This window comes from Podarcis raffonei, chromosome 14 (genome assembly GCF_027172205.1).
Source record: "Podarcis raffonei isolate rPodRaf1 chromosome 14, rPodRaf1.pri, whole genome shotgun sequence".
Taxonomy (NCBI): domain Eukaryota; kingdom Metazoa; phylum Chordata; class Lepidosauria; order Squamata; family Lacertidae; genus Podarcis; species Podarcis raffonei.
The window spans coordinates 38,827,131-38,970,424 of NC_070615.1; the positions used below are offsets into that span (position 1 = coordinate 38,827,131).

Below are 143,294 nucleotides of genomic sequence, written 5' to 3' on the forward strand. Positions count from 1 at the left end.
TTTCCCCTAATAAAATGCAGTCATAAAAATGCTTACAAAATGGGTTTTCTCACCGACATGCAATATAATTATGCACACTCTCCCCTTGTGTATTTGGCAGACATTGCACAGATGGAGAATTGCAGTGCAAAATTCAGAGACTGTTCCAATGCCAAAGGATGGCTCAGTTTTGGTTTACGTATTGTTTCGGAAACTGCAGATCAGGTGGGTCGGCCTTTCAATGCAAACAGAATTGAATTTCTCCTGCATCATTTGCTCTGCTACTGAGCTACAGCTCTTAGTTGCTGATGTGTCCTTTTGTCTCCTTGAAGGAACAGACAGAATTACCTTTCCCTGTATCAACTGGGTGCCATTTAGATTTTGGAAGGCACCGTTGCTAGTCTTCATATGGTAATTTGTGCATGCCTTTAAAGAGAGGCAAATTATTCATAGCGTGCCTGTTTCGGTCCTGAACAGGCTATCTGCTGTTTTCAGTGCTAAGAGCATGTCCCCCCCCCCATATTATGGTGTCGGCTCCAACCCATCCACCCCCCCTTCCTTCATTCCTATCTCCTTCTCTCCAACCATCTTTTTAAAGAGCCCTGGTCCAGGAAGAGGCTGATGGGAAATGTCCACAGCACAGCCTGGGAAAACACATCCTTACCAGCCACGGATAGTCTTATTTGTCCCTTGCATTGTTTTGGCTTTGAATGGGGGCGAGATTATGCGCTACATTCAGGCGACAAAAAAACAAGGATAAATGCCGGGGGCAGGGCGGGGGAGAAGCCCCCCCAATTCTCATTCAGAGGAGAGGAGGGAAAGCATGCCACTCACCAGGGAGCCTTAGAGAGTTATTTCAAATGCCATTGTGTGAAGGGATTGGATTTAAATGCAGATTAAGCAATGGGGCGTTAAGGGGGCAGAAGTGTCCAGGCAGGGCGGGAAGTGGGAAGGAAGAAGCTGTCCAAAAGGGGAGAAAAGGGGTGTGTGTGTGGGGAAATTCTGTTTCAAAGATGGATGGTCTGATGGGTTGACAGTTCTCCAGAATGAAAGCCACTGTGCAGGCAGACAGTTTGGGTTTCCGTCCACTTTGTTGCTATTTGATTTATTTGGCTGGCCAGCTTTCTCTACAGGTGAATAAGGAAACTCATAGAATTGTTGGAAGGAACCCCAAAAGGGTCACCTAATCCAATCTGCTGAAATGCAGGAATCACTGAATAAGTGCGGCCCGTAAGAATGCGACCTGTTCAACCGTGTTGAAATAAAACTGCCATTAAAAACAACAACTCAATTCCGCGTCCTCGGTTACAAAACGAGCAGTGACCTTTGTTGTGTATTTTTTTAAAAAATAACATCTGTTTTTCCTTCATTTTGTTACATTAGTAGAGAAAACAGTTGCAAACCTCAAAAAAAGGAACAAGAAAAATGATGAAAATGAATAACACAGTAAAGGATAAGTAAACAATGCCGCGGCACATTTGGATGTGGCATTGTGTTAAATTTCTCAGGCTATGTACAGATAACACTGTCCAGATTGGTGCTTCTGTGCATGTGGTAGTTAATAGAGCAGGCATAGGCAAACGCAGCCCTCCATATGTTTTGAGACTACAATTCCTATCATCCCTGACCACTGGTCCTGTTAGCTAGGGATGGTGGGAGTTGTAGTCCCAAAACATCTGGAGGGCCAAGTTTGCCTATGCCTGTAATAGATTGAGGGCACCATTCACTCTATGCTACACCGTAGACCAGAGGTCGTCAAACTAAGGCCCGCAGGCTGGATACAGCCCACCGGGCTCGTTAATCCGGCCCAAAAACCTTGCGGACCCTGCCGCCCACTCGGTCAGTCCCTGAGCTAAACAGGCGCAGCGCAGAAGCCTCGCCGTGCAGAGACTGACTTCCGCGACGCGGCACAGTTTTTGATTGGCTGCAGGAAGCTACTGCAGCCAATCAGAAGCCACAGACGCCTCTGGGCGCTGCCCCTTCCTTCCCGCTAAGGTGGCCAAGTGGGAGGAAACGGCCAAGCAGGAAGGAAGCGGCAGTGGCATGGAGGCTGCCTCTGCCGCCCAGGCCAGCGGCTTGGGCTCTCTGCCCCCCGAGACAGAGGACGTCGACTCTGCCAAAGACAAGGCAGCATCGGCGGTTGTGGTGTTAGTGGCAGGGGGGGGCGCTTTTGGGAGGTGGTGGGTCCAGCCCCCCACAAGGTCTGAGGGACAGTGGACCGGCCCCCTCCTGAACAAGTTTGCTGACCCCTGCTGTAGACTGTATGAACCACCAAGGCAAATGTAGTTAGAGAAGCCTTCAGTGGCAAATGCTACCTTGGGTGTGTGTGTGTGTGTGTGTGTGTGTGTGTGAGAGAGAGAGAGAGAGAGAGAGAGAGAGAGAGAGAGAGAGTCTGGTTTGGACAGGTCTATAATGTATAATACACCTAAATTTGAGTAGTGAAGGCTGCTCAATCTAGACAAAGTCACATGGGCTCCCTAGAGACTAAATATCCTGTTATTCATGTAAGTTTACTAATTGTATAGGACATCTTGTCATTTTTATTTTATGTTCTTACGCTTCTGCTTGGTTACAACCTGTATTCTACATCTGCGCTCAGTGGGGTGTTGGGTTAGGGTAATTGTCGAGTGTGAGAAAGGGTGTGTTTGTGTATTTGGTTGCCTTATTAATAAATTTCAATAATACTCTCCAAAGCATTCAACTCCAGCATATGTAAAACAGCTTTGAGGAGTGCCTTTTATGATTAAGGTAGGAAATAAAATAAACACAAAAGAACTTAGACAAGACCTTCTGTTTTGTTACCAGTGACAATAGCTCTCAGAGGCTGGGCTAACAAATGAATGGTCATCGGATAACAGGCCAGGAGGGAATGTAACTCAGCACAAGTGACCCTGAATCTGTTTTTCTGATTGGAGCTATGGTCTCTAACAGTGACCTCTCAACCCAGGGACACACAGAGCATTGATGAAAAGTACATATTTATCTTGGGCCCCTTTGGAGCCAATACATCTCAGGGCTGATTCACATGACACACTCACCCCAAACACAAATACAATTTGTCTGCAGCTAGATTCTGGTTCATGAAAGCTAATGCCATAATACATGATGGCTTTAAAAGAGGCTTGTGCAAATTATTGGACAACAAGGCTATCAATCTTTTTTGGGGGGCAGGGGCAGAGGAAGAGCACAAGAATTCCATTTCTCCCATGCAAGTGCCACATTTTCAACACCAGCAATAACCAATAACTATGACAAAAAAATATATAATAACTTGCCTCGGAATCCGCTCTAGGATTCATACAAAGCTTCTGTAGAATTTTGGAGACCACTGCCACCTCATCCTCCTTTCCCGGCCATCGTGCTGTTTTTCCCCTTTCATATAACAGGCTGCTCTCGTAGATATCCTTGGTGTCTACTGCAGAAGTAAACCAGGCAATGGGGAACAATTGAAACACAGTCAACACTCTGAGGCCTTAGGAAAACCACCAGGAAGGCAACTGAGCTCTCAGCTTCAGTCCTCCCTCCCATTATGATTTGCAATATATTACATCATCATACACATATTTTTTTCTGTTAGCATTTGGGAATATTGACAATTTACCATCCCTTTAATGCAAATTTCTGCTCATCTGAAATACAAAACTGTGATTTCCCCCCCTTTAATGTATGCACTTCTACACATGTTTTATCCAAGGATATGCTTTTCTGTAGACATGACTTGGCTGGAGAACAGCAGCAGTGCAGAATTCAAAGGATGGCTGTGTTTTACTTTGCACATTGTTTACAGAAGCGCAAATTGAGTAGCTTCACTTTTAAATAGTATCAACTTTCTTCCCCATCCCAAATGACATTGTAGCCTAGTAAGTGGGGTAAAATGAGCCTTATACCCCAAGCAAGGGCAGTTCAAAAAGACTTTTTGTTAACTTGTCATTGCTTAGAGGCATTCACTAACCCAGGGTGGGTAAACATTTTCAACCCCAGAGCCACACTGTGTGTGTATGTGTCACATGCCAGTGATTGGTGCTGGCACAAAAGTGGACATGACACACACAGACACGCAGACACACAGACACACAGACACACAGACACACACAAACGTAAGAAGCTGTGATTTGCCTCCCTCTCTACCCAACCCAAGGTCATGATGGGAATGAAAATCACACCCTCTTTGCTCTTTAGATGATCAACCTGCAGAGAAGAGAGGTCACTTGGCTTAGGGATGGGGCAAATAAACATGGTAACAGGGTCAGGCACCAACCTCTTTCATGTGCGGTGATTTCAGCTTCCGTTCGGAACAGTTTCATTTCCATCCGAGTCTGGGTTTTCACTCCGCTGCCCTTCCTCCCAGGAGATGTAGTGAGATGAGACTCTATACATTGGGATTCTGCCAGGATTCCCTCCTCAAACTTCTGAACACACTCAAGTTTGGAGGATATGAGCTGCTGATCAGGCTAAAACATAGGGATAGAGAGATGATCAAATGTCCACTTAGGTCACATTCACACCATACATTTATAGCCACTATGATGCCACTTTAAACAGTCATGGCTTCCCCCAAAGAATTCTGGGAAAGTCATTTGTTAAGGGTGTGGAGACTTGTCAGGAGACCCCCCCTTTTCTCTTCACATAGCTACAGTTCCCAAGGTTTTCCCTGTGAAAAGGGTTTGATTGCTGAATCACTCTATGAATTTTAGCTCTCTAAGGGGAACAGGGGCCAACTAATACTCTCAGCACCCTTAACAAACTACACCTCTCAGGATTCTTTGTGTGTGTGTGTGTGTGTGTGTGTGTGTGTGTGTGTGTGTGTGTGTGAAAACCATGACTGTTTAAAGTGGTATGACAGTGCTTTAAATGCGTACTACACATCAGGCCAAACAAGCTGTGTACTCCTCCAAATGTTGTGACGCCATTTCAGTTTGAAAATGTACATTCTACAGGAAAAGTGTGCACAAAAATACATATTTGGAGGGAAACGCATTTCAGGAAAAAAGCGCATACCATTTAAATTGCATTTTAGCTTGTATTTTAAATTCCCCCCCTATGTTTTTACTGTAATTTTACTGTTGTTAGCTGCCCTGAGCCCGGCTCTGGCTGGGGAGAGCAGGGTGTAAATAAAATTTATTATTATTATTATTATTATTATTATTATTATTATTATTTTATTAAATGTAGATTTTTCATGTGGTTTTACAGAATTATAGAAAACAGGCTGGGACAGGCTTACGATCGGACATTATGTGAAACTCGCACAGAAATAAAAGAGCCTGATCTATTCCTACCTTGATATGAACCATTCCCCATGTGTCTACAGGCTCAACACAGTGAATTGCCTCTTGATAAATAGTTGCTCGTGTTTTTAACACATATAAGTCCTTGAGTAACAACATAGCTAGCTTCTTGAAAGAAATAGTGGAAGAACAAGAGGTTCAACAGTACTTACTGGTGCACTGGGCAAAGCAATGGACCTCAGAGAAGTAAATCCAGAAAACCGGTGAGAACACAGGTTTAAATCTTTCGTCTTCAAAAGGAGAGGCCCTTTCTGCTGGTATCTGGTTGGGCATTTCCCCAGGACATCCACCTAATCAACAATCACAAGACAACAAAAGGGAATTATTTTATTGGGCTCCAAAGTGCATGATAATTCGAACCTACAACCCAACAGAAGGTGCATTGGGTGGGGGAGAGAGATAGGGCTGCAGTGTCTTAGCCCTTGGAACTCTCCCTCCCACATACATTGGCCTTGCTTTTCCACAAAACCCCCCACAACATTTGCCTGACTAGGATGTGCTTGTCCGGACAGACTGCATGGGTAGGCAAACTAAGGCCCGGGGGCCGGATCCGGCCCAATTGCCTTCTAAATCCGGCCCACAGACGGTCCAGGAATCAGTGTGTTTTTACATGAGTAGAATGTGTCCTTTTATTTAAAATGCATCTCTGGGTTATTTGTGGGGCATAGGAATTCGTTCATCTCCCCCCCCCATATAGTCCGGCTCCCCACAAGGTCTGAGGGACAGTGGACTGGCCCTCTGCTGAAAAAGTTTGCTGGCCCCTGGGACAGAGGATAGGGAGTCGTGTGTGAGTGTTTGTAGAACCCAACTCATTGTATAATGGTAAAATTTATATTTGTTGCTTCACCCACTTCTGAGCGAAAGAGCATCTCCATTTCATGGCCAATCTCAGTCTGACTGTGAATGAAACAAGAGGAAATTGCATAGTAATAGTGCTGTGTGAGACAGTGTGTGTGTGTGTGTGTGTGTGTGTGTTGTGTGTGTGTATACTGCCCTTCATCCAAAGATTACAGGGCACTTCACAGTATAAAATCACTTGGAAACAATTGCTTCCCATTGGCCTTTGAGACTGGTGGACATGTGTCATGGTGGTGACCCAATATATGTGGTGCCCAGTAATTATTTCTGGCTTGGTTGAACAATAAATGAACAATTAAGTCTGTTCCATAACTATCTATTATTTCTTAATGCTACGAATGACTGGTAATTTGTACTTTCATGGGATGAATTTACCATATATCATTGTATAGGCTAATTCACAGAATTAGAACTGTATCAAACAACAGACGTCCCCCCTGTGTTGTGTTATGTGGATGCCGTGTTAGGTGTTGCTCTGTTAATGTATGTGGATGTGAGTGTGGTGCTATGTGATGTTACGTAGTTCTAAAAGGGGCAAGAATGAGACTAAGGGGGGAGGAGGGCAAGTTGACAGCAAGAGCCCCCCTCCCACTGGGCGGGTTGCAAGTGAGAAGGCAAACAGTTGAGGGCTGGCAGAAGGCAGACTGGGGTTGGTGGAGCAGTGCACATTTTCCTAATGAACTAGTCTCCACTGTACAAAATTCACCAATATTTCAGACCAAGAGTATACAGTGGTACCTCGGGTTAAAAACTTAATTCGTTCCAGAAGTCCGTTCTTAACCTGAAACTGTTCTTAACCTGAGGTACCACTTTAGCAAATGGGGCCTACCGCTGCCACCACGTGATTTCTGTTCTTATCCTGAAGCAAAGTTCTTAACCCGAGGTACTATTTCTGGGTGAGCGGAGTCTGTAACCTGAAGCATCTGTAACCTGAAGCGTCTGTAATCCGAGGTACCACTGTATACTGGACCAAGGCAGCTTCGAATGTTCAGAACTGCTCACCTCTTCCACGCTGCCATTGGTCGTTGCCACCAAGGATGTCTGAAGAGCACTGAGGATGCCGCGCTTGATGTTGAGTGCCCAGATTGGCTCACTCCTTTGGGGGAAAATCTTCAGAATCTTTCCATTATGGTAGCAAAACCAAAGGGGATGCTGCTCCAGCGCTTCCCTGTAAAATAGAGAAGGGGAAGGTTTCTTGGTCCCCCCCCCTCTGGTGAAGTGATGTAAACTAACCACTTGCTTACAAATGATGTACATGAGAAGTCAATGGGCCAGTAAATATTCACATCTCCCACTCATTCAGATACTCTAGCTTGGTAGAAAACCAGCCCTCCCTAGGATACTGTATTGGGTTGATTCAGGATATTTGTAAATACCTTTTGTGCCAGACGCATCTCTGTGGCGAGGGAGTTCCACAACTTAGGAGCTGCCACAAATAATACCTTCTCATGGGGTCAACCACCCAAACTACTGATCTTAACACCTGTGGGGGTGGGTGCAGTCTTTCCAGTATAGGCCATGTTGCTCCCAAGTTATTTTGCTCCCACAGCGAGGACTCGTTTTTGACAAAGTCTTGTTTTACCTTAAACTTCCATTTTCTTTGTGCAGCCTGTCTTTGGATCCAGATGTCTTCTTGATCTGGACATCCTGCAACTGGGAACGGCAACGATACTTGTTAAAAGGTTCTTTTCATCGTATGACTAACTACAAGGGAGAAGGGTTGTGTGTGTGTGGGTGGGGGGAAACGTTGGGATTTTGCAGACTGGTTGAACCTCTGGTGCTGGAGACCAGGAGAACTGGCCCAGTTGTGTTGCCCTTTCTCTGATGGAAGGGGGAATTTGGAGCTCTTCACAAGGAGAAATCAGGTAAGAGGGTGTTTCGATGGTTCAGAGAGATAAATAATGCATTGTGTGATGGGTGAATTGCTCTCAACTCTCCTTGAATTTTCCTTGTGACACTCCTTCACTTCATGGGAATGTTGGGATTGTAAAAACACAACCCTTCGAGGTGAGTGGGGCTGCTCCCATCTGTGGAGGTGGGGCCTGGTTCTAGGCTACTATCCTGCACCCTTCTGTTGCTGCCAACTCCTGAGCTGCCTCCTCCCTCAGCTGCCCACAACACTCCCTGGCCTCCATTGAGATTCTCTGCTCTCTTGGAGGTCAGGGGGAATAGCCAACATCATTGCTCCTTCTTCTGAAGTGACTGAAGACAAGGAACAAGGGAGAGAGCCTCCTTCCTCCAACCCCAGGTCCCACCAATCAGGACCCGCTCTGTTTCTTCTTCCTCTTCCTGTTGTACTGGAGCCTGGGGACCAAGCCTCATATTGACAGCACTGCAGGGCTCATGACAGGTTTTCAAACTTCCCAAATCTGAACTTCCACTCCTCTTTTGTGCCCCTGTTGGACTTGCCACCACACTCACTTTTAAGACTCTGTGACATCTTGCCAGCACTTCAACAACAGCGGTGCCTTCAAGGGAAATGCCACTCCTTTCTTCAGCCCTTCCTGGAAGGAATGTGTTGGTCGAAGTGGAGTATCTATAGCTGAATCTGGATCCAGTTGGGAGAGGCAGCACATTGATTTCTAGCGGGGAGAGTAAAGTTTTGAGACAACTTTGTTATCAACAGATGGGCACAAAGGTGTGCACAAAAATGTGCACATAACCCAAATGGTTATGTTGTTTTTTAATGACACAGGCAGAATTAAAAGGCTGGACTGGATCTGGACTGGAGCTGCAGCTTCTACCAAATGCAAGCAGGAGCTGCAGATCCATCCCAGCCTTTTTCTTCTGCCTGCATCTCTCTCACACACATAGCCCCACTAAACTTGGTGTGAATATTCCCAATGTGGCAGTGGTGGTCTTCATCAAAGGTTGCATGCCAGGCACCATTTGGATTAAAGATGGCAGACTGAAACATGACTTTGGCATGACTTCACGATCTGGGACATACATAATGGGTCCAAAATGATAAATTACACTATCCATTTTAAAAAACACACCCACACACAATATATTGGGAATTCTACAAATTCCCTGGTAGTGTCCCACTAGCTTTTAATGCTATTTTTACCAATATATAAATTTGTATGCAGTTTTTCCACAAGAAACACATTTTGTGCACATAATGTGTTTAGAGCACTGCATTGCAAAATTCAGAGGAATGTGAATGTTGAAGGACAATTGTGCTTCAGTTTGCATATTGTTTCCAAAAGGGAAAATTAGGGAGCTTCGTATTAAGATACAAACTAATTTTCTCTCCCCTCCCTACTCTGAGGTTCTTCTGTTTTTATATTATTTATCCAAGAGGCTAAAACTTGCTGGAGAATTCCCTGCCCCACCCCCATATAAACTGCCCCGCCACAGTTCAGTGCTAAGAATTTGCCTTGTCTACTCACCAGCACATTGAGAGACACAGGACTCTTCATGCTTTGAATTCTCCAGAGTTCCTATAATAACAAACCAAGAGGGATTGCAGAAAGGCATTTAGAGAAAACTCTCTGTAGGTTCAGTTGCTGATCCTGCAGCTGTTTATTTACCATAGACCTAAAAAAAAGAGCTGAAATGCAACGTAACATTTACAGGAATTCAGGTCGACACTGTCATCTTGGAGACCACCATGTTTATTTAGCAATAATATTAAATGGATTCTATCCATGAAGAAAATGGCCCTTTTTGTTCTAAAACCATTTCCTCTGCAGAATGTGCTTTCGGTTTAATCCGCACAAGGGTTATGTTTCTGACAATTTCAATCTGATTAATATTAACTGTGATCCAGTTCCCCTTTTCTCTGAAACCCGATGATCTTCAGAATACAAAAATCTGCTCAAAAAAATAAGAACGGGTCTTTTTGGCATCCCAGTCTTACAGTGGCCAACCAGATACCAGTGGGAAAAACACAGGCAGGATCTGAGCACAAGAGCACTCTCTGCCCTGTGGTTTCCAGCAACTGGTATTCAAAAGTGAGCTGCCTTTGATTGCGGAGGCAGAACATGTACATCATGGCTAGTAGCCACTGGTAACCTTCACCTCCATGAATTTGTCCAATTCTCTTTTAAAGAGAACTAGTGGCTGTCACTGTCCGTATAGTAAAAGCTATGGTTTTCCCTGTAGTGATGTATGGAAGTGAGAGCTGGACCATCAAGAAGGCTGATCGCCGAAGAATAGATGCTTTTGAATTATGGTGCTGGAGGAGACTCTTGAGAGTCCCGTGGACTGCAAGAAGATCAAACACATCCATTCTTAAGGAGATCAGCCCTGAGTGCTCACTGGAAGGACAGATCATGAAGCTGAGGCTCCAATACTTTGGCCACCTCATGAGAAGAGAAGACTCCCTGGAAAAGACCCTGATGTTGGGAAAGATGGAGGGCACAAGGAGAAGGGGATGACAGAGGACGAGATGGTTAGGCAGTGTTCTCGAAGCTACCAGCATGAGTCTGACCAAACTGCGGGAGGCAGTGGAAGACAGGAGTGCCTGGGGTGCTCTGGCCCATGGGGTCACAAAGAGTCAGACATGACTAAATGACTAAACAACACAAGTGGCTGTCACTGCCTCTTGTGGGAGTGAGTTCCACAGTTCACGTAGTGCATGAAGGAGTCTTTTATCTGTCCAGAATCCCCCAACAGCTTCACTGGATGTCCCTGAATTCTAACGTTCCGAGAGAAGGAGAAAACTTTTCTCTGTCCGCTTTCTCTATGCCATGCATAATCTTGTAAACTTCTATCATGTCACCTGCTACTTGCCTTTTCTTTAAACCAGAACACCCCCAAATGTTGCATCCTTTCCTTACAGAGGAGCTGCTCCACACCCTTGATCATTTTGGTTATTTTCTGAACCTTTTCTGAATCTAAAACATCCTTTTTGAGGCCCTGAAGGAAAAACATTCTCCCAAACAAAGGCATTAAACCAGCCCATGTGCTTTTAATCAAGCCATCTTTCTCCTAATGTTTCAGTTGGGATTCCCTTGGATATTAAACCCAGACGAAACTGCCTGCCATCTTCCTCTTGAAGCATCTCTACCCAACCTTCTCACACTATTGAAGCTTTTGTCTCCAACATCCTGCCACATACAGGAGTTACCAACCTTTTTGGACTGATAGGCACATTTGCAAACTGGAGAAACATAAGGCGTACAGCCTTTTACCCTGACTACAACAGAATGCTGTTTCCAAGCCTCACATTTTTTTTTAAGGGGGGATGCAGGAAGTGGAGATGAGAACCTGTGGGCACCAGGGACAGCCTTTGAGGGCGCAAGTGTTCACCATGTTGCTGCCCCTCTTGCACAAATCAGCCCTGCAACAAAATATTGTTAGGAAAACGTTCTTTAAGAAACAGATAAAAGTTCCTGGAAGCTTTAAAGAGGGTTCCAGAATTTTTCTTTAGTGTGTAGGAATGGCACTCTAGGCTCGATTGGTGTCAGCTGGAGGTGCAAATAAAGGGAGGAATGTCAGGTGTGCGTGCAGGAGCCAGGCCCTCTGACCAATAGGACTTTGCAGGACTGGGGCCTTCCTAAGTTTGTTCTGAAGAGGCAAGGCGTGGCCCCACAGGTGAGGCCGATTGGTAACTCACAGCACCTGGTGGCAAGAGCCGGGAAGGGTTATAAGGTCAGCATTTCCCTTCAGCTCTTTGCCACAGCAACACGCTTCCTGCCTTGGGCTTCTTGACTCCTGATCCTTGAACCTCGGCTTCTTGACTCCCTGCTTCTTGATTCTCAGACTCTTGGCTTCCTGACTCCTGGCTTCTGGACCCCGTTCCTGCTCCCACCCCACCATCTTGCCCCACGTCCTGATGCCCCCTGCCGGGACTTTGATCGCCGGTGAACAGGACCGTGACAAGGAAGTTGCAGGCTGCAATTTCCACACGATGAAAGCACACACACACACACACACACACACATGCTGTCAGCAGCACGCATGCTGACAACAAGGTTGGAAGTAAGACAATGTGTGCTGCTGATACTGTGAGTTTTGCTGTCTCAGGATTGTTAATCACTGGACTGAAAATATACCGTGCTGGAAAGATAAAGGAATGTAAATAGCTTGTTTACAATAGTAACAGAAATGCTTGTGCAACCAGTCAAGCAATAAAGCTCTTGAAGAAGAGGAGTTTGGATTTGATATCCTGCTTTATCACTACCCAAAGGATTCTCAAAGCGGCTAACATTCTCCTTTCCCTTCCTCCCCCACAACAAACACTCCGTGAGGTGAGTGGCGCTTGGAGACTTCAGAGAAGTGTGACTGGCCCAAGGTCACCCAGCAGATGCATGTGGAGGAGCGGAGACGCGAACCCGGTTCCCCAGATTACGAGTCTATCGCTCTTAACCACTACACCACACTGGCTCTTGACTGTGAATTTGAATATGACTCCTGTTCTTGTCCCCTGCCTCTGGGGAAAACTCTGCTACAAACAGTAAGAAGTGGTTTTACCAAGGTGCCACCACACAAGCAGAAAAACATAGCAGAAGAGTGTGGGCGGTAGCCTCTAATAAACATTGCTGTGAAAAGTGCTCCTGTTCAGAGTGCCAGCCAGCCACACCCCATTCTAGGATACCATTGCACCTCCATTTATATTTTCCCTACAGTCGTGTCAGTATTCCATGGCCACTGAGCATGCACTGGTTACATTTTTGCAAAGCAACCGCCCAGCTTAACATTGGGACAAAGAAGAAGAGACAGAGACCAGAAATAGAGGCTGCATGAGTATATGTAATTGATCCTTGGAAATGTCACAAAATGGGGGTCTGTTTTAATTTCAGAATTCAATTCTGAAGCAGGTAAACTAATAACATGTGTGGCACCCCAGAGCATGTGAAGGCATCTTGCCCTCTCTGCTGTAACTACAGTTGGAGGCTACACTTCTAGTGAAAGGCAGAAAGCCCAAATAATGCAATTCCCAGACAAATTTCACAGTAGCCCTGGCAAATTTCGCTTCTCTGCTGTCGTTTATCTTGACATGAGTTTATACTTTAAATTCGTCACATTTGCATTTTCCATTTATAAAGAATTAGCTTCCAGTATACAGAACCCAAAAAAACTTAACTCTTGCAGAACAGATTCAAGGGTTTAAGAGATGCAACAAAGTGAGACAGTTTGAAAGGAATTAAATAAAGACACTGCGTTGCCCTGCAGTCTTATACATGCCTGCGCAATAGGAAATCCCACTGAGTTCATTGGGACTTACCCGCAGGTAAATAGAAATGGGATTGCCACCTTAAAGTTAAAAGGAACAACACTTCAAAAGGGCTCAGCTGTAAATTACTGTTGTTACTGCAGTAAAATGTCTAAATGTTTCTGTTTGCAAATTCCCCCTGCTCTGCAAAAAGTGGGAAAAACACCTCTTAGTGACACAACTTTGGTGTGTGTGCGTGTGTGTTTAACTTCCATGCTAATCCTCCCCTCTGCCAAACATCTACCTCTTTTTGGAAACATTGAGATGCTATCATCTCAGTCTAGATAGCACCGCCCCACCCCTGTGCACTTTGTTTTATTATTCTAAAAAAAAACCTTACATCACGGCAAGTGACACATTTAGTAGCATATTGAGCTGAGCCCTGAGAGAACAAGCATGTATTTTAACATCCATTTAACTGAGGGTGAGCAAATCTATTTCCTATCATGTTTTTAGTTACAATTCCATTAATCTGCAAAATGCTTAGATTTTTTTAAAAAAACCTATTAAATTACTTATTTGAATGTACATTTTCTCTCTAAATACACACTAAAACACATGTTTCAATACATTTAAACACCTGAGAATGGAGTCACAAATGTCAGACAGACAAAACCTAATGCACACCCACCCATAGGAGTTCATATAAGAATGTGCAAAGATTAAGTTCCCCAAGCAGCCTTACCTACAGAAGAATAAGGCTGGGGTGGGTGGAAAACAAATCACTTGACTAAGCTGATCACCTCACATCTTCTGAATTGGCAGATATGATTTTAGCCAACGCCTGCTACGGATGACGGCTCTCCGTTTTTCCAATCTTAAAATCAGCTCTCTGAATTTCTGCAGCATTTTGTGTGTGTGTGTGTGTTTCAAAATTCTCATGAAAATTTTAGCGTGAAATTCTCCTCATAAATAGAAAAGATTGTAAGTTGATAGGGTACATGAGGGTCATCTAGTCCAGTCCCCTGCAATGCAGGAATCTTTTGCTCAACGTGGGGCTTGAACCCACAACGTCACTTAACAAACCCACCTTTGCAAAGCTATTTCGCCTTATAATTCCTTTTTGAATGTCATTTTCACTAATATATTCATTTAGATGCACACTCCACCCAAGTAACACATTTTTTTTTTTTTACTACACATTCCTAGGCTGAAGAACTGCATTGCAAAATTTGGAAAAGCGCAAATTTTGAAGGATGGCTGCGTTTCAGTTTTGAGTATTTGTTTTGGAACGTGTGAATTTGGTGGGTTCGCCTTTAAATGACAACTGAATTGAATTCCTCCTTCCCCACTTCTACCACCTGCCAACCTTCCCACCTATGACAAAACAAAGCACAGCCTGGACACAATCACATGCCAGGCAAATGAGATCATTTCTCTGAAGCCACATTTTTGCATTTGACAGAGAGAAAAGGAGGGGTGGGGGAGGAGGAGAGTGAGAGTCGTAGTTTCCAAAGAGATGAAATGGTTAATTTAGTTTCTTCTACTTACGCCTCGATATGCCGGCTGCAAAAATGGAAAGGAAAACGATTAGGTGCCGAAACTCCATGGCGTTGGAATCCTCCTCAGTGTTTGCAAAACCACATCAGACCTCCCTTTCAGAGGCAGCTCTGGAGGAGCGCAGCTGAAGGAAACTTTTTTCTTCACAAAAAGCAGGAGCTGACGATTTCGGATCTTCAAGCCAGGGGAGGGGTTGAGGAGGGTGGGATTTTTTTTTTTGTTCGCTTGCTTTGGGATAAGGGGACATCTGCCCAACCAAGCGAAGTTCTTTCATATTGCTTAGACAACATCTCCTCAATTTTATGTATATGTATATGTATATATGTATACACACACACACACACAGTGTTACCTCAGGTTACAGATGCTTCAGGTTACAGACGCTTCAGGTTACAGACTCCGCTAACCCAGAAATAGTACCTCGGGTTAAGAACTTTGCTTCAGGATGAGAACAGAAATCATGCGGCGGTAGTGGGAGGCCCCATTATCTAAAGTGGTACCTCAGGTTAAGAACAGTTTCAGGTTAAGAATGGACCTCCAGAACGAATTAAGTACTTAACCTGAGGTACCACTGTATAAAAATCCATCACTATCTCTGTATATGCCCAACTTAGGAGGAAAACTACTCTTTCTGGGGGGAAATTCTGCTGATTTAGATGCAATGGCTTCTCTCTAATAAGAAGTTACCACCAGAGGTGTACACAATACATGTGGAAAGCTTTAGAACAGAATAATAAAAAAGCCACATGTGTGGTGGTGGGGACACATGTTTTGGAGTTGCATAAAAGAAGGCAGGAATCTAATCATTCTGCTGTTGGATATGTCTGGTAGTATCTCATGTGGACTTCTCTCAGTCTGGCATTAATGTTTCCCATCTTTTTTCAATTTCCAAGATCTCCCTCCTGTTCCTTTCTCTTAAAGAATGTTGTTTCATTGGAATGAATTTTGCACGGTAACAGGTCGTGCAGTCTAACTAGGATTGCCAAATTTGCACCAATGTCTCTTGTATGCATATTTTATTCATGCTGTGTGTTCATTTTGGTGCCTGCACACATAGGGAATGGATGTTTCTGGTTCATCTTTGCAAAGGGGGGTGTGTGTGTGTGTGTGTGTGTGTGTGTGTGTGTGTGTGTAAGTAAAATTAGCACGATCCTCAAGGAATCACTGTATGCAACCCACAGAGACAGAACAAGACTCCCATACCACGTGCATACAGACCAACACATATTGTCAAATGGACAATTCTATTTTGTTTCTTTGAAATGAATGATGGGCAGAGATACAGTGGAAGCGAGCTGTTTGGGAGTTTCTCCCCTAAAGGTCCCCCCTGTAAATATTTGTTGTACTTAAGAGTGCTGGAGAATTCTAAGGAAAACTGAAACATGAATGGAAATTGGCCCAAGTTTGTTTATGCATCCCAAGTCCAGGATGTAAATCAATCCATCAAATACAAGTTGGTATTCACTGCCATTGCTTTCACTCTGCAAATGATACATAATTAGTTAATGCCCACTGAGCTCCCTTTGTTCTGAAATGAACCGGGTGGAGTAACATAGCGACAACTTAATTAACATTAATTATGTAAATTGCATAAGTTAAGTAATTCTGCTGCAGTGGCCAGCAGATGAATAATGTAGATCTTTTTAAAAAATACTTTATTTACACATTAAAAGTTACACATAATGAAACACGTTGATCTATTATAGAAAGAAAAAATAGAAAAAAGAAGAAAAAAGAAAGAAAGAATAAAAAGAACATTCAACAAAAAATACTGTCAAATACATACAGTGATTTAAGGAATACAAACCGTCATTGACATTATTATTAACACATATTTCCAGTATGAGATTCTTTTCGCATCACCTTATCTTTTTCTTCTTGTGACTCTCACTTTCTTATCTATGACTAATCTCTGGTTTTGTTCCCGTGATTTAATGACTTCCTTCTGCCTCCATGCGGTTCTTAATTATTCATATTTTAAGATTTCTGCATTCATTTTAACATGGTGGAGAGCCCTACCATTATCTCTGAGGAGTTTTTAGTCTATGCTCAACCAAGTGTAATCATTGGAACCATATCTCATCATATAATTAATTTTTTTTTAAAAAAATTAAGAATAATGTAGATCTTTTGCTGGAAGATGACCTGCAGCAGAATGGAAACAGTGCTGACTGCAACGAATACAGGATGGAATAGAAAACGAAACCTTCATATATCCCTGGTGTACTTACATAAATTTCTGGGTTCCCTTGAGATGTTTGATACACTTCTTGTGTGTGTATTTGGGCACCAGAAGGACTGGCACTTACGGTATATATGAATGACAAAAGGTTAAGAGGCAGATGTCTTCCTTCGGACTCCCAAATCCTGTACCACAGTCTATTCCTTGAGGCTCAATCATCATACCAGCCCTGATTCTTCAGCCATTCTGTAGAACAGTCCTTTCTGGACTATTAATGTCTCTGGGGCATCGAATTCTGCCACTCGGCCACTTTCCATCACTAAAACCCTGCAAATATTAGAAGTGGAGCATAAAGTGTTAGACTATATTGCTAGTCATGCCAAATCAAGAAAGAAAGAAAGAAAGAAAGAAAGAAAGAAAGAAAGAAAGAAAGAAAGAAATTTAAGATTTAAATCTCAATAAAAATCATTTGAAAAAAGAAAGAAAGAAAGAGCTAGGCTTTCGATATGCAATGAAATCGTAACTAGTTAAACCAACCAGCTTATGATGAGATGTGTTTTTTGTAAGCAGCCATGGAAAAATTCATCAATTGGCATTGCTGACGGCGACCTACAAGGTATACAGTTTCTTGGGCAAAGGGTGCTATTATGCTCATTTCGAAGAGTATGTGCAGAACTCATGAACACCATCATGGTCTCTTGATGACTGTTAATTTCCAAATGATTCTGCCCAAGCCACTGATCACTTTGGAGGGGGCTCTGTTCTGCATCCCGTTGTCATTGGAAACAAAGTTGGTGGGGATGCGGGACGGGGCCTTTTCAGTGGTGGCACTTAGGACTGTGGAACCCCTTGCTCCCTGTGTGATCTTACTTTCTTCCTTCCAACAGATTATTCTTTTCCGTCAAGCTTTCTGTAATGATTGGTGGTTTGGGGGTTTTTTTGCCCTTATCTTCTAATTGCTATCCTTTTGCTCTCTTCTCAATTATAATTATAATCTCCTACATTTGTTAAAAAGTATACCTTGCCTTTCCGTGCATAATTCCTATGATGGCTGTTTCTGTTCTACTAATTATTCCTGGTTTTGATACTTATTGATATCTATTAACCAAAAAGCAGCAGATCTATAAATAGTGGCGTATCCACAACTAAATGCCGTGCAACACCCCCTACCACACACGAAAAACAGCACAAAGTATTAATGTTAACTGGGAGCTGAAGAAGCCTTACCTGTCACAGTCCAAAAGGGTGTTCACTCGGTGGGCTATGGTCAGAACTGTGCACTCCCTGAACTGAGTCCTTATGGTAGCCTGAATCTGCAAATCTGTTTCAAGATCCACAGCTGCAGTGGCCTCATCCAGAACCAGGATCTTGGCTTTCCGAAGCAGAGCTCGTGCCAGGCAGATGAGCTGCCGCTGGCCGACACTGGAAAGAAGCAAGGGTGATTAATTGGCCACCCAGGTTTTCCAGCTAGGGAAAACCACAAGACCCAACGTGTCTTCTATTTGCTTATATATTTATATACGGCACCTTTCAGGACAGATAAAAAGAAAGCAATTCTTTACACAGCGCATAGCGAAGCCGCAGAACTCACTTTCGCAGGCGGGCAGTGATGGCCACCAGCCTGAATGGCTTTAAAAGAAGATTGGCTAAATTCATGGAGGATAAAGCTGCTAATCATGGTGCCTCCGCAGCTGTCATAGCTGTCAATGTTTCCCTTTTTTAAAGGGAAATTCCCTTATTCCGAATAGGATTCCTCGCAAGAAAAGGTAAAAGTTGACAGCTATGTTCTGAATGCCGGTTGCCGGAGATCACAGAAGGAAAGAGTGCTCTTGTGCTTGGATCCTGCTTGGAGGTTTTCTGCAAGCATCTGGTTGGCCACAGGATGATGGATTAGATGGGCCACTGGCCGGATCCAGCAGAGCTCTTCTTATTTATTGTCTGTTTTATCCCACCTTCCCTCCAAGGAGCACAAGGTGGTATATATAGTTCTCTTCCTCCCCATTTTACCCTCAAAGCAATCCTGTGCAGTAGGTGAGGCTGAGATATGGTAACTGGCCCAAGGTCACCCTAGTGTGAGCTTCATGGCTGAGTGGGGATTCAAACCCTGGTATCCCTAGCCCAGGCATAGGCAAACTCGGCCCTCCAGATGTTTTGGGACTACAACTCCCATCATCCCTGACCACTGGTCCTGTTAGCTAGGAATGATGGGAGTCACAGTCCCGAAACATCTGGAGGGCCAAGTTTGCCTATGCCTGCCCTAGCCCTAATCAACATTCAATCGACAATACAGATAACTAACAATGAAAAAGGCAACACTAAGGGACAGAGAACACAGAAGAGGTTAAATGCCAGAGGAAAACATGCCTGGAATTCTGCTTCCATGTGGCCAGTCTATTGGAAGACCATAAACAAGATGCAAAGGCACTGGCTCTCTCCTGCTCATGTTTCCCAACAACTGATGATCCCCAGCCCCAGAAACCAAGGCACCAGTGAAGTCTCCTTTTCTTTCTCCTTCCTTTGGGTACCTGAGATTTTCGCCTCCTTCCGAGCACTCGTATGCCAACTGATCAGGCAGATCCAAAACGAAGCTCTTGAGCCGCATCAGTTCGAGAGCAGTCCAGATCTCCTCCTCGGAGCACACACCCAAAGGATCAAGGTTCATTCTTAGAGAGCCCGAAAACAAAACTGGGTCCTGAGCAGAGGGAAAACACCAGAGAATTCTCACCTGGGTCTGGACTAAGGATGGGGTAATCTGTCCCTTTCAGGCTTTCTCCATGTCTCATCTTCCAATCTTAAATTGAGCTCTCCATATTTCTACATCCAGCTTTGGGCCTCCCCTGGAAACCTAAAGGGGATGCAAGATCTATGGGGGTGTTAATGCTGTGAACCCCTCCATCCTATGCTCAGTTTGTATGCATGGGCAACTAAAACCATATATCCTGAAGACACCACAGCCTCTGCTGAAACCAAAGCTGAGTAAGTACAGAAATCTTGGGACACTGGGGTGGTGCACAACAATATTGCTGTAACCTGCCCTGGGATCTTATGGTGAAGGGAGGGTTAGAAATCCTATTAATAAACTGATCACTGCCACCAGGAAGCAGCTTCATACCTGTGGGATAATGGCAACCTTGCTTCTCAGGTCGTGCAGACCCAAAAGGGCAATATTGGTCCCGTCAATCACAATCTCTCCCGCAGCAGCTTCGACTAGCCTCAGAAGTCCCATGGCTAGGGAAGACTTCCCGGCCCCTGTTCTTCCAGCTATGCCAACCTAAGAGATAAGAGAGCTTTGAGATGCAAGAGAGGTAGCAGAGCTGTGAAAAGCAAAGTCAGCCAAAAGCTTGGATTTGTGCTGCATCTTTGCCAATGCTGCTTTTATTCCTACAAGACATTTTTCAAACCTCACAGTCACACGTAGGAAAACAAGTTGCAGGATTTCAGCAGGAATTTGCTGGACATGCACCGAATGGAAATGAAGCAGTATGCCCGTCCCAAAACTTTTGCCGGCACGAAAACAGGGTTTGCATAGACCATCGTGAGCACAAATCATCCTGAAAAAGGATGTCTGGATTGGACCTCAAACTAGCAAAGTGGGAAAAGATCAGCTTCATATAACACCTTTTCCCACATCCTCTCTCTGGAAAGGATGCTATTTCTTCTTGAGTAGCGCTTACCCAATAAACACACCTCCCTCCAAGTACTTAAGGTGTAAAAAGCACCCAAAATGGCCCGCCTTACCTTTTCTCGTCCATTGATCTTGAGGTTGATGTTCTCCAAAGCTAATTCTAAGCCTGGCCTGTATCGCAAGCTGTAGCCTTTGAATTCAATCTTCCCTTCAGTGGGCCAGTTCTCATGCAGGAGGTGATTGTCCAAAGTCCAGGGAGCCTGAAAAGAGATACAGTGGAACCTCAAGCTCAAAAACACCAGGTCTCAAACAGCTGTGAAACTGGGCAACTACAAAAGGGTTGCTATAGTAGGGCTTTAAATCCTGTGGCTTCAGGGTTAAGCAGATGGGCTGACACAAATTTTCTTCTGAGCCACGTTTGGGGCGAGAGAGCTAGTAGAAAGAAAAGTACCATGGAGCACCATGCTAGTTGCCCCTGTCTGTGCAAACTTGTCGGAAGGTGCGCAATCCTGAGCCAGCACTCTCCTTGCTGGACAAACCAACAAATACAGCCAGGAAGGAAAGGTGCAGAGTGAATGAGGGTGAGACAAAAGACTGTTAGGTCCTTCAAACGTGTGCTCCGTTTGCTTCATGAAAGAGAGGAGAAAATGGAGGCTGATGGGGCAGGAGAGACAGCTGCTGGCGGCCACAAATATCTGAAAGGTTGTCTCCTTTCCTACAGACCCCCTCAGTGTTAGGGGAGGCAGAAGAGGCCCTCTTGGCATTTCCACCTCTCTTGGATGCATGGAGGGTGGAGGTCTAGGAAAGGGACCCTAAGCTGAGGATTCCCACCCCACTGAGGTTCCTCTGGCACCTTCCCTGGAAAGCTTCTGTCATATGATGAAGACATGCCTCTTCACCATAGCCTTTTGGCCTATCCTATTCTTCTGATTGGAAATGTTTCTTTTTTTAAAAAAACCAAACTATTTTTATTAAAGCTTGAGAAACAAAGAAAAAACAATATCCAGAAGTTGACAAGAAATTCTAACTGCTTTTAATATTGTATTGTAATATTGCTGTCACTGCCCATGCCTGAAAGGCATGAAAGACATCTAGCAGATGATTATGATGAAGGTGACAGCATCCCAAGAAAGGAAGGATGGAAGGAAATATGTAGTCCCAGAATCTCAGAGACTTAGAAGCTATGGAGGTGTGATCCTCTCTCCCTTAGAGAGAGGCAATGATGGCGATGGAGCTAACTTACGAGTGAAGCAATTTCTTTTCTCTTTCCCACTAAAGAAGGCTCGTTCTGTTTTTCTTGCTCCTCCCTGCCTTCTACAAGAACAGGGAAGTTTTCTGTCAAGGGTCTCATTCTTTCGGGGGGAAATCCATCGTTTCTCATTTTCTCCAATCTGAATTTTTGGTCCTTTACATTTCTTATTTATTTATTTCATCAGCATTATAGTGAAGATTCTCCCCAATAGGTACATTTTTCCTAAACAATGCAGTTTTGTATGTTGTTTTCAGTAACATATGCATTTATCTGCCCACTTTAACATAATATATGCATTTTTGGACACGTGCCTTGGCTGGAGAACTACATTGCAAAATGAAGGCTTAATTTTGAAGGACAGCTCCTGTTTCATTTACATATTGTTTACATTAGGTAGGTTTGCTTTTAAATGCAAGCCGAGTCAAATTACTCCCCCATCAGAAGGCTGGAGCCAAAGGTGGGAGGAACTGACCCTTTTCTCAGCCCCCCTTATGACCTCCCTGCTTCTCTCTCTCTCTCTCTCTCTGCCCAGTGGGTTGCTGGAAGGACAGATCACAATTGCTAAGAACGCTCTACGTGGGGCTGCCCTTGAGACTGACCCAGAAACTCCAGCGGGTGCAGAATACCACGACGAGACTCCTTACAGGGTCCTCGCTGCGAGATCACATTCACCTGGCTCCGGGTGGGGTACAGGATCAGGTTTAAGGTGCTGGTTTTAACCTTTAAAGCCCTATACAGCTTAGGACCCTTGTACCTACGGGACCGCCTCTCCTGGTATGTCCCACAGAGGAACTTATGGTCTTCAAACAAAAACATCTTGAAGGTCCCAGACCACAGAGAGGTTAGGCTGGCCTCAACCAGAGCCAGGGCTTTTTTGGCTGTAGCTCCAATCTGGTGGAACGCTCTGTCACAAGAGACTAGGGCCCTGCAGGACTTGACATCTTTCCGCAGGGCCTGGCCTGCAAAACAGAGCTGTTCCACCAGGCCTTTGGCCAGGGCACAGCCTGACTCCCTCCTTTGGCAATCCTCAGAGAACTTCTAGCCCAATGGTTGCCATTAATTTGATTGGAATTAATTTTATAATGAAATGATTTTAGAATGTTTTATCGTTTTAAGAAGGTACTTTTTATCATATGTGGTGGGAATGTAAGAAAGTAAAAAACTTTTGGGAAATGATTTACAATGAATTGAAGAAAATGTTGATATATACATTTGTTAAGAAACCAGAAGCTTTTTTACTAGGCATTACAGGTAGTGAGATAAATAAGAAAGAAAAGAAGTTATTTTTGTATGCAGTGACAGCAGCAAGAATACTGATGGCCCAGAAATGGAAACAAGAGGAGCTACCTACGTTAGAAGAATGGAGAACAAAAATGATTGACTACGCAGAATTGGACAGAATGACAGGAAGGACCCGAAACCAAAGATGAAAGATTTACAGAAGATTGGGAAAAAATTATTGAATATTTGCAAAAACTAAGTGATAATCAGATTACGTTTGTAAGTTTTAATGAAGCATTGTGATGGGAAATATATTAAAAGGGGATGAAGCTTTACAGCAATAATATAAACAACAAAAAAGAAAGGTGTTTAAAGTTAAAATATGAAGGATTTACAGACAAGTTGAGGGAAGTTGAAAAAAGAGAAATAAGATGTAACTAAGATGTATGGAGTGTATAATTTTGTTTTGTATTTGAAAATTAATAAAAAGTATATATATATATATATATAAATAGAATGTTTTATCGTTTTACTGTTGTTAGCTGCTCTGAGCCTGGCTTCGGCTGGGGAGGGCGGGATATAAATAAAATTTATTATTATTATTATTATTATTATTATTATTATTATTATTATTAAAACCAAGCTTGATTGGGGCAAAAACTTTGCACCTTTTCCTCACAGTGGCCAACCAATGAGAAGCCCCCAAGCAGGCCCTGAGAGCAACAGCGTTCTTCCCCCCAAGTAGGAACTCATAGCTTGGAGGGAGCTTCCCCACCTCTTCTCACACCATGCATCAATCCACCCATTTGGGCTTCCTACATGAATTAACTGAAGGAGAATGCCATCACTTACCTCTTTGGGCGTCATTGAGTAATCAGTCACTCTCTCTACAGACACAATGTTGTTATCCATTTCTGCTAAGGAGCGCACCATCCAGTTCAAAACACCGGTAATCTGAACAAAATGAGAGTGGGGAGGAGGCACAAAATGACAGGGAGCTGAGATGGATTAGGTAGTACTGGATCCACATTCCTCCTATGAGCAGCCAGTGTGGTGTAGTGATTAGCACGTTGGACTTAGGACGTGGGAGACCAGGGTTTGAATCCCCACTTGGCCATGCAGCTCACCTTGAGCTCTTTGGAGAAAAAGGTGGGATATAAATGCAATAATAAAATAAAATAAAAATACACTGAAAATTAAAAATGCAAATACAGGCCTTATAAGGAGGAACTGCACCCCTCACACCTTGAAATTGCATTTTAACTTTTAACATTCCTTGCCTAAACAACCAGGGAGCGAGGCTAACAGGGTTAATAACCAATACATTGAGTTAATTTTGGGGCAAGGAACAGGGAAAGACCTTGTTTTTGACAGCTAAAGAATTCCTGAGAGAAAGCCACCACACACCTGTTGAAAAACCTCCAATGAAGGAGCGTCTACCATCTTCCAAGGCAGTCCATTCCACTCCTTTCTTGGAATTTGAATACACTGGTTTGGGTTCTAGCCTCTGGGACAGCAGAGAACAAGCCTGCTCCATCTTGTATGTGAGTATCAATCAATCTCCTTTATTGGCACAAAAAAGTGCATCGTATAGCATGTGAATATAATACTCTACAGCTCAAAATCCTATGAGCCTCATCAAACCGATTCCTGTGCACTTCTTGCTAAACAAAAGCAAACAAACAACCTTGTTTTCTTTGCCAGATAAGGACATGGTGATGTGTTCAGGTTACCTGCAGAGCACAGGAAACAGAAAAGCCCACGATCCCTGGACTGAGGTGGGATTTGTTCACCACAGCAAGTAAAGCTGCAAACAAGACGATGCCGTTCCCCAGGAATTCTGTGTTCGTGGCAAGCCACCTGGGATATTAAAAGAGAGAGAGAAAGGTGCCTGGTTCTCACATGTCACAGACTGGCTGGATGCAAAGGAGTGGTGGGAGGCACCAGCTGGGGAGCCCCCAGTAATAATAATAATAATAATAATAATAATAATAATAATAATAATAATTTATTATTTATACCCCGCCCATCTGGCTGGGTTTCCCCAGCCACTCTGGGCGGCTTCCAACAAAACACTAAAATACAATAACCTATTAAACATTAAAAGCTTCCCTAAACAGGGCTGCCTTCAGATGTCTTCTAAAAGTCTGGTAGTTGTTCTTCTCTTTGACATCTGGTGGGAGGGCGTTCCACAGGGCGGGTGCCACTGCCGAGAAGGCCCTCTGCCTGGTTCCCTGTAACTTGGGTTCTTGCAGTGAGGGAAACGCCACTGCCCTCGGCGCTGGACCTCAGTGTCCGGCAGAACGATGGGGGTGGAGACGCTCCTTTAGGTATACTGGACGAAGATCTTCCCCCAGGGGGAAGAAGGCTCAGTCCTGAGGGCCACATGGAGAGGTCTGGAGGGCCATCGTCATCCCCCGGGCCTGAGGTTCTCCACCCATGTGTGGTGTGCCACAGGACTGCAAAGTCAGCCATTTTCTGGGGCCTGGAGACCAAGGGGCATACTGTGCCAATAGGGTAAAGGTAAAAGACCCCTGGATGGTTAAATCCAGTAAAGTCAACTATGGGGTTGTAGTGCTCATCTTGCTTTCAGGCTGTGGGAGCCAGCGTTTGTCCATAGACAGCTTTCCGGGTCATGCGGCCAGCATGACTAAACTGCTTCTGGTGCAATGGGACACCGTGACGGAAACCAGAGCACATGGAAACGCCGTTTGCCTTCCTGCCGCAGCGGTACCTATTTATCTACTTGCACTGGTGTGCTTTTGAACTGCTAGGTTGGTGGGAACCGGGACACAGCAACGGGAGCTCAACCCGTCGTGGGGATTCGAACTGCCAACCTTCCGATCAGCAAGCCCAAGAGGCTCAGTGGTTCAGACCACAGCACCACCCACATCCAAGAGGACAGCCATTCCGAGCCCAACTGTAAAAGCTTGGAGCATGGCATTCTCTTTCCTTCTCAGAAGCTGTAACGTCATACCTGTCAGCCACCACGGCCGGGAAAGACGCCCTGTGGTTTTCGTCCACCTTAAGGTCGTTCTGCAGAATAAAACGCCGCTGGTCCTTGTATGCACGGATGACGATGCTGCCTTGGAAGGTCTCTGAAATGTGGGAATAGATGGGTGAGCGGCTGGCAGCTTCCAGGCGTTTCAGCTGGCAGGAGGTGGTGACGAAGAAGCTCTGAGGGACAGAAGGAAGAAGAAAGAGACATCATGGAAGCAGAGCGGCCTTTCCCAAGCTGGGGTTCTCTGGACCTTGTTGGCCTCCAACTCCCATCAAATCCAGCAAGCAAGGGATTGTGAGAGATGTTGCATTAAGCATCTGCAAAGGAACACTGAAGCAGAGTGTCCAAGTTTACTATTACAGTGGCTCAGGAAAGTAAGTCATTGTTTAAATTCCAATATAGTCTTATTGCTGTTCAGCCACTGTGTTGTGAACTAAGATCTATGGGCATAGGGCAGCATATAAATTTAATCATAAATAATAATGATATTTTATGGGTGGTTTTTTTTAAAGCTTTCTGTTTTTCCCGTGTTTGTTTTAATTTTTTGTACGCCGCCTTGAGTCCTGGTTCTGGGCAAGAGGTGGGGTATAAGTAAAATAATACTATTTTAATGAAGAGAGCAGGTTGCACATTCACCTCTAATTACAACAATGAACTGGCCCACAAACATGGCAGAGGGAGCTAACGTGTACCTGGAACACAGCATACAAGGCTGTCAGGGGGACTATAGCCACCACGGCTATTGGAGTGGCCATGACGATAACCACGTAGATCTCTAGCAGAATGAAGAGGAACCCCAGCAAGGACTTCAGCTTGTCTGGGATGATGGAATCAATGGCGTCCATTTCTTTGGAAAAGCGGTTGAGCAGCTCGCCGCTAGGCGTCCGTTCAAAGAACGACATCGGCAACCGGAGGACATCGTGTAGGAGCCTCCGGAAGAGCTCGTGGGAGGCCACCGTCCCGGCCAGGAAGACGGAGGCTATCGATCCAAACTTCCCAACGGCTGCAATGCAAGAGAGCCAGTGTGGCGTAACGGTTAAGAGTGTTGAACGATGGTTTGGGTTGTTGTGAGGGTGAAATAGGGCTGTATGAGACTGGGAGGTACTGTGTTTTACCCCTGAGGGATAGCTCAGTTGGTAGAGCATGAGACTCTCAAGCCCAGGGTCATGGGTTCAAACCCCACACTGGGTTAAAGATTCCTCATGGCAGGGGTTTGGATTAGATGATCCTTGTGGCTCCTTCCAGCTCTTCTATGATTCTATGAGGCAGTGAAAACCACACACACCACCTTGAGCTCCTTGGAAGAAAAGGCAGTATACAAAGGGGATAAATAAACTGATAATAATAGATGAGATACAGTGGTACCTCGGGTTACATACGCTTCAGGTTACATACGCTTCAGGTTACAGACTCCACTAACCCAGAAATAGTGCTTCAGGTTAAGAACTTTGCTTCAGGATGAGAACAGAAATCGTGCTCTGGCGGCGCGGCAGCAGCAGGAAGCCCCATTAGCTAAAGTGGTGCTTCAGGTTAAGAACAGTTTCAGGTTAAGAACGGACCTCCGGAACAAATTAAGTACTTAACCCGAGGTACCACTGTACTTTCTTTTATTATCAATATTAAGATGGCCTGGGCTGGTTAACTAGATAGATAAGATAACGAGGGCGTTTCTAGTTAGCTCACTGTTATGTACTAAGCTTGGATCCTAGAACAGTAGGCAAGTAGGATCCTCGAATGCAACAACTGATTGGCTGGCAGGAAAAGACCAATCAGGCTCCAAGAGGAAGTTAATCAGCCTATTAGGCTGGTAGGATCCTAGAATGCAACAACTGATTGGCCTACAGGAAAAGACCAATCAGGCTCCAGGGGGGAAGCAGAATCAGCCAATCAGACGGGACTCATTGTGTAAATAATGTATATAAAAGCCTGAGGTTTGGGGGGCAATTCAATCATTGTTTTACAAGCTGCAATAAAGAGCATGAAATCACTACAGGACACCGAGTATAGTACACTCACAATAGCAGATTAAAGCAAAATACTATGAAGGAAAACAACCAAATTACACCAGAGACATTGATAACCAGAAGGAAAAGTGACCTGGGAAAAGTCTCAGGGGCTGTGTAGTGAAGCCTCAAGGGCCACAAGGAATTTGCAGAAAGGACCCAGTGAGACTGCAGGGCTGAACAAACCTTGGGCGAATCCGAGGAAAAAGTAAACGCCAATTCGGAGCTCAGTATGCTGCTGCGTTCCATTGTAAACGGGGTCGTTGGCCCACAGGCTGAGCCAGTAACCTTGGCAAAAGGATGCAGCTTGTTGGCAGATAAACAAAATTAGAATGTAAGCCCAGAGGAAAGACCCCGCCACTCTCAGGTAGGTCAGGTAGACTGAAGTCTTCGCCTAGAGAGACAAACGGGATAAAAAAGCTCAGGTTGCCTAAGCTAGGAAGACAGGAAGCTGCCTTTTATGGACACATCCACACCACACATTAAAAAAACTACGACGCCACTTCAGACAGCCATGGCTTCTCCCAGAGAATCCTGGGAGCTGTAGTTTGTTAAGGGTACTTAGAGGAGACCCCCGCCGTTCCCCTCCCAGAGCTATGTTTCTCAGAGTGGCCTAACAATCAACCCCTCTTCCCAGGGAGTTGTGATAGAAAACTGTCTTATTATACACAACTAAGTCATTTCAAATTACCCTCCCAGTTTGCTGTTTCTCGCCTTCTGTCGTGAATTCTGCTCCATCTGTTTCCTTGCAACCGCCTCTCTTTTCCAAAGACTTGTAAGACCTTGATAGAAAGAAGCAGCAAGATGGGTTGATTTCATTTATTGGGTTATCACAGTCCAAAAAGCTTTACTTGGTGCACAATCCTATTCTCAAATTCCACTGGCTAAGGGTTCATAGGGTTTGGTGGAAGCCCCCGCTACACCGACAGAATACCAGCTATGTAGCCCTGTTTCCTTTCCACTGCAGTTTGCCTTCTGCATTATTCATCTCACTGCCCACTGCGACAAAATTTATTGCCATTGTGCTATCCCACCCCGTTCATTTCAATTAAAAGGAATGCAAATAGGGATAAATGTCATCGCTGACATAACTTTTGCAGACTAAGAGTAGCAACCATAAATACCCGATATATTTGCTAGACTGATTTCCACCCTGGATATAGGGCAAATACCGTATTTTTCGCTCCATAAGATGCACTTTTTTCCTCCTAAAAAGTAAGGGGAAATATGAGTGCGTCTTATGGAGCAAATGGCGCTGCGCGGCGAGGGAGCTGCGCAGCGCCCCTTCAGTGAAGCGCCTCTCCTGGCTTCTGCCTTAGCTGCGCGCAGCCTCTTCGGACAGAGGGTGACTTCATCCCGCTGCCCAGGAGAGGCTGCACGCGGCTATCCCAGAAGCCAGAGGCTATCCCAGAAGCCAGATCCCTCTTGCTGTTCTGGCTTCTAGGATTCAGAATATTTTTTTTGCTTGTTTTCCTCCTCCCAAAACTAGGTGCGCCTTATGGTCTGGTGCGTCTTATGGAGCGAAAAATACAGTAAGTGAACACTGGCAATTTCTATTCCTTTTTCCATTCTTGTCAGAATTCTCCAAGATCCCTACTTCCCAAACGGTATTTTCTCCCTTTAAAAAATAGCATGGATTCTCTTGTGCACCATCAGAGTGAAAATATACTTAAGATAAGTGAAAGGGCTCTTGCTGAGCTTTAAAGAGCTTTCGGGTATTGCCTCAGGTTCATGACTGAGGTCACATCTACACCACACACGTAAAACATGGAGAATCCTGGGAACCATAATTCATTAAGGGTGCTGAGAACTGCAGCTCTGAAAGGACAGCAGCCTTAGCAAACACAGTTTCCAGGACTCTTTGTAGGAAGCCATGGCTGTTTAAGTGATACAAGGGTGTGTTAAATGTATGTGTGGATGTGATGTGAGGTTGCAATCCTAACTATGGCTACTCAGAAGTAAGTCCCATTGGATTGAGTGGAGCTTGCTCACAGATAAGTATGTTTGCAGTTTCTATATCTTACTATTTCGATTACTTACCCTCCAAGTTTTCCGTGGCAGGCCATGTGTCCTTTGGTGACAATTTCAACACTTCCTGTACCTGTGCAATTAAGAAGTTTCAAAATACATGTGTGTGAGACAGATTTTGCTATAGCTCCCAAAATAACATGGGAAATGCCTGAAATTAACAAACACTTCAGGGGCCGATTCTTTACTGATGCCCCATAAGCATTATGATTTGTTGTGACTTGAAATACCTTGTAAATCCTGGTCCTCTTTCTCATCTGTGTCGTGTGACCTCAAGAAGTCTGCAAAAGCCCATTGTCTCTGCACAAGTTCGTGGTAAGAACCTTTCTCAGAGATCGTTCCGTTCATTATAACAATGATGTTATCCACTTTGGGCAAAATATGGATTGTGTTGGTCACTAGAACACGAGTCTGGAAAGAAAAGAAACAATCCATCACTTTGTGGTGTCTGTTCTCTTTGATTCCACTATACCATACAAATAAGATTTCCTGCTGCCAGATATTACATCTTCCTGTGCTGACAATAGTAAAAAGGTAAAGGACCCCTAATAGTTAAGTCCAGTTGTGAACAACTCTGGGGTTGCAGCGCTCATCTCGCTTTACTGGCTGAGGGAGCTGACGTTTGTCTGCAGATATGTGGCCAGCATGACTAAGCTGCTTCTGGCAAAACCAGAGCAGCGCACGGAAATGCCATTTACCTTCCCGCTGGAGCGGTACCTATTTATCTACTTGCACTTTGATGTGTTTTCGAACTGCTAGGTTGGCAGGAGCTGGGACAGAGCAATGGGAGCTCACCCCGTTGTGGGGATTCGAACCGCTGACCTTCCAATTGGCAAGCCCTAGGCTAGGTGGTTTAGACCACAGTTTCACCCGCTGACATTAGTAACAGACACAAATAGAAAAAAACAGGGGTTCAGGCCAATATACAAAGACAGAATACGGTATACGGCAAGCGAAGTATAACAAATGTATTCATCACTGTTGTTGGTGTAATGACGATAATAATAATACTTATCAATTTTATTTGTCACCTTTTACAGCAAAGTGTCTCAAAGCAACTTAGGTCATCAAATGAGAAACAATGATATCAAATATTAAAACAGCAATAAAACAAGACAAGGAGGGGAGGTATTCAACTTAGTTTTACTCGGAGAAGATCCGCCGAAATTAATGGACCTAACTTTGTCATGTTCATTCGTTTCAACGGGTTGCTCTGAATAGAACTTAGTTGAATATAACCCCTAAAGTACTCCTCCAAATGTATGTGTGTGTGTGTAGAAAGAGAGAGAATGAATCCTACACATCCCACTTAATGATGAGCACCACTAAGCCCATTGGCATATCTAACTGCCCTCCTAATTAAAGATCAAAAGTCTGGCACCTATAAACAAACAATGATGGCATCAGGTGAGCATTCCCCAAGCAGGGAGCCACCACTGAAAAGGCCTCTGTCTTTGTCAAGTGCCAACTAGAGGGAAGAAGGGAGAATTTGCTTCTGTCTGCTCTTGCTGCAATACCCTTCCCCAAACTGGTGTCATCCAGACATTTTGGACTCCAACTCCCATCAGTCCCAACCAACATGGCCATTGATCAAGGATGATGGGAACTGTAGTAGCTGGTGGCTTTTGGGAGACAAAATGCTGGATGAGATGGACTTTTGGTTAGATCTAGCAAAACAATTCTTAAGATTAAAATTCATGTGTACCATTCAGAAACTATATTAGGCATGCATCAGTTTGCGTTATGTGTGTGTATATCTTCTATGCCCAGTTTCAAGCACCGTTAAACAGCGGATTCTAGTTTAACTTCGTTCCTTCTTCATCATTTTAGCACTAAATGTCTGTGTTCCTCTTTTGAAACTCTGACCTTATGTTCAGCTGGATGATTTTGGGACTACATACTGGATCCTTTAAAGTCATGAAAGAAAAGGCACTTAAAGAGAGAGGCTTAAAGAGAGAGGGAGAAATTAGTACCTTGTTTTTTAATAAGCCGTTTGGTCCAATGACCTGCTCAAAAATGTGCTGGCCAACCTGAGAATCCACAGCAGAAAGGGGGTCGTCCAGAAGGTAAATTGAAGCCTTCTTGTAAACAGCCCGAGCCAGACTGAGCCTCTGCTTCTGTCCTCCAGAAATGTTTATGCCCTGTTGCAACACAAAAAAGTTATCCGCAATACATACACACATCCCTTATCACAGAGTTCCTGAAAAGGGTTTTTCATAAGGGAGGCTGAAATTGGTTTTCCCAGTTTCCTGCATCTGCAAAACCCCAGATTGGCTAGAAAATCACTTAAGCATTGTGCTGAAAAGTCTTCTGGGTTTAGGAAACTCAGCCTTTACACATCCATCCTACGCAAGGCCAGGCCATCCAAGCATCAGCTTCATATAAGAGGCTGCCTTGCAAAGAGTAGACCATCAGTCCAGCTAGTTCAGTATTGTCTGCAATGACTGGCCGTGGCCCTCCAAGGTTTCAGATGGGGACATTCCTAGTTCTACTTAGAGGCAGACAAATCCCAAGCATCTCCATCAATATGTGCTTTGGCTGGAGAACTGCATCCAAGAATTTGGAGAAGTGAAGCTTTTGAAGAAAAGCTGCATTTTTGGCTCACATAATGTTTTGGTAAGTGCAAAACAAATAAGTTTGCAGTGAAATGCGAGCCAAGCCCAAATTCTTCCCCCACAGCTACTTGCAGCATCTACCTTAAATTGCTGTATTTTTTCCGTGTATAAGACGCCCCCATGTATAAGATGCCCCCTATTTTTGGGGACTCCAAATTAAGAAAACACCCCTCAGCACTACCTGTGTATAAGACGAGCCCCAATTTTAAATCTAATATTTGGTAAAAAAAAACCCTAGTCTTATACACGGAAAAATACAGTAAATCCCAATACATCTTTTGTTTACCCCTGGTGTAAACAATACTGAGCAAGACAAACCTGACTCGATATAATGCAACTTCCTATGGGTTATATCCATTGCTAGTCCGACCCAGAGTAGACCCACTGAAGTTAGCAGGCATGCCTAACTCAGGTTCTTTCATTTCAATGGGTCCAAGTAGAGCTTAGCTGGATACACTTCTATGCTCCTGCAAATACTGTCACAACCTGCACCCCACTTTCACTTTGTCAAAGATAACCCCACAGCTGTCAGGGACCCTTCCAGGGAGGAGGACAAGGAAGACAGTATAGATTTACAGCAGGGGTTTGAGGGAGGTCGCAGCTCGGAGGCAGATGAGGGGGAAGTTGGGAGAGCCAGAGCAACAGCTGGCTGACACGTTGTCATTAGAAAGCATTCCAGACTCTCCATCTCCCAGAACCCGGTGAGCCTTAAAAGTAGGAGAGCAAAGAGCTCAAAGACAGAGGGCATGTAGCAGCACCTGTAGAGGAGATGATGAGAATGATGAATGAGAGAGTGGGAGAGATGGGGAATGGGGTGGAGATTCACTCGGGACAACACCATTATCCAAGAGGCTGGGTTCTATAGCCTCTCTCTCTAAAGATTGAAATAAAAAAGGACTGTAAGAAACTTTTCCTTGTCTTTATATATTTTCCTGGGCAACCAGCCGGGAGCTGCTGACAGCATCCTGACAACAGCATTGCACAGAATAAAAATCAAAATGGTGCATCGTACAACACATACCGCAATAGGACTATAAAATACAAAAATGAGTCCCATTTGGAGGCGGGCACTAAAACACCTGTAGAACATCCCAAACAATCAGGTATTATCATCATTTTTCAAAATTAACTCTCAGTCAGACAAATAATGAACCAAGAACCTTCTCTCCGATTTCTGTCTGACTTCCAGCAGGGAAGCTCTCCAGGTCCGGCTCCAGCGCACAGGCTTCGACCACTCTCTTGTACCACCTCCTATCCATCTTCTGCCCAAATGTGATATTGTCTTCCACTGACATGTTTTGTATCCAGGGTTTCTGGGGAACAAACGCTACTGTGCCCTGCGAAATTAAATTAAGAGATGGTGACAAACACACACTATCTAAGTACCAATTACAGTAGGATGCTAGTTTAATCCCCCCCATTAAACAAACAAACAAACAAACAAACAAACAAAAATAAAATGATAACACTTTTTATTCTCTTTGGATGCATTTTTTTAAAAATCAGCACAACATCTTTGCTGATGATGGAAAAGACGGTATGTAAATGGTCAGGGAGAGAGATTTCTAGGCTGGCAATCTAAAAGATTTCCAGGCCGTTGAGGAACATGTGCTTGGAGTCGTCAGCTTTCAAAAAATGAGGTTAAGAAAGGATGTAGCTCAGAAAGCAGCTATCGTTAACTATATATACATTAGACTCTGGTCTCGTACACACAATACATTTAAAGCAGGTTTAACACACATTTAAAGCATATGGCTTTCCCCAAAGACTCCCAGGAACTGTAATCTAAAGGTTCTGGGAACTGTAGCTCTGGAAGGGGTCAACTATAGTTCCCAGCACTGGTGGAGGAAGGGGGGTGCAGTCCGCGCTGGGTGTCATCCCGGGTGTGTGTGTGACATCGCTGTGTCACCCCCCTGGGACGCTCCATGTGGGCGGTACTACCCCCATGCTCGCCACCCTGCCTCCAAGGGCAGATCGCCCCTTCCAGGTGCCAGAGCAGCTAGCTCCGCCTCTGGTTCCCAATATTAATTGGAGGAAGCCAGGTGTTTTAAATGCAGAGTGTGTATGTGACCTAAAACTAAAAGCTTGCTTAGGATGGGGGGGGGGAGAAGCTTTTACCTTCATAGCCAGAGTGCCTTCTGTTCTGTGCAGCTCTCCAAGCAATGCTGAGAGCAGTGAGGATTTCCCCGCTCCAACCTGGCCAACCACAGCGCACAGACTGCCCCGAGGTATCGCTAGATTAATCCTGTGTGGATGGTAAGATATACTCCCATGAGCTTCTGGCACACGCTGTTGGAAGTGCAACAGCAGAGATAATCCGGGGTGCAACTTAAGAGTCAATTCTGTTGTTAGTAAGTCAGCTAACCGAGAGGGGTGGTGGCAGAGGCGATGCGTGCTCCTCAAGGTGTTGCTGTTGTACAGAATTAAAGAACTGCAGAGTTGGAAGAGACCTCCCAATGGTCATCTGGACCTACCCCTTGCAATGCAGGAATCGCGGCGGATCATAATCACAGCCAGTTTATTGGAAGGATTAAGAAACCCCAATAGCTCAGTTTATTTGCTTTTGTGGACTGTCCACCAACCCAATCCATAATCAAGATAAAAATCAGGAAAAGAGCTCATCTTTAGAAGAAAAGACCCAATTTGCTCGTGGCCATTTACCTTTTAAGGCAGGGAGGACTCTCTCTGCACCAGCTGAAGGTCCCTTCCCTTACCACAACACAATCCTGCACTGAGGAAGAAAGGCAGAGGAGCAATTATTATATGTGTCTTGGTACAACTGGTGGCTTTCTAGATCGCTTGCTATACAAGCGAAGTTGTTATAATGGGAACATATGCTAACCTTAGATACAATATAGAAAGTCGAGAGAATTAAAGGGGAAAGAATTTTGCCTTTCCAGATCATAAACAAAACACATCTGGATTCCCCCTTATTTTACAGATGGGGAACTTCAAGGAGCCTCAAATGTGGCGCCCTTTATGCCTCTCCATCTGGCCCCTGGCACTCTCTATAGGCCACACCCTCTCTCTATAGGCCACACCCCTCAGCTGGCCCTGTTTCACACCCTGTCTGAATGTTCCTCCCTGGCTGGAAGGTGTATAGAAGTCTGGTAATGGCTTTTGCCTCCTGTAGCTCTGCCTTCGCAGTTGGGAGGCAGCAATGCTTCTGAATGCCAGTTGCAGGAGTCCTGCTTGTGGGCTTCCCGTGGGCACCTGGTTGGCCACTGTGAGAACAGGATGCTGGACGAGACAGGCCCTTGGTTGATCCGGCAGGCTCTTCTTATGTACAGAAGGTAAAATTTATTTCCGTTGCTCTGCCCACTTTCCCCCCTGGCCCTGCTCACCCCTGGCATGTGGCCCTCGAAAGGTTGCCAAGTAGGGAATGTGGCCCTAGGACTGAGTATGGTTCCCTACACTACCTTATTTACTCACTATACATTTTCTCAGATAAATGCCTTCTGAGAAATTCTGGCTCAGGTCTGGCTAGCGATGGAAAAATACGTCAATTTCTTTCAGTTTGTCATTTTTCCAATTTTAATTCCACTTCTCTACATTTCCACATCAATGTGTAATTTTTAAACTAAAGTCCTCATGGAAATTCCTCAGAATTTTAGAGTGAATTTCTCCTAATATACACATTTTATATACAATTTTGCCTAACTTTTTTTTTTTTTGCAAAGCACATTTCCCCTCGTATGAGCTCAGCTTCTGGAAGAAAGGCGGGATGTAAATAAATATAAATGTTATAACAGTAATATTTCCCTTTCCCCCAATATTTTGCATTTTGTACGTTATTTCCACCAACATATGCATTTTTATGCATACTTTGCCACAGCATGTACATTTTTGTATGCCATATTTAGCTGGAGAACTGCATTGTGAACTTCGGAGAAATCTGATTTTTGAAAGATGGCTGTATTTTCATTTGTGTATTGCTTCAGAAACTGTGAATTAGGTAGATTTGCTTTCAGATGTGAACTGAATTGCATTGCTCCCCTAGATCTCTAGCTGGCAGAGATGGCTCACCCTATCCTGCTGCATAACAGCATGCCACTGTTGTGGGGATAAAAATGGGAGGGTTCTATTGGGTTTTTTGACTACGTGCAATTCTGTGCAGCTTCACACAGAGTCAATTAAGAGTTGGCCAACAGCCAAGCATGATTGAGCAGAGAGGAGTTACCTGCCTGGAGATATAGAAGCCTGGAAACAGCTTTACCATTGGTTAAGGTCTCACACAGGCATAATGATTTATGACCTACTGACTAGAATGTGTTTGTTGGTCAGTGTGGTTTTCTGAGAGTCGTTTGGTTTTGTTCAGAGAGTTAAGATCCATGTATCTGTTCCTGTATATAGTAACTTGTAGAGTCTGCTGTACATAATAAACACCTTATAAGTAATCAAGTTACTAGTAGCAGCCTTTGTTCCTGCTTCGTCCATCCTGCCTGCAACTGATTGCTTTCTGGAACTCTGCGTATGCTCTGCTAAGGTCTGGCTAAGGTCCTGCAACAGGTAAAAGTTGCAAAACAACCAACAGGTTTGGCAATCAGAACATAGGAGCTCAGTGGCAGAGAATCTGCTTTGCATGCAGAAGGTGCTGCCTGGGTTCAACCCTTGGCATCCCCAGGTAGGGCTAGGAGACGCTCCCTGCCTGAAATCCTGGAGAGCTGCTGCCAGCCAGTGCCAAGAATGCTGAGCTAGATGGTCCAATGGCCTGACTCACTAAAGGGCAGCCTCCTCTGCACAAAAGGAAAGCACCCATAAGCTGATACTTACTGCTGTCCAAAGAACCAGAGCCTGTTTCCGTTTGATCCAACTCCGCAAGGCAAAGAAAGGCAGCTAAACGGTTCAGGGAAACTTTTGCCTGGAACAAAGGACACACACAGCTGAACCTTGGTGGCTCTGTAGAACTGGCTCTGAAAACCAGTTTCTGGGAATCACAAGTTGGGGAAAGTGCTACTGTCCACACATCACGCTGGGCATTGCCAGTTTGCATTTCTTAGTGCAGAAAGTATTGATCTGGTGTGTAGATATCTTTCCTATTCTAATTAATTCAAGAGGGTTCTGGAAGCTTATCTGTGCGAAAGCAGCAAGCAGAAGGTTCCTGGTGTTTGGGTTACTCCTTCAGAGAAGCTTAGTACAGCTGGCTCAGACTTTTATCTCTTTCTGTCAAGGTCGTGCTGACTATGATAGTAGGGCCAGATGGAGCCTGGGTTTCCCTTTCTCTTTCTGTCTCTTTTCCTTCTGGTCTGGTATTCTGTACATAGTATGCTATAGTGTTAATTTTAGGCTTATAAGTTGCCGTAAGTTTAAGTTAAGTCTGCTGCAACTGGATTTCTTATGGACAGTGCAATCCTGAATGTATTGGATTTGTGACCATTATGCTCATTTGCCTTCAGTAGCAGTAAATATAATTGGATGAAATATAATTGCCTCTGGTCTATTTTTTGGGAATCCTGCAACGTGTTTACATTTTTACTCTGCTAACTATACACTGGAATTTATTCTGGATCAATATCGAGTAGAATTCTATGACAGGCATCTGGTTGGCCACTATGAGAACAGGATACTGGACTAGATGAGCTCTGGCCTGATCCAGCAGGACTCCTCTTATATTCTAAGAAGTTAGCTCAGATCACCAAGAAGGGGAGCTACAGCACCTCCTTGCTACACTCATGCAAACTGAAAGTTGACTTCTGGAGCTCACCTGCACAACAGCATTGATGGAGAAGGGGAGAAACGAATGAGCCCTGTTGAGGATGTTGATCAGGGTCAGGGACACAAAGGCTTTCTGCACATCCAGGATGTTTCCCTCATCTGCCAGCGTGTAGACTGCGAACATGATGAATGCAATCTGCAGTGAAGGAACAAGGGGGAGACAGTTGAAGAAGATACAGCAGTTTGTTCAGCTGTCTAAAAAGCACCAACCCCACCCCACTCACCAGGAACGTTGATGAGTGGAAAGAAACAAGAGACATAGAGAAGAGGAACTGTGATGCCTTAAGAGTTTGAAGTTCTTGAGTCCGGACACTCAGCGCCTTGTCCATGAAGTTTTCTTCCCAGCCATGCAGTTTTAGGATCCTGATGTCTCTGAGAATGGCGCTGGTGAGCTTCGCACGGCTGTCCTTATATTTCATCTGAGCCTCCTGAGAAACAAAACAATAACAGAGCCCGATATGGTTTCCAGCGTGGAACCAAAAACTTGCTAATTATTTGCAAGCAGCGACTCGTACCTGGAACTGGCTTCTCTTTTTGCTGATTGCAAAGTTCAGCGGCAAGAGGAATAAAAACACAGCAATAGCCGTCAAAGCGTATGGCCCGAGGAGCTAATAGGATGCAAAAATCAAAAGCAGTATTAGGTGAAAGAAACGTGGAGGAATAGTTTGACACACACACACCCCTTACACGTTCTGTCACCGTCACCCTTACATTTATTCAGTTGTCAGAAAAGGATATGAGAGTTGGCGTATATTAATATGCCAAGTTACTATATAAGTTACTATAATGACTTTGCGAGCCATTCAGAGACTTAAGTTGCATTCAGAGACCATGACCAAAGTTAGCAGAATTTGCAGGCAAGCAGTGTTCCTAAATACTGTGCTTTGGAGCATGCAGGGCAACATTTCCCTGGTGTTCTTTCCACTTGCCTTCTCCAGGGTGACCCAAGGAACTGACCCTCAGCAGCTGACTCACTTCTTTTCATTCCAGTCAGCGGCTGCAAAGCTCCTTTTTCATGCTGATTGGGTGGTTCTCGGATGCTGGAGACTGAGACACTTCTGCAGAAACAGTGATGACCCCCCTCCCAGCAAACCTGGAGCCTAAAGTGGGCAACAACATCCCCCTCCAAAAAACCCCAACCCCAGCCCAATGAGGAATAAGCATTCTTACCTGTCACAGAATGTTCAGCATCAACTGGAAAAGGAAGGGGGGTGAGGAAGTGTCCTGCTGTAGCCCTTTACAGCAGGAGTGAGCACCCCTGTGGCACTCCAGAAGTAGCAGGACTCCAACTCCCAGCATCCCTTACCATTGCCCATGACAGCAGGGCCTGATGGCAGTTGGAGTCCAAGGATATCTGGAGGGCAACAGGTTCCCCATCCTTACCTTACAGCTATTAGAGTTGAGGGGGAAGGTACGGGTGGCTAGAAACCTGAATACAGTGATAAGGTAAAGGGACCCCTGACCATTAGGTCCAATCGTGGCCGACTCTGGGGTTGTGGCGCTCATCTCGCTTTATTGGCCGAGGGAGCCGGCGTACAGCTTCCAGGTCATGTGGCCAGCATAACTAAGCTGCTTCTGGCGAACCAGAGCAGCGCACGGAAACGCCGTTTACCTTCCCGCCGGAGCGGTACCTATTTAACTACTTGCACTCTGACTTGCTTTTGAACTGTTAGGTTGGCAGGAGCAGGGACTGAGCAACGGGAGCTCACCCTGTCGCGGGGATTCAAACCTCGGGTTAAATACTTAATTCGTTCCGGAGGTCCGTTCTTAACCTGAAACTGTTCTTAACCTGAAGCACCACTTTAGCTAATGGGGGCTTCCGCTGCTGCCGTGCCGCCAGAGCACAATTTCTGTTCTCATCCTGAAGCAAAGTTCTTAACCCGAGGTAATATTTCTGGGTCAGCGGAGTCTGTAACCTGAAGCGTCTGTAACCTGAAGCATACGTAACCCGAGGTACCACTGTAAAAGCATTTCTGCTAGGAGGTGACATACTGCAACGTTTTGTTGCAGGTTGCACTTGCATGCTACCAAATGCCTCCATTATGAATACTAAGAGTCTTGTTTCCTTCCCCTCCAAAAAACAACAACTCCGTCACATATACATTATTCAATCCACCTGACCTTTCAACCACACATTTTGAAGAATTGTGTTGGACTAACTGTACTAAAGGAGAATCAAAGAACTTATTTCTTATCCAAGGCCTTCACTTAGCAATTGATTGTTTAGTTAAAACTCCTTGCACTGCTTCTTATGTATTAACAGAGACATCTAGTGGTCAGCTGAACAGGGCTGAATTTGCATGAATTCGGCTAAGCAGCGAAGGCACGTCTTTCACCACTGGTCCTCTCCCCTTTGCAATTCTGGGTGGATCAGCCTTGACAAAAATGACTGATTAAATTGACTTGTGTGAATAGTGTCCATTTGGTAAACACAATTTAAAAAACAGTATCGGCATTCTGGCACAAGAATACATATAAGAAACACTGCTTTGCGCGGGCACATTATCTACCACTCAACTTCCTTCTGCTTCCTTCTGCCAGGCCTGTACATATTGTGACTCACCAAGCCAATATGTCCACCAGCCATGCATAGTGGCTCATTACTGGCTGGATCAACCAAGACTGCAAAAACAAGTGGTTTGTTGACCAGTTAGAAAAAGGCTGGGGAACCCTTTCTACCCCAAGGGCCACATTCCCTTCTGAACAACCTTTTGAGGGCCACATACCCAGTAGTGTGTGGGGCCAGTGGCAAAAGAGGGTGGAGCAAACAAACCAAACCAAAACCCTTTGCACAGTACACTAGTCTCTACACACACTCACACAAAGGGTAATTAAAATTAGATGGCTTCTTTTTAGGAGTGGCTGGATTGTTTCTCTTTTATTGTACGGTATTCTGGCCTGTGCGCCTGTATGCAACACGTCTTGTCTCCTTGGCTTTTAAAGTCCCATATGACATGCCAAAGATCTAAGAAGCAGGCAGGAATCTTTTACCTGCCAAAGGAAGACGAAGCAGACGATAATCCGGATGGGGGCAAGCCAAGTTCCATTAAAATACGTAATGAGATCTGTTAGCTTTTGCACGTCAACAGAGACCAAGTTTACAATTTCCCCCTCCGTCGTCGCCTTCTTAGCTGCATCTGACATGGCTAAGATCTGCAGGAGGGAAAATGAAACCCACAAGGCCACAAATTGAATAAGGTTTAGAAAAAGACAGTGACCGACATCCCAAAATAAAGGACTCCGAATTCATTTTATGAAAATCTTTCAACCTGTTTGTCCTAAGGCAGAGGTGGGGAATCCTTTTCAGCCAGAGACAAAAGCAGACAGAGTAGTGAATGTGAACTTTACCTTTGTACAATGACCCCTGGTCCTGCTAGCTAGGGATGATGGGAGTTGAAATCCAAAAACAGCTGGAAACCCAAGTTCAGGAAACACTGGACAAGTGGGTCAGGACCCACAGGTCGGTTGTGAAGCCATCCCAGGTAGGTCATGGCAAAGCTGTTACTATGGCAGACCAACTCAAAGAGAACCGCATGCGGTGTCTGGGCTAGAACAGTCTTCTGACAAGACACTCATTTTCTCAATGAGTGCTCCAAAATGGCAGAAGAAAGGAAAGAACCTTTTTCAATAGGAAGGATATTTCTGGCCAACCATATGCCCCACCTTCTATAACAATGCCCTTAGAGAGGGAGCTCAGGACCAGCCAGAAATGTGATGGAATAGTGGTGCAATAGATCATCTCTACATATGAGAAATTGAGCTGTTGTTCCACTGTGTTTAAAAAGGTGTGGTTTTCTGAGAGCTGAAAAAGCAATGGAAGATGAATAGGGGAAACCTGGGAGGGGTATTTTTAACCACGATGTCATGCAGATGTCCATAAAAGGGCCATGAAGAAAACATGGCTGTTTCACAGCAAATGTACAGTGTAGAAACAGGCTTTTTGCCTGTCAATCTTCCTGGATCCAGTTCACAGCAGCAATGAGATGGAAGGAAAACAAGGGAGATGAGCCAACAAACAGCAGGCTTTACCTTCCGATATACAAGGCCTGTAACAGCAGTCTTCAGCCTCACTCCCAGCACAAGGCACATATACATGTATTGCTGCTCCAACAGTGTCTCAAGACAAGCTAAGAGGAACATCAACGTAGCATAGAAATAACCTTTCCAATAAGGAGCCTCTGGATCAGTGATGAAATCTAGGAAGAGACTACAAAAGGAGAAAGCATCGTCAACGACACACCTGGAATGAGGGCTACCACAGAGAGAGGAGCCCTCACAGCAATGCTTCAGGGCAGAATGAAGAACACGGGAAATGGACTTGAACTAAAGCCTGGTTGTCGGGTCATCTATCTAGCTCAGTGTTGTTCACTCTGATTGGCAGCAGCTCTCCAGGATCTCAGCAAAGGCCTTCCCCATCACCTGCTACTTGGTCCTTTCTTAACTGCAGGCGGCCAAGGATTGAACATTTGGTAGGCAAAGCACATACATGCTCCTCCAGTGAGCTGTGGTATGGGTACCTTCCCGCTCGTCTGCCCCCTGCCACCAGTATTCTCTATTCTATCTGGACATCCAGGGTTTTGGAACATCCAGTCTTTCATGCCAGCTACTACTTGATCCTTAAAAAGAACAACCTGGAGATGCCAGAAATTAAGAACAGAAAAGCAAGTCCTGCTTCATTATGATTTGCTTATGCACAATTCAAAGTGTTGGTGCTGAACTTTAAAGCCCTAAATGGCCTCAAATCAGTATACCTGAAGGAGCATCTCCACCCCTATCATTCTGCCCAGACACTGAGGTTCAGTTCTGAGGGCTGCCTGGCACTTCCCTCACTGCGAGAAGTGAGGTTACAGGGAACCAGGTGGAGGGCCTTCTCGGTAGTGGCGCCCGCCCTGTGGAACGCCCTCCCATCAGATGTCAAGGAAATAAACAACTATCTGACTTTTAGAAGACATCTGAAAGCAGCCCTGTTTAGGGAAGCTTTTAATGTCTGATATTTTATTGTGTCTTTAATATCCTGTTGGAAGCCGCCCAGAGTGGCTGGGGAGTAATGAATTATTATTACTATAGTTATTATTATTGTTAGTTGCTTCATTTCGCTCAGGGCAACCCAAAGCGACCTACAACTAACCAACCAACCCACCAGGTCAAAGGCCCAGTCTAGTCCTCACAACCAGCTGCCCAGGGGAGGCCTCAAAGCAGGACCTGACCATAACGCAAACCTCCCCATTTGCGATTCCCAGCAACTGGTATTCTGAGGCATATACTGCTTTTGACAGTGGAGGAAGAGGACAGCCACAAATGCTACGCTCTTCTTAGGAAGCAGTCTTTAGTTCTCCACGTACCTCAGTGTCTTTGGTATCAAAAACAAGAAGACGTCACCGAGGACTAAGCCAAGAGTCCCGAAAAGAAAATAGGTCCCAAACACGTTCCAGAAAGCTTTCAGGAGTGGCTTCCTTTTGCTATGTTCAGGCTGAAGCAGGATGGTGGTTTCTTCAGCGTTTTCACTAATTGCACGCTCTCTTTTAAATTTCGCGGAGTCTGCAATTCTGATCAACAAGGAAATAGAGAGCTCTAGTCTTTCACGTACTTGGTGCATCTGAATTCCTATTATCCAAATCCTTGTAGCCTTCTTCAGAAGCAGAGGGTGGTCCATTTAGGCAAACGGGGCAGTGCCCCACCAACCTCAGTCAGCCCCCACCTACCTGCCTCCTTACCTACAGCCAGACCAGGGGGTGGCAATGGCAGCCAGCTGCCTCCTCCTTAGTCCGTGTAGAATTCAGCAGGGAGAAGAGTGGGGACATAACTAGAATTCGTTGGCTCTGCCCATCATTGGCTCTGGTTCCACCTACTATTGGACTCCCTGCCTTTCTCCCTACAGCTCCCAATGGGCATTAGCAACTATTGCTCTCCCAGAAGTACTACTTTCATTCATTTTCATTCAAGGTGTGAGCAGGTCAGGAATCTTGGGTGCTGCTGCTAGGAATGGACAAATTAGTCAATTTCGGCTTCTCCTAGTTTCTAATTTCCCCACCTCTCTTAAGTTCAGTTCTCCACATTTCAACACAGATTTGCAATTATTATTCTTTTTTAAAATGCTTGTGAAAACCCACCAGCATTTTAACACAGATTTCTCCTTATGCACTGATTTTTGTACATACCGTATTTTTTGCTCTATAAGACTCACTTTTTCCCTCCTAAAAAGTAAGGGGGAATGTGTGTGCGTCTTATGGAGCGAAAGCAGGCTGCGCAGCTATCACAGAAGCCAGAACAGCAAAAGGGATTGCTGCTTTCACTGCACAGCGATCCCTCTTGCTGTTCTGGCTTCTGAGATTCAGAATATTTTTTTTTTATTGTTTTCCTCCTCCAAAAACTAGGTGCGTCTTGTGGTCTGGTGCGTCTTATAGAGCAAAAAATACGATAATTTCCCCCTAACATGCACATTTTTACAAAGCAATTTTCCATAATGTGAAGAATTGCTGTATGGTATTTACCCTAGCATGTGCATTTTTTTTACACATTACTGGAGAACTGCACTGCAACATTCAGAGAAGTGCAAATTTCAAAGGATGCTTGTGTTGCAGTTCATGCATTGTTTTGGAAAGTGTGAATTGGGTAAGTCTGTCTTGAAAATGTGAACTGAATGTCTATAGCTGCTGCCTAACACCCAAGAACCCATAAAACCTGTCCTTGCTGGTCCAGACTCAGGGGTCATCTACATTAGGGAATTGCCCTCCAATTCCCACCAGCCTCGCAGCCAGCATGGCTAATGGTCAGGGCTGATAGGAATTGTAACCTAACAACTTCCAGAGAGCAACAATGTCCTGTTCTCAACAGAAGCCAGCCAGATCCCTCCTATGAAGGTACCTGCTCTTCTGGAAACGTGAAGGACTAGCACCTTCCTTCCTTCCTTCTTTCCTCGGTAGTTGTTCTTATGCATACACACAAAAGGCACTTACTGCTTGGCTCTTGCACAATGCTCATTCCATGCATCTTCAATCTTGGTAACGATATCTTCAGAGGAATTTTCTCTCGCAAGTGACCACAGGTCTTCTGCTTGTAATGGCTGCCGATATCCCTTCCAGAGCAACCTATGAAACAGAGGTCGTTCCCAATCAATTGAGCGGAATAGATTATCTAGTCTGGGGGGTAGGGGTGGTCATCAACATTGTTTTTTTCCACCAGTGCACACATTTGGAATTCTGAGAGAGCGTGGTGGGCAAGAGTGACCTGCGAGTTCCATGCTGGCGACTCCTGCTTTTAGGCTACCAGGCCCTATAGTTGGTTTCCTCCTTTGGTGACATTGGCAATGGTGTCATTGATAAAGAAAAATGGAAGGGTTAGGTTACAGGTTGCACTTAGGGCTGCTCTTCGTTCCTGAAAAGTACAGTGGTACCTCAGGTTAAGAACTTACCATGTTTTTCGCTCCATAAGACACGCCTAGTTTTTAGAGGGGGAATGCAAGGGGGGGGGGGAATTCTTTAAAGGGAGCACTGAGTAGAGCCTGTATGCATCCCAGGCTCTGCTCAGTGCTCCCTTTCATGAGCTGCGTGGAGCATGTGTGCAGCGCTTGCAGGCTTTTCCCTGAGGAGGGAGAAGAGCAGCCCGTCAGTCCTTTCTCCCTCCTCGGGGAAAAGCCTGCAAGCGCCACACACATGCTCCACGCGGCTCGTGAAAGGGAACGCTGAGCAGAGCCTGGGATGCATACAGGCTCCGCTCAGCGCTCCCTTTAAAGAGCTGCGTGGAGCGTGTGTGCGGCTCTTGGGGGCTTTTCCCCGAGGAGGGAGAAGGGACTGACGGGCTGCCCTTCTCCCTCCTTGGGGAAAAGCCCCCAAGAGCTGCACACATGCTCCATGCAGCTCTTTAAAGGGAGCGCTGAGCAGAGCCTCCCACCTGCATTCGCTCCATAAGACGCACACACATTTCCCCTTACTTTTTAGGAGGGAAAAGGTGCGTCTTATGGAGCGAAAAATACAGTAATTCATTCTGGAGGTCCATTCTTAACCTGAAACTGTTCTTAACCTGAGGTCCCACTTTAGCTAATGGGGCCTCCTGCTGCCACCGCCACATGATTTATGTTCTCATCCTGAAGCAAAGTTCTTAACCCAAGGTACTATTTCTGTAACCTGAAGCGTCTGTAACCCGAGGTACCACTGTACATGAAAGAGGATGTTGGAAGAGTGGCACCCCTGCACACTTCCTGCTTTACTTCTATGTGCTTATCATGGCTTACATTAATTCTACTGGGTCTGACTTTTTCACCCTGATCACTTGGAGGTGTGAGTGTGCATGAAATATTGCCATTCTCTCCTTTGGGGGCAGTTGATGATTGGGGTACGTAGCCGGGGATAAGTGACCAGCATAAGTGGCTCTCGTGGCACTCACTCAAAAATCTAAATGTGCCCACAAGGTTGGGGCTCCCTGATATATATTATGAAGAATGAGATGACCTTCTGGAAGAAACTTTCTGGAAGAAAATTTGGCAAATTAGCCTCCTGGGGTTCAAGGACAGACAAAAGGAAGACCTTCGTCCCGGAGCACATAACTCTTTGTCACAAGACGCCTTGGTGACCCCTGGCATTGTGAGCCAAATTGGTAATTACGTTTGCCACATGATGCAACATTGCTTATTTTCTTACCCAGCAAACCACCAAAATGTGATTTTGGAAGCAAAAGAGGCCCCAGCTTCAGGACACGGGTTCTGCAAATGTTCAAAAGGGGGGAAAGGACAGCTTTCAGGTCTACATAAATACGTATACAATATCTGGTGCAGTGGGAAGAAGATACCTAACTGGGATCTGCAATGGTTTCTGGTTCAAAAATGTTCATCACTAGCAACAGCATAAAGGGTCCTAAGCAGGGATGGAGGAGAAATTCAATTTGGTATACATTTAAAGCCTTATCTGTACTTTCCCAAAACAATGTGGGATGCAAAACACAGCTACCTTTAGAAATTCACACCTATCCAAATTTTGGAATGCAATTCTCCAAGCAAATAATGTTTACAAAAATGAATATAGTAGGGGTAAAAATGCATAAAAAATGAAGATATTAGTGAAAATAACATACAAGAATGCATTACATTAGGGGAGATTGCTTGCAAAACTGCACATTTCAAAACTGTGTGAGGGAAGCTACTAGCAGTTTCATGTACATTGTCGCTCATCCACACAATTTATTTGACTCCAAGGACCTCACATGAAGTTCTCAGAGAGCTGGTTGAATTATGAATGAGGATAATCTACATGTCGTTTCCCCAAATCTTTCAGATGCCAGATTAATGCCATTGAACATGTGGTGCTTACTGCAGAGGCAGCGGCAGAGCTAGTTGCTCAGGCAACCGATCTGCCCAGGGGGGATTTTGTCACACACACCCTGGGATGACACCCGGGGCGAACCACGCCCACCGCACCTCTGTGCAAAGGACTGTTGAGAAATGACCATCCAATGTGAAATGTCAAAAGCATTTCTTTAAAATAATTCATATATGCACTTTGGGGTCATTATAGCTGAATACATATATGCGTGTTAAGTGTATGTGTATAAAATGAAGACTGCTTCTTAATTCATACCTTATTTTCCATTCTTTTAAGCTGCAATCATATGCATACTTACCTGGAAGTAAATCCCATTGAACTCAGTGGAATTTACTTCTGAGTAGACCTACATAAAACCTTTTGGTTTTTGGAGAACGTATCAACTCTTTCCCCTGTGGGAACAAGGACTAGAAGCCTTAAAAAGAGACTTGATACCTGGCATCTTTGAAGCTCTATAAATTAAAAGCGGAAATGCTTACGGCCTCATTGCCAACTTTGGAGAAGAAAGGAGGGTGGTCTACAAAGCAACAGAGGATCAGTTCCAATATGACCAAGGTGAAACGAACGTATGAGATAACACGATGGAAGGGTTCGTCTCTAAATCCCTGCAAAAATAAAGAAGAATGGCTTGTCGTTATGCATATCTAGGAGACCATGCCCTCCTTCTCTACTATAGAGGCAGCATTAGCTTCTCAGCAGAAACAACAGCAACCAAGTGGTTTATACAGGATAAAACTATCACAGAAGTAGCTTTAGAATAGCTTATGAAAGCTGCTTTTACATTTTTAAAATCTCGGGGGGGGGGGAGGGGAATACATGGAAGTTGTATAAATCCCAGTATTAGAAGGAAGTCTGGAGATACAGCGGTACCTCAGCTGTCAAACACAATCCGTTCTGGCACAATGGGCGGCCTGCAATTTTAATTGAGAAAAATGAGGAAAATACAGCGGAAGCCGTTCGACTTCTGAGGTACATTCGAAACCGGAAGCATTTGCTTCTGGGTTTTCAGCATTCTAAAACCGAAATGTTCGGCTTCCGAGATGTACGAAAACTGTGGTAACACTGTATTAGCTTTCTTCAGAAAGCGAGGAGACTCTCGTGCCACATGATGAGATACTGGGCCAAGCCCAAGGTGTTAATAGTATCATATAAAGCCTTAAGTGTCTTGGGATTCAAGCACCGAAAAGGGTGTCTTCTCTAACATCCAGCATCTCAGCATCATCAAGCATGGCCTCATTGGTGGTGCCACCATTGGAGGTTACCGGGTTGCCATTGACCCATGACAGGGCCTTTTCAGTGGCTGTTCCTAGCTTGTAGAATGCCCTCCCTGGTTGAGGTATAAGAGAAACAAGAGTCTCCTAACAACTCTCAGCACCCTGAACACACTACAGCTCCCAGAATTCTTTGGGGGACGGCATGGCTGTTCAAAGTAGTAGCATGGTGCTTTAAATGCATGGTATAAGTGTGGCCTCATAGGCCTAGTGCCTCTGACCCAGGAGGTAGTACAGTGGACCCTCCGGATACAAATGTCATTCATTCCGGGGGTCTGCGCACACCCCGAAAATTACTTAACTAGAGGCCCTGCTTCTGCGCACGTGCGAGGTGCACAAAGTGCTTCTGCGCATGCGTTTGCAACCTGAAAGTTACGTTACCCTAACGTAACGTAACCCGAGGGTCCACTGTATATAACCGCTATGAGTAAGCAATTATAAACTTATACATAATTATGGACTTACACCTACCACGCCATGTTGTATTTTGGAGCTAAAGGGAATGATAGAAGAGAGGAAGAAGAGTAACCAATACACCAGCAAAACGCCCGAAGACTGCACACCTTTCAGTCGTTCCATCTGGGTTAGAAATATCACCAGGACCTTTTTTTTAAAAAAAGAGGCAGGGGAAAAAAATGCTCCATACTGTATAAAACATTTTAAAAACATGGTCGTACTAGGTTCAAATTTATTTCTATATAACCATCAAACCAACGTGACAAAAACATTGATGAGCATGAGAGTAACACAGGGTAATGTCAACAGAAATTGATTTAGACCCAAATGCAAAGTACGCCGTTTACCTTCCCACCGGAGCGGTACCTATTTATCTATTTGCACTTGGACGTGCTTTCGAACTGCTAGTTTGGCAGGAGCAGGGACCGAACAACGGGAGCTCACCCCATTGCGGGGCTTCGAACCACCAACCTTCTGATCGGCAAGTCCTAGGCTCTGTGGTTTAACCCACAGTGCCACCCGCGTCCCACATCCAATATAAACAACCCTTAAAGTGCGCAATATCACTGGCAGCTGGTAACATGCCCGTCTTTTCAAACATGGCAAAACAAATTTGTGCAAATGGGGGGGGGGGAGTAACACCTAAAGCAGGGGTGTCAAACGCAAATTCATCGGGGGCCGCATCAGCAGTTTGGTCACCCTCAAAGGGCCGGTTGTATCTATAGGACTCAATATGCGCTCAATATAAAAACAAGTGGAGGTTTCCTGAATGCATGTAAAGTGGAGGTTTCCTGTGTAGAACGGCCGGCGCCGCTAGAGGGCAGGCGTTCTCTGGCTTGTAGGCTGCCGCGCATGCGCTGAAGAGGCGGCTTTCTTGTGTCAAAAAAAAAAAGTGAGAATAAAAGGTGAAGGCTGGCAGCCGGCGGCGGCTACACGGGCCACATGACGAGGTCTGGCGGGCCGGATTCGGCCCGCGGGCCTTGTGTTTGACACCCGTGACCTAAAGGAATAAAAGCATGAAACAAACTTAAAAGTCTGAGTCTTCCCAGCAAGACACAGCATTCTTTTTTACGATGTTTTCATTGTAGAAAGCTAAAAGTCCTGCTAAAACACAATCCCATTTGTAAGACATGGTCACACAATTGAACCAAATGGGCCTCCAAATCTTAATCGGGACCCTAGCGGAGAAGGTATGGGGTACTTTGGGGCTGAAGGTGTTTTAACCCTTTACTTGTGCTATTCTGGATCATGCCCAACACTTGGAATATGCACTGGGGGAATTTAAAAAAAATAAATTCTTTTTTCAAGGTAGGGCCATGGCTTTGTGGTACAGCATCTGTCTTGAAGGCAGGGGTATCTCCCTGTGATTGAACCAGCAGGTGCTCTACCACTGAGCTACAACCTTCTGTACACTTCTATGTGGCATCCCTCCAGGTTTTTGAAGAGTGCTGCTCTCATTCCCTTCCGTCTCCTCCAGCTGAAGCATGCCCAATTCCTTTCTCATGTATGCACTGCTTTTGAAGAGGATCAGGAAGTTTTGGTTTGTTTGTTGTGGTTTTTTTAAAAAGAGGTGCAATGTGAAAAACACAAGAGAAAATTGTTACGTATTGAAGTTCTCACCCTGACCACCAGAGGTATTGTGTATATAGTTTTCACTCAGGTCCACGTACCGTAAGTTAATTTAGGCGGGAAACCCTGGGCTGTTGTTGTTACAATGTTGACAGCCGGCTGCCTATAAAAGCAGGCCGGCTGAGCTGTTTGCTGTTCAGTTCAGTTCAAGCTTACTTATAAAGAACTACAGTGGTACCTTGGGTTACATACGCTTCAGGTTACAGACTCCGTGAACCCAGAAATATTACCTCGGGTTAAGAACTTTACCTCAGGATGAGAACAGAAATCACATGGCAGCGGGAGGCCCCATTAGCTAAAGTGATGCTTCAGGTTAAGAACAGTTTCAGGTGAAGAACGGACCTCCAGAACGAATTAAGTACTTAACCCAAGGTACCACTGTACTTGGAGAAATCTCTGTGCCGTCTGCTATGTCCACCCACCACTTAATAAAAATAATAAGCGTTACCATTGTGACCACTTGCAAAGGAGGAGCAATGATAAATCCCGGTGCACGAGGAATTCCTTGGGTCGCTTCCCAAAGGATGTAGAAGGCAGTTGACAGACACAGCAAGAGCAAAGCAAAGCCAAGAACCTGGAAACAGGGAGAATGCCTCAATCAGAACAGCAGACTAAAAAGGACAGAGTGGGTGTGAAAGGGGCAAAACAAAGCATCAGCATCTCACCCACCTATTTCAAGTCATGAAGGATTGTATCTTCTACTCAGAGCAGACGTTGTGAACTAATTTAGGTTCATTCATTTCAATGGCTCCAACGACTACAACTTAGTTTGAGTAAAACCCTGAGGAAACAGAGGCATAAGTGTGCCTCCGGGTGACAGGTTCACAGAGTATTTGTCTTGATTTGCTTGCACATAGCTTACACAAGGTTCAACTATGTCCAGTCTTATTTAGTGGGGCTGCCCTTGAAGACGACTGTGAAACTTCCATTGGTTCAAACCGGCTGGGGTTCCCTTCATGTCTCCCATAACTCATTCTAAAACATCTGCATTGGTTGTCAGTTCATTTCCAGGCCCAGTTCAAGGTGCTCACATTAGTATTGTTGTTGTTGTTCAGTCGTTTAGTTGTGTCCGACTCTTTGTGACCCCATGGACCAGAGCACGCCAGGCACTCCTGTCTTCCACTGGCTCCTGCAGTTTGGTCAAACTCATGCTGGAAGCTTCGAGAACACTGTCCAACCATCTCGTCCTCTGTCGTCCCCTTCTCCTTGTGCCCTCCATCTTTCCCAACATCAGGGTCTTTTCCAGGGAGTCTTCTCTTCTCATGAGGTGGCCAAAGTATTGGAACCTCAGCTTCAGGATCTGTCCTTCCAGTGAGCACTCAGGGCTGATTTCCTTCAGAATGGATAGGTTTGATCTTCTTGCAGTCCATGGGACTCTTAAGAGTCTCCTCCAGTATGGCCCCAAATACCTCTTCCCCAACAGACCCCGGGGCTCGGGTATTATGATTGACAGATAGGGCCCTATTGGTTGTTCCACCGCCCTCAAAAGCTTGGCGAGTGTCCTGGGGCCTTCTCTGTGGCAGCCCCATCATGACTCTCTGCCCACAGAGGTGCGTCTTCATTCTGTAGTGAGTGCTGAAGACACACCTCTTTTATCTCTGTTTTTGATACCTGAGGTGTAGACTTTTAGGACCTGTCTTATTTCTGTGATTGTACATTGTTTTGAATTGTGTTTAACATTGTGTTTTAATGATTCTAACCCGCCCTGAGACCTTAGGGTGAAGGGTGGGTTGTAGTTGTTGATAATAATAAAGCATTTGTTTCAGCGGTGCATCAAATAATAAAGCATCAAATTTCAGTGGTGCCCCGTGTGATGCTGAAATTCGGCGCCTCTCGCTCTCCATTCTAAAGCATTATTTTGGCGCCCCATGCAGCATGGCAACCACCTCTGACAGGCAGATTATATGACAATGAGCATCTCAAATTCATCCTGATTTGCTTGTGCATTTTAAAATACCGGTACATTTCCCCACAAATCCTTCATTTGTTACACACTTTTCAGTGCATTCCCCACCACTTTTCTAACCACAAAAAGGCCCTTGGTTGGTTTTTTAAAAAGTGGATTCATTAAACTACGATGACAGGGTCATGTAATCCACACCTAAATTTCCTGTACGTGATTGTAAACCTCCTGCAAAACGATGACAATCTGGAGAGCCTTACCATTTTTGCTTTGAAGATAGCCGACATCCTGATGTAACCTCTGCAGTTTTTCCTAAGATAGAGGTAATAGACAGGGAAAGACACCCAAAGGTAGACACATGGAATCCAAATCAGCACAGTACTCTCAAAACACGAAGTGAAGCCTGGAGTAGCTGTATGCCATGTCTGGTTCCAATCCTGCAATGACAGAAGAGCATGAATGCTAAAGTTTTAAAGCAGGGAGGGACAACCCGTGTTCTGCTGAGGACCACTTTCAGTCTTGAGGGCTGCAGGAAGTGGTACCAGAGTAAAAAGTGGGCATGGTTGTCAGGCAGAGCCAAAAGAGGGTGAGGGCACCCTTTATTATTTTTTTTAAAAAGAAATAAAAGTGAACCTGGGACCTTTTATATGCAAGGCATGTGCTCTGACACGGAACTAGGGTACTTTTATAATCTGATTCCCAGTTCAAAATGCTTGGAAATTAGACTTGCACCAAAGCTATTTCTATGTATACTGAATGCAGTAACAGAAAAGCGCTTTGCACATGCTCAGGGGCGCACCCTTAAGAGGGAACAGCCAGCATTGCAATGTTTTAGATAGCTGATTGTTTATTTTAGATGTGATTATTGTTGTTTTACTGAGGTGACTGCCCGGCTGTGATAAGATATATAGACACCATGAAGGGGAGTGTATGGCTGTTCCAAATAAATAAATGCACTGCAAACTTTTTTCAAAATTGACCCTGCTTTGTATCCTGAGTGTTTTTGCCTGGCTGGAATGTGTCCTTGAACTCTGTTCATGCCTCTTGCTTCTGTCGAAAAAAAGCCGACTGTGCAAAGGCAGAATTTACATTTGATGTTCCACCTACTTTTGCCTCTGGGACTTACATCTGAATAGATGTTTAGAGGATTTAACTGTTAAATAAATAAACAGATAAAATTGTACCGTCATTTTAAAGCAGTACTGACTCCATCTCATGCCCTAATTTTCAAATATTAAGGTGCAAAAGGGAACAATTTCAGCTGCAGTCTATGAGAAAAGATTAGCACATTTGGATGTGTGTGTGTTTTAATTGCCGCAGAAGTCCAAAGTTTCTCAACGGTACACAGATACTGACAGATCAGTAAGGAAAGTTTAACAGGACCGTTGACTAGCCTGGCTTCTTGCTCATTGAGCCTGCCTCCAGAATGAATTTAGGGGAGAAATCAGGAACTTAGCATTAAAAGAGAGATGAAAACAGTGGTGGCTGGTGCCCCACTGCGGCTGGCAGGGTGGAAGGTGGGGAGGCCCAACAGTAGGCGGGGCCAGAGCCAATAAGAGGCGGAGCCATCTAATTCTAATTTTGTCCCCATCCTCCTCCCTGCTGAGGTCTACAAGGGGCAGCACTGCAACCGAAGCTTTGTATACATTTGTGGCTTAAAATGCACATACTCACACCCCTGGCTGCGTTTCAAGTTGCTTTTGCACATTGCTGTACACACCAGAGAGGGACTGAGGATATCTTCACCAGATGCATGTTACATGTTTAGATTCCATGCACTTGCAACTCTCATGCCCCTTGATTCCCATTCAGGAAGCTGCCATCTGCACATGTGCAACAGCTTTTTCAAGCGCACACACCTCAGCTTCATTGCGGAACCAAAGGCGGCTTGCCTTTTCGTATCAGATGCAAGGAGGCCTGAGGGGCAACACATCAGAGAGCAGTATTCTTTGAGAAACTATGGGGTAGCTATGTATGTGTGCCAAGCTCATGTGTGCACAGCCAAGCGCAGGGCCAGGGCCTTTTCAGTACTGGCCCCGATCTGGTGGAACGCTCTGTGACAAGAAACTAGGGCCCTGCGGGACTTGACATCTTTCCGCAGGGCCTGAAAGAGCTGTTCCACCTGGCCTTTGGTTTGGACTCGGTCTGACCCTTATGTTTCCCTCCCCTTATGGTCTTGATTTATTGGCTACTTTAAAATGAGGCTGCATTTTAAATTGCATTTTAACCTGTATTTTAAATTGGTTCCCCCCCCCTACTCTCTTTTTCCCCTATTATGTTTTTACTGTGATTTTATTGGTGTTAGCTGCCCTGAGCCCAGCTCTGGCTGGGGAGGGCGGGGTATAAATTATTATTATTATTATTATTATCATCATCATCATCATTATGTGTGCCCAGCTTGCAATGCCAGTGAGGAGAGAGGGCATGTGTACACAGTCTTAGGAGGAGAAAACTGACAGCCCCCCCCCACTGGAAGAAAGAACGACGGGAGGGGAGAAATGAGGTTGGTGGGAGAGTGACCCATTCGCCACACCACACCAGGAAAACACGTGGCATGGCCCCTTACCTCTCTGTGTACAAGTGGGTGTGTGATTTGCTTAGTTGTGCAAGAGGGACAGCGAGCAGGAGCTGTAAATGTTATGCAGCAAAGAGGCCACCAGACCTACTTTCTCTCTTGTTGCAGCTCACCCAGAAAACTTTGCCCAACTGAGACATGTGGCTGACACTCACCCACAGCTCTGCAAACTGATCCTCCTTGGATCTGCACAGCCAGCTCACTCTGCTCATGGTTCCTGCTTGTTGCCTTCTCAGCAGCCACTCCTGATCTTCCGCAGCTGCTCCAGTCTGCTGTCTAGTCTCTTTTCCACAATTCCTGCCCCCTTTGGCTTGAGAACTGCCTCTTTCAAGGGGCGGGGATTCAACTAGCCTCTCTAGTATGGACCTGTTTTGCCAAGGGCATGCCTTCAGCAGATACAGGTTTTTTTGTTTAAAAAAAGGGGAGGTGATTTTAAATATGACCAAATGGAGAAAATGGGAGATTATTATTATTAATTTCATTTTTGAACTGCTTCCTGTGGGGCATCCTGAAGCAATGTACAATATAATTACTGGTAACACATAAAACAGTTACATATATAAACAATTAGAATAACTGCACATATGAAAACATTTTAAAGCCACAATTATAAATATAAGAAACTGTTTAGAGCAACAGGACCTCAAACTGCAATATCAATTCAAATGCAAAGCAAATCTAAACCGGGATAAATAATTTAGGAGGCTTCTTGAGGACTCTTCCAACCCTACAAGTCTATGATTCTATGAAAGAGGAACGGCTTTAGCAGGCTCCAAAAAGACAATAGAAGAAAGGCATATTAATATGTCTGATGTGCAGTGGGAGGGAGTTCCAAAGGGTAGGTGTGTTTGGGCTGCTAGCACGCCAGACATTTAAAGCACACCCTGCCAAAGAATCATGGGAACTGTAGTTTACCCCTCATAGAAATTCCCAGCAGCCTTAGCAGATTTACAATTCCCAGATTTCTTTTTGTTTTGGGGGGTGGGATGTGCTTTGAATGAATGCTGTGTAAAAGGCCCAATTCCAACAGGGTGCAGAGAATGGACGCCTCCTGCAGGGTGCCCTCTCCTGCACTACATTGGGACAGTTTGGGTAGGTAAGGGGTGAGATGATCTTTTAGCATGTCTGGGTAACTGTACTGGAGCGCCAGAGAAACATTTAATGCATGTATGTCTGGCAACCCTAAACCATCCCTCTCAACGCAGAAAGGCAGAAAGTGAGGCTGCTGTAGTAAAGTCCAGCGGGGCTCGGGCAGCTGGTTTGTTATAAAATAACTGAATAAACCGAAAACTGGTAAATGATTCTCCCAAGCTGCAAAGCAGCCCACGATTTAGCAACAGCAAGGGCAATGGGCTTCATGCCACCTGCTCAGTTTTGTGGTGTGTGATTTTATTGCTTAAGTAATCCACCTCAGGAATCCCATGGCCACTTCTGTCTTCTTCAGCATGCAAACTTTGGAACGCCCTGCCTATTGACATCAGTCAGTTACTCTTTTTTATGCAATGCTAAAAACATTTTTTGGGGGGACACAGGTCGTGCTGTGGGTTAAACCACAGAGCCTAGGACTTGTCGATCAGAAGGTCAGCGGTTCGAATCCCCGCGCCAGGGTGAGCTCCCGTTGCTCGGTCCCTGCTCCTGCCAACCTAGCAGTTCGGAAGCACGTCAAAGTGCAAGTAGATAAATAGGTACCGCTCCGGCGGGAAGGTAAATGGCGTTTCCATGTGCTGCTCTGGTTCGCCAGAAGCAGCTTAGTCATGCTGGCCACATGACCCGGAAGCTGTATGCCGGCTCCCTCGGCCAATAAAGCGAGATGAGCACCGCAACCCCAGAGTCGGCCACGACTGGACCAAATGGTCAGGGGTCCCTTTACCTTTAAAAACATTTTTGTTTACGCAAACCTATCCAGGCATGTAAAATGTTGACATTAAACTGAGTTTTTAGTACTGATAATTTCATTGTTTCATCTTTCTGTAAAGTGCTTTGAGTTGTTGGGTTGTTTTTTTACCATCAAGCAGTTTATAAATTTTATGAAATAAATAAATAAAATGAACAGAAATCAATCAATAATAATTTCTTTACCAGTTTTCTTAAGCAGGTTTACTCAGGAGTTAAGTCTCATTGCATATCAATGGGAACTTATCAAGTCAGCAGAGCCTTGCAGCTCTGTCCCAACCAGGTTTACTCAGAAGTAAGTTCCATACCGAGGTTAAACATTAGAGTGCTTAAGAGTGTAGCTCGACTGCACAATCCTTCCTTCAGAAATAACAGCGCAATCCTAACCAAGGCTGCATAAGCACTATACATTTAAAAGCAAATGGCTTTCCTCAAGGACTCCTGGGAACTGTAGTTCACCCCTCACAGAGTTACAACTCCCATAACACTTAAAACTCCCAGGGTTATATCCTACTTTTCCTCTAAAGGAGCTCAAGGTGAGCACACACAGTTCCCCACAGTCTTAATTTCATTCTCACAACCCTGTGAGGTAGGCTAGACGGCAACCGGCCCTGGGTCACCCGTGAGCTTCATGATTGAGTGGGGATTCGAACTCTGGCCTCCCAGTCTGACACTCTAACCACTAAGCCACACTTCTGCTCTAGTGCAACCCCAGAGGCCCCGTCTCCCTCCTCCTCTATTGAAATGAAGGCAAGGAGGGAGAGATGGGGGACTTATTTTTATCCACTGCATTTTGTCCCACCATTTTCCTCCAAGGAGCTGTACATGGTTCTCCCCCTCCTCATTTTAATCCCACACAGCAATCCTGTGAGGTAGGTTAGGTTGAGAGAGGCAGTGAACTGCCCCGTCCCCAAGGTCATGGCCGAAGGGGGATTCGAACCCGGGTCCTATCCCAACGCTCTACGTCAGGCACCCCCAAACTCAGCCCGCTATATGTTTTTTTGAGACTACAATTCCCATCATCCCTGACCACTGGTCCTGTTCGCTAGGGATGGTGGGAGTTGTAGTCCCAAAAAACATCTGGAGGGCCGAGTTTGAGGGTGCCTGCTCTACGTCACGCCTGCTCCCGTCACGTTCTACGTCAGGAAATGGTTCTTCAGGCTCAGACGTCGCTCATTCTGAAAGCACTGCGTCCTCCCCCCCCCCCCAAAAAAAAGCCGTTCGGAGCGCCTTGCTAACCCAACCCTGGGAGTCGCAACTCCCCTCCCAGCCGCCAGGGGGAGCAGGGATAACCCTTTCGCCTCTCGCACGCACTTGCTTCCGGCAGGGAAGAGGAGACCATAGAGCGCATCCGGCACATGCGCCGTCTCTCTTCCTGACTCGGCGTCGACCTTCGGAAGCTGCTCGGCGCGGCGGGGCTGAGGGGGGCGAGGGAGCGGCGATGCCGCGGGGCTGGGCGCCGGCGGCGCTCTGGTGGCTCCTGTGGGGCTGCCGCTTGTGGGACGCGGCGCGGGGCTCCGAGGATATCGTGGTGGGCTGCGGGGGCTTCGTCAAGTCCGACGTGGAGATCAACTATTCCCTGATCGAGGTGAGCACTGCGCCTCCGGCTTCGCCTGCTCTCTATCTGGCATTTGAAATAGGGGGCGGACAGGTGAAGCAGTTCCTGGGGGATTGAGAAGAAGAAGAAATGGATCAAGGGCCTCTTTCTCATTTTACTTACCCTACTTAATTCATAAAATTCATACACTGATTGTAAAAAACAAAATACCCACCTCCCAAACCCCTCAAAGCGCTTTATGAAAAGATAAAGCAGCAGCGTCAATGAAAACCCGCAACCCTAGTTTAAAGCAAACAAATGTTTCAAACTCTGAAGTGGGTTAAAATCACATCGACTTTCCAATAAGCATCTGGGAAGGTATGTTTTTAGAAGGCTCCGAAGAGAGTTCAGCGAAGGCCCCTTGCTGAATCTCAATACAGTGGTACCTCGGGTTACATACGCTCCAGGTTACAGACTCCGCTAACCCAGAAATAGTGCTTCAGGTTAAGAACTTTCCTTTAGGATGAGAACAGAAATCATGCGGTGGCAGCAGGAGGCCCCATTAGCTAAAGTGGTTCTTCAGGTTAAGAACAGTTTCAGGTTAAGAACGGACCTCCGGAACAAATTAAGTACTTAACCCAAGGTACCACTGTAGGCAGCGAGTTCCAAAGTAGATGCTCAGATCAAGTTCCCTACCCTGCACTTTTTAGCGCATGGCACTTATGTAGCTGTAGGAAACGCTCACCGCACGCATAGAGTGGATTTATTGCACCACAAACTCTTTAACCCATTAATTGCGCAAACCTAAGTTTCCATTATGCAGTTGAGCTCCTCTTATGAAATACTGACAACCTGAAGGTGTCTTGCATTCACCCTGCACTATCCTGCTACAGAAGAAGGAAAGCCTGTTCTGTGACCAGCGTTGAAGCACAAAGCAGGTTGTGTGCCTTTGCCAGTCCACTCGCGAGAAGTTCTACAGTTGACAGCCATTTTGTGTGGGGGTTCCTGTTCCTGCCCCCCCCCCATGTTGGCGGAGTGTGTATAAGTGCCCCCACCCCCATTGCACTCTTTTTGTGACGTGTTGAGTGATGCCTTCAGGTCACTTCAGGGTTCAGTGCGGGGCGTGATTGTGCGTCTTTCAGATAGTGGCTTCTCCTCTGGGGTGATCAGACAGGCTAGGTTTTTTTTTGCAGGCCACTAACTTTTGTGGGCTTATTTGCAAGGCTGCTTTAGCCTTTCATGTAAAGTAGGGTGGGACACCTGTGACCTTCAGATGTTGCTGGACTACAGTTCTTATCGTCCCTGACCATTGGCTGTGCTGGATGAGAATTGATGGGAGTTGGCATCCAATGACATCTGGAGGACCACAGGTTCCCTACCCCTGCTTTAAACCATAGGTGCAACATACCAGGGATAAAATGGCTGTTTTGCACCTCCATGCTCCTGCTCTGCTACTGGGAACTAAGCTTTGCTTTGGCTTAGTGTTACATCCAAACCCGGGCTTGTGTTTTGTCTCCCTCTGAACAAACTGAGAGTTGTATCCAAGGTTTCTTCTTAGCTTACTGGCTGTGTTTTGTTTGGCAGAGCTGAAACATGAGCCTATGTTTGGACATAATGCTGAGCCAAACCATGGCTTTCCTTCCTGGAGTGGAGCAGGAGGAGGAGTGGGGGGACAGACATGAAGCACTTGTTTTCTTCTTGCTCACCAGCATACAGTGTTTTTGTTTTGAAACCATATATTTAAGCTTAACTGTGTTTTAATGTGTCGTGCAAACCAGGTCATTGTGTGTTCTGTATTTTATTTTATTTCATTTGCAAAAAGCGTTTGAGTTTATTTAATATAAAGAAAAATGAGGTATATGAATTTAAATTAAGAAATAATTGCTGTAGCAGAATTACCATATTCCATTGTGGGTTTTTTGCTTTCAATTTATAGATTAAATTGTACACCAAGCATGGAACCTTGAAATACCAAACAGACTGTGCTCCAAATAATGGTTACTTCATGATTCCTCTGTACGATAAGGTAAGCAACCATATGGTACCTGAACTGTAACAGCCAGGGGTCGCTAACCTTTTTGTACCTGTGGGTAAATTTGCAAACTGGAGAAACTGGGAACACTATCACCCCACTCCACGCCGCTGTCAACCACACACTGCTGCTGTCTGTTCTACAGGCTACAGTGGCAAGCTTTCAAGCCTAATTTTAGCACTGGGTGAGGGAGGGGCTACTGGTTCCAGGCTAGTGACCCCTGGCGTAGGTCTTTCTTGAGTTTTGAGTTTATTTTTCTGGCCTGTGTGTACAGCTAAATGTGCAAAAGTTAAATGTACGTAAGTTGAGGGCTTACTGTACTGTGTACAGTTCGGGTAACTTCACCTGGAAAGGGATATTGCAGAATTGGAAAAGTTTCCAGAAAGGGCGACCACAATTGTCAAGGGGATGGAGTAACGCCACTAAGAGGAAAGGTTGGAGCTTTTGGGACTTGTAAGTTTAGAAAAAAAGGTTAGTAAGAGATGACACAATAACAGATTATAAAATTATTCATGGCAAGGAGAAAATGGATGGAGAAAGGGTTCTGCCTCTCTCATAACATTCAGAACTTGTGGACATCTAAGGAAGTTGAATGTCAAAAGCTTCAGGACAGATAAAAGAAAGTACTCAACCTAGTGCATAGGGTTTATTGGATACCCCTTAAGATAGAAGTTAGTCAACTGCTGTGTTTTCTTTAGAAAGCTGTTGCATTTTTATTGTAATTGCAAAAAATGTTCATGATTTCTTTTGTAGGGGGATTTTGTCCTTAAAATTGAACCTCCCCTAGGGTGGAGTTTTGGTATGTATGTACCTGTTTGTTTGTCTTTTGATGGGGTGGGATATGAATTGTTCCAAATGTTGGTTTTAGGTCATTTTGGTGTGTATGTTTGGCTCTGCTCACTTTTGGCATTCTGTCTGAAAAAACGGTTTGCTGACCCAGCATACAGAACTGCGCTGTAACGTTGCAGTCATATGCATTCTTATCTGGGAATAAGTCCTACTGAACTCACTGAAAAGGACAGTATAGGATTGCACTGGACTGAAACTGAGGTTTTCAAAAGTTCATTTCTAGTGGCATTTGCTTCTATAGCTAGCGTGCTGAACCTTTGGCCCTTCACTTGTGGCTGAACTACAGCTCCTCAATATCCCTGATCATTGACTGTGCTTTCTGGGACTGAAGATAGTTGTAGTTTTGCAACTGGAGCACCAAGGATTCCTCACACCTGTTCTGTGGTGATAAAAAGTCAAAAGCTATAGAGATAAGAACAGGGCTCTGTGTATGCTGGGCCTTGCATGGTGAAAAATGTGCTGTGACCCTGTCTCTTTGGGGGAAAATACTGCCTTGATTTTATTATCTATTTACTGAAAGCCTTTCTAAGTTACTTAGTTTTACAAAAAAAAACCAAAACAAAACCCAGAGCTGTATAAAAAAAATCCTTAAAAACCCACAGTATCATAACACCAGTAAAACAGCACTAAGTACACAGGAGCAGTAAAAACAGGAATTCAGTTTTGAATCCCTCCCCCTGCAAGTATGAAAACAACCAATAAAACAGGTAAACCAAACAGCTCTTTGGATCACAGCATTTAAAAAACGATGCTAAACCTGTTTGCCTGATATTGTCTCCCCTTTCTCATTACTAAGACTAGGAATCACTTGCAACTTATAAATCTATTGACCAGAAGTGTTCAAAATAATCCACATAAGGCCCTCCAAACCCGACTGTAGGTCTGTGGGGGTATTTGATCTGATGAACTGATGTTAACAAATGCAGTAAAACTGTTCCAAATGTCATCAAATGGGCCTGTTTCTGTCTTCTAGCAACATGGTGGAGGAATTCAGAAATAGCAAGGTCCAATCTCATGGGTCAAGGAAAACTTTGGCAAAATGATAGCATCTTCACATGATGTCCGAAGCAACCAAGGCCACACCCGCCTCATGTTTAACCACTATGCATCCACCCCATACATTTAACTACCCTTATACCATTTTTAGCAGTCGTGGCTTCCCCCAGAGAATCTTGGGAACTATTGTTTAAGGGTGCAGAGGTTTGTTATGAGGTCCCTATTTTTACAGAACTGCATTGATTGGTTTAACAACCAATCCCTCTTCTCTGCAAGGGAAATATTGTTCTCCTAACAACTCTTGCACCCTTAACAGACCTACACTTCCCAGGATTCTTTGCTGAAAGCTGCACCTGTTGAAATGGCATCATAGTGCTTTAAAATGTTTGGGGCGGATATGGTTTAAGGAATGATGCTTCATGTATAGCAGACCCAGAAGACATTGGCATAATTTTTCCTCCATTTAATACTTTCTCTTTCATTCCCTCCCCACCAGAGCCCACAAGCGTGGACATCCACGTGGACGGCATCAATGACATTTGCACTAAAGGAGGAGACATCAACTTTGTGTTTACAGGCTTCTCCGTAAATGGGAAGGTAAAAGGCCCTTGCTGTTTGACCGTTGCTGCCTCCTTTTGGAGGAGGTGATGGGGAAGCAGGTCCTCTGTGCTTTCTTCCCTGCAAGCTGAAGAGCTGCTCTGTCTCCTTCTTTCCAGGTTCTCAGCAAAGGTCAGACACTGGGTCCTGCTGGGGTTCTTGTTGCACTGCGGAATCCGGGTTCAGAGGCAAGCATACAAGCCACGACCACTCAGCCGGGAGGAAAGTGAGTCTGACTTGTTGCCACAGGGCTGTATCTCATGCTGTAGCTTCAGTGGCGCATCAGATTTCTTGGTGTGCAGCGGATTTTCCACTTCCTCTCCAGCCCACCCTGCCACACCCACCCTCAAAATAAACTCTGGAGAGTTGAGGGGCTCCCTGGAGCAGCTTTGGGGAGCACACAGGTGGGAGGAGAAGAAATGGCAGTCCCATTGTGCCAGTGGGACTGCATATGTGGAGCATTAGTTTACAAAGCATAGGTTATCTACATATAGCACTTAGGGCTCACGAGTGTAAAAGCGATTTACGAGCATAAAAACCCACCTGCGCAAGTGTTAAAATACAAAAATCCATAAATAGCATGCACAATAAAACAACCCCATTAAAAACAGCACAGTAGCTAAAAGAGAAGAATCTGGCTGAGAGAGCAAGGTAATGCCTGCATAAATAGAGTGTGTTGCTTGTATACCAGAGGTGGTTTTTGGACAGTTAAAAATGTAGGGCCTGAGCAACTGCCTGAAAGTTTTTGCTTCCGATTCCTCTCCTACAGTCTTGCAAGGATTGTTTGAAAAAGAAGGGCAGGGGACCATAGCTCAGTGGTGAAGCACATGGTGGGTCGGTACAAATATCATCGTACGGCACACACTTGTTAGCCAGAGCTATTCTGTTTGTGAACCAACTTTCATTTTCTACAGGTATGCCTTTTTCAAAGTCCTTCCTGGGGAATACGAAATCTTTGCTTCCCATCCAACCTGGATGCTGAAAGAGGTGAGTGCTGCTGTAAATTGAAGCATCAAGCTTGCACACAAATCTGCCACATATGCTGTTGAAGTGATTTTAAGGCGCTGACTTTCTCAGAAGAAGAAGGGTCTTTTAATGGTCAAAATGGTTTTATATTTACAGAAATTACCAAAAAAAAGCGCCTCCAAAACCATATGTTAACTGTTTTTGTGGAATTATGAGACCAACCGTTCATATTTTTCTATATTTCAGGCCAGCACAACTGTAAGAGTGACCAATTCCAATGCTTATGCCTCTGGCCCTCTCGTTGTCGCTGGTTACAACGTTTCAGGATCTGTCCGGAGTGATGGGGAGCCCATGAAAGGGGTCATGTTCCTCCTTTTCTCGTCATCGGTAACCAAGGAGGTCAGTTGTACATCATGCAAAAGAGAGGGTTGTAGCCATAGACCAATTGAAACCAATGAACCCAAGTTAGTCATTTCCATTAATTTCAATGGGTTTACCTTGAGTAGGACTAACATTGGATACAACTCAGAATGTTTTTGACATCTGTGGAGATGTGATATTGGTCCTGTTTTTTTACCCCCTCGTACTGTTTTTGACAAACGTGCCTAACTGCAGTTAAATGAGCCTGGTCTTCACAGAATGAGATAGTGGTAGAGTCAGGCTGCGGAAGAAAGGGACTGTGTCGCTTAATTCATTTTATTCATAAAAAGTATATACAGTGGTACCTCGGGTTACATACGCTTCAGGTTATATACTCTTCAGGTTACAGACTCCGCTAACTCAGAAATATTACCTTGGGTTAAGAACTTTGCTTCAGGATGAGAACAGAAATTGTGCAGTGGCGGCACAGCGGCAACGGGAGGCCCCATTAGCTAAAGTGGTGCTTCAGGTTAAGAACAGTTTCAGGTTAAGAACAGATCTCCAGAACGAATTAAGTTTTTAACCCAAGGTACCACTGTATCTCCATTAAAACGAAACACTTCCATACAGTAAAATCCCTATTAATAAAGTTAAAATTAGAAATCAGCTAACCTTTATGGAAAGCGGTATTCTTACTTGCCTGCATAAATCTTACCGAATTGAAAAGTTTTCAATAGGTATTTAAAAGCTGAAACAGATAGTGCCTTCGGAGTACAGATGGAGGACCACATTTCTAAAGTTTTACCAAACATCAGGGATGATAGGAGAAGTATGCCAACAACTTCTAGGGATCCAAGCTTGAACACTGCTCCCATCCATCTGGTTTGTGGGGAACGGCCAATGCTCCAAAGTAATTACATGATGGGTGGTGTGAGTTTCTCTTGCGTCTTGGGAAGGGGAGGGAGTGATTCTGTACCTGAGTTCCATGTGCACAGTCCTGGTTTTTGCATATGAAGCATCTGTTTTGTCTGCTGCTCAGTGAGCCAAATTCCCTGTTTGTTTACGTGAAGAGGGAAGACCATCTCCAGATGAATGGGGAAGCTTTGGCAGCCACGGAGCTCCCATTTATGCATTGGGAAATTCTGTGCTTCTCGGGGTTCCTTGCTCTCGGTATAAAGGATTGTCTGCCTTCTTTTGTACAGGACATCATGGGCTGCAGCACCTCTCCAGTTGACGGCTTTCCTGCCAGGGACGATTCTCTCGCCTATCTGTGCAATGTCATCTCCAAAGAGGACGGCTCGTTTACTTTTCTGTCTTTGCCGAGTGGGAAATACACTGTGGTGAGTAATGAGAGAGCTGCCCGGCCTTTCTGAATAATGATTTCCTCAAAAGTGAAGGCTACAAGCAGGGGTCACCCACCTTCTTGGGGCCCATGGGTGCAGCTGGAGGTCATAGAAACTGGTGTGTGAGTGTTGACAACAACACTTGCACTCTGCAGCCGCCCCCCCCATCTCCCCACTGCAAACAGTAAGTAGGCATGAAAAAAATAAAATAAACTTTTTTCAAACATATTTTGTATGTGTGTGAGAGAGCGACAGAGATTTATTTGTTGCATTTATATCCAACTTTTTCTCCCATGAGCTCAAGGTGTACATGGTGCTCCCCCTTAAAGTAAAGGTAAAGGGACCCCTGACCATTAGGTCCAGTCGTGGCTGACTCTGGGGTTGCGCCGCTCATCTCGCTTTATTGGCCGAGGGAGCCGGCGTACAGCATGGCCAGCATGACTAAACCTCTTCTGGCGAACCAGAGCAGCGCACAGAAATGCCGTTTACCTTCCCACCAGAGTGGTACCTATTTATCTACTTGCACTTTGAGGTGCTTTCGAACTGCTAGGTTGGCAGGAGCAGGGACCGAGCAACGGGAGCTCACCCCGTCGCGGGGATTCGAACCACCGACCTTCTGATTGGCAGGTCCTAGGCTCTGTGGTTTAACCCACAGCGCCACCCGCGTCCCTCTCCCCCTTCATGTAGATACACATTATTACATTGGGCTGTATCCAACTAAGTAGTACTCAAGAGTATACCCATTGAAATGAATGGCCTAAGCTCATCATGCCTGTTAATTTCTTTACTCTGGTTATGGCTAACGTTGCATGCAGCCGATTGCCTGGAGGGCCCCTAGATTCAACAGTCACCATTGCTAGAGAAACACCTCCCACTGCGATGGATTGGATTTTGTCTGGATTTGTCTTTTGGAGAAACACGTTGCTTAACCTGGGGCTCTGCATTCTTCTCAGGTCCCCTTTTACCGAGGAGAGAGAATTATGTTTGATGTTGCTCCATCTAGATTGGACTTTACAGTGGAGCATGACAGCTTGAAAATTGAGGTGAGCTCTTCTCGAATTACCCTTTTCGCACTTTGGATGAATTTAGGTAAAGCATATCGTACGGATGGATGTATCTTAACCTGAAATAATCCAGCAATTCAGAACTATTTCAAATGGGGTAGGAGGGAGGAAAAACAGTTCCAGTATGATGCTGAAAAAATAACTTCTAAATCACGTGTTGCCAAAGGCTTGGAGGACCCTGAAAGATTCTGTGCTGTTTGGTGGGATTTTATTTTATGTACGAAAAAATGGACACACGGGACTCCCTCTCCGTAGCATAATGTATAATTTTTGTTTTCCTAATGGTCTTAAGTACTTTACAAACCTAATGCTGAATCCTTCTCGGATATACAGTGTGCCTTTTTTGTACTTTTATTTTTATTGTATTGATTTGATTTACCTCAATAAAATCTTTAAATAATAAAAATATATGTATTTTTTTTTAAAAAAATTGTCCAGTGGCACCTTAGTTTGTTCTTGGTATGTGGTTTTGTGTGCACCAAGAACAAACTTAGTTGGTCTCTGAGGTGCCACTGGACAACTTTTTAATTTTTTAAAATAAATTTCTACTGCATCAGACCAACACAGCTACCTACCTGAATCTAATAAAAATAAAATTTTTTATTATTCAGCCGTTGATCTCTCCTACTTCCTCCCTTTCAGCCCATTTTCCATGTCATGGGCTTCTCAGTCACAGGGAGGGTTTTGAACAGCCCAGAAGGGGAAGGCGTTTCAGATGCTACTGTGACGCTGAATAACCAAATTAAAGGTATGTGCTTCTTGTTTTGCTCTGGCATCCTACCTATTTGATGCTTTTGGCCGAGCTGAATTCAAACAGAATCTGTCCATTTTTAATCTGTCCACAGTTACTACCAAGTCTGACGGCTCTTTCCGACTTGAAAACATAACCACCGGAACGTATACCATTCAAGCCCAGAAAGAGCACCTCTTCTTCGATACCATGACGGTGAAAATTGCCCCCAACACTCCCCAGCTGGCCGACATCATCACAACAGAGTGAGTGTCTGAGTAGGAAGCTGAGCAAGACAGCAAGGGCAGGCTTGGGGTTTTTCAGAGCAGAGTTAGAGGCCTTGGGATAGGAGCACAGAAAATACCATACACCAGGAAGGGGCTGTAACTCAGTGGCAGAGCAGCTGCCTCACGTGCAGAAGGTCCCCAGTTCCAGCCCCAACATCTCCAGGTAGGCCTAGGGAAGATCTGACCTCCTGTAGAGTTGCTACCAGTCAGAGTAGACAATGCTGAGCAAGATGGACCAATGGTGCGGCTTGCTTATTTATTTATTTATTTATTTATGAATGAATGAATGAATGAATCTAGATTCAGGTGGGTAGCCATGTTGGTCTGACGCAGTCGAAATAAATAATAAATAAATTTGTCCAGTAGCACCTTAGAGACTCCTTAGAGACCTTAGAGTTTTTGAGTGTGGTGTAGTGGTTAAGAGTGGTAGACTCATAATCTGGTGAACCGGGTTCGCGTCTCCGCTCCTCCACATGCAGCTGCTGGGTGACCTTGGGCTAGTCACACTTCTCTGAAGTCTCTCAGCCCCACTCACCTCACAGAGTGTTTGTTTTGGGGGAGGAAGGGAAAGGAGAATGTTAGCTGCTTTGAGACTCCTTCAGGTAGTGATAAAGCGGGATTTTAATCCAAATCCAATGACATTGTCCCACCTTTCCTCCAAGCCACTCATGGTGGCCTACAGAGTTCTCCCCATTTTATCCTCACAGGAAACCTTTGAGGTAGGTTAGGCAGAGAATAAGTGACTGGCTAAAGACTACCCGGTGAACTTCATAGCTTTGAACTCTGCTTTCCCAAGTCCTGATCCAACACTCTATGCAACATGGGAGCAAGTATGGTGTAATGGTTAGAGTGTTGGACTCGGACAAGAGAGGCCAGGTTTTGAGTCCCCAGTCAGCCATGAAGCTTTCCTTGGGCCAGTCACTTCGCTCTCGGACCAACCTACCTCACAGGGTTGTTGTGAGGGTGAAATGGGGAGGAGGAGAACCATGTGCCTTGAGATCCTTGGAAGTTAAAGGTGGTACAGTGTATAATTGTCAACAACAACAACAACAACGGTGTCGTTATATCAGAGTTGGGAACCCTGTGGCCTTTTAGATTTCCAGACAATTCCAATTGTTCCTGACCATTGGCAATGCCCTTCTTTCCCCAATAGGTTCAGTGTCTGTGGCCAGATATCAGTAACCCGCTTTCCTGACTCTATCAAGCAGATCAACAAATACAAGGTGACGATGTTGCCTCAAGACAAGGACAAAACCTTGATGGTTACTACGGAAACGGACACTCGCGGTGCTTTCTGCTTCAAGGCAAAATCGGGTGCCTATGTCATCCAGGTCAGAATAACTAATACCTCTTAAGAAAAGAAATAACTTGTAAAAGCAGTCAAATATGGAAGCTTGGGAGCAGATTTTTGTTTCACAAAGCGGTGGGAGACCTTAGGCCCAGGGACCACATGTGGCCCTCAAGCCTCTACCTGGCCCTTGGAACTTTTACTCTCCCTGATTTGTACCCCCAGTTTTTCTCTGGCTGGAATGTGTCCTTGAACTCTGATAATTCTTCTCTCTTGCCTCTTGGAGGGCAAAGGCGTGGGTGTGGGTGAATAGAAACTAGACTAGGGTTTCCCAAACTTGAGTCTCCAGATGTTTTTGGGCTACAGTTCCCATCATCTTTGACCACTGGTCCTGCTAGCCAGGGATGATGGGAGTTGTAGTCCAAAAACAGCCAGAGACCCAAGTTTGGGAAACCCTGAACTAGGCTATTACACAAAGGGAAAATTGACATTCATTGCTCCACCCACCACTGGTATGTGAGCCCCAGATGGTCGGCCTGAGGGAAGTGCGGCCTACAATTCCCATCAGCCTTTGCAAGCATACTCAGTGACCTCCTTGCATATTTCCAGTTCCTTGCTCCTTGCTGCTCAGCGAATGGGGTGCAGCTGTTGTCTGAGAGCCAGTGTGGTGTAGTGGTTAAGAGCGATAGACTCGTAACCTGGGGAACTGGGTTCGCGTCTCCGCTCCTCCACATGCAGCTGCTGGGTGACTTTGGGCCACACACACTTCTCTGAAGTCTCTCAGCCCCACTCACCTCACAGAGTGTTTGTTGTGGGGGAGGAAGGGAAAGGAGAATATTAGCCGCTTTGAGACTCCTTCGGGTAGTGATAAAGTGGGATATCAAATCCAAACTCTTCTACTCTTCGTCTTTTATCTGTGTTGCTCCATTTCACACAAGGAAGTAATTCTCAGCGTCATTTTCTTTGCTGTAGGTGATCGTTCCCGAGGCAGAAGCCAGAGCTGGCCTTGCTTTGAAACCCAAGACATTTCCTGTGACGGTTGCCTCCAAACCAGTGCTGGACGTGACTTTCTCACAGTTTCTGGCCTCCATTTCGGGGAAAGTCACTTGTTTGGGTAAGATTTGCGCCGATGGGTGGAAATTGTTGACTTACCGTATTTTTCGCCCTATAGGACGCACCGTCCCATAAGGCGCACCTAGTTTTTTGGGGGGGAAATAAAGGGAAAACAATTATTTCCCCCCCAGGCGTGGGGCTGGGGCGGGGGAAGCCTGAGCTTCCCCCGACCCCAGCCCCCAAACAGGCAGCTCTCTGCAAGCCGTGGGAGCCCAGCGCTGGCTCCCGCTGCTTGCGGAGAGGTCCGCGAAGCCTGGACGCGCTGAGCTCAGCGCGCACAGGCTTCAGTGTGCAGGCAACTCTCCGCAAGCAGCGGGAGCGCTCCCGCTGCTTGCGGAGAGGTCCGCGAAGCCTGGACGCGCTGAGCTCGGCGCGCGCAGGCTTCAGCATGCAGGCAACTCTCCACAAGCAGCGAGAGCCCAGCACTGGGCTCCCGCTGCTTGCGGAGAGGTGCGCGAAGCCTGCATTCGCCCCATAGGACGCACACACATTTCCCCGTCATTTTTGGAGGGGAAAAAGTGCGTCCTATAGGGCAAAAAATACGGTAGGTTGCTCATATGGTCTGATGGGAATAGCTGACACTGTGCCCTCCAGATCTTGTTGGGCGTCAACTCCCATCAGCCCCAGACAGCTAGGGGAGATGGGTGTTGCCGTCCTTCAACATCTGGAGGGCTCCACGTTGACTACTGTAGCAATATAGCCACCAAGGCTTAAGGCCTGCAGACCTGCAGGGAATCTCCCAGCACACTAAGCTATCCTTACGCCTGTCAGTCTCCTTAAAGGAAGCTTTACTTCCCCTTGGCAATCCTTCCCCCACCCCCATTGGGGTGGAATTGGGGAACATCAGACTGAAATGCGGCCCTCCAGGCCTCTCTATCTACCCCCTTTGCCCTCCCTAGGCTATAGTTCCTCTCCACAGCCCTCACCAATGTTTCTCCACACCATTGAGAGCTGTTTTCTGGCTGGAATATACCCTTGCAGCTGCCATAATGCCTCTTGTGTACCTAGATGGAAAAAGCTGTGCGTCTGTCGTGTCCTCTGACTTTTGCACACTTGAAATGCAGCCTACAAAATCAAGAGCTGCATCCCTGTCTCCATCCTCTTTCTGCCTGGCCCTGCCTCACCGCTGGAATGTGGCCCCCAGGAAACCTTCCACGAGGGAATGCTGCTCTTCCCACTCCTGTCTTGGCACAAAATATAAAGCGTTGAATTGGGCCCCTGTTTGCAAATGTGTGACGTACAGATATCCTTGCCTGGGAACTTGTGGGTTGTATATTTAGTGTTGCTCGTACACTAGTAGGCCTGTATATTGACATGACTACCTGGGGGCCATTGATTTCAGTGGGTCTACTCTAGAGGAGAACTTTGCTGGATGCAACCATGTGATTGGTTGCAAATTCTTGTTGAGTGTTTGCTTGCTGGTAGATCCAGGTTTGTTCTCAAATGAGTGCTGTTTCTCATCAAGAGGCTAACATCTGAATCAAGCCTCTGCCCCCCCCCATTTTTAGGAATCTCTGACACACACCCCCTCCCAAAAGTCCTAAGGAGGTTGCTGAATAAACCTGCCAATCTGAAACCTGCACATTCTCCTCTTTTTGTCTTCCCCCAGATGCTTGTGGCGAATTGACGGTGACACTCCAGTCTGTGAACCGGCAGGGGGAGAAGCGTAGCCTTCAACTTGCAGCAAAGTCTAACTCAGTGACTTTCTTGTTTGAAAATGTGCTTCCTGGAAAGTATAAAAGTAAGGACAATGCAGTGCTTCTAGTTTGGATGTAACAAAGTCGTCCGCTACTGCAGAGATTTCCACCTGTGTAGTGGAACTTAATCTTCTTACGTGCCTTCCCTAATTACCCCAAAAAACTCTGGAGCAGATTTTGGGGGGCCAAGAGAGGGCATGTGGAGAGAGGGAGCCTGGTTGCACAGGGGTGTTTATTGCCTTTTCACTGTTTCAAATTGTGCCAGAATTTGCTACTCATTCATATTTATGCTCCACTTTTCATCATCATCATTTATTTCTGTGCTCCCTTTCCAGAGTTAAAACCATGCTGAAGGCAGCTTCCAACATGAAAACATTTATTTCATAATTTTAAAAATATATAACAGCAGTTGTAAGCCATAAATAAAAGCATGTCAAAATGTACACAACAAAACTAAACCACCTCCACATAAGACATAAGAACTAAAAACAAAGCTGCAAAAAAATAATATCAATAGGACAGCAGAATTAAAATCTCCCAAAATTTATTCTTGACCCCAACAAAAATCCCTAAACAATGCCCCACTTTTTGGACAAGATATGTCTCCACCGAAGTTCAGCCTTCAGTGTTTAATCAATTTAATATGCTAGATGCCATTAAATAAATAAATAAACCACTGCCACCACACTGTTAATCGTTTAAAAAGATGCCTTAACCAGGCAGCATAATGTTATTTTTCTTTTAAAAAGCATTTCTATACAATTGCTTATTAAAAAAAACCCAGAAGGAAAATACCCTATTAAAAAGAAACTTTCCCATGTTCTCTTGCATAATGAAGTTTCCCCTAGTTTCTGTGTCCGATGTGTACAATCCTTGTGGTGTACTTCTTTTTCCAGAGAGGGGGGGGGGGTAGAGAAATGTGGGGAATGCACAGGTGAAAGCGTATAAGTTCCTTACATCTTGCAGACTTCCTTTTCAAACAGGGGTAGCCAACGTTGCGCCCTCCATTTTTTATGGGCTCCAGCTCCCATCAGCCCCAGCCAGCATGGCCAGTGGTCAGGGATGATGGGAATGGCTGTTCCTGCCACATCTGGAGGGCATCACATTGGCTGAAAATGCCCAGTTCTTCCATATCCAGACATATTTTTAAACGCTAGTGCTTACAAATGTTCAGATGACTCCTGTGCTTCTCTAACTGCTTGCTTTTTAAGCCTCAGGCATGACACCTCCCCTTTACTGGTCTGTCTTTTTTCTTTTAAGTGAGCATCATCCGTGAAGACTGGTGCTGGAAGAATAAATCCTTGGAACTTGAGGTTCTGGAAGAAGATGCGTCAGGGATTGAATTCCGCCAGACCGGTTATATGCTGCGCTGTTCTCTTTCCCATGCAATCACTTTGGTGAGATGATGGCTTAATCAACTTAATTTTGGAGGCAGAACTGGAAACTGCTGTAGTTGTTTGAAAACTGACTTAGAAACTTCAAAGATTGGAATTCAATGCCTGCTAATAGACTTCTTGGTTTGTTTTGTCATCAGGAGTTTTATCAGGATGGAAATGGACCTGAGAATGTTGGCATTTATAACCTGTCCAAAGGGGTGAACAGATTCTGCCTCTCCAAGCCGGGTAAGTGTCTCGTTGGAAATGAATCCTCTTGTATGTATGTGTTTGTGTGTGAGTTTCCAACCGATAGTGGTAAATTTTGAAGTGCAGCCCCCATAACAGCCCCCAAAGCTGCACTCCATCGCAAGGTGAGCCCGCAAATACAGGAAGGTATATTGGTTTACCCCATTCTCCAAAGAGCAGGAGTACCTAGCCTAATATCCAACATTTTAGGATCAACAGATAGACAGGTAAGCTGCAGATAGACAGGTAAGCTGCAAAAGATGGTTAGCATGTTGGACATTGCCTGGGAAACCCCAAGTTCACTGGATGACTGTAGGCTAATCGCTGTCTTGGGCTAGGCTCCCTTCCAGGGTTGTTGTTCTGAGGTTGGAGTAGACCAAGAACCAAGACCTTCCTGGGGTGCCTTCTCCTGTGTTTGAGGAACCAAGTGCATCCCGGAGTGCCTCACCAGTCCTGTAGGGGGTGCACCAGGTGGGAGGCCATGGAACGTAGGAGAAGTGCCTATCTACCTATGCGATCTGCGCTGAGATAGAGAATTGGTGAGGTTGTGTCTTCTGTTAGGCAAGCCTCTTGTTTAGGCAGCAGGTTTCAGGTTGCCAGCAAATGCTAGCGTGATATAGTTTTGAAGTATGGGAACCTTCGGAATCTGAAATCAGAATTGCAACTGTGTCTCGCTTTGATATTTTCAGGTGTGTACGAAGTCACACCCCGTTCCTGCCACCGTTTTGAGCACGAATACTACACCTATGATACGTAAGCATGAAGTAGCAGCTGGCTGGTAACCTTTGCAGAAATGTTCACAGTCAATATTTGCAATGGATAAATGTGATAAACTAGAAGGAGGCTTCACATGTGTGAAGCTGTTTCTGGGGCTTATAGAGGCTGTGGTGGAGCCGCTTTTCCATGGGTTCATTGCACTGTGCGGCTGTCGTGCTCTTTAAAGAACGAGTACTTAACTGCCTGGTTGGAGCCAGGCAAGCAGGTCCTTAGCACCTGACAGTCTTCCCTGACCCCAGCTGGGTGACACTTGCATGCTAAGGACCTGGCTGTTTGGACCCTAGGAGTCTAGGAAGCTGCCTTGTTAAAGTCAGGCCATTCAGTTCAGTATTGTCTATAGTAGTGGTGGAGAACTTTGGCCTGCAGGCCAAGCCTGGTCCTTTCCTGCCTGATGTCAATAGGCAGCGAGATCCAAATTCTAGGTCCTGCCACATTATGATAACCGTTTTCAAATGGCCAAAGGGCTGTCACATGGAGGATGGAGCAAGCCTGTTTTCTCCTGCTCCAGAGGCTAGGACCTGAACCAATGGATTCAACTTATGGAAAGGGAGATTCCAATAAAACATCAGGAAGAACCTTCTGACACTAGGAGCTGTTTGACAGTGAAACAGACTCCCACGAGACATGGTAGACTCTCCTTCCTTGGGAGATTTTTAAGTAGGGGTTGGATGGCCATCTGTCGTGGATGGTTTAGTTGAGATTCCTGCATTGCAGGGGGTTGGACTAGATGACCCTTAGGGTCCCTTTCAACTCTACAGTTCTATGAGTCTGTGTTATAGCAGCACTGTGTTGTGTGGGCAAGTAGCTCTCATGCCACTGCTAGAGCATCTAAAGGCCACTTAAATGTTCCGTAAATGTAATCTTAATTTGATGGCAGCTTTTCTTTTTTACCACCAGTAGAGGGAGTACCTTACACTGACTTTTAAGAATGTTGATCAGACCAATATTCATGTAGCCCACACATGGGTAAACTCATCCACTTTTTTCGGGGGGAGGGAAAGATCCTAGGAACATGCTTTATAAATATGCCATTTCAAATTGTCATATTTGACAGGTTGATTTCTCTGAAAACTTCCACTGTAGAAGATTAAAACAAGGCACATAAGATATTGACGTGATTGGCACTAGAGGGAATGTTTAGTCAATATTATTATAGGGATGTTCGTCAGTGTGGTCCCCAAATGGGTTCTGCTCATGCCTGCGGTTTGCATTAATGAATCTCTCTTCCTGTGACCTCAGTTCAGACATTGCACCACAACACGCTTGTTGAAATGTTCCTTCTCATTATTAGACTTCTATACCGCGCTTCATTATAAGATCTCAGGGCAGGTCACAAGAAAAAAAATACAAGGTAAAAGCACAAATAAATAGTTAAAACCAAAACAATGAAACAATACCACCCCTTCCCACAAACACATTTAAAAATCTGTTGAAGATTAATTGGCCCAAAGCCTGGTTGAAGAGGAACATTTTCGCCTGGTTCCTAAAGATGTAGAATGAAGGCGCCAGGTGAACGTCCCTGGGGAGAGCATTCCACAAACAGGGCCACTGCATTAAAAGGCCCATTCTCATGTTGTTGCCCTCTGGACCTCTCATGGAGGAGACACATGAAGAAGGGCCTCTGATTGCAGAACCCAGGTTGGTTTATAAGGGGAGAGGCGGTTGTTGTGATATCTTAAATGACAAGCCATAGATTGCGGCCATCTTTCCACCTCTGGAGGCTGCTATATTACGAAGATGGGAGTGAACTTATAATAGTTATAGGGCAAAGAGACTGAGAATCTGAGATAAACATATTGCCAGTTCCCACTCTAGTTGGTTTCCCTAAACATGCTGGTGTGTTTCAAGTCTCTTAAAGCGGTTCAGCACTTTTGCTACTCAACTTCTTCAGATATCTGCCTCCAGAAACATTTCCCTCTTTAATTAACCACCCTATTTTCCAACTCTTGGTTATATACAATATTTTCAGCCCTCTTCCCAATCTTTTAGCTAGTCAGACGGAGTGTAGATTCCTATTTAGGCTTCAATTTCCCCTTAACTGCCAGATTCCTAGGCTGAATTTTTGACTCTCCAGTGTGGAACATCTTGAGCTAAACATCCCCTTAAACATTTAGCCTTAGCTGTTGACCCAGCTATGCATGAGAGTCTTTAAGTAAACCTCAACCATTTTACAACCCCAAGCCAAATGCAAATGGCTGAAAATCCTTTCCCTTTCATAGAGTGGAATGGAAAGCAAAGGGTGGTGGTTGGGATCGATTTTAAGTGCCCCCTCCCCCTTTCTGGTTCCAGGTCTGCTCCGAGTATACTGACGCTGACTGCGATCCGTCACCACGTCCTTGGAACTATAACAGCCGATAAATTGATGGATGTGATGGTTACCATAAAGTAAGAACTTTGGGGTTGCAAAGACTACCCTTGAATTACCAAGTTTTAACAAATGTTCATTGTCTTGTGAGGCTAGTGGGTTGCAGATGCTTAGGAGAAGGGTATTTTTTTTTTTTACACGTGTAGAAGTTTCCAAAAGGTCCACGCATCCTTTATTCTATGGGACATCCCGGAATTGAAACAGTTGTGCACCTAACCTCTGTAGAGCTCAAAAGGTCTGTTTATAAAGGAGCTTTAAAGCACTGGTCTTCAACTGGTGGGTCACAGCCTGATCCACAGAGCACAACCTACCACATGCAGATATATGGCAAAAGATCAAGAAATGGATCCCTAAATGTGTCTTTGGGTTAGAAGTGGCCCCCTGAGACTCTTAATCTCAGGGCTGTGGGTTTAACCCCATGTTGGGCAAAAAATATTCCTGCATTGCAGGGGTTGGACTGGATGACCTTGATGGTCCCTTCCAACTGTACACTTCTATGACTCTAAGACTCTACTGCTCTAGAGAGCATGATGGCTGTTTCATATTTCAGGGCCTACAGCACTAGAGTGCCCTCTTTGAGGCTGGTAGTCATCATCATGCTCTTCAACCTTGCACAACTTATGAACTACAGTCGTACCTTGGTTCTCGAATGGCTTAGTTGCCGAACAAATTGGCTCCCGAACACCGCAAACTCGGAAGTAAACGATCCAGTTTGCAAACGTTTTTTGGAAGCTGAACATCCTCCGTGGCTTCTGCTTGAGTGCAGGAAACTTCAGCGTCAATCGGAATCCACACCTTGGTTTTTGAACAGTTTTGGGGAGTTGAACGGACTCCCGGAACGGATTAAGTTTGAGAACCGAGGCATCTCAGAAGCTATAGGAATATTAAGGGAGATATCCTAGGCCACACCCACACTATGCATTTGAAGCATTCTTACGCAACTGTAAACCGTCGTGGAGAATCCTGGGAACTGTACTTTGTTAAAGTCCTGGGGATTCTCCATGACTGTTGAAAATGGCATAAGAATGCTTTAATATTGTATGCTGTGGATCAGACTGCTGGTCTGCCTAGCTCAGTACTGCATATTATGGAGTGCTGGCAGCCACCCAGTCTCTTGGGCAGAAATTGGTCTACCAGGTGCTGAGCCTGAACGTGCCCCAGGCCATCCAAAAGGATCCTCTGTCCCAGCGATGGAGAACCCATGGCCAGGTGTTTCTGGACTACAGATCCAGTAGACCACAGCCTGCATGTCCAGTGGTCAGGAATGATGGGAGCTGTAATCCAGCAATGTTTGGAGGGTTGCAGGTTCCCTGTTCCTGTTTTATGCCCCCGATGAACGAAATGAAGGGGCCCTTTCAATATCTTCCCCTTGGTGGTCATTTCCCCTGCCAGTTTTGCATTCAGACGATTCATTCTCTTGTTTTGTTTTCTCAGATCCTCGATCGATAGCGAACCTGACCTAGTGCTTGGCCCCCTGAAATCTCAGCAGGAGCTGCGTCGGGAGCAGCAGCTGGCCGAGATCGAAGCCCGCAGGCAGGAGAGGGAGAAGAAAGGCCCGGAAGAGGAAGGATCTGAGCCTCCAGTACAGGAAATGGTGGAGGAACTACAAGGGCCGTTCCACTACGAGTTTTCCTATTGGGCGAGGTGTGTTCGTCTTCTGCCCAGAGAGGCCCTTTTTCTTGTTGTTATAGAAACTTTTGAGGAAAGTTTTAACTGCTGTCTCTTCAGGCTTCAGCACACAGGGGGTTGGGAACCTCAGGGGCCAAATGTAGCGCTTCAGGTCTCTCTGTTTGGCCCTTGGCACTCTTGCTAGGTCACACCCCTCTCTGGCCCTGCTTTGCACCCCAGGTGTTTTATTTATTTATTAAATTTGTATACCACCTTATTTATTGCTGTAGGTCTCGGGGTGGCTGACAACATAAACTTACAACATAGAAAACTCAGAATACATAATAGAAATAATTAAAACGATTAACAATACTAGTGTATACGACTTATAAAAATACACTCGGCAATCAAAGAAGCATTGAAACATCCCTGTCTCCCTTAAAAACATTAACCTTATTGCAAGGGGGCCGGCCCACGCCCTCATTCCTCCCTCCCGAAGTGTCACCCCCAAAGGAACAACACCCTTTGGCGTCGCCTCTTTTGTGGTGGCCCCGTTCCCAAGGCAGGCAGGCTTTCTGGATTTGCCCTTGAATTCTGATTGTGCCCCTGGAGGTCAGAGAGGGGCGTTTGAATGTGTGCAAAAGCCAGGCTGTTGCATAAAGTTTAAATTTGTGTTTGTTGCTCCACCCCCTTTTCCTTCTGGCCCCGCCCAGGAGGGAATGCAACCCTCAGGATGAGAAAGGTTACCCGTCCTTTAGCACTGTTTGGACTCAACCGTGCAGTTCCAGCTCCCATGTTCTTTTATGGTTCTTTTTCCAGGTCTGGGGAGAAAATCACAGTGACACCATCCTCAAAAGAGCTCCTTTTCTACCCGCCTTCAATAGAAATGGTTGTCAGTGGAGGTAAATCTTGGCTGTAGCTCAGCGCTGGGAAGTTGCTGCTGGATCTGCACAGCCCAGTGGGTCGAGCGACTAAGCCTGGGACAGCGGCAGAATGAGGGAGTGTTGGACTAGGAGGCTGTAAAAGGAAGGGGCCAATGCCGTTAATGCAGCAAAGCAGAGATAAAACACTAAAGCAGCAGGCTTCCATTGGCTCCCCAGGGGCATCTGCTTGGCCACTGTGAGAACAGGACAGTGGACCTGCTTCTCCACTGTCGGGATTCACAGAATGCTGTGTGAGATAGTAAGTCTGCAGGCTTGAGTTTGCTAGCTGAGGCAACTCAGCCTGCAAAACTTTCTATGGAAGTGCTGAATCAGAAAGACTCAGTAGTAATGTGCTGTCAGTTGATTGGCTGTCATCGGTCTAAAGGGGAAACCTGTCCAGCAGTAAGAGAGAGAGAGATAGAAAGGTCTTCCTATTTGCCTTAAGGTGCAGCCAGGTACCCTGTTTGACTGTATGAACTGCTCGTGTATTACAGCCTGTAGATTACTGTATATATTTGTATATATATAGCTCACAATAAATATACTGCACTGCACTGAAGAACCTGGAACTCTGAGCGTTTCTGCTCAAAGCGCCGCAGAGAATTCACGACATCCACAGAGCAGGACCTGAACCAGTGGATTAAAGTTGCAAGAAAGGAGATTCCAAATAAGCATTAGGAAGAATTTTCTGCTGGCAAGAACTCTTCGACAGTGGGTGGACTTCCTCTCCTTCATTGGAGGCTTTTAAACAGAAGTTGGGTGGCCGCCTGCCAGGGATTCTCTAGCTGTGATTCCTGCAGTGCAGGGAGTTGGTTCTAGGTGACCCTAGGCGAGTCCCTTCCGATTCTATGAGATAGACCTTTGGCCTGATCTAGCAGATCAGAGGGAGAAGGTCGAAATACAGCAACCGTTAGAAATAACAGTAATTCAGCTTTGGCAATGAAAATCGAAAAAGCATGTGGCCATTTATGGTCTAGAGGCCTTCCTAAACAGAAAGGAATAATTAAAAAAGCTGTTCACCATCTCACAGAAGATAATAAGAGAATGAAATGATCTCCCCCTGGGAGGGAGTTAGAAAGTTTCCACAATTTTTTAAATCCCTAACTTTCCTCTCTCTTTTCCTTCCCCTCCTCAATTTAAGAGAGCTGCCCCGGAAAGCTGATAGAAATACATGGCAAAGCAGGCTTGTTCCTGGAAGGGCAAATCCATCCTGAGCTGGAGGGTGTCGAGATCGTCATTAGCGAGAAGGGAGCGCCGTCGCCACTCATCACGGTTTTCACAGATGACAAAGGTTCATACAGGTAAGCCCTTATGGCCAGTTCCCAGGGGTTTGGGTCTAGAGGCCAGCTCCAGGTACATCTGTTCTTACCAGAGAGCATGCCTGCAGTTTGGCTGGCTGGCCTCCTTTTGCAGTCCCCTCACAGTTTCTAAGGGTCCCTTGATCCTCAGGATGTTGTTTCTCAGGGGATGGGCAGGGAGATCATTCCCATACAAGGGCAGATTCCCTGTCCCCCCGAATCCCACCTGACGTCTTCTAGGGTTAACCTGCCCAGATCTGCAAAGCAGGGCTTTCGAACATATGGCCCCCAGCAAAGAGTTGGAAGCTGAGGCTCTTTGTAGGACAAATAGACCAGTTCTGTAAAAGGGTTACCGTGATCATTTGACTGCCTTGGGATTCCCTTTAAACCAGAGGCCTTCGGACAGTGTTGTGGCTGGTAAATTCCTGCCCATGCCACTGTTTCCCTCTTGTACTCTTGTGCTCTGGTTCTGCTTGGTGGTTTCCTACAGGCGTCTGGACAGATACCAAGAACAGGATGCCAGACTAGGTGGCCCTTTGGCTTGATCCAGCAGACTCTTACGTTCTTACGGCCCCTTTATTTTTACAGTGTGGGGCCTCTTCACAGTGACCTGGAATACACTGTCACCGCTCAGAAAGAAGGCTTTGTGTTGAGTGCCGTGGAAGGGACCATTGGGGACTTCAAAGCTTTCGCTCTTGCCGGAGTCACTTTTGAGGTAACGTCCTCTGTGTCCTCTGGAACCTCAGCAGAGGAGTTCCTTCTCTAGAGAATTCACATGGGCAGAGGGCGGAAGGGGGAAACGTTGCTTGAGGAGAATGAGGCACACACGGTGCCAAATTTTATGGGAGGCCAAAGATTTCTCCCAACTATTGCCAAAGAGGTGAATACATCTCTCAGCTTGGTGGCTCTCCATTTATCTGAGGGTAACACACCTGTGCTCTTTGAACTGTGTTGTTCAGCTGCTGGTTGGGTACGTGGTATTGCATCGCTTTTCTTTTTTTCATTTTAAACAGATTAAATCTGAAGATGACCATCCCCTTACAGGAGTCCTCCTGTCCCTCAGTGGAGGCGTCTTTCGCTCAAACCTCCTGACTCAGGACAACGGAATGCTGACTTTCCCCAACTTGGTAGGGTTATGTCCACAACTGTGCTTTTGGCTCTGCTCTCTGAAAAATCATTAGAGGCCTGATGGTGATGATTTTATTATTTATACATAGACCAGGGAACTGGGCTCCACCTCCTGCAGGCCAACTTTGACGAGAGCTTAAAGCAGGCATAGGCAAACTCGGCCGCCCAGATGTTTTGGGACCACAATTCCCACCATCCCTGACCACTGGTCCTGTTAGCTAGGGATGATGGGAGTTGTAGTCCCCAATCATCTGGAGGGCCGAGTTTGCCTGTGCCTGGCTTAAAGCAGCTTCAAAGTGAGCCCCTTTTGAAGTCCTTACATAGGTCTGGTTTGAACCCAAACCACACCTGCAGATGGATGAAGCCGGGCTCTGTGTTGGGGACTCCTGTGGCTGCACCAGGGAGTTTCCATTGGGGAACTCCTTAGTGCAGTCAATCCCAGTGGGGTTCGCTTTCAGTGGTGAACGGCTCCCGATCATTCCTTTGTACCTATGTCCTTAGCTCCCGACAGCTGACATCACACAGGACCTTAGGAAGATTCAAGGCAAGAAGATTCAAGGGCAGTCAAAGAAACATTCAAATGGGTCATTGTACTATAGTATAGTATCCGTTCTTTTCTCCAAGAGCATTGTCTATTCTTCTACATTTCTCAATGACATGTTTTTGTGAACAAGGGTTTTCAACTCTGACAAATATGAAGGATCAGGGAAGTGAAAGGCTTATTTGTGTTGATGGGGAGATGAGAGTTTGTCTCAAATTAGACCCAATATAAATGGTATATACCTGGTGAAAGCCAGGCCAGCTCATACCTCTCATTGAATTTGTATCCTTACTTAAGATACATATGTAAGAGGCTCGTTTATAATTCTATTTTGGAAATGATTTGTGTTCTTATGTAGTTGCACTGTTTTGTAGTTTCTGGCTGTCCCATGGTTATATTATAAAGCAGTTCTGTTGTATGTTATAAATCACACACTGCTAGGAGTTGTTTCTTTTTGTTTTGCAACGTATTCCTTATCAGTACAAAGTTTGGTGTGGTGCGAGCAAATTTTTATTCTGGTCCAGGGGGAAAAAAAGCTTGAAAACCACTGGTTTTGAGGAAAGGCAAGTGAGGGGCGACAGGATAGAAGTGTGTGAAATTATGCACAGCATGGAGAAAGTGTCTGGAGAAAAGTTTTTTTTCTCCCTCTTTCATAACACAGGAATGATGTCCAGTGAAACTGGACTTGAGAAGATTCTGAGCCCGTAAAAGAAAGGACTTCTTCACTCGGCGCATATTCAGACTGTTGACTTTGCTCCCACAAAAGGCAGAGATGGCCACCAACATGGGTGGCTTTTGAAAGAGGATGAGACGAATTCCTGGAGGAGCAGGCTATGTTCTGCCTCCACTGTCAAAGGCAGAAATGCTTCTGAATAACAGTTGCTGGAAGAGGGGAGAGTTCCTGCTTGTGGACTCCCCATAGGCATCTGTGGGAATAGGATTCTGGACCAGATGGGTCATTGGCCTGATCCAGCGGGCTCTTTTGTTCTTAATGGTCCGATCCACTTTGTTAGCTTCCTGCATCCTATAGGAAGCTGCCTTATGCCAGGTAGATTATTCGAACCTCGCAGATATACTGTATTTTTTGCTCTATAAGACTCACTTTTTCCTTCCTAAAAAGTAAGGGGAAATGTGTGTGCGTCTTATGGAGCGAATGCAGGCTGCGCAGCTATCCCAGAAGCCAGAACAGCAAGAGGGATTGCTGCTTTCACTGCGCAGCGATCCCTCTTGCTGTTCTGGCTTCTGAGATTCAGAATATATTTTTTCTTGTTTTCCTCTTCCAAAAACTAGGTGTGTCTTGTGGTCTGGTGCATCTTATAGAGCGAAAAATATGGTACCTCATAGACAATGTACCCATGAGCGATGAGGGAGAGCTTGTTCCCTGTGAGTGTCTGAATGAACTCCTGTATATGAAATAGCTTGTAGGAGTTTGAAAGATCCGTCTTTAGCCTTGCTGTTCTATAAACCTCTAATCTCCTGGGCACTCAACGCTTGCCGCAGCCAGGCAAGGACACATTTCTCTTTCGCTACATGCTGGCTTTGATCTCGAAATCCCAGCGCGTCCTCCCAGGGCTTAGTTCATAAGGCTTGGCCGGAAGCGGATCGTCTCCTGCAAGCCCAGAAGACAAAGGGGGGCAAAAGTGCCGCGGTGCTTTGTCTTGGCTTCTGCATAAGCTGCTCTTCGAAAAAGACCGTCAGGCCATTAAATTACGCTGCCTCCCCTCCTGCTCAGAGGCAACACGCCTCTTATTACTAGAGTGAAATAATGGCCCCTTGTTTGATGCCTCTTGCAGAGCCCAGGGCAGTACTATTTCAAGCCCATGATGAAGGAATTCCGCTTTGAGCCCTCATCTCAAATGATCGAAGTGCAGGAAGGGCAAAACCTGAAGATCACAATAGTTGGTTACAGGACGGCGTACAGGTTGGTAGACGTGAGATGCCCCTCTATTTTAAAAATGCCATTGGGCAAATTTTGCCTGGCGTGGGGTCGACTGCAGGCTTTGCGTATGGCCTGCACAGATGCCCAAGCTCCCTTGCAAACTCCCCACTCCCTCCCTCCCCTACTGAATGTTTCTCCCCCCCCCCCCATAGAGTTCATGTTCCTTCCAGCCTCCTCCCCACGGAAACTGAGCACTCTTTCATTTTCTTTTTTTCAGCTGCTACGGTACTGTTTCTTCTCTAAACGGCGAACCTGAGCAAGGCATTTCAGTGGAAGCCGTTGGGCAGGGAGAGTGTGGCGTTTATGGAGAAGACACCGTGACAGATGAAGAGGGCAAGTTCAGGCTGCGGGGGCTGCTGGTAAGAAGCTGCGCAGGCTTGAACCCGGAGGGCTGGTGTTTGATTTCCAATAATTGACAGCACACAGCCCTGTATGCAGGAGGTCCAATCCTTGGCCTCTCCAAGGCTGCATCTGCACTGTTCATTCCAAGCAGTATCAGACCACTTTAAGCAGCCATGGCTTCCCCCAAAAGAATCATGGGAACTGTAGTTTTCTGAAGGGCGCTGAGAGTGGTTAGGAGACCCCTTCTTCCCTCACAGAGCTACCATTCCCAGAGTTCCCTGGGAAGAGGGATTGATTTTTAGACCACTTGATTTGTGCCTGGCTAAGGCTCCATCTGCACTATGCGTTCAAAGCAGTATCCAGGCCTGGATAGCTCCGTAGGTTAGTGCATGGTACTGGTAACGCCAAGGTTGCAGGTTTGAATCCCAGATGGGGCAGCTGCATAACCCTGAGGTGATCCTCAGGATCCCTTCAAACTCTGATTCTCTGCTACCATGGCTTCCCTCAAAGTATTATGTCAGGCATCCCCAAACTTGGCCCTCCAGATATTTTGGGACTACAGTTCCCATCATCCCTGACTAGCGGTCCTGTTAGCTAGGAATCATGGGAGTTGTAGTCCCAAAACATCTGGAGGGCTGAGTTGCCAGTATTATGTTAAGGGTAGTAGTTTGTTAAGGGTGCTGAGAGTTGTCCCCTCACAGAGCTACAATTCCCAGAGTGGTTTGACAGTTATTCCCTCTTCCCTGTGAACTCTGGGAACTGTAGCTCTGAGGGGGCGGGAATAGGGCTCTCCTAACAACAACTCCCTTCAAGCTTAGCAAACTGCAGTTTCCAGGATTCTGAAAGTGGATCCCTGACTGTGGTATCGTAGTTCTTTAAATGTGTCGTGTGGGTGGAGCTCAGTTTCAAGCAATTTGCTGAGTCTCATCCCCTGAAGAATTAGGGTCTCCAGCCAGTATTTCCAATGGCCAGGATAATGGCAGTTGCCTCTCTCAGCCCAACCTGGAGATGCCAGGGATTGAACCTGCAACCTTCCGACTGCCAAGCAGGTTCTCTGCCACTTCCCCAAAAACTCTGGATGGCCGTGATAAATTTGAGTTTCTTCAGTTAAGTTTTATGTAGAAACCTGATGGCTGTCATTGGCTGTTGAGAATTGGAATCGTTGGGTTTCCCCCCTTTACGGTATTCTTTAAATAAATGTCACTTCGGATTGATCCTCTTCCTTTTTCTTTTAAGCCGGCCTGTGTGTATCACATCCAGCTGAAGGCTGAAGGCAACGATCACATCGAAAGAGCCCTTCCGCAGCACTTTGCAATTGAGGTAAGCAGCCCTTGGAACCAAAGGTCTGATTTTCTGGGTTAAGGGGATGCTGCTACCCATAACGGCACAGTATATATGATGATGAGCTCAAGGGGGGTGGCATAGTTTCACTCCTGGCAATACAAATGTTGATCCGCGGCGGGAATCAAGAGTGGTTAAAAGGTTCTCTAGGCTTGCATTCAGTAGACAGATTGAAATGAACAGATCCAAGTTAGCCATGCACATTCATTTCAGTGGGTGTACTCTGAGTAAGGCCAACATCAGGTAGGAACCTCAGGTCTACCTTTCAAATGCGCGTTCTTATCTTCAGATCAGGCTATTGGTGTTCCCCATTGGTCAGCAGATTCCAGCTCCTTTTCGCCTAGCCAGCATGGTTGATACTCAGGGGTGCTGGGAGTTGAAAGGTGGCGGCATCAGGAAAACCCCAGGTTCCCCGCCCTTGCTTCTGTGCGTCCTGTTGAATGCAATGGGGGTTACTTCGGATAGACACACATAGGATTACCCTGCAAGAGATTGATTTACGAATTGGGATGCCCTGCAGCGTCTGCTGCTGACCTACCCTACAAGGTTGTTGTAGATACGGCAACGTAATGCCCAAAATGCTTGGTATGTTGCTTCATTGATTTTTGGAGACATGGCCAGACGTTGCTCACTCACTTTGAAGCCGGTTTTCTGCTACTACCAGTTTTGTGTGTGTGTGTGTGTGTGTGTGTGTGTGTGTGTGTGTGTGTGCATGCTGCGATTCTCCCACCTTTAAATTTAACACCTTGTTCACCTGCTGTTCTGTGCACATGGCACATGGAATCCTTCAGTTAGGAGCATAAGAAAAGCCTAGCTAGATCAGAATTTGGTCTGTCTACTCCAACACCTTACTTCACAGATTTCTGGAATCCCAAAAGCTGGACATGGAGGGGATAGCTCACTCCCTTGTTTGTCCTCCATCAACTGGCATTCCAGGGTACATTGCCCCTAAATCTGGAGGTTTTGCTCGGCTATCACGGTTAACAAGAATGTAAGAACGTACACTGTGCCAAAGTTTTATCTAACCCAGGAACCTGTTTCCTCCTTAGTGGCCAACCACTAGGAAGCCCATGAATAGGGCATGAAGGAGACAGCTCTCTCCACAATTGTCCTAACCAGCAACTGGGGCCCTATCTGGACTATTAAATTTAAAACAGAATCACACCACAGTTCACTGGGAAGAGGAATTGATAAACTATTCCAGGAATTGTAACTCTTGTCAGGGGAATAGGAGATCTCCTAACATCTCTCAGCACTCTTCCCAAACTACACTTCCAGGATTCTTTGCAAGGAAGCCAAAGCAGTTTAAAGTGTTATGATACTGTTTTAAATGTTCAGTGCGCATGGGGCCTGGACGACTTCAAAGCATTGTATCCAGGGCTATTCCACATAAACCCATTGAAAGGAATAAAGACGACTAAGGTCCAGTCATTTCAGTGGGCATAACTCTTGAGTTAAAACCTAGTTGCCTACAACCCAAATTGCTTTGGATTCCCAGCCATACTCATCCCTGACAATCGGCCACACCGGCTGGGCTGGATGCAATCAAGTGTCCACCAACATCTGGAGGGCACCAGGTTGGGGAAGCCTGATCTTAGACCCTGAGTGAATTCTGGGCTCTGCTTTTGCTACAATGGACAGAATCCTCTCCCAGCATCTACTTAACTGGGGTAATAAGGCCACTCCACAGAAGCCAGCTTAAATGGGCACCAAAGGACAGGGGCGGGAGAGATGGTTTCACAGGTCACTAGCAAGGAAGGACTGTATTTCTGCATCCAAACAGTTTTTCCATGCAAGAGGCTTCTGTTCAGGCTGGTCAAGCAACAAGACAATTTTTGGACTACTGGATTCACGGTCTATTTAGTTTCATGCAGAGTTTTCAGACCATAAAAAAGAGAGAGAGGGAGAAACATCAGGAATTATACAGACCATTTATAGTCGCTGTTTGGGAAGCTAGTCATTTGCAGAGGCCCACTGAGTAAGGAATAAGGGGCAGGCAGAATAGATCAGAGCATCAGAGATAAATAACTATACAACTTTTGGAAGGCAGCTCTGTATTCGGAAGTTTTTAGTGTTTGATGTTTTATTAGGTGTTTATATTTGTTGGAAGCTGCCCAGAGTGGCAGGGGCAACCCAGTCAGCTGGGTGGGTTATAAATAATAAAATTATTATCTTCGAACTGAGGTGGTTTAGGGTCTTCTTTTTTGGTTTTGGGGGAAAAGGCAGCTCAGGGGGGGGGGGGACACAACACAAGGTTTATAAAATGGTTTATCGTGCATGGCAAGAGGATTCCATTTTCCCTTCTCCACCCATAACCCATGAGCAGAGGTTGGGGGACCTCTGGTCTAAGAAATTACCCATTCTGGCAGAGGGAGATGAAATCGACGTTCTGTTTATATCCTTCTCCTGCCTGCTGTCTCAAGGTGCGTTGCAGCAGTTTTGAAATCCACTCCCGCGTGATGCAGGAACAGCCACCGATTCGTATCACTTTAGAAAAGGATTAGACAGATTTAGGGAGGCTGAGCCTGCTGGTATCCACTAGCCATGGTGACGACAGTTCTGTCTCCACTGTCAAGAGTCACTGTGCCTCTGAATACCACCTGTGGGGCGTCACAAGCAGGGAGAGCGCTGTTGCACTGAGATCTTGGTTGCAGCCTTCCTACAGGCACCTGGTTGGCCTGTTCCAGCAGTTGCTCCTCTCATCTAAGAAGGTCCCAAGTTGAATCTCCAGGTAGGGCTGGGAAACACCCCATTCTGTGAAACCATGCAGCCAGCCCATGTGGACAAGACTGTTCCAGGTGGACTAATCTGCTGAGTCGTGATAAGGCAGCTTCCTGTGTAGCCATGGTGGCTAACGGCCATTGGCATGCCTCTTTTCCATGAATCAATGCCCTTGAAAAGACATCCACGTTGGTGACAATCACCAAGTCCAGCAATAGCAAATTCTATACTTCATGTTCTGTGTGAACAACTACTATTGTATGATCACAGACAATCATATTGTTTATCTTCCTGGGTTCTAGCATTAAGGGAGTATCATTCTTTCGCTTTAGCATTCTAAATCACTGCCCTTTTGTGATGGAATCAGAGGTGGGGAAATCACCGGCAATTGCTGCCTAATTCCTTATTTCGGTTTTAGGAGTTGAGTCTGAGGAATACATTTCAGGGAACTCATACCCGGTTCTTCTCCAAAAAAGCTGATTTGTGCATGGCCTCCCCCCCCCTCCATACACGAAGGAGGACATACTTTTCAGCAGTGCCTGAAATGCAGCGTGAATGTTCATTTTTACGGCCGAGGGAGCTGATCAGAGAGCTGATATGAGCAGCATATTTAATCCGAAGCCTTCCATCTGGCCGGTGTTAAAGGAACCTTCCCCCCCACCCCACCTTCCATATTGTAGGTTGGCAGCAATGACATTGAGGACGTGAATATCATCGCTTTCCGCCAAATTAACCAATTTGATCTGAGTGGCAACGTGATCACTTCCTCGGAGCATCTGCCTACCTTATGGGTGAGTGCACCTCTTTCCAGTTCTTTTTGAGATTCCTCAGTGTGACACCCCCCCCCCCCGGGCATGGATTTATTAAAGGCAATCCCTCTTCATTCTTGTACATTGTGAATTTTTGAGGGAATATTTTCTGGGGCCTTTTGTGGGCACCAGAAGAGGTATTGGCAGGGGCCCTGGTGCCCATGGGTACCACGTTGGCAACTCTGCAGTTAGAACCAAAGGGCCTTGGGAAGAGACAGAACTGAGGAGGGGGATGAGATTGCCGCCATCTTAACCATCCCAGTAAAAGCTGTATGCCTTTTTCTCTGTCTTCTCCCCTCACAGGTGAAGCTTTACAAAAGTGAGAACCTTGACAACCCAGTCCACACCGTCTCGCTAGGCCAGTCTCTGTTCTTCCACTTTCCACCATTGCTCCGGGACAGAGAGGTATTATTTTCCTTCCTTCTGCATAGGAAGATCAGAAAGTGCTGGTTCATTTAGCTCAGCACTGTCAACACCAGTGGTCTTCAACTGGTCCAGCCCCAAGGCCCACCTCTGACTCCCAAGCCTGCAGCACGGGGCCTACTTCCATATACTCACTTTTGATTTACACCTAATAGTGCAATAGTGATTTATACCTAATAGTGCAAATAAGGCACATTCTAATCCTCAAATGGCAGTTCACAGAGCCATTTCCGTAGTATTGCCCTAGCATTGCTGCTAAATGAAAACCAGCCGTCTTTTACACTTGTCCCTAGCCAAACGATGGAGAAACTATTGAAAACCAGTGATTTTGGGTTTTTCCAAAAACAAGACTCAAGATGGCAAATGCTGCACAACACAAGCTTCCCACCTCAGTGGACGCTTCTATCCCTGCTCCGTGGAGAACTCCCTGGCTACACACATTACTGTAGGATTAGCCAGAAATATCTTTCTGGTTGTAAAAGTCTCTTGCCGCTTTGCAGCACTCGTAGAAATAGATGAAATGAGTTTCTCATCAGAAGAATGTGTCTAGCCCAGACGCCAGAGGGAGTGCTTTTTTGGTTTGGTTAGCTGTAGCCGGAGTCCCATTTGGCAACAACAGTTTTACCGTGACCCGGCTGGGATGGCTTTGTGGAGCCAACTGGGCATCCTGGCAGACTGGTTGAAGACCCATGACTTAGGGCCAAGTGCACAGACAAACTGGAAGATCGTGGTTCTCCTGTTCAGCTTTGCATTGTGGCATTTATCTTGCTGGCCCATTAACTCAAGGTTGGGAATGCAAGCGATGCAGGCTCCAGGTTTTGGGGAGCAGCAGAATGGGACCTTCTCTCCTTGCCAACTCTCACCACAACCTGTTTGCTTGCCCCTCATGGCTGGGTATACCCCCCCTACTGAATGCTAGCAGTTCCCTCTTGTTCTTTCATTGGCAGAATTACGTGGTACTTTTGGACTCGACACTTTCCAGGTCCCAGTACGACTACACCTTGCCTCAAGTTTCATTCACCACCCTTGGGTACCATAAACACATCACCTTGGTTTTCAGTCCTACGGTAAGCATCTTCTGGCCAGCCTGTTCTGCAAACGCGCAAGGGAAAATTCTGCTGGGGGCTCCCTTTTCATTTCCAGCTCTTCTGCTTTCCTAGCTCTCAATAAAGTTGGGTCTTGCTTTGTTTCCAAGGGAAGATTTTTGGCGCTTTATAAGTGATCTAACAGCCAGACACCTGGTTCAATTCAAAGAAACCGCTGCCCCCCACCCAAAAGTTTCAAAACAGCGGATTCAAAATGAAATCCGATCATATCCAAAATAAATGAAAACTTGCTCCTCAATCTCCGAAAGCATCATGCAACATTTTGTTACAATATCTTAAGATGTGTCCCAATACATAGCAAACAAGCAGCTTTCCAAAATGCATAGTGGAGAATGATGATGGTGAAATTAATCAACTGCCCTGCAAGTGTGCATTTCAGGGGAAGAGGAGCAATGGCTGTCAAGCACATACTTCTTGACCTTTCTACTGAGCAACCGCAACAAAACTCCAAAGCAGCCTTTCCCAAGCTTTGGTTCCCAGATGTTGTTTGACTACCACTCCCATCATCCCTAAGCGCCAAGGCTGGTGGTCAAGGATGATGGGACTAACAACATGGGCAGACCAAAGACTGGGAAAGGCTACACAAAAGGGCAATCACACTTTGGGAGGGTGGGAAACTGCAACACATGACCTTTTTATTTATTTTTTAAACAAAGGGACGAATCGGAGTAAGAGTGTTCTGTAGGAACTAACAGCCACGCACCTTTGACTTGTTTGCAGAGAAAGCTGCCTGAGCAGGATATTGCACAAGGATCTTATATCGCCCTGCCATTAACGCTGCTGCTCCTGTTAGCTGGTTACAACCATGATAAGGTAAAATGTCTCTCTCTGTGTGTAAGTGTAAGTAGTGTTGCAGTTTTACTCTTTTTTTTTCCAGGAGCCAAATTGGCCTCTCTAGCCTTCTCTGTCTGGGGCTTGGGAACTCATTTGGCACCATGCTAAAGTGGCATTGCCTGACTGGAATATGTCCTTGAAGTTTGTTAATGCCCCTCACTTGCCTAGATGGGAGGGTAGAGAGGGGCTGTCATTGGATGTAATAGTCTATTGAGCAGAGGTAAAATTGACATTAATTGCTCCACCCACTTTTGCCTTTGTCCCCACCCATTGCTGACACATATTCCCTGCCCAGCAGGGCTTCTTGGGCTGAAGGAAAAAAAGAGGTTTCCTCACCCTATCTTTAATGATTATATTATGCCATTGTTGCTGTAATGGTCCATCATGGTCACCTGCATTTTTCTGCCCCCTCTCCAGCTGATCCCCCTGCTGCTCCAGCTAACCAGCCGTCTCCAAGGGGTGCGGACGCTGGGGCAGGCAGGTTCTGACGCAGGGAGCCTTGAGGACATGAAGAGGCAAGCCAAGAAGCAGAAGATGAGGCGGACATGAGGCAAAAAGAGCTCCTGTCATGCTAGAGTCCTGGCGTTTTTGACCAGCATAGCTCCTAAACAGGACTGAATCCTGGGACCTGAGGAAGGCATTTGTTTACATTAGGGATCCATCCCAGATGGAATATCACAGTTGCTTTTTTAAAAAGCAGCAACGATGAACCAACAGGATTTTGATATGGAGAACATCATCCTCACTGGAGGCAGTTGTGGGGGAACTTATTGGAGATAACACCTTATTATATTTTTCCTCGGTTTTACCAGAATGGCAGCCAATAAAACCTGATTTCGCCTCCCAGGCTGTTCAATTTGGTTTCAGTTTTAATATTTTACCATTGCAAACCTTTGGTAGTGTTGTGTCGTTTCACTTAAACTCTGTACTCCCCTTCCCCTCCCCATCCCAAGAACAAAACATACTTAGGGATAACATGCCAAAACAAATGCAGTCCTGTTTGCATGATTGCAATGGACCCCAACACAGGCAAGCTCAGCATTGGTGGCCATATTGGGATGGCGGTGCTCACCTGATTGTGGGGTTGCTGCCACTGCTGCTTGACGCTAAGGGGGGAAAGGAGGTTGGTGCAGCGCGGTGCAAACACACCGGCTGAACCCATCCAGCACTCCTGCTGGCACCATACACCATGCTGACCTCCCCCTCTCCTTCATGATAAGGAAGCCGCATATCATCTGTCAGGAGGTCAGGTGAACACTGCCACTGCTCCACCATACGCTCCTGGGCACGCTGCTGGCTCCACCGCAGGATGCCTGTGCAGATGTGTATCCATCTGTTGACGCTGCACATGCTTGAAGGCTTCAACATGGTTGGGCCAGATTATTCTGTTGCTCAAAGACCTTCAGACGCTGTCCAATTAGCCTTTTTGCTTTAATAAAGCCTGTCATGAGAAGCTGATGTGGGTGGAGTTCGCAGGAGAGGAGTTTTTGGTGCACAATTTTAAACCACGCACTTTTATGGGGGTCTTGTGTCACTAAGGCAGTAGACTGGGGGGATTTAAATTTAGACGGAGCCAATAATTAAGAGCAACATGGTTGGGACAACCATGCCTTCGTGAGGGGTTTTTTCTCTTCCAGCTGACATAAAATAGTATAGTTGGAGGGACCACGGGGGTCATCTAGTCCAACCCCCTGCAGTGCAGAAATCTTGAACCCACAACCCTGAGATTAAGAGTCTCATGCTTTACCAACTGAGCTACCCATCAAAAATATGTCAATTCTATGTATAGTCAGTTAAAAAGAGGAACATATCCAATGTAGCCTGTCCAGTAGAGCAGAAAGATGTCACAACTAGAAATTTGCCTCTGCAAATGCAACTGTTGGGTGGGAGAAGCGTCAGTGGTCTTATCTCTCCCTTATAGGCTAAGCAAGGATGGGGAAACTCTTTCCTTCCAAGGACCATGGTCCCCTCTGGGCCGCCATAGGGGACTCCCATGCAGGATCATGAGCAGGACCAGAGGCAAATGGGGGCATGACATTAGTATCATCTTTGTATTATCCTCCATTCAGACAAGCCAGAGAGACACTATTGGAGTTTCCAGAAATACATCCCAGCCAGGCAAAACCGCTCAAGGGGTGCCTTTTCTGGGGAGAGGGTGTGTGGCTGGCCAAGGTCCACTCGGGCCTGAGGTTCCCCACCCCTGAGGCTACACAGATCAGGCTCCCTGCAAAAGTGGCTATTGGTGTTTTACTGCCCCCAATTCTTCCCCCTACGGCTGTCTTCCCTCTCACTTTGTGAGGAGGAAATTGATTGCCGTAGTGCAACACTCCAGGCGTTTCAGAATTCACTTGTGAATGAAAGGGATCATTAATACCGAATGTTTACAAGCTGGTTATAGCAGATGATTCATGTTTGATTCATAATATGTCCTTTTTATTAGACAGATGATAGATTAAGTGCTGTGGTGTTTTTTGTTTTTTAAAAAACAACAACATTGTTTTTTAAAAAACGAAATATCCAAAGCACTGTTCAGGTTGCTAAGTAACAATGGTGTTGGTATCGGTTATCATTTGCGCAATGAAAGTCTTACAAGCAAGTGAATTAGTAATCAAAGATAGCGGAGCTCATGTGGACCAGAAAAGGAGACTGCGTTTATCCAGAGGAAATGTGTCTGTGTCACTGGCCCCGAGGAGCTTGGTTCTAATTTGTAATGAGGTGGCCGTGTGCCCTGCTTTAGGGAGGACAGTCCTCTTGTGAGAGGCAAGGGGAGTCTGCTTCAAATGAACAGCAGACTTCCATCAAAATGCCCGCCATGTCTCTAGTCCTCTAGGTGGGGAACATTTTCTAGCCTGAGGGCCGCATTCCTTTCTGGGCAACCTTCTGAGGGCCACACGCTACTGGCGGGTGGGGGCAGTGGCCAAAATGGGTGGAGCAACGAGCGTAACTATTACCTTTGTAGGGTAGGAGACTTCCTCATACCTGCCAACATTTCTCTGATGAAAGGCAATATTACCTTCTCTGGTGTCAACGCAATAAACAACTATTTTACTTTTAAAAGACAACTGAAGGCGGCCCTGTTTAGGGAAGTTTTTAATGTCTGACACTATATTTTTTTTAATATTCAGTTGGAAGCCACCCAGAGTGGCTGATGTATAAATAAATTATTATTATTATTATTATTATTATTATTATTATTATTATTATTTATTATTATTATTATTATTATTATTATTATTATTATTATTATTATTATTAAATAGGGAAGTATTAGAATAGGGAATGATGATGATGATGATTTTTAAAATTTTCTTATACCCTGGGTGAATTTCAACATAGATAAAACATTTAAAAACTTCCCTATTCACGACTGCCTTCAGATGTCTTCTAAAGGTTGTCTAGTTACTTATCTCTTTGGCTTGGGGAGTCACATAACTCCATACCCTCCAATATTTCTCCAATGAAAACAGGGACGTCCTAAGGAAAAGCGGGACATTCCGGGATCAAATCAGAAACTGCGACGGCTTCTGTAAATCTGAGACTGTCCCTGGAAAACAGGGTCTCTTGGAGAGTCTGCTTTCTCCACACACTGTTCTCTGTCTCCCATCCAGTCACTCAAGAGACACGATGGGTCCTTTCCTCACCTGTGATTCCCCTTAACTGGCCTTCAGAGACATATGGACTCTGACAGCAGAAGCAAAACATACCATTTCTCCTCAGACTGCGGAGGTAGCGCCTAGCTACGATGGCTGGTAGCCACGGTTAGCCTCATCCTCTGCGAATTTGCCTAATCCTCTTTTAAAGTTCTCCAATTCGGTATAGGCTGCTTGGCTATCAACATTCTGCCCCTTCCCCGAATGCTCTGTTAGTGGGATTTGTTCAGATTCTGCTTCTAAGCCAAAGGCCTACTGGGAAAAAGCCTCTTGCAAATTCCTAGGGTTCTTTTCCTTATAGCATAAATGGACTCGCGTGAATTGAAAGCAGGGGAGGAAGCAGTTCATGGATCACCCTCTCCTGCTATTAAACATGAGGCTTAATTTACATGTTCATCGCAAAATCCTCCTGGGCAAAACAGCAGCATTCATCCGCAGGAAAGTTGTATGTCTCTCGCCTGCTCTGGAGGAGGAGAGGGAGAATTACCTTCCTAATAGACAAATATTTATTTCCTGCTCATTTCCAAAGGTCTGCACCTACTGGTTTTCAGTGTTTATAGTGTCGTCTGTTTCCTCATAACAGATCAAACGGAGCCCATTAATGTGCTGGCAAATTCAGAATTGCTCAGCTCCTTCATGGTTGTCACAACCACACCCTGCCTAACATTATCTCACCGTATTAGATCTTGCAATAATCTTATAACTACACAATAATAATAATTAGGGGTGCTTTGCAACATTTAATGCAGATCTCCATTACAGTGGTAGTATAAAACTACAGTCATGTGTACACTTGCCCAGGGGTAAGCCTTGTTGAAAAGGGCAGGAGTTACTTATGAGTAAACATGTATAGGGGTGGTTCTGTAAGCTATAGAAGACCCATAGCTCAGTGGTACAGCACCTGCTTTGAATGCAAAAGGTCCCAGGTTCAGTCCCCAATGTCTCCAGTAAGGACTGGGAGAAACATCAGTCTGAAAACCTGGAGAGTCAATGTGGACAATACTGAGCTAAATGGATCAGTGTCTCACTTGGAATATGGCAGCTTCCTCTGTTCCTGAGCTGCTTGTTTTTCTCCCCTTTCTTTACTCAACTTTGCAAACCCTTATTTGCAAAGATGACAATGATGATGAATAAATATTAATTAATAAACCAAACAATCTCTATAATTCCAAACATGTGAACTTTGAAGGAAGAGGCATTCTAATGAGACATTGGAATGAAGAGCTCGATTCTGGTTCACTTTTTTGCCTGGTAAATTATAATAAAACTTCACATGCATTAAATTGCAGCATGAAGTCAATTGTCGGTGCATAGCAAATTAAAATTAGACACTTTCTCTGACTGGGAATTTATTCCCCCCTTAAAAAAAGAAGCAAGGAGTGAGCTTTGCTTTCAATCAGAGCACAGTTGTGTTCTCATGGGAAGGAAATCAACTCCTTTCTGTTCTGGAGAGAGATCAGTTTGACAACCATGGAAAACCACCTACTTTTCTCTCGTTGCGATACAGATGGAGGAAGCACACTGAAATGACAGCAATTTAGACAGTGCTTGTTTCATGGGCAGAAACAGGGATATAAATTTGTTAGATGCTCATGCCTAGGAAACCGAGGGCAGAATGGTTGGTCAACTTTTGGTATATCCCTTTCAGGGCATTGTGCTATAGAATTAGGTCTGATCCTTTGGCTTGTTGGGTGCAGCACAGGGAGAAGTTTTTCTCACTTTCATCACACTAGAACTAAGGGACGTCCAACAAAGATGAACGTTGAAAAATTCAGGACAGGCACAGCACATACTTAAACTAAGGAATTCGCCTTCACAAGAGGCACTAACTTGTATAGCTTTAAAAGAGGATTAGACAAATCATGGAAGTTAACGCTAATGAAAGGCTACTCACGACGACAATGACGACGACAATATATTTTTTGTACCCTACCCATCTGACTGGGTTGCCCACTCTGGGTGGCTTCCAACACATATAAAAACATTATAAAACATTTAACCTTAAAAAGCTTCCCTATACAGGGCTGCCTTCAGAAGGCTTCTAAAGGTTATATAGCGGGCATCCCCAAACTCAGCCCTCCAGATGTTTTGGGACTACAACTCCCATTATCCCTAGCTAACAGGACCAGTGGTCAGGGATGATGGGGATTGTAGTCCCAAAACATCTGGGGGGCCGAGTTTGGGGATGCCTGTTATATAGTTTCTCATCTCCTTGACTTCTGATGGGAGGGCGTTCCACAGGGAGGGTGACTAACTGAGAAGACCCTCTGCCTGGTTCTCTGCAGCTTCACTTCTCTCAGTGAGGGAATAACTAGAAAGCCCTCGGAGCTGGATCTCAGTGTCTGAGCTGGACGATAGGAGCTGATATGCTCCTCTGATGGCTATGTTCTGCCCCCTCTGTCAGAGGCACTATGCCTTCGAATTGCAGTTGCTGGGAATCATAGAATTATAGAATCATAAGTGGGGTTAGTACTGTGGCAGATCCTGCTTGTAGATTTCCAATATGGTTGGCCCCTGAGAGACTAGGATGCTGGACTAGATGAGCCACTGATACTGATGGGGCAATAATTTTGTTTTTAATTTTCCACCGATGGTCTCAATTAGATTCCCACCCCACAAGCAATTTGGAGAGGCGGCAACCACGTGTCAGAATCCAGTCACGGCTTTTCGATGCGTCAAAAAAGTTGCTTCCGAAATGTCCCTTTCTACTTTGGAATGCTTGGATATCTTTGCGCTTGCTGTAACCAAAATGTTCATTTCCCTTTACCTCTTTCATTTCAGCCCCCAAATTTAATCACGCTCCTGGATGTCACCATTTTGCTGAACAGCTGATCTCGCTGCAAATTTGAACATTAATGCAACCTCGAGCCTCTTGTGTGACAGTTATGCTCAAAGACTGTCCTTGAATTAGGTCTCAATATGAAGACTATGCTGTGTCTCCATGGTACCCATTACAGTGGTGTAGCGTGGGGGTGCAGGGGGGGCCGGCTGCACTGGGCGCAACATCTGGGGGGGCACTCGCACTCGCAGTGCTAAAATCCACGGGTTAGGGGGAGCAAATTACTTGCCTTGCCCCGGGTGCTGACAACCCACGCTATGCCACTGACCCATTATCCTGCATGTGAAGAGCAGGAAATGACTCTTCCCATCCACTTGTTTGTTTGTAAAAGGTTTTGCCTTTTCGTTCGCCCCTTTGGTTTCTCAAACTGCCGAGGGAAGAGAAACCACCGCAGATGTAAAACAGGAGCTCATGCGGCATCAGACTCATTCCGATAGGCTTATTTGTCTGACAGCCTCGAGGGCAGAGACTCTTCTGCAAGTGGTAAAATAATTGGCAGCATATCGGAAAGCAATTTAATAAGTTTGCTACCTGTTGCATTATGGATGCAAAATTTCTCCCCCTGGACTCAATCACAAGGTTGGGGGTTGGCAATTCCAACTGCTTCTGAAGAGTCGGCAGGCGTTGTTGGAGAAAGACAGGGAATGTGTTTCGCTTGAGATGCGGAGTAACAAGACTCGGGAGGGTTCGAGCCGCCGTGCCTGGGGAGAGAAAATCTGATTCTTTTTGGTGGCTCAGAATTTATGTTTCCAGGAGACCACTTCCTTCAGAGGGCGAAAATGCCTCATTGAGATGAGAAAAACAATTGCCGCTTGCAGGTTGATTACATCAGATTTTGTGTTTAAGAATGCAGTGGTACCTCTGGTTACGAACTTAATTCGTTCCGGAGATCCATTCTTAAACTGAAACCGTTCTTAACCTGAGGTACCACTTTAGCTAATGGGGCCTTGCACCGCCGCTGCTCAATTTCTGTTCTCATCCTGAGGTAAAGTTCTTAACCCGAGGTACTACTTCCAGGTTAGCGGAGTCTGTAACCCAAAGTGTTTGGAACCTGAGGTGTTTGCAACCCAAGGTACCACTGTGTATAAAAACTTCCAGTTGATCATAAATCACTTTCCCACAGGGTTCTTATTAATATACAGTCATACCTTGGGTTGAATATGCTTCATGTTGAGCGTGTTTGAGTTGTGCTCCGTGGCAACCCAGAAGTAACGGAGTGCGTTACTTTCGGGTTTCGCCGCTTGCACATGCACAGACGCTCAAAATGACGTCACGCGCATGCGCAGAAGCGGCGAAAAGCGATGTGCACGTGCGCAGACATGCCATTGCTAGTTACATTTGCTTCTGGATGCGAATGGGGCTCCAGAACGGGTCCCGTTTGCATCCCAAGGTACCACTGTATATTATATCGTTCAGAAGTCACTTTAAAGCAGGAGGAGGGAGCCTTGGTTCTGGGGCCAAATGCGGCTTTATCTGGCCCTCAGAACTCTCCCAAGGCCACACTCCTCACTCACCTTGCTTCGCTCCCAAATGTTTTTGTCTGGCTGGAACGTGTCCTTGAACTCTGTTCATGCCCCCGATGATCTGGATAGAGGACAGAAAGGGGCCACCCACCTGCCAGTCACCCGACATTATAATAATACCAGGTGACCAGTTGAAATCAAACCATGCAGGCAACAGACACAGCCCTTGGGAAGTGCCCAGGATCAACTGTTCCTGCAGACCTGCTTTTGGCCCATCTGAGTCTTCACCTGCCTGGCACCTGTGATGCCAGGTGTAGGGGAAGTGGGTGTGGCTTGGTGGAGACAGCCGTGTGGGCCAAGTGGAGAGGCCTGAGTGGGACATGGTTTGGCCCCTCACCTGCCATTTCCAGAAAGAGTTGGAGACTTTCTTTAGTTTCAGCAAGATGACTGTGCGCCCTTTATACCTTTAAAGCACATTCGAAACACACTCTTTCCCTCCAAGAATTCTGTACAGTGTGAAGAATATTATTGGCACAAAAATGGAAAAAAGAAGAATTACCGACGAAAGACGACTGGCAAATGAAATTAATGGACTATGCAGAATTAGACAAACTGGCAGGAAGGTTTCGAAACCTGCAGGACCAGGGATTCTTAGAGGACTGGAGTAAATATTTGAACTATTTGAAAAGCAATTGTAATAAACAGATTACAGTAGTAGGACTGCAAGAAGTTTTGTAAGGAGGACTATGCAAAATATTGCACTGAAGACTATGAAGAGAATTATCAGTTAAGGACATTTAAAAGTAATAGAGAAATTAAGAAATGTAGATTAAGTGATAAAGAGTGGAAAATCTTCAGAGGTAGCTGACGGAAGTCTAAAATATTGTATAAGATAAGAATGTATGTTAAATGACTGTTGGAAATGATATGTCAAAAAATTAATTAAAATGTATTAAAAAAGGAATTCTGTACAGTGTGTACATAGCCTTGGCCTTTGTCACAGATGTCTGCTTTGTATGGTATTGGCTGTGTGTCTGGCTTTTATTTTTAATCATTCGCTGTCATTTTTGTTCTGTTTTCAGCTGGGTCTTTCCTTGCTGTTTTGCATTTGGTACATCACCTTAATAACCGAGTACTGAATTCCAAATATCATTGAATTTGCCCATGTGTAAATACTGTATTGGGTTAAAAAGTCTGGTAAACTACAATACCCCTTTTCTTGTAATGCATAAATTTTGTTGTTGTTGTTGTTCTGTTTTGTTTCCTACATGAGTACTATTTCTTTTCTTTTCTTTTTAGTGTCTTATCTTACTCTGTTCACTTGTAATTATGTACTTTTTATCTTTCAAAAAAGTATGTGTATATATATATTTATATATATATATATATATATATATATATATATATATATATATATATATATGGGATAGCTCAGTCAGTAGAGCACGAGACTCTTAATCTCAGGGGACACTCTGAGGACACTCATAGTCCCTCCCAACTCCACAATTCTATGATTCAATCCATGATTCATATTTGTGAAAGGTGATTAATTAAGTAATTAACAATTGCCACACTTACACCTCTAGGACTACATGACACCAAGCGGCACTTTTCCCCGATTCAGGGAAAGGTGGGCAGCCAAGGGCTTCATGCCACATCTCCTCAGGTACAGGTCATGTTTTTTGCTCAGGTGACTAAGGGAAGCTATGTCTCTGCCTAGCACAGCTGCTTTCTCCAGGGCAGCCATTTACAAGGAAGTGCAGTTGTTCGCGCCTGCCTTTGGTCTCAAGGGGCAAAGCCAGATTCCAACCACCCAGAAAACTTCCTTTTTGTTCACCTTCCTTGGACATCTGAATCCATTTAAATAGGAGCGATTGAGTTCCACACTTCTGAACTCTGAGGGGGAGGGAAGGAATCATTTGAGCATGAACCTTAGCAAAATTCTTTCAGCCCTACTAGATTTAAGTCGATGTGTTAACTGTCTCCTATCAAAATCGCTTTGCCAAATCAGGGCATTCATCTCTCTCTCCCCCCCCTCCCTCCAGTTTATTCTGTTTGCAGATTAATCTTTCTCTTCTGACATCACTTTCCTGCTGTCTTGGTTTAATGAAAATAAATGAATTCATATATCCTTTTCAGTTTACATCCTCTCATGGATTAGGCGGTATTAATCTTATCTGCTCTCAGCGCAGAGGCCTGTTCCAAACAAAATAAAGCAGAATGGATATGACACTGGGAATAACGCTTTAAAAAAAGAATATGCAAACTCGCAAATATATACAAGAGTTTCACATCCCTGCTCCTTGATCAGCTGATTCCTTCCTGGCCATAGGAGTGACTCACAGTTAGAACATCTGCCCCACATGCAAAAGGTCCTAGGTTCAACCCCCTCTTCTCCAAGTGTCGACGTTTTAGCAATGGTTGTCAGCCATGAGTCCCCACCAGCAGTTTGGCCACCTGCTGTAGCTTCAGTCCCCATCCCAAGGGCAGCCCAACAAAGAATGCATTACAGTAATCCAGCCTCAAGGGTAATATATATGTAAGGTAAAGGGACCCCTGATCTTTAGGTCCAGTCGTGGCTGACTCTGGGGTTACAGCACTCATCTTGCTTTATTGGCCGAGGGAGCCGGCGCACAGCTTCCGGATCATGTGACCAGCATGACTAAGCCACTTCTGGTGAACCAGAGCAGCGCACAGAAACGCCGTTTACCTTCCCACCGGAGCGGTACCTATTTATCTACTTGCACTGGTGTGCTTTCGAACTGCTAGGTGGGCAGGAGCTGGGACCGAGCAACGGGAGCTCACCCTGTCGCAGGGATTCAAATCACCAACCTTGTGATCGGCAAGTGCTAGGCTCTGTGGTTTAACCCACAGTGCCACCTGCGTCCCAATATATATGTAGCCTGCCCTCAAATTATGAGTGGTTTCCCCTGCTGCTGGTGTCCCGTCCCCCCATTTCTTTCTTTCTTCTTCCAGGTCTGGATGCACTTTTGGCTCTGAACTTTTCTCTGACACCAGCAGTCCTATTAATTTTTAGTGGCTCTGAATTACAGTCTTGCCAATAGGACATTTGTCACCGGGGTTCAGTGGGAGCGGGATTACATAAAAGCCATGCATCTTATTGTTTTATCGGCTCTTGCTCCCCGTTTGCTTCAAAGAAGCTCATATTGTGGAAATAACAATAAAAAATGTTGGGATCTCACCGTGCACAGCAGCGGGGGCAGGAGATAATCTAAGGCTTAATGATGGCTGGCTCTGTGCTTGAATTGCTGTCTTTTATTTGCTGATAATCTAAGTCTCCGTTTTCCCCCAACCCACCCACCCCCTTTTTTGGGGGAAAAGAAAGAAAAAGCAGAAACCAAAAAAGGGACTAAATGTCTATCATTAGCAGGCAGAAAAATGAGATTAGTTATTTCAGTCCAACACCTGGAAGCATTAAAATGTTAGGAAATTAGAGCCACAATGCGGTCTAATAGGGTGACATGCGGATAGATTCTTTGATAATGGGAATGTTTTGAAAGAGAGCAGCGCTACACGCTGTTTGACGTGAAATGCCGGGGACATTCAAAGCCCTTCCCACCCATCTCTGGGAAATGAAAGGCTATTGTGACCATTGTGCAAATCACAATGCCTGATTATTCCAAGGCATCCCTGGAGAGTCAAAAAGTTCTAATTCAAACCCAGCTGGGGTGCTTCAAACAGGAAGGGCATGTTTCAAGGGACCTGTTGCTTCGGGATTGTTATTATTATGGGGTGTTAGGGGAGGGATAGTACCTCTAGCGGGACACACACGTCATGCTCTTTCTGGGGTAGTTTGTCCATCTTTGGTTCTCCACCTGCAACCAGCTCTCACCTGTAGCTCCTAGTCACCTGTAGCTGCAACCAGCTCTCACCTGTAGCTCCTAGTCACCTGTCAGCATGCGACAGCGGCCACCCCTCTGGGAATGGCTTCGACCGATTGGCTAAACCAGGTGAGGGTGGCAAATGGGGATCTCAAACCCTTGGTAAGTTAGGGACTTCCCCTGTATGTGAAGACAAGCTCCAGCAGATTGAGAAGTTAAGACCAATGTGGGTCCAACATGGAAGAAGGTGGTTTCTGCATGTGCTGTAGAGGGAAATGAGAGCAGATGGGACTTACTTGTCAACACCTGGGAAGGTAGCCCATCTAGGAGAAAGACTGAAAGTGCTGATCTCCAACCTCTGCTGCCTTGTGGGATATCTTTGGGAGAAGACAAGGCTAAAGAGTAAGCCCTACACAAATCCAGAGGGAAGTCCCTAAGAAGGCTGTTGGATGGCGATTTGTATGCCTTCTTTCAGCAACTCCTGCAGCCAAACTGGTGCCAGGCGTATTGCTCTTGCTTTCCTTTGGATCACATCAGAGAGGCTGACTGGCACGGGGGGGACGATCTTGTCATCGGGGCAGCCCAGAATTTCCATACACAATGCCCAGGCTTGTGCTCTGGGGAGGTGATTTCGGTGCTGCTATCACAGCAGTTTCACTTCATCCCTGGAGGCACCGTTCCAGTGTCTCTTGAGATGGATGGGTGCCAACAACAAAAATCATAATTGCCGAAGCAACAAGATGGGCATTGAAATATATCCTTGAACCAGAACTTCTGAAGCTCCAAGGATATAAAAATAAATCACTGTTATTTTGTCACAAGGTTGGCTCTGCTGCTTTTTGTTGCGCAAAGGACACTGCAACAGGGCTTTCAGTGAAGTCCAGAGTGCAAAGGACTCAGTTAAGCATCTGGTTGGCCACTGTGAGAAGAGGATGCTGGACTAGATGGGTCATTGGCCTGATCCAGTAGGCCTCTTCTTTATTCAAAGAGCTGGTTTTGGCCTGTGAAGCTTTTCTGTTGCTCAGGACCCCAGTACTTCAAGAACCGCCTCTCACGACCAACCCAGACCATATGATTGTCATCTGAGGCCCTTATTCATATGCCCCCTCCATGGGAGGTTTGGAGGGTGGCAATACAAGACGGGGCCTTTTCAGTGGTGGCCCCTGCTTGTTGAATGCTTTCCCCAGGAGGCACACACAGCAGAGGCGCCTCCTCTCTTGCACTCAGGAGGAGCCTAACACTGAAGCCACATTATGCTTGGTTCCACGCATGGCTTCTTCCGCCCACTCAACATTGAGGGGGCCCGTCTCCCTACCAACAGATTTGGGAGGAGCCAAAAACACATTGGAGCCATAGAACTGACACCCCTGATGCCTGGGTGCCATCTTCCTCTGTTTTTAGGTGTCAAGCAATAATTTTGTGTTTTGACTGGGCTTATGGCTCTTAATTTGAAGGGTGCCAGTGATGAGACCACTTTTATTGGTTTGGATCTGTAAGTCCTGCCTTTTAGCTGTACAGCTATGTTTTTAGATGTTTATTGGAGGTCCTTACTTGGTTTTAAGGTAAACCACTTTGGGATGCTGGGGGCAGGGAAGGCAACCCACCCCCTCCAGCAATCCCTGATTTGTTCCTTTCCACCCTTTCTCCCATTGCACCGTATTCAAATCGCTTAATAATAATAATAATAATAATAATAATAATAATAATAATAACAACAACAATAATTTATTTATACGCCCCCCATCTGGCTGGGTTTCCCCAGCCACTCTGGGCGGCTTCCAACAGAATATTAAAATACAATAGTCTATTAAACATTAAAAGCTTCCCTAAACAGGGCTTCCTTCAGATGTCTTCTAAAAGTCTGGTAGTTGTTTTTCTCTTTGACATCTGGTGGGAGGACGTTTCACAGGCCGGGTGCCACTACCGAGAAGGCCCTCTGCCTGGTTCCCTGTAACCTCACTTCTCACAGTGAGGCAACCGCCAGAAGGCCCTCGGTGCTGGACCTCAGGCTGAACGATGGAGGTGGAGACACTCCTTCAGGTATACTGGACCGAGGCCGTTTAGGGCTTTAAAGGTCAGCACCAAAACTTTGAATTGTGCTCGGACACTATAGTGTCCAGCCCTCCCCTACTTTTAGTATTATTTCCCATCTGTATTAATAGTTATTAAAGTATTAGGAAGTGAGTTTGCTATGGCTTGGATGAGGTGGTGCCTTATGCAAAGGAGTAAAAGGCACAGTGCTATGATAAAGGCAGCGATCCGAATCAAAGAGTGCGGCTTAAAAACACCACACGTCTAGATAATGTAGCGTAGGCGCTCCCCTTTGTATTGAATTACGTTCCCAAATGACACATGTCCCCCACTCCCTAATCTGTATGGAAGGATGGATGGAAAGCCTTGCCGACTGCGTTATCATGGGACGGGGCCTGATAATGGTGTGATGACCTTGCGGCGAGGATAGGAAATGCAAACGGGGAGAAAAGCGGCCATTTGTATGTGCAAGGACGAAACACAATATACAAATCATCTTGGAGATAAAGAGATCTTCGGGCTCGCAATGACTGGGGTTTTTTTTTTTTGGCACCTAGGATGTTATCACAAGACACTCCAGGCAGTTTGTCATGTGCTGAAGCATGCAAACAGGCAACGCACAGGCTGGGAAACCAATTCGCAGGGTTGAGAAGGAATTGATTTTGTAACAGGAGGGTGGGGGCTTGTGGTGGGCAGGAAAACAGTGTAGTGTCTTCAATAGCAAAGGAGGCATGGCTGGATCACACAGCAGGGAACATCTGCATGCAGAAGAAGGTTGTAAGCAAGCAGATGAAGCTGGTGAGGAAGAAGAAGAAGAAGAGTTTGGATTTGATATCCCACTTTATAACTACCCAAAGGAGTCTCAAAGTGGCTAACAATCTCCTTTCCCTTCCTCCTCCACAACAAACACTCTGTGAGGTGAGTGAGGCTGAGAGACTTCAGAGAAGTGTGACTGCCCAAGGACACCCAGCAGTTGCATGTGGAGGAGCGGGGAAGCGAACCTAGTTCCCCAGATTACGAGTCTACCGCTCTTAACCACTACACCACACTGGCTCTCCCGAGGGGAGCCTCGGGCCTCTAAGCCTCTGCCTGACTCTCAAGGCTCTCCCCAGGCCACACCAACCTGCTGGCCCTGGGCTGCAGCCTCCTTAGGTGTTTTTGCCTGGCTGGAATGTGCCCTTGAATGTGGCTTGTGCCTCTTGCAAGCCTGGATGGAGGACAGAGAGGGGTGTGCGAGTGTGTGTAGAAACTAGCCTGCCGTACAAAGTTAAAACTGGCATTCATTGTTCTGCATGCTGCTGCTTCAGACCCCACTCATCCCCAATGGCAGTGCTTTCCCCCAGTGGCGTAGCGTGGGCTGTTAGCACCCGGGGCAAGGCAAGTAATTTGCGCCCCCTAACCCGTGGATTTGGGCCCCCTAACCCTAACCCCCAGATGTTGTGCCCGGTGCGGCCGGGCCCCCTGCACCCCCACGCTACGCCACTGCTTTCCCATAAGATGCACCTAGTTTTTGGAGGAGGAAAACAAGAAAAAAAATCTGAATCTCAGAAGCCAGAACAACAAGAGGGATCGCTGTGCAGCGAAAGCAGCGATCCCTCTTGCTGTTCTGGCCTCTGGGATAGCTGCGCAGCCTACATTCGCTCCATAAGATGCACACACATTTCTCCTTACTTTTTAGGAGGGAAAAAGTGAGTCTTATAGAGCAAAAAATATGGTAAGTAGCAACGGAACTGACGATTCACCATGCTAGAGAAGAAACTATTTTTTTTTTAGTTTCTTCTCCCATTAGATTCACAAAATGTTTAGGGGTATGTGTACCCCTGCATCTTCCCAGAAAAAAAGCACTGCTCACTGGCCCCTGGCACATTGCCTAGAAGGGAATGCGGCCCTCAAAAAGAAAATAATGGTTCCACACCCGTTCTAAAGCCTAGTGCTGTAGTTGCTTGCTGGGTGTCCAAATGGAAGGAAGTTCTCAAAATGGGCACAGCAAAATTCTTTTTTTTAAAAAAACCTGCCCTGGGTAGTTATAGAGCAGATGACTGGGCACCCCAAAATGTGTGTTTTGGGGCACCACGCCTGAACAAAGTGCAGCCCGAAATCTTGAGGGCCATTTTGGCTGCTGTCCTCTTCTAAGAAGGAAATGGGATGCCCTGTTTTTCCGGGGCAGTTTGCTGATAAGAAGCATGAGGCTGAAGTTGGATGAAGTTGGCGGTGTGTGTGTGTCCCATTCACCCTAATGGTCCGGCCTTCACTGCTCAGCAGCGGTGTTATGAGTTATATGTTGACCGGCTTCTCAAGTTTGGCTTCTGTTTCTACACTAGCTGAAGCTTCTGGGCAAGCCTCAATGGCAGCCCCACATATAGCACATTGCAGCAGTCCATCTGGGCCACTGTGGCTATGTGATCCCTTGTCCAGGAATGGCTGCAGCTGCCATGCTAACTTCAGCTGATAAACAGCGCTCCCAGCCACTGTGGTCATTTGGAGAAAGACAGAGATGACTCCAGGAACACCCTAAGGCCATGCAGTTGCTCCTGCAACATCATCCAGAACAAGCAATTAATCGTGGTCAAAGGAAGGCCCGTGTAGAAGGGGGAGCTGGGTATACTTGCCCTGGGCCTCGGAGGCCCTGCCAGGGACCTTCTCCTTCTTTGGTTTGAGTTTATAACTTTAATTTAGCAAGACTCCCTCCCTGGGCTTCAGGCAAGTTTGGCATGGTCCTGGGTGAAGGCATCAAAAGCCACAGAAAGATCAAGCAGAAGAAGCAGGGCTGGACTTCCGCCTACCTCTTTCTTTTTAAAAGTCATCCATCAAGGCTGCTGAGACCCATTTGGTCCTAAAACCAGGCTTCCATACCTACCAAAATTGGCATCTTCCGGGATTCGCCACAGTAGCCCTGGTCTTCTCAAGCACCTAAAGGGGGAGGTAACTAGTAGACAGGCCAAGATGATGGGGCAGTGTTTGAACAATAGAGTTGATAAAAGGATGGTGATTTCTTATGTATGTCCTTATAGATAAATTCATGGGGGATAAGGCTGATCAATGGCTACATGGACCTTTTTGTCTGATCCTGCAAGCTCCCTTTACATTCTCATGAAGTCTCTTCGCCGCAACTCTTTGCTGCTCAGAGCCACATGCTCAAGCCCTTTTAATATTCTGGAGTGTTTACTTTTGATCCCTTCCTAATCGCTGTCATTTCCATTGTCTTATTTATCCTTTAAAAAGGCAGAGTTTCCAACGAGTCCCAATCTTTTCTTTATCGGTTGTTTGCAAAATGGTTAATTAGGCAGGTCTGCTACTTGTTTCGCATTTTACAAAACAAACAAACAAACAAAAACACATCTAATTCGGTTAATGTTAGAGCCGTGCGATTTCCCTAGGCATCTTCTTGTTGACAAATGTTTATTGCACCAAGAAGATTTGTTTTTGTTTTTGTTTTTTTTTGTAGCTGGAGAAGGGGGAAAAAGTTTTCAGAAGAACAAATTCTCTCCTCCTCAAGTGGGTCATTAGCATATCTTTCAACTTTGAATGTGCCGCTTGGTTGACTCACACAAGGTATTGTACTCTGGTTATTACGGCTTGCTTGAATTGCTCTATAATGAAAACAAAGTAACGTGAAGGAGGATTAATCAATTATGTTTCGAGGATGTTAAAGCTGGTGCAAGGAAGCATCCATTTGGTGTTCCTCCTCCAGCTCGGAGCATTAGAAACCACCCATGGATGGTTTTAAAAGAGGATTAGACAAAATCATGGAGGAGAAGGCTATCTGTGGCTACTAGCCACAATGGTTTTGTTCTCACTCCACAGTGGGAGGCAGCAGTGACTCTGAATCCCATTTGCCAGAAACTACCGGAGGGGCAAGTGCTCTCGTGCTCACGTCCTGCTTGCAGGCTTCCCATCATAGCTGTCAACTTTTCCCTTTTCTTGCGAGGAATCCTATTCGGAATAAGGGAATTTCCCTTAAAAGAAGAGAAAAGTTGACAGCCATGCTTCCCATTGGGGCATCTGGTTGGCTACTGTAAGAACAGGATGCTGTCAGTTTGCATTTCTTAGTGCAGAAAGTATTGATGTGATGTGCAGAGATCTTTCCTATTCTAATTAATTCAAGAGGGTTTGGGAAGCTTCTGGAAGCTTCTCCGTGTGAAAGAAATGAGCAAAAGGTTCATGATGTTCGGGTTATTCCTTCAGAGAAGCTGAGTACAGCTGGCTTAAACTGGTTCTCTTATCTTGTCTGTAAAGGTCATGCTGACTATAAAAAGAGGCCTGTGATGTCCTGGGAATCGGATTCAGAGGCTGAACCTGAGGAATCCCAGCCTGCACAGGAGTCCCTGCCTCCAGGACCAGCTGAGCCAGGGCTGGGGCTTGAACCTGAAGGGCCCTCACCTGTGCTGGATCCTCGGGAACAGACAGCAGCTGAGTCTGCTCTGGTTCCGGAGGTGATCAAGGACCCATTGCCTGCAGGTGCTCCACTCTCAGCCCCGTCAGAGGAAGCTGAGGTTGCCTCTGGGTCCGGTAACCCTCCAGCCTCTTCTGAGCTGCAGATGCTCAGGGCAGAGAGGCGGAGGGAACTAAGTTCCCGCATGAGGAGTGCTCACCTCCAGGCCAGGAGAGGCGAGTCACCTGAGGATCGGGGCCACCCTATGCCTCGGGGCAGATAAAAGCCAGCCAGCCCCAGTCCCAAGTTGCAGGAGCAACATTGTTGGTAACCTGTTCCTGCTAGCACCCTGTCCTGCTCTTCTGCCAGAGTTCCTGACCACACCCGACTTGCTTTAGCCTTGACGGACAGCCCTCGACCTCGGACTGTACTCGGACCATGCCGCACGGTAACCCCCTGGGACCAGCGCTAGGCCAGAAGGAGCCTGGGTTTCACTTTCTCTTCTGGCAGGGGCGGAGGAAGGGGGTGCGGTGGGTGCCGGCTGCCCCTGGTGTCACCACTGAAGGGGGGGACAAAATGCCAGGTGGCACTCACCGCAGGGCCTGCAGCGCACCCAAGCCAAGCGTCTCTCCTTTCAGTAGAGGAAAAGCTCTGCTGGATGAAATATACAGTCATACCCTGGGTTACAGATGTTTCAGGTTGCGTTTTTTTGGGTTATGGACCCGCCGAAACCCAGAAGTACCGGAACGGGTTACTTCCGGGGTTCAGCAGTCACACATGCGCAGAAGAGCCGAATTGCAACCCGTGCGTGCGCAGACGTGGTGCTGCGGGTTGCGAACACTGCAGGTTGCGAACATGCCTTCCACACGGATCCCGAGTGTCCACTGTAATTGCCTCTGGTCTATTTTTTGGGAATCCTGCAATATGTTTAAGTTTTTACTATACATTGGCATCTACTCTGGATCAATATTGAGTACAATTCAATGACAGATGCTTGATCAAATGGCCCATTGGTGTGATCTGGGAGACTCTTCTTAGTATGTTCTGCATGTACGCAGGACCTCTCAGAGCAATTGGAAGTCTGTGGGGAATCATGAGTTCACGATACACCAATAAGCAGCTTTCATGTCTAGGACTGACTCTAGGTTTGAGAAGTCTCTAGGCAAAGTATGCTCTGATTGACCTCTTCTTCTGTTGGTGGGGATGAGGGAGAAATTTGATTCACTTCACATTTAAACCTGAACTTACCTTGTTCACTCTTTCTGAAACAGTGAACAAACCCCAAAACAGCCATCTTTTGAAATTCACACTTCTCTGAATTTTGCAATCCAGTTCTCCAGTCAAGGAATGTGTCCAAAAGTGCATGTATTTGGGTCAAATATGCATAAAAATGGACAATTTCCTCAAAATAAAGAACAAAAATGCATTGTGTCAGAGGAAACCACTTTGCAAAAATAGGTATATAAAGAAAAATAACATGCAAACACATGTATGTATATGTCCAAAATGAATGTACTAGTGTAAAGGATGCATACATTGGTGAAAGTATCCATTCTTAAGGAAATCAACCCTGAGTGCTCACTGGAAGGACAGATCGTGAAGGCTCCAATACTTTGGCCACCTCATGAGAAGAGAAGACTCCCTGGAAAAGACCCTGATGCTGGGAAAGATGGAGGGCACAAGGAGAAGGGGACGACAGAGGACAAGATGGTTGGACAGTGTTCTCGAAGCTACAAACATGAGTCTGACCAAACTGTGGGAGGCAGTGGAAGACAGGAGTGCCTGGCGTGCTCTGGTCCATGGGGTCACGAAGAGTCGGACACGACTAAACGACTAAACAACAAAATTCATCAAATTAGGCAAAATTGCATATAAAAATATATACATCGGGATAAAGCCACTACCTTTAAAAAGGTAGTGGCCCCATAACGCTAGGTATTATTAAAGAGATTGTGACTCTGAACATCTGCAACAAATTTGTAATTGTAAAACATACACACATTGCAGATAGCTGATTCATATAATGCTTCTGCAAAGTTGACTTTGGGGTAAAATAGAACACACACAAAATATCAATAAAATCCATTAATGGAGCCTGGCACTGGGTAGTCATTTAAATAAAATTAGCCGAACAGCCTTCAAAGAGCAATAAGTAATCAACATTTCCTTACACTAGAGGCTGATTTTGTGTAAAGTAAAAAAGACAAACACTATTAGATATTCTCCACAGTCTTGACAATACCTCTCTTCCCCCTTTTGAAAATACCATCTCATCAAGTGGTGAGGCGGATCTCCCTTTTGTTCAATGTGATTGCTTGCCAATGGGCAGTTGATGCTCAGTCAATGGCTCCTAATAGCTGGAAGATGTTTCTTTAATGAGCTGGTGGTGAAGACAGCCTCAGACTCAGATTGGGATGAAAGCTGAGGGGAAACAAATGGTTGGCATAAGCCAGGGGTCCTCAAACTGTTTAAACAGGGGGCCAGTTCACTGTCCCTCAGACACTGTTGGGGGCTGGACTATAGTTTGAAAAAAATATGAACGAATTCCTATGCACACTGCACATCTTTTATCTGTAGTACACAAAAAACAGGAAAAACAACACAATATTTAAAATGAAGAACAATTTTAATCAACACAAACTTATAAGTATTTCAATGGGAAGTATGGGCCTGCTTTTGGTTAATGAGATGGTCAATATCCGGTTCCGTATTTGTCACTGCTAGTCGTAGCAAGTGATGCAAACGCTACCTCAAATACTAAGAATTCCACTTCACAATCATCCCAAAAGTAAACACCATGACAATACCATATGAGCAACACTAATGCAGCTTCTTCCATTTATATTGATAACATTGATATTGAAAACACTGTGCATTTCTCTTTGCAAGTTGCATTATCCACTTCTGCAACTCAGAAGTCCGACAGAAACAATGGTTTCTAAACCTAGTCAGGGATAATAAACACAGATGAGCTCCTACATCTGTGCTCATGTCCCTTGCCTTTATTTTAAAAGAAAAGAAAGCTAGTGCTTTTATCTTAGCAGCACTATCAAGACAGTCGTATACTTTTGCCAACATTGCAGTCATTTCCCATTTATTACGGAGGTTCTTCCTCCACAATGGGAGGGCAGGGAGAGCTTTAGAATAACTTGCTTTCCAGAAAGCGGCCTTAGCAATGCCAAAGAGCAGTGCGTGGGGTGTGTACTGAGGAAGCATCATACCCTGGCAGCAGTAATTCCCCCACCTTAGGGGAGAAAACCCCCCCACTGTGCTGGTCCTGGGGGGGGGGGGGGTTACCGTGAGGCGTGGTCAGAGTCTGGTCCTGGGTCGAGGGTCTGGAGACTATCCACCAAGGGTCCAAAGCAAGAAGCCGGGCGATTGGGAACTCCGGAAGAACAGGCCTGGCTGCTGGCGGAAGCAGGTTTTCAGTGACGTTGCTCCCACAACCTGGGACTGGGCTGACTGGCCTTTATCTCCTCTGAGGCCAGGGGCGGTCCCGGCCCACAGGTGACCCGCCTCTCCTGGCCTTAAGGTGAGCACTCCTCCTGAGAGAACTTAGTTCCCTCCGCCTCTCTGCCCTGAGCCTCTGCAGCTCAGGTGAGGCTGGAGGGTTACTGGACCTAGGGGCAGCTTCCCCTTCCCCTGACAGGGCTGGGAGAGGCGCACCTGCAGGCAATGGGTCCTCAATCACCTCAGGAGCCAGAGTGGATACATCTGGTGTCTGCTCCTGAGGACCCGGCACAGGTGCAGGCCCTTCAGACTCAAGCCCCTGCCCCTGCTCAGCCGGCCCTGGAGGCGGGGACTCCTGTGCAGGCTGGGACTCCTCAGGTTCAGCTTCTGAATCAGATTCCCAGGCCATCACACCCCCACAAAAAAACCCAATAACCTTGCTCGCTGATTTCCCGGGCACGCACAAAAGTCAAGGGTGCGACCTTTGCCTGGTGCACAGAGCTCTGGCACTCTTGCTGATCCTGGGGTTTGAGGGACGCCCTGGCAAAGGGAGAGGTGGGGAGAGGAACTGACTTTAAAATAGCAACGCCGCTTGATCTCCCAGTTGGGCCCTCCCCACTGTTGCCACCACTGAGACCAAAGGCAGCGGGAAAGAGTGACTCCTGCTGGCGAGGAAGAGCAGCGCCAGCGCCAGGCAAGCGCCAAGCTGGAGGTGGAAGCAGTGGGGCTGCTGCCTTCTTCCTCGGCCAGGGTCCCCACTCTTCCGTGGGGGGGTTTTCGGGGGTGCGCCGAGCCCTGGCAGCACCCTCAACCCCTAAATTGCCGGACCTGTGTTGTCCTTTACTCCGACGACACAAAGCCCGCTGCCATAGCCTCTGCAGTAGACCGGAAGTCTCGGCGGCTGCCTTCTTCCTCAGCCAGGGGCGTGAGGAGCGCTTCTTATAGGACGCTCGCTAAGGCCAGCGTTGTGAACTCTTTGCTTAAAATGGGAGGGCGGGAAAGGGAAGGGTGGAGGCGGCGGCGGGCGGGCCGGGTTCAGGACCCTGGCAGCTGGATCTGGCCAGTGGGCCATAGTTTGAGGACCCCTGGCATAAGCAGTGAAGCTAGCAGGTGAGCCGGAAGGTTTTGCAGCTTCCTGGAAGGAGAAATCTAGGAGATCGGCTGTAGCTCTGAACAACTCCTCAGTGTTTTTCTTGTGCACCTTCCCCAGAGTGACAATCTAGGAGAAAATCCACATGGCTGACATCTCCTTTCACCCCTCTTGACTCCAACTAACACAAATGGCCAGAAGAATTATTCTCCGTGGCTGAAAAGATCCCATTTCATGCTGATTGGGCAGCTCTACGAAGCTGGAGACAGGGACCTTTCTGCAGAAATAGTAACAGATATTTGACCCAGAACCACTGCACTTCTGGACAGCATGAACAATAGGTCATACAGTCGTGAGATGATGATGACTGATGATGATAATTTATTATCTATACCCCACCCATCTGGCTGGTTTACCTCAGCCACTCTGGGTGGCTCCCAACAGAATATTAAAAACATGATAAAACTTCAAACATTAAAAACTTCCCTAAACAGGGCTGCCTTCAGATGTCTTCTAAAAGTCAGAGAGTTGCTTATTTCCTTGACATCTGATGGGAGGGCGTTCCACAGGGCAGGCACCACTACCAAGAAGGCCCTCTGCCTGGTTCCCTGTAACCTCACTTCTTGCAGTGGGGGAACCACCAGAAGGCCCTCGGCGCTGGACCTCAGTGTCCTGGCTGAATGACGGGGGTGGAGATGCTCCTTCAGGTATACTGGGCCAAGGCCGTATATGTCCTGAGTGATCTAAACAGTCAGTGACAAAGTTACTGTCATTCCCCAAAACTATGGAACAGGGCCTGCTTGGTGGTGACCCCCTGGCAGTGGAATGCTTTCTGCAAAGAGACTTGACTTGTGGCTTGTTCATGGCCATTTAGGTGCCAGGTGGAGAGTTTTGTTTTGTTTTTCAAACAATCTCTTGGACCTTTTAAAAATCTTTCTTTTTCATGTTTGCGCTGTACATTGGTTAGTTATCCACTTTGATACTTTGCTGGATATATCCATGTGGCAAATTATGATTTGAGGATGTTGTGTTTTATAATATTATAATTCCTACCTGAAACCCTGCGGAGCCACTGCCAGTCAGTGTAGACATTTGTGAGCTACGTGGACCAATTACTTGGCTCAGTTTAAGCCAGCTTCCTATATTCCTTTCCTAGGATGCTGAAAGTTTATCTCCCCCCCACCACCACGGCCAACCCTAGCAAAATTGCCATTGGTAGATTAGACCAGGGAAAGTTTCTTTCATGATTGAAAATAGAAGCTGTGAATGCAGAGAGTGAGAACTGAGTAATTAATACCACTGAGAATAGAAGTTGTTCCTGTGAGGTGGGAGTGTCAATGGAACACCCAAGTGCCGTGTCTGTTTTGTTTCAAAATGGATTTTAATAACATCACAGGCGAGAGTTGATGGACGGCAAGAAATTGCCAAAGCGGAGAGGATTTTTTAATGTTTTATTTATAGCTGGTTAATAAGAGCGCAGAGTAGGTTGTATATGAAATGCCAGCTCTGAAATAAATTCAGAGAATGGCTGGGAACAAGCTCCCTTTTGCATGTGTTTGGATTAAATCATCTGTCCACTTGAAGCTATATATTTGAAAATAGCGGTGGTTTTTAAATTTAAACTAACAATCTGAGGCCCAGGCTTCCGAACACTGATGATTAAATTTGCATTTTTTGCAGCCGACAAGTTCTTATGTTCTTATCCTGGCTTTAAATTAAAGAAATGCATCTGGGACTTCATCCGGGATTGCCAACCATTTTTTGCTTGCGGGCATGTGGGATATTTGAGCGAGTGCTGTGGGTGCCACCCCCTCTATTCACAACTTTCCTTCTCCCCCAGATCAGCTCCACCCACCCACCCCGGGACTGGGGAGAAAGAAAGAGCACATTTCAAGTCCCTTCAGATGGTAATATGTGTTACTTCACTTACTTCAACATGTGGGGAGCCAATTTGGTTGCATTTGTTGGTGCTGACCTTTAAAGCCCTAAACCAGGCATAGGCAAACTCGGCCCTCCAGATGTTTTGGGACTACAACTCCCATGACCCCTAGCTAACAGGACCAGTGGTCAGGGATGATGGAAATTATAGTCCCGAAACATATGGAGGACCAAGTTTGCCTATGCCTGCCCTAAACGGCCTTGGCCCAGTATACCTGAAGGAGCGTCTCCACCCCCATCATCCATCCCAGACCCTGAGGTCCAGCGCCAAGGGCCTTCTGGTGGTTCCCTCGCTGTGAGAAGCCAAGTTACAGGGAACCAGGCAGAGGGCCTTCTTGGTAGTGGCACCCGCCCTGTGGAACATCCTCCCATCAGATGTCAAGGAAATAAGTGATTCTCTGACTTTTAGAAGACATCTGAAGGCAGCCCTGTTTAGGGAAGTTTTTAATGTTTGATGTTTTATTGTGTTTTTCATATTCTGTTGAGAGCCACTCAGAGTGGCTGGGGAAACCCAGACGGACGGGTGGGGTATAAATAATGAATTATTTATTATTATTATTATTATTATTGTTATTATTATTATTATTATTATTATTATTTGGGGGGCTCTGTTGCTCATTTGGTTGAGTGGGGCCCTGGGTTTCCATCCGAAAGTCTGTTCCCATTGAAACACTCTCTTGTAAAGCTTCACACCCAATGAGAGAAGGACATGAATGGAATGGTCTGTCATTTGCACCTTCTTTCGTCACCAATGCACTTCCTCTCTCCAGCCTCCCTCTGCTTTTATTTACAGCTTTCCCAATTATATTGATGCGATGAATTTGCTTCTCCTACAGGGTGTGACAGATTGGCATTAAGCTGTCTGTAATTCATGAGTAATACAGAGTGAAATTTATGTTAAGGATGAAGCACATAAGCCCTCTATCTTGAGAAACCTTTCAGCAATAAAAAAACGAATCCCTTTGCTGTGCTTTATTAATGTAATATAGCAAAGCGAGGCACCTTCAAACCCGTTCCAGTCATCCATTACCTAAAAATTAATGGGTGAACACTGGATTGTTCAGAGAATTAGAGCTGTGTTGAAAGAGAAGGGAGTTTGGTTTGTCTTCACACTGCAGTTGTCCTCTTTAGTCAGGTGCTCCTCTTAGACTTTCCAAGGCTACCCAAACATTCACAGGCCAGGAGTCTGAAAGATTTCAGTCTTTAAACAGAATTTATAGCTCAGGATTGGGGACTAAATGCTTGAAAGGGAAGGCAAAAATCTTCAGCTGGTGCAGAATTCAGCAGCCAGGTAGCTCACAGGAGCAAGACGATTTGAGCATATTACATCAATCCCAGCCCTACTGCACCAGCTACCAATTAGTTTCTGGGCCCAATTCAAAGTGAAACCTTAAATGGTTCAGGACCACAATATCTCATGTTATGTACTGAAGTTCTCACCCTGGGCCAGCAGGGGGATACGGTAGATAGTTTTCACTCAGGTCCACATATGCAAATAAGGAATTGAAAGTGACGTTCAGTGATTGGATAGTTACAGAAAGTTGTTACTGTTGCTTTGTAGTTGAGCTCTATATAATCAGGTTGGCTGAACCCTTCAGCCCAGTTCTGTTCTGGGCTGTGAATAAACAAGAGCTGTTTGAAGAGTCGCTGTGTCGTCTGTTCACCCACAACTTAACATCTCAAGGATCACTTCTCCCCATATAAACTGACCTGGACCCTGCAATCATCCTCTGAGGCCCTTCTTTGTGTGCCTTCTCCAAGAGAAATCTGGAGGGTGGCAACGCAAGAACAGTAAAAAGAGCCTGTGTGGTGTAGTGCCAGATTAGTACCTGGGAAACCAGGGTTCAAATCCCCACTCGACCGTGAAGCTCACTGGGTGACTTTGGGCCAGTTACTGTGTCTCATGCTAAACTCATGCTAAACTACCTCACAGGGTTGTTGTGGGGGTGAATTGACCCCTTGGAGGAAAAAGTGAGATGTGTATGTAGGTTTACTTTCCCTTTTACAGTGGTACCTTGGTTCTCAAATGTAACCCGTTCCAGGAGTCCATTCGACTCCCAAAATGGTTCGAAAACCAAGGCGAGGCTTCCAATTGGCTGCAGGAGCTTCCTGCACTCAATCGGAAGCTGCAGAAGCTGTGTCAGACATTCGGCTTCCGAAAAACGTTCGCAAACCGGAACATTCTCGGGGTTGCGGTGTTCGGGAGCCAATTTGTTCAGGAGCCAAGCCATTCAACTACCAAGGTACCACTGTATTATTATTTATGTATTTTTTACCGGCCCTTCACCCTAAGATCCCAGGGCAGGTTACAACATTAAAATACAATATGAAAAGCATTTTAAAAGTTACAATAATAATGATGTCTGCATGTTCACTGCAACGGATGCAAATGGGTGTCTGAAGTGTAGATTGGTCCCCAAGAGGCAAGACACAGCGAAAACAGCAAGAACCTTCATTGAACTAGCAGAACTGGACAACGGGCAAAGCAACTGCTTATATACATTTCTGAAGGCCTGGGCCACTCCCACTCCCAACGTGATTGGCTGTCTAAACTTCCAAGCTGCGAATCATGACATAGAGTTCAAGGGCCAATGGCAGAGGCCCAAATCTTGAAATGTTCTGTGATAGGATATCACGTATCGAATCAGAACACAGGGGCTCAGAATCCTTAGTCCAGACTCAAGTTCAGGCAAACGCAGACCACTGAATACGTAACTGTGCCCATGTCTCAACAGCAACTGGACCCCTGTATGTCCCCCCCCCCCACGGCTGCGACATGCATCACCGAGGCAGGATGGTCACATGCAATGCTGAGAGCAGGGCTGTGGCATGGCCCTGCTCCTCCTTCAACACCTGCCTGATGTACATGTGGATAACATGTGAACAGGGCAAGGCTGATCATCACACCTCCTGCTTGCAAAAATACTAAACCTCAGATACAAAATCCCAATTCTATGTAATCCGCCAAGAAATGAGTTTTCACACCAGCGTCCTGCTACCCCATGTCAGATCAAGCAAATATTTATTGCAAGCATTCAATAATAAATGGAACATTCTCTGTATTTGTAAATCTGTCATGTTTCGTTTTGGCTGGCAGCCTTTGATGGGGGTGGACAGGAGTTAATTTTGTTGCATCTTCCCTGTACCAGAGGAGGGTGGATGGGGACCAGACTATTTCACTTACTAGAAAATGATGGGCCTTAGAAGTCTGTGTGTGGTTCCAGCTCTTGAAATGACGCTGCCCTTCTCTTCCAAACTTAAAACGTCTTCCTTTTGATACTAATGCTATGCATATTGCTCTCTTGAGCAGATGTTCGAACGTGATGGATTTGTAAGACGTGTATTGAATATGGCTCATAGCCATGGGCAGCGTTTGGGATTCCAGGTTTTCACCCAGGACGAGAACATATTGATGATGAAATTAAGACGAGAACATATTGCATTGATCATGCAGTCATCTTGGGCTTATTTCTATCTGAATTTGCAAACCTAGGGCAAGGCAGCACAATTTCATACGGTAGTGACTGAATGCTCTTATGTACAATATGAATAAAGAGAAGGTCCCCTTCTTCCCCTGCGAGTCTGCACTGCTACAGGCCAATCTGACCTCCTCAGGATTCTGATGTGGATGAAGACTGGGCCAGTGAAATGGCTTCACACCCATCTTTAGCATTCTGCTGCTTTGTGGCAAGGGGGCTTGTCCTTTCGCTGCAATTGCTCTTTAGTATGGCATTGTGTGGGACGCGGGTTGTGCTGTGGGTTAAACCACAGAGCCTAGGACTTGTCGATCAGAAGGTCGGCTGTTCGAATCCCTGCGACGGGGTGAGCTCCCATTGCTTGGTCCCTGCTCCTGCCAACCTAGCAGTTCGAAAGCATGTCAAAGTGCAAGTAGATAAATAGGTACCGCTCCGGTGGGAAGGTAAACGGCATTTCCGTGCGCTGCTCTGGTTCGCCAGAAGCGGCTTAGTCATGCTGGCCACATGACCCGGAAGCTGTACGCCGGCTCCCTTGGCCAATAAAGCGAGATGAACACCACAACCCCAGTCAGCCACGACTGGACCTAATGGTCAGGGGTCCCTTTACCTTTGCCTATGGCAGGATGTGTGCATGACCCGCAACTGTAAAAGTTCAGGAGGATAATTAGCCATTATAAATGGATATTTACCAGCAAGAGATAGCTGGGCCTATTATCTTTTAAATTGTTCTGGCCCGTATCCAATGCAGCAAGCCTGCAAAGAGACGATGAACATTATAAATCACTGCAACAGCTTCTCAAGGTTTCAGTCAGATGGACATCCTGGGTACATAAAATTTGTAGGGGCTGATGCTTACATGGTGATGTCAAAGCCTGGGTAAATGTACATTACTGGACTAATCCCAAGGGAAGGGGCCCCCCTTTCAGTCTGAGGACTGCGTTCCTTTCTGAACAAACCTCTAGGCGGAGGGCCTTCTCGGTAGTGGCACCCGCCCTGTGGAACGTCCTCCCGCCAGATGTCAATGAGAACAACAACTACCAGACTTTTAGAAGACATCTGAAGACAGCCCTGTTTAGGGAAGCTTTTAATGTTTGATGCATTACTGTATTTTAATATTTTGTTGGAAGCTGCCCAGAGTGGCTGGGGAAGTCCAGTCAGATGGGTGGGGTATAAATAATAAGTTGTTGTTGTTGTTACTATTATTATTATTATTATTATTTGGCTGATGAAACATTCCATGGCCTTTTAAATGTGTTTGTGGGAGAGGGGTTATTGGTTTGTTATTGTTTTATTACGTATTTTGTGTCCTCGTTTTATATTTTTATGTTGTGAACCGACCTGGGATCTTCAGATGGGTGGGGTATACAAATTCAACAAATAATAATAATCCCTGCCCAACCATGTGGCTCCCTTGGTGGTTTTTGGCCTGTTAGCGTCTCTTAGGCTAGCCACCCTCACAGGGTTGTCGTGAGGACAAAGGCAGGGATGGTTTGGGGAGAAACCATCAATGTGACTCTCATGCTCTTTTGGAGAACAAGGAGGATTCTTTCGGTGGGGGGGAAGAGGAAATAATTATTATAATCTGCAAAACGGAAAGATCTCTATTTCACATTAATGGTCCGATCTAAGCATGTAGGCCCCATTGATTTTGATTGGATTTATGTCCAAGTAAAATATAATTAGTGCTACCGTCTTAGTTAAAAATGCAATTTAAGATTCTATTCATTTCTTAATTTAGTTGTTGGGATTTAGTTATACTCTCTGGGTTGTGCTAAAAATGTACATTTGATGGTACTGCATAAATAAATTATTCATCGCAATCCTAAAATAAATGTTGCTCTGTGCAATCCTGGCAGCTTCTGGAGCAGATATCTGACTGGCATTGCACATAAAGAATATCCTAAAAGCTCAGCGTTAATTTGATGCCGCATTAATAATACAGGCAGCGTGATGAGATCCACGTTTGGCGGCCCGCTCTGCAAACTGCCCTCTTGGTGGGCTCCTAACTAAGTTGGTGAGCTTATCTGGGAATGACAGCAGCTTTGATGATTGCCAGGTGGTTGGGTCCAGGAGCCAACATTTAATTCTTCCCTTTGCCCTGGAGCAACACAATATCAGGGCACGCCCCCTCCCACAATGCCCTAGGGCAGCTGTCCAGATAGTGACACACTACAGTCACCACCATCTCTGTATATTCACCATATTTGCTAGGGGCTGCTGGAAGTTGTAGTTCAGGAACATCTGGAGAAACAAAGGCTCTCCACACCTTTGCTAGAGTCGTGCACAGAGGTACAATTCCCAGAATTGAGCAGGGTAGCTCAGTTGGTAAGAGCAACTGAGGGTTGTGGGCTTGAGCCCCACATTGGGTGAAAGATTCCTGCATTGTGGGGGGTTGGACTAGATGACCCTTGCGGTCCCTTCCGACTTTAGAATTCTATGATTCTACAACTATAAAACTACTCTGGGTGTTGTAGCTGGTTCAGGTTCTACCATCTGGATCAGCAGAAAACAACCTTTCTCCATCTTCCATGTGACGGCCCTTCAGAGAGCTGAAGATGACTAGCATATCACCTCTCAGTCTTATCTTCTCCAGGCTAAACACACCCGACTCCCTCAACCGTTCCTCATAAGTCTTGGTTTCCATATCCTTGATAACCTTGCTCACCCCCTCACATAACTGTCAACATTTCCCTTTTTTAAAGGGAAATTCCCTTATTCCGAATAGGATTCCTTGCAGGAAAAGGGAAAAGTTGACAGCTATACCTCTGCACGTTCCAGCTTGTCAATATCCTTCTTAAACTGAGGTCCCCAGAACTGAACACGGGGCCCCCTCAAGGAAGGTGTGAATCAGGGCTGGTGAGAGTTGTGGCCTAGGGAGATGGGAGAGTGCATCTGGGGAAGAGGTGCTGCTTGGTTAGAGTCCCGAGAGCCAGATTGCTTGGAGGGCTGCATTTGATCCCAGAGTCTGAGATTTCTCTATCACAGTGCTATTTTTCTAGAGAAAGTGGTGCCGGAACTCACCATGAACACCTCCCTTGTTCTCTTAGAATGGCAATGGCGCCCACCTGAGAGGTGCCAGAACTGAGTTCCGGCTGCAAAAAAAGCCCTGTCTATCACCACCAACACTGATTGCACTATACAGTGGTACCTCGGGTTAAGTACTTAATTCGTTCCGCAGGTCTGTTCTTAACCTGAAACTGTTCTTAACCTGAAGCACCACTTTAGCTAATGGGGCCTCCTGCTGCCGCCGCGCCACCAGAGCACGATTTCTCTTCTCATCCTAAAGCAAAGTTCTTAACCCGAGGTAATATTTCTGGGTTAGTGGAGTCTGTAACCTGAAGCATATGTAACCTGAAGCATATGTAACCCGAGGTACCACTGTACAAGTGTAATAACAACAACATGCTAATAATTTCATATGGAATTTCTGCCTGTGGTGCTTGATCTCTGATGGCCTCGTGGAAATGAGCAATTCATATTGCTGTTGCGGCATGATAGGTGTGCACGGATGAAGTAGCTTAGCTGGGAGGTGCTGTTTTCATGCATAAGCCCTGCTTCGTAAGCCTCTTTTACTTCCCCATGGTCAAATCCTCCTCCCTCCCCAAATCGTATTCTTCAAAGTGGGATTTCTCTCAGAACAGACCAATAAATTATTAAGGCTGCTGTTTATTTTTTACTATCCATTGGAGGGAGAGATGTAGACCAAACTATATCAGCAATTTAATGAAACATCGCACAAGGGAAATATTAAAAGTTTAGCTTGGCTGATTATGTGGGGAAGGGAAACCATCTGATATCAAAAAGGAAAAACATTTCTATTTGTCTTCCAAATGGAAGAGCTGTAACGGATATCAATTCCTCCACCAAGTTTGCTGCTCATCAGAAATCTTTAGCCATTAATCGTTCTGCGGCTTCCGACGTGTCGCCAGGGCTCAGCCCAAACTGGATCAATTTACTGCTATTGTCCCAGTGCAAAAATCACTCCATTTGGTATGCAAATTTACTTAGGGTCTTTGCAGGCTGCTGTAGCAAAATAACATTTACATTAATTTATGATCCACGGTGGCAGCGTAAAAGATGACACAACTCTTCTTCTCTCACGCATAGTATCGCTTTGAGATATTCTAATCTATGTGGTGTATAAATAGGCTCAGCAATTCTTGAATGTTTTATCTGACTCTTCCCGAAACATGCAACAAACAGTTGACTGCAAGCATGGCAATGAGAGATGGGTGACGGGGGGTGGGGGGAAATGAACAACTTTGTTTATTTGTTAAATTTCTAGGCTTGCCTATTAACCAAGATTCCCTGGGCACTTTTCAGAACATCAATGGAATACACAAATGCAATTCAATAAAACAACCCCGATCCCAATTGCATAAAAACACAGAACCAAAATTAAACTCAGAACCCAGCATAAAACAAAACTGTGCAGTCTAGAGATAGACCTGCATAAACTCAGTGTAAAACAAACAAACAAAGTTTAAGAACCAACCAACTCCAACACCCCAAAGACAAGAAAGGTGGGGAGAATTAGTGGCCAGATCTTAAAGGTAAAGGGGCCCCTGACTGTTAAGTCCAGTCGTGGACGACTCTGGGGTTGTGGCGCTCATCTCACTTTACTGGCCAAGGGAGCCGGTGTACAGCTTCCAGGTCATGTGGCCAGCATGACTAAGCTGCTTCTAGCGAACCGGAGCAGCACACAGAAATGCCGTTTACCTTCCCACCGGAGCGGTACTCATTTATCTACTTGCACTTTGACGTGCTTTCGAACTGCTAGGTAGGCAGGAGCAGGGACCGAGCAACGGGAGCTCACCCCATCGCGGGGATTCGAACCGCCGACCTTCTGATCGGTAAGCCCTAGGCTCTGTAGTTTAACCCACAGCACCACCCCTGTCTATTTTATTGGAGGAATGTTGGAGGGTATGGGGCACTGTATTACAGTGGTTCCAGTCCTGCATTCAAGACCGAATTCAGAGAGTAGCATTGGGAGACTGCCTTTTGGCCTCCTGGCAGCTATGAGATGCTGCAGTGCTATTTAATATCTACATGAAGCCACTGAGAGTAGTCACTGGAAATTTCTGTTTATCCATAACTTCTGAACTGATTGGAGAACTGGGTGCAAGCTAACAAAACGAATTTCAGTAGGGACAAATGTAAGGTTCTGCGCTTAGGCAGGAAGAACCAGATGGACAAATATAGGATGGGGGACATCTGGCTTACTAGCAGTACATATGAAAAGGATCTAGGGGTCTTGGTGGACCACAAGCTTAACATGAGTCAACAGGCTGCATCAACAGAAGTATAGTGCCCAGATCAAGGGAAATAATTGTTGTTTAGTTGTTTAGTTGTGTCCGACTCTTCGTGACCCCATGGACCAGAGCACACCAGGCACTCCTGGAGCAGGAACCGGCAAGCCACTCCAGTATCCCTGCCAAGATAACTCCATGGACAAAGACAACAGGGAAGTAATAGTACCACACTATTGTGCCTTGTCAGACCACATTTGGAATACTGTGTCTAATTCTGGGCACCACAATTTAAGAAGGATGTTGACAAGCTGGAATGGGTGCAGAGGAGGGCAACCAAGATGATCAAGGGTCTGGAAACTAAGGCTTATGAGGAGCATTTGAAGGAGCTGGGTATGTTTCGCTTGGAAAAGAGGAGACTAAGAGGAGATATGATAGTCATCTTCAAACATCTTATCCCCCTGAAGGATAAGGTTTGCAGTTTGGGGGTCATTCTGGGTCCTACTGTCACTGGAGGCTCAGATAGCCTCAGTGGCCAGAAGTGCCTGTTACCAATGATGACTGGTTTGATAGCACGTAGGCAGTGGTTTAGGGACGCTGGTGGTGCTGTGGTCTAAACCACGGAGCCTCTTGGACTTGCTGATCAGAAGGTCGGTGGTTCAAATCCGTGTGACAGGTTGAGCTCCCGTTGCTCTGACCCAGCTCCTGCCAACCTAGCAGTTCGAAAGCATGCCTGTGCAAGTAGGTAAATAAGTACCGCTGCGGCAGGAAGGTAAACGGCATTTCTGTGTGCTCCGGCTTCCGTCACGGTGTTCTGCTGTGCCAGAAGCGGTTTAGTCATGCTGGCCACATGACCCAGAGAGCTGTCTGTGGACAAACGCCGGCTCCCTCGGCCTGAAAGCAAGATGAGTGCCGCAACCCCATAGTTGCCTTTGACTGGACTTAACTGTCCAGGGATCCTTTACCTTTACCTTTACCTTTATCTAGGCAGTGGTGTACTTTGGGGTCTAAAATTTCATCAGCTCCCTGTGCGATGCCCAAATTTGGCACCCCTGCCTCTCGCCATATATTTTACATCTTAGTTGTGGCGCCCCCCACAGCCCCCCAAAACTTGGTGCCCCTAAATCTGCCTCTGATGTAGGGCAGCATGCATGGGGCCAATGACAGGAGGGATCACATGACTAAACTGAATGCCCAAGAGGGGCAACTAGCTCAGTTATGACATATGGCAGGACATTTTGAGAATTCTCTCTACATATGCAGAGAGAGTATGAGTAGGAAACACTTTCCTTATGGATGAGATTATCTGGTAATTAAAAAGTCAACCAATTTGAGTTAAGGGTGCGGATTAATTAGATAGAACATCGGGAAACCTAATTTACCCAGTAATTTATTTTTAATCCAAGCTGAGCAGATTTTATCAGTGTTTTCTCTAAAGCTCGTACAAACTAAGTCACATTTAATTATCCTCCGGTGTAATGACCCAGATCTCTCTGGTTTTCTTGTTATAATTTATTTTATTTATAAACAGATTAATGTCTTTACATGTAGGAGCGAGAGCATCAGTGGCATTTAAAGTAGCACTTTGCCATATTAGATTTCTGAATGAAAACAGTCGCAAGATGGATATTATTTATAGCCCGTTAGATTTCTGAGTTTCACAGCACTGACCTACGTAGGTTTACTTGAAAGAAGTTCCCACTAAATTCACTGTGGCTTATTCTCAAGTAAGGGCCCATGGGATTTCAGCCTCCAAGCACATCAGAAACAGCTTTAAAAAACCTTATTCATCCTTGCAACCACCCTGTGAGGTAGGTCAATAATGTTTCACGTATTTTATATACATGAAATGGAGGCAGAGATACAGCGTTTCCCAATCACCTCTTCCTACACTTGGGAAACAGAGTGGCAGTTTGTTTGAAGACTAATCCAAAAGTTTGTGTGTGGCAAAGGAGAAGCCATGATCCTATGCACTTGCGGAGCTTTTGGTCATTGGGGCTGGTGGGGAGGAACTTGAGGAACCCATACCGCTGCTCCCTCATTAATCTGTACACTTATATACGCCTTTCACATTCACAGACTCCCTATTATATGCATTTCTTACTTAGCTGGAGAAGAACTGGACTGCTAAATTTGGAGAAGTGCAAATTTCAAAGAATGCTTCAGTTTCAGTTCCTGTACAGTGGTACTTCGGGTTACATACGCTTCAGGTTACAGACTCCGCTAACCCAGAAATATTACCTCGGGTTAAGAACTTTGCTTCAGGATAAGAACAGAAATCGTGCTCCGGCAGTGCGGCAGCAGCGGGAGGCCCCATTAGCTAAAGTGCTTCAGGTGAAGGACAGTTTCAGGTTAAGAACAGACCTCTGGAACGAATTAAGTACTTAACCAGAGGTACCACTGTACTTTTCAGAAAGTGCAAATTGGGAAGTTTTGCTTTAAATTTGAATTGAATCAAATTTCTCCCAACTGCTGTCTTCCCTGTTTCCAAAACACAAATTTGAATTCAAAATAGGAATGAACTGAATCCAAATTTTACGACACAACACAACACACACACACACACACACACACACACACACACTATATGAAATAACAATAATAAAAAATTAAAATGCAAGAAAAAAAGATACACACACACACTGCAGAGCTCACCCCTAGTTTATATAGATGGTTAAATTTGGAAAATAGCCTGGTGTCGACAGCCTCTGAAAGGACCTCGTATATCTCTGATGGTATAAACAAGCCTTTAAAATGTTACATTATTATGACATCCTTTAAAGTCTATGAAGTCCTGCACTAATGATTTGGAACAGTTTGGTTCATCATCTGTGCCATTTTCATTTGAGAGCTGATTTTGGATTGATGCCTGTAATTGAAATTTGATGTTGTTTGTTCATGCTAAAATATAGATGATATGCAAAGTGACACACACTGACTGTGTTTTGAGTTGCAAACTGCTCCTGCAGAATGGAAGATGATGAATATTAATGCAAGAGGCTTTCAAGCCAATTTGCTATATATTTATATATATATATATCTCGCAACACCTTGGAGGTGGGTGCAGAAGGTTGCACAGTATGGAAATGATTTTAAAAAACCCCCACCAAATCCTTTTCATCAACTTCCTCTTAATAATTCACCTGCTACTTGAAATGACATGCCTGAGTTAGTCAAGAAAATGAAGTGCTTTTTAACTTAAGGAGTATATTGTACCTTTAGGGTGCCATCTTAAGGCTGCTGTGTGTGTAATCCAAAGGCAGCTTAACCATTCGTCCAACAGTAGGCATGGATCAATCTGACAAAGCTGGTTTCTCTCCTTTTCTCCCTCTTAAATCCAGTTCTTCACATCCAGTTGTGAATTCCGCCCCCCCCCCGAGCAGCGGTGGAGGAAGCCGCTTGGGCGACTGGGGCGGAGCACGCAGGGGCAGGACGAGCCGCCCATAGGGGTGGGGTGAGGGTGGGGTGCACCATGGGGCCTCCAGAGTCTACCTGCCTCCTCCCACTCAGCTGCCCTATAGCCGGGGGAGGGGCAGTGGGCGGACCATTTGGCGGCGCAGAGCCTGCGTGCGCCCAAGCCACTGTGTCTCTCCCAGGAGAGACGCGTGGCTTGGGTGCACTGCAGGCCCCAAAGTGAGTGCCGCCCGCCATTTTGTCACCCCCCTCAGTGGTGACACCTGGGGCGGCCTGCACCCACCACACAGCCCTTCCTTTGCCCCTGCCCCCAAGAATCCTCATGATAGGATATACTGCTTAACACACACATTGCAACATGATTTCCCTGTCTATAATACCTTTTTGTATGCTCTTTCCACTAGTACAGTGGTACCTCAGGTTACAGACGCTTCAGGTTACAGACTCCGCAACCCAGAAATAGTTGCACTATTGGGGAGAACAGAACAGAACAGAAATTGTGCTCTGGCGGTGCGACAGCAGCAGGAGGCCCCATTAGCTAAAGTGGTGCTTCAGGTTAAGAACAGTTTCAGGTTAAGAACGGACCTCCGGAATGAATTAAGTACTTAACCTGAGGTACCACTGTATTATTACCCCAGTCACCTCTGGGCAGCTACCAACAGAATATTATTATTATTCATATTAATGTTATATTATTATTATTATTATTATTATTATTATTATTATTATTATTATTATTATTATTTCCAGGATGGTCTTGGGGACTGTGTTTGTGTGGGGGTGACTTCCTGGTGCCCTGACTATTCCTGGATCGGCTGCTGAGGTGGGAACCTGGCCTGACTGGACTTTGGATCTATTGACCAGCCAGACTACGCCCTACCTAGCATCTGCAGTGGGATTATGTGCACCAGCAGGACTTACTGACATGACCCCATGGCTCAGGACAGGGTATAGGCAGCACAGATGGCAGGGGCTGGTTAGGGTAGCATTTCCTGTTTCGCTTCAGCTGGCGAAATGCGACATGGTGCCTCTGATTCTGTCTCACATTGGATTTGAGTCTTATGGACATAAAACCTTTCTTCAAACAAGTTTCGAGCTGTGGAAAGCTAGAAGTGCTTTTAAAGATGAATGATGCCTGGCTGTGTAAGAAATGCTGGGAACTTATTAGCAGACAAATGTTGTTTAATCAGCTACACAATGGGGATCACACAGCAGTGCTAATCAGATGGAGGGGAGACTTTTGGTGGCAGGCAGCTTCAGTGTGAACAGCAGATGCTTGATGAGGAGACGGAAAATAAAATAAAAAAACATTTCATCCCGTGTAATTTATTCAATTTAGCACGGTCTTTATCCCATTTCCCATATGCTGTGGGGTATAACTTTTTCCCCTGTATGTTCTGTGGTATTCTGCATTTTACAGCTGGTACATTAAGAGAAAGCTAATAATTGGAGGGTGCACTTGCAAGAGTGTAGCTAAACCTTGTTTCTATGAGGAATATGATTTCTGTAAACTTCAATGCAAGCTGAGCTGAACTGCACCTCCCAGACTCACGTGAGTTAAATTATTCTTCAGATTTCACACTTCTCCAAATCTTGTGATACAGTTGTTGACTGTACCAAAATTTCAATTATTTATTTATCGTGAATGATATTATTTGTGATCTGTTAGCAGACCACAATACAACTATTAGGAACATGGTGGCCACCTTTGCAGTAGCAGCTGAAAAATTCTGTTGCATCTTTCTAAAGATGTCTGCTGTGGACTGCAAAGAGGGCCATCCAGAATAGTCTCCCGAGGTTGTTAATCTCAGTTTGTATTGATCATTATTAGTCTTGTATATTATTAGTGCCATGTTTTGTCCCTGCCTGTGCTGGCAAGAGTCTAAATTTGTTACTGATTCCCCCCCCCCCCCCATGTTCCTTGCAATGGCCATTGTGCCTCAGGCAAACAGAATCGACTTACTTGCCTATTATTATTTAAGCTTATTTCCCACCATTTTAGGACTCCACTCTGAACTTGTGTAGGGTTTATTCAGCCCTTTCTTCTCCTGAAGATATCCCACAAGGAAGTGGAGGTTTAGGATCAGTTTTCCTACTCCTAGATGGGCTACCTTCAAAGGTCAATGAGTCCCATCTGCCCCTAGCTTCCTCTACAGCAGGTGCAGAAAGTGTGTTCTTGACCGTTGCATCCACTATTGGTCTCATTCTCTCAATCTGCTGGAGTCTGTCTTTGCATGCAGAAGAAGTCCCTAACTCACCAAAGGTTTGAGATCCATCAGCTACCCTCACCTGGTTTAGCTGGCCAGACAGAACTGTTTCCTGGGGTGTGGCCACTATCACATGCTGACAGCTTCTAGGAGCTCCAGGTGAGAGCTGAGTGCAGGATAGGGACCAAAGGTGGACAAACCACCCCAGAAGGTGCATGATGTGTTCCCCATCAGAGGTACTACCTGTCCTCTAACATCCCATGCACCCCAAAGCAGATTACATTCCAAGGAATACAGTGGGCTCTAAGAGCACACATCTCAGGTGTCAATATTTTCAGAAATGCAAACGTTGGGATAAAACAGTGATTTAAATTCTCTTCTTTTTTGGGTGACAACACATCAAGAATTTTCATGTGGGCTTTTAGAAAAAGATTCACAGATTCATGCAAAAATAGGATGGTTTATTATTTATCATTGATTTTTCAGCCAAGGCTCTCAAAGTGACTTACAGAATTGGCAGAATCCGAGACCAGGGAGAAGAGTCGGTGGAAGAAGATTGGAAGAAATTTAAAGACTATCTACAGAAATATTGTAAAATCAATGAATGCTAGAATGATGTTGGATTGAAATTAAGTGGTTTCCAGCTGTAATGCTTTAAGAGAATATGAAAAAAAGGATTATAAATAGGTAATAATATAATGGTAAGGATTTGCTGAACTAATAATTTGTGGTGGAATACAAAAAAGGGAGGTATGAGGAGGTCCGGGAAACAAGTTAAAGGAAAATAAGCAATTGAAAATTTATGTGTTTTTAATTTTTTTTTATTCTGTATTTTTGTTATACATTTGTTTTTTCTTTTCTTTTATTTTATTTTATTGTAATATCTTAAAAAATATTAATAAATATCTTATAAAAAAAACAAAGTAACTTACAGAAATCAATTCTAAGATGGTTGCTGCCTTAAGTCTCAGAAGCTAAAAAGTCATGACACGTGAGGAAAAATGAATGGGAGGGAGAAGGGGAAAACAAGCTCATGTTTTGAATCTGAGAGTTCTGAAAGTGACAGCCAATGTCCATGGTTGGTTCTGGGAGGAAAATGGTGGCTGAAAATATTACATACCTAAAAATGGTAGAAACCAGTAATAGAGACTTGTTTCCTAAGAGAGACAAAACCTTTGCAGGGAGACAGACAGAGGAATGATGGGGCTCAGGAAAGAGAATATTAAGGAACAAAATGTGAATTTTGAAAGAACAAAGCTCACAGTTAAATTAAATATCCAATTAAGCTATCTGCTTGGCAGCAAAGTATCTTTTTGACAGACGATTAGTTCTGGGCAAGTCAAAACACTTCAGTTATGCATTCACATAAGGCAATTAAAGAAAGTAATTTACATTTGAGGCAAGGAAGTTGTGAATTAATTGGAAAATTTTATGGTTAGTGTAAGTCCAGATGAAGCAGGCTTCCAGCAGTCTGCTAGATTGGTTGGAGGAAATCACCTGACTTTCCTGAGAGTCTAAACCCTAAAGAGAGCAAAATTAATTTAGGCTACTGATGGTTGCCAGTTGCTGATTCTTAAATTCCTTTAGCATCTGTTTGTAATCCATCTTAGATTTAAAACTGAGCTTGATTCAACAAAAATGATGCTTTGGGTATAGGTGAGTTCTGCAGTGCCTCTATAGGAAGGAGTTGGCTAGTTCAGATAAATGTTGCCAGTAACACCTTTTTGAGACGTATGATGTAGGTGTGCCTTAGAACAATAGAACTGTAGAGTTAGAAGGTACCCCAAGGGTCATCTAGTCTAACCCTCTACAATGTAGGAATCCTGCCCACAGCCACCCCTGAACAGGCTCAAACCATCAGCCTCTTGGTTAACAGCCAGTGGTATCATTTTTCTAGTCAGAAACTATTGTGCGCATAAACTATAGGTGGTATTTAACTAAGTTTGACTCAGAATGGCTCCGTTGAAATTCATGTTAAATTCATTAATCTCAATGGGCCTGCTCTAAGTAAAAGTTAATTGACTACCACCCTTTGGGCTTTTTTTGTGTGGGTGGAGTGGGGAACCCATAACACCAGCAGATGTTTTATGCAGCCTTAAATTATATTCCTGTGATGTGGGGACTAATAGAGGGACAGTAAAAGTGGGCACTGCTGCCCTTATGGTAGCAATGGGCTTTGGGCTTCAAGGATGGAAGGATGAATACCCACTATCCACTACTCAGAGGTCAGATGATATCCTTACTCCTTTGGATACCTGTTTGGAAATGTGAACTGCCTATGTTAATTTAAACATTTCCATCAGGATCAATGTGCTATTTTTCTTGTTGATTTCAGCTGGCAAGGTTTCTTCTCTAACTGCCCCCTGTATTCCATTTGCAAAAATAAAATAAACTCCAGAACCAGAGTGAAGGGGAGCAGCAATGGAAAGGGTGATGCAAGCCAGATCCAGTGCTTACTAAATGTATATTGTGCTTGAAAATTTAAAAAAAAAACAACTCTACAAGAAAAGTTGCCCAGCCCACTCCTTTTTTTGTAAAAAAAATATTTTTTATTAAGAATTTAAACAAAACATATTATCTTAATACATATCATCCTTGTTTCCCCCCCCCCCCATAAAATAAACCCACCTCCTCTCCCCCCCGACTTCCCTCAGCTCCAATCTCTGGTTTCTCTACAAATGCTATTCTCTGCATGTTACAAAACTGTATAAATCCTTAATTTATCTGACTTATTATTGTCAATAAAAAGTTTGAGTGTTTATTCAAAACCTGCCAAGGAGTCCAGTTCACTTTGTTGTTTCTTTAAGTACTTTGTAAAAGGTTCCCATTCATCTTTAAAGTCACAGTTGTCCTTGTCCCGTAGTTTGTGTGTCAATTTTGCCAATTCTGTGTAGTCCATCAGTTTCTCTTGCCATAGTTCTTTAGTCAGGGTTTCCTTGTTCTTCCATCCTTGTGCTATTAAGACTCTCGCCGCCGTTGTCGCATACATGAAGATATTTTTCAGCTTCCTTGGCAGATCTTTTCCTACAATCCCTAACAAAAATGCTTCAGGTTTCTTAACAAATGTTAGATGGAACATTTTCTTCAGTTCATTGTATATCATTTCCTAAAACTTTTTAATTTCATTACAATCCCACCACATATGGTAAAATGTCCCCTCCTTTTCCTTACAGCCCAGCCCACTCCTGTACAGTGGTACCCCGGGTTACAAACACCTCGGGTTAGACTCCACTAACCCAGAAGTAGTACCTCGGGTTAAGAACTTTACCTCTGGCAGCGCAGCGGCAGCAGGAGGCCCTATTAGCTAAAGTGGTGCTTCAGGTTAAGAACAGTTTCAGGTTAAGAACGGACCTCCGGAACAAATTAAGTACTTAACCTGAGGTACCACTATATCCCTTTTCCCAACGATTGTTCCCCTGCTGCTGTTGGCATCTGTCTGTCTCGAGAGACAATGGAGTGCGTCCACAGTGGTGAAGTCAAACCACTACATTAGCAGCACCGAAGTGACCTCCCCAGGGTGCAAGCCTGGGCAGTGTTGATGGTGGTCCTGGGCTGCCCAGTTGACAAGACCCCGCTCTCAGCCCCGCTGACGTGATTCAAAGGAAAGCAAAGCAGTATGTTTACACCAGCTTGGCTGCAGGACTTGCTGGAAGGAGGTGTACAAGGCACCATCCAACCGTCCTAAGACTCCATTCTGGATTTGTGTAGGGCCTACTCCTTAGCCTTTTCTTCTCTTGAAGATATCCCACAAGGAAGCAGAGGTATAGGATCAGAGTTTTCCTACCCCTACGTGGGCTACCCTTCCAGGTTGACAAGCCCCAATACCCTCTCCACTTTCCCAAATTGAATTCTTTCACCCTCCCCGCAAGACCAAATTAGAACTATAAACTGTGTATGTGTGTGTGTGCACACACACTTTTCTTCTATGGTGGAAATGGTAAGTGACCATAAAGCAGGTAGCACTATAATAAATTGTTTTGACTTTTTGAAACAGTGACATTAAAAAGCACATTTGGGTTTTAGAGCATAATTAGCCCATTATTCTACTAACTGGATTTTGCTATATTACACTTTTTCCCTAAAATAATTTTTATCCCAGCGATGAGTGCATTAAGCCGTAATGAAGCCTCTCCTGTGGGCTAGAAGCTGTGATTTGGGTGCATCATTTGTATGTACAAGGCTAACCACATAGAATCAAATGTGTCATGGTGGACAAGGATCATAAAACCACTGAGTGATTGTAGCAATGTGTAAGGCCCCACCCCCTGGTCTCAGTTCAAAGGTGTCTTGTATATTTCACAACTAAGCAGGGCCGACCCACCCAAAGATGAGGCAACTGCCTCATGTGGCAGGATTCACGGGGCAGCATTTCACAATGTAGATCTTTAGTCCCCCGTTGTTTCTTGACGTCGATCTTCTCTCACCCACGCTAAAGATACCACCATTGCCTCCATTCCCAATGACCTGGTCTTGTTTCTGAAATGACACCAGGGCATTACTGAAACTCAACAGCCCTTCCATTGCTCAGATCGTTGGTTCTGAATTGTGCAGGAGTGGCCAACACAGTGAGGTGCTGTTGTACCACTACCTGCCCCCCACAAAGAGCAGCATCACTGCCACTTACTGGGATGGAAGGGGGCAGGGCAGTGTTGCGATTGGGGCCGTGTCAACCACCAATGCGCTCTTGCCCTCAGCACAATCAGTCCTAGTAAGTGACAATAACACTGATGTTGGGAGGGTGGCACTGGTGGGGCCCCACCCCACTGTGTTGGCTGCCCCATGAATCATAGGAGCCATTTCCTAGGGTCTGAGGGGTCTTCAGCCTCTTCCCCATAAAATATTTGAGGAGGGCAGACCCCTCCAAAGTTGATGAGCATTGCCGCTGAAATAGTGTTCATGTGCCACATCATGTGATCATGTGGGGTGGGGCTTAACTCCCCCCTCTGGTGTTTTATTCAAGTTGGCACTCCTGCCTGGAATTATGTAGAAAGCTGTTTGCATATGCAGTTTCCCACAGCTTTCTGTTTGTTTCGGTGACCTCATCAATATTTTGCTGCTGGTTTTCTCCTCTTCTGTCCCCCCCCCCCGCTTCATGCTGCTAATGTTGTGAGAATCGGTATTTTTTAATATATATTGCATAGATATTATGCTATGTATCGGCATAACATAATAGTTTGGAAATGTGTGTTTTATTTTACGTAAACCCCTTAGAGATTTCTACAATATAAGTGGCATATAACCTCTTCTTCTTCTTCTTTTAAGTGCTTTCAGCCAGTGCTTCCCTGCCCCCCCAAATGTTTAGGGGTACTCTCATTTTCCTACTCATATTGAAATACTGCCCCTCAACGAGGCCAAACTTAGATTCACAAAATGTTTAGGGGTATGTGTACCCCTGCGTCCCCCCAGAAAAAAACATTGATTTCAGCAGCTTTATTAGACTTCCTATTCTGTTGGTCAGGAAAATGGGGATGAATGCCTGTTGGGCTGTCATTTTTTCACTATGTTTCAGGGGAGCAGCAGTGATTGAAATTTGGGGTTTTTAAGTGTGCAAAGTGGGCTCCATTTGCCTCCCAGCAGCACCTCTTGAAAAGTTATATTCCCAGTATGAGGCAAGCATACAGACAAAGTCTCTATTAACATTTCCCCATCATTTATTCATCCAGTTATAAATAATTTTGAATTATTAGCAGAGCTTCTGACTTCACCCTATTCTTTGCTACTTGGGGAACCTGCCCCGACCTTGCTGGTCCAAGAATGGTATTGATTAAGTTAGTTCTTTGAAATACAGTTTCATCTCCTCGAAATTTGCAACATGGGCACACAGAAGCAGGTGGGGGATATCTGTATTTAACAGACAAAAGCTGCAAAAGTTCAAGGCTTGGCTATCACTGGTAGGACTTCATTTACTAGCAAGTCAAAGAACCTCTTGGAATGCTAGCAAGTGAAACAAAAATAATTCCAATGATTTCTTCCCCCTTCATACACGGTAGTTTGGGTATTAAAAACACACTAAACAAATGAAAAATGTAGCAGAGCATTCAATGAAATTAGGAGGAATGAAATGAATCGGAGATTTTCCACCTCTGTGAATCAAATCTAAATACTCATTTCCCTCAGCGAGTGTTCAAACTGAGATTTAAGCCTTTCCAACGCTCTGATTCCAAAAGGTTTTGTTTTCCTAAATTCAATAGTCCTTAAGTCAGCCTGTTTCTTAAAATATTGGGTACTGTCTGGAAAGAACCTATCAACAGAGTTCTGTGCTTGTCTCCTCAGAAGTAAACCCATTAAATTCAATACCAGTGACTGGGAGAGTGCTGTTGTCCTGCTTTTGGGCTTCTCATAGACATCTTAGTTGATCATTGTGAAACGAGGATGTAAGAAGCAGCCGTCCAGGATCTCAGGTAGAACTCTGAACTTTTGTGCACTTCTATTATGTCCTTGGAACAGGATAAATTCTGCTTCCTGAATTGTGTTGTTGTTATTTTAAGGAAAGATTATGGCTGCATACACACCCTAAACTGAAAGAAAATCCTGGAAATTATAGTTCGCTTAGGGTTCTGGGAATTGTAGCTCTGCAAGGGCTAAACTGCAGTTCCTAAGATACTTTTGGGAGTGGGGAAAATATGCTCTAAATATATGGCTTGTATGCAGGCTTTGCAAGACTGAAGAAAGCCCAACTCTGCATTGCAACCTACAAGAAAGAAGATCCCACCTAAACATTAGGAAGAACTTCCTGACAGTAAGAGCTGTTTGACAGTGGAATTTGCTGCCAAGGAGTGTGGTAGAGTCTCCTTCTTTGGAGGTCTTTAAGCAGAGGCTTGACAACCATATGTCAGGAGTGCTCTGATGGTGTTTCCTGTTTGGCAGGGGGTTGGACTCGATGGCCCTTGTGGTCTCTTCCAACTCTATGATTCTATGATTCTATGAACCTATTCCATGCAACATAATCATCATCTTATTTTGTTTGCAACAGACATTGCTTAGAAAGGAGTCAATGAATATTGTTGTGAGTTTGGAGTGTTCAACTGGCTGCCAGACCCCTCTAATCTCTGGATCCAGCAAGTGTTAGAATTTAATCAAGGCTTCTAATTCCTGGAATAGCCAGTCTAGTCTCCTGGTAAGGTGACAAACATGGGTGATGAGTCATGGTCTGAGACAGAAAATGGGTGTGGCCCCTTCCTTCAACAGATAAAGCCAGAGTTTAGAGTAGAGAGTTTTGGAGCAGCAATGTGACCTGGAGGAAAAAGCAGCAAGCTGGAGAAAGTTGGAAAGCAATGTTTGATGTCTGTTTGACTGTGGCTATGGGAGAAACAAGACTCTTTCGGGGTGTTAATGCTGTGAACCCCTCCATTGCAGGCTCAGGTGGTATATATGTGTAAATAAACCATATATCTCAAAGATACCACAGTCTCTGCTTTGCCCCATTGCCAAAAAGAAACACGACCCCTTAGTGAGCGCTTGGAACCTCTGGAACCTTGCACCGCTTGGACACTGAGGTGGTGTGCAACAATATTTTTTTGCTTAAATAAATAAAAACCCTCAGAACAACCATTTCAGGGGACCTCTACGGGCCACATTTCCCCGTGTTTTTCCAAAAATGAATGCATTATTCATGAGAAAGTATTGACTCGTGTACAGCTCCTTCAGTTTTGAAAGCCTTCATTTATCTTCCTCACCCCTTTGACATTTTCTAAATCTCTCTGGGTCTTGCGGCTCTCGCTGCCGGCTCCCCCCCCCCGCCCTTCATTGGAATTGTACTCTGTGCCTGACCTTGCAGGTGAGGCTTGCTGCTCTTTATCAGAAAGATTGGGCATGAGGGGTGGTAATCTCTCTGAATGCTGTCCGCTAATGATTAAAGTCCCGAAAAAGAAAAGCAAACAAATGAAAACAGGCTTATTGTGGTTCCTGGGAAATACGTTCAAGTGATTTGGTGTCTGGGGGCGAAGGTAGCTGTGGCAATGGGAAATGGGTGAGAGAAAGCCAAAACGATGGAGGGGATGGAGCAACCCCATTTGGAAAGGTTGTCGCATTTGGGACGTCTTCGTTTAGAGGAAAGGTGACCAAGAGGTGGAAGGGCAGAAGCTTATAAAATGACATACACATAGCAAAGTGGGCAGAGATGTGATGTCATGCATGAGATGCATGATGCGTGTGTGTGACATCATACACCTGGCAAGCATTTCCTGTGTGTGACATCATGTGTGGAATAAGTGACATTGGCTTCAATGACTGGTGGCTTCTCCTCTCTCACGCTCAGGAGGAACTGGCCACTGAAGCCAAGCCACTTTCGGGTCTGCGCTTGGCCTCCTCCATCCCCACAACATTGGGCCCTCTCCCAACAGATATGGGGCGTGGCAAAGACACCTCAGCCTCATAGAGTTGGCTCCCCTGTGATAGAGGAGGATAAAAAAAAGAAAAGTGGGAGAAATTTTCCTGCAAAGCGGTGGCAGGGATGGGGAACCGTTGGCCCTCCAGATGTTGCTGGCCTCCAGTGCCCATCATCCCTTGTCAACAAGGCCATGCAGATGGAGACTGATGGGATTTGGAGTCCAACAGGCTCCCCATTCCTGGCTTAAGGGATGAGGTGAAATGCTTCCCCTGACCACTGAAGGACTGTCCCCTTGCTTGCACATACCTCAACATGAAATGCTGCCACCCAGTCTCGTTGTGACTCGAGAGAAAGTGCGTGTCAGGAAGATGTATGGCGGGCAGTTATGCAAACCCAGCTCCCTTTCTGTATTCTGATGCCTTATCACTGGTATATTTCCCAGAGGCTTATCAGGACAATTTAAAAATATGCAAACCCTTGTAGGTTTTGATGAGAAAGTGAAGGGGAGGTGAATGAAGTGGGTGGTGTTGGGGGGAGGGAGGGAGAGTGAAACTGCTGAATAATTCAAACGCCACTGCTAGAATCAACTCCAGTGAGTGTCATTTTTCATTCCGGCGTTATGAGTGACTGACTGGTTGCCTTGTGTCCTAGTCCTAGTCTCAGATGTTGACCTTCCTGTAATGACAAGAGAGGTCCCTTTCTAGTTTGACAGTCACCTTTCCAACGCGATGGCGTCAGCGCCATGCAAAATTAATGGACTCACAATGAATTATAAATGTTTTCCAAAACAGTTTGAGTATATAAATTTAGACCGCTGGATTCCCCAAGAGTGACAATCGAGCATTAGCAGTTCTGACTGAGGGTGTGTTCCGATGCGCAAGCAACTCTCCCCAATTCTGTGGGAAGCTCAGGTGTGCTTTGGCCATTGATCTGATGGGCAACACCTCCAGTCATTGTGGTGGCCCAGACCCAGAATCCTCAGCACCCAGCATCCATCATCAAATGCCAAGACCGTAGGACCCGACCGGGTTCAACTGGTGCTGACGTCTGCCATGGGTCCAAGAGGAAAAATGGAACTTTAAGATCACAATATGAGCTTGCTGGTTCAGGACAACAGCCTATCTAGTCCAGCATCCTGTATTTACAGTGGCCAACCAGAGGCCCATGAGAAAACTGCAAGCTGGACAAGAGTACAGTAGCATTCTGCCCACCTGTGATTCGCAGAAACTGTATTCATAGGCATAACTGAAATACTTTATTGCCACTTGTACAACTTGTATACAGTGAGATTACACGAGCACCCCCCACTCAGCTCTCTTAGTCTTAATTCCCCTTGTTTACTGACGCACACCCACCAAACCCGAAAGTCACTTGCCCTGTTGTTATCTTTTCATTCAGCAGCCTAACAGCCCACGGATAGAAGCTGTTCTTTACCCTGTTGGCGCGACTAATCATGCTTCTGTATCTTCTGCCTGAGGGCAGGAGATCAAGAAAGTGCTGGCCAGGGTGTGAATCATCCCTGAGAATTTTCCTCACTCTCCTGAGGCAAAGTTCTTCCGCTATTTCATCCAGCGGATTCATGGGACAGCCCATAACATCTTGTGCTGTATTCACCACCCTCTGTAGGCATTTCCTATCAGTTGATATCAAACCAGCGTACCACACCGTGATGGAGTATGAAAGGACTCTTTCTATTGTGGACCGGTAGAAGGAGATCATCAAATGTTGATTGACATCGTTCTTCTGCAATACTCTTCTGAACATAGCAATCATGACTGGGATTAGATAGCTCAGTTGGCAGAGCATGAGACTCTTCATCTCAGGGTCATGGGTTTGAGCCCTTTGTTGGGCAAAATATCCCTGCATTGCAGGGGATTGGACTAGATGACACTCATAGTCCCTCCCAACTCTACAATTCTATTGTGATGGCCTGGGATTTGGACTCGGATGCTGAACCTGAGGAATCCCAGCCTGCACAGGAGTCCCTGCCTCCAGAACCAGCTGAGCCAGGGCTGGGGCATAAGCCTGAAGGGTCCTCACCTGTGCTGGATCCACAGGTGCAGGCATCAGCTGAGTCTGCTCTGGCTCCTGAGCTGATGGAGGACCCATTGCCTGCAGGTGCTCCACTCTCAGCCCCATCAGGGGAAGCTGAGGTTGCCTCTGGGTCCGGTAACCCTTCAGCTTCTCCTGAGCTACAGAGGCTCAGGGCAGAGAGGTGGAGGGAACTAAGTTCCCACAGGAGGAGTGCTCGCCTCCAGTCCAGGAGAGGTGAGTCACAAGAGGATTGGGGCTGCCCTATGCCTCGGGGCAGATAAAAGCTGGTCAGCCCCAGTCCCAAGTTGTGGGAGCAACATTGTTGGTTACCAGTTCTTGCCTGAACCCTGTCCTGCTTTCCTGCCTGAGCGCCTGACCCGCCCTGGCTCCCTGCTTGCAAGCCTGTTCCTGACTTCACCCGGCTCCCTGCCCTGCACCCAGCTTCAGCTACTACGGACTGCCTCCCCGTTGCACCTTGACCACGGACTGGACTTGGACCTCGCCTCTTGGGTAACCCACGGGACCAGCACATCTATGGTTCTATGACTAGTAGCCACTGATGGCCTGCCCTCCATGAATCTGTCACATGGAAGAGCGAACAAGATTGTTTTCTCCTGCTCTGGAGAGCGGGACTCGAACCAATGGCTTCAAGTTATAAGAAAGGAGGTTCCTGATCCAAAACACCCACCCACCCCACTCACACATTAAAACAAAGATCACCACAGCCAATCACAAACAAACAACCACACCTTGGCCAATCCCAACCTCTCTCACCACCAAAGGAACACAAGTGAATAGCACAGAACCTGCACAAGCGACGCTGACACAAAACCCCACATATATTAAGTATAACAGAAACACTGCCACCCAACCCCACCCCACCCCATCTCCCCCCACCCCTTTTCCCCTTCTTCCTAATGTCTCAACAAATGAAACTGATCTGTAAAAAAATGTTACTTGGAGGAAAAAGAGAGAGAGAGAGAGAGAGACATTGCACATACTTTTGTAAACTAAGAAAATCTTTAATAAAAATGCATTAAAAAGGGGAGGGGGAGAAAGGAGATTCCAATTTCACATCCGGAAAAACTTTCTGACAGTAAGAGCTGTTTGACAGTGGAACGGTCTCCCTCGGGAGTTTGTGGGCTCTCCTTCCTTGGAGGTTTCTAAGCAGAGGTTGGATGGACATCTGTCATGGATGTTTTAGCTGAGATTACTTCATTGCTGGGGGTTGGACTAGATGACCCTTGGGGTCCCTTCAAACTCTGTGATTCTTTTAAAGCCACACAAGTTGAGGGCTATCTTTGCTTCCCGTAGGGACATGTGCCATATTTGAGTTTGCAACTTGGAACACATCTTTCCATACATCTATTGCATGTAGAAAAATTGCACACGCAGAAGAATGTGGTGCTTGCTTCCCTCACAAACCAGCATTCATGCATTGATTCAAAACTCAGAAACAGCTGCAGATATAGATAGAATCTCACTCGTATCTCCAGAGTCTGTACTGGAGCCAGCTCCAGGGTTGATGGGGCTCTTGCCAACGTGTCATCAGAGGAGCTCCACTGAGTGACTTCTCAGTAATGTGTTTGTTTGGTAAGCAGTGGCAAGGAGCAGGGAAAGCACCATTTAAAGTTCCCCACCAAGTCCCAGAGCAGTCATCATCATGTTAACATGGCCAGAGGGGGCGGTCAGGGCAGGCACCATAAATATAGCAGAGTGACTCCATCAACTCTGTTGAGAGACAAGCTGCCTTGGCTCTTCTGTCATCTGGATGCAGCTATTCCATGAGGCTGCAGAGCAG

At 45.6% G+C, this 143,294-nt stretch overlaps 3 protein-coding genes across 8 annotated transcripts; 1 reads left to right on the top strand and 2 right to left on the bottom strand.

Annotated features, from left to right (window-relative positions):
• Positions 1 to 2,940: 2,940 nt before the first annotated feature.
• Positions 2,941 to 14,976, bottom strand: LOC128401424 (microsomal triglyceride transfer protein large subunit-like). The gene is made up of 8 exons (XM_053364452.1): positions 14,782 to 14,976; positions 9,521 to 9,571; positions 8,547 to 8,707; positions 7,708 to 7,778; positions 7,128 to 7,293; positions 5,420 to 5,557; positions 4,238 to 4,430; positions 2,941 to 3,394 (listed from the first exon to the last, which is right to left on the bottom strand). Exons 1-8 carry the CDS (start codon positions 14,837 to 14,839, stop codon positions 3,111 to 3,113), a joined length of 1,122 nt encoding a protein of 373 aa, XP_053220427.1. The 5' UTR covers positions 14,840 to 14,976; the 3' UTR covers positions 2,941 to 3,110.
• Positions 14,977 to 16,480: 1,504 nt separating this feature from the next.
• Positions 16,481 to 56,793, bottom strand: ABCC6 (ATP binding cassette subfamily C member 6). Of its 6 annotated transcripts, none has more exons than XM_053364102.1 (31): positions 55,736 to 56,166; positions 53,266 to 53,442; positions 51,551 to 51,676; positions 49,483 to 49,620; positions 48,226 to 48,351; positions 47,069 to 47,130; positions 45,389 to 45,520; positions 43,775 to 43,978; positions 42,462 to 42,639; positions 41,424 to 41,585; positions 38,948 to 39,040; positions 38,657 to 38,860; positions 38,422 to 38,568; positions 37,491 to 37,578; positions 35,379 to 35,448; positions 34,836 to 34,962; positions 33,878 to 34,054; positions 32,076 to 32,243; positions 30,333 to 30,513; positions 30,115 to 30,175; positions 28,766 to 28,856; positions 28,261 to 28,468; positions 26,764 to 27,074; positions 26,048 to 26,247; positions 24,804 to 24,930; positions 23,923 to 24,024; positions 20,711 to 20,857; positions 20,085 to 20,243; positions 19,498 to 19,664; positions 18,200 to 18,394; positions 16,481 to 17,299 (listed from the first exon to the last, which is right to left on the bottom strand). In XM_053364102.1, exons 1-31 carry the CDS (start codon positions 56,060 to 56,062, stop codon positions 17,191 to 17,193), a joined length of 4,764 nt encoding a protein of 1,587 aa, XP_053220077.1. In that variant the 5' UTR covers positions 56,063 to 56,166; the 3' UTR covers positions 16,481 to 17,190. The 6 variants fall into 6 exon arrangements, 5 of the variants coding, with proteins under 5 accessions (XP_053220077.1, XP_053220078.1, XP_053220079.1 ...); XM_053364103.1 differs by having other exon boundaries at positions 49,489 to 49,620; positions 55,736 to 56,164; XM_053364104.1 differs by lacking the exon at positions 51,551 to 51,676.
• Positions 56,794 to 58,865: 2,072 nt separating this feature from the next.
• LOC128401285 (nodal modulator 1-like) lies at positions 58,866 to 92,965 on the top strand. The gene is made up of 31 exons (XM_053364107.1): positions 58,866 to 59,061; positions 60,947 to 61,036; positions 61,796 to 61,841; positions 63,384 to 63,484; positions 63,604 to 63,710; positions 64,399 to 64,471; positions 64,697 to 64,849; positions 66,013 to 66,150; positions 67,107 to 67,196; positions 67,860 to 67,965; positions 68,063 to 68,213; positions 69,388 to 69,565; positions 70,495 to 70,636; positions 72,245 to 72,376; positions 73,593 to 73,729; positions 73,867 to 73,954; positions 74,644 to 74,707; positions 77,021 to 77,116; positions 78,531 to 78,740; positions 79,524 to 79,606; positions 80,769 to 80,928; positions 81,514 to 81,640; positions 81,939 to 82,052; positions 84,388 to 84,515; positions 84,751 to 84,892; positions 86,112 to 86,195; positions 89,618 to 89,728; positions 90,050 to 90,151; positions 91,117 to 91,236; positions 91,996 to 92,088; positions 92,527 to 92,965. Exons 1-31 carry the CDS (start codon positions 58,915 to 58,917, stop codon positions 92,656 to 92,658), a joined length of 3,645 nt encoding a protein of 1,214 aa, XP_053220082.1. The 5' UTR covers positions 58,866 to 58,914; the 3' UTR covers positions 92,659 to 92,965.
• The last annotated feature ends 50,329 nt before the right edge of the window (positions 92,966 to 143,294 follow it).

Coding starts and splice junctions, on each gene's coding strand:
- LOC128401424 (XM_053364452.1), bottom strand. CDS start 14,839: ATGGAGTTTCGGCACCTAATCGTTTTCCTTTCCATTTTTGCAGCCGGC. Junction 8,708..9,520: donor CTGTGTCTCTCAATGTGCTG/GTGAGTAGACAA, acceptor TCTCCCCGCTAG/AAATCAATGTGCTGCCTCTC. Junction 4,431..5,419: donor TTGCTTTGCCCAGTGCACCA/GTAAGTACTGTT, acceptor CCTATGTTTTAG/CCTGATCAGCAGCTCATATC.
- LOC128401285 (XM_053364107.1), top strand. CDS start 58,915: ATGCCGCGGGGCTGGGCGCCGGCGGCGCTCTGGTGGCTCCTGTGGGGC. Junction 66,151..67,106: donor CGAGTGGGAAATACACTGTG/GTGAGTAATGAG, acceptor CATTCTTCTCAG/GTCCCCTTTTACCGAGGAGA. Junction 91,237..91,995: donor CCTTGGTTTTCAGTCCTACG/GTAAGCATCTTC, acceptor ACTTGTTTGCAG/AGAAAGCTGCCTGAGCAGGA.
- ABCC6 (XM_053364102.1), bottom strand. CDS start 56,062: ATGAAATTAATAATAATAATCTCCCATTTTCTCCATTTGGTCATATTT. Junction 47,131..48,225: donor CCAAAGTTGGCAATGAGGCC/GTAAGCATTTCC, acceptor GAACATTTGCAG/AACCCGTGTCCTGAAGCTGG. Junction 19,665..20,084: donor AGGTTGCCATTATCCCACAG/GTATGAAGCTGC, acceptor CCCTCTGCTCAG/GACCCAGTTTTGTTTTCGGG.